This window comes from Sinohyriopsis cumingii, chromosome 1, assembly GCF_028554795.1.
Source record: "Sinohyriopsis cumingii isolate HCF-2022 chromosome 1, ASM2855479v2, whole genome shotgun sequence".
Lineage (NCBI taxonomy): Eukaryota > Metazoa > Mollusca > Bivalvia > Unionida > Unionidae > Sinohyriopsis > Sinohyriopsis cumingii.
In genome coordinates, this window is record NC_142961.1 from 75754703 (window position 1) to 75898881 (window position 144179).

Below are 144179 nucleotides of genomic sequence, written 5' to 3' on the forward strand. Positions count from 1 at the left end.
TTTTAATCAGATATTTTATGTATTTTCTTTGCAAATTTGGTAATGAATAACTTGATGATGATGGTAAAGTCAAACATTTTTGCAGCATGTTTGTCACGCCCTTTGGTACTTGGGTTGTACTAAACAATGAAAAGCTATTTAAGCTAGAAGCAGTTATTCACATATTGTATCTGTCCTATAAGATTTCATCCCAAAATGTCAACAGAAATAATACAAATATATGTTTATAGTTGATAAATGAAAATAAAATCAAACAATTGGTCATCCCAATTGTGCAGTCAGTATTTGCTTATTATTAATTATCATACCACTGAGAATAGGAGCTGTACCACGGTACTATATGAGCTAACATTTGCATATGTGTTCTTACACAGATTATCCTATAAAGGATGTATGCGACAGAAGTGCAAGAGCTATCATATTTCAAAACGCAAAGAGCTTGGAAATTTTCACCATTTCTGTTCCTTAAGCCATTACTAACAGAGCATGACTATTCAAACTTGGAAATGCAGGATGAAAACTTTTTTTAGTGTATGCATTCTATAACATTTATTCACTTTGTTAGTGTATACATTCTATAACATATTCCGAAGGATGTATGTGACAGAAGTGCAAGAGCTAACATATTTCAAAACGCAAAGAGCTTGGAAATTTTCACCATTTCTGTTCCTTAAGCCATTACTAACAGAGCATGACTATTCAAACTTGGAAATGCAGAATGAAAACTTTTTTTAGTGTATGCATTCTATAACATTTATTCACTTTGTTAGTGTATACATTCTATAACATATTCCGAAGAAGCTAACACGGGTTTATTGTTCACAGATAGCCTCATTTATCATGCAAAAATATGAGTGTATCATATCATTGTAGTTTTGGGGCTATACATTTATTGATGTTTTATAAATAGTTTGAAAGTAAACAGATTGTATAGCTGTTAACATATGTATATTTTTTCTTGCATATATAAAAAAAATTGGACAGGGTGTACTCTAAATCTGATGGCCAGTTTTGTCACCAAAATTCAAGCAGTTAATTTTCAGAGCTGCACAGTACATAAGATCTGTAGTGGGGTAATTACTGTCAAAGTAGACTTTAACATTTTCTCTATATGTTTTGACAATATCAACAATTTTAAAGGAATCAAAGTACGGGTCTAATTTTTTTTTCTTCATGCAGACAGCTTTATGACTAAAGAGCTAGGTGGACATTTGCATGACTTTTTTTTTTTACAGTGCTATAAATTGTGTTTTCAGATTTTGTATTACTTTAGTTTAGCTTGATTCTCATGGTAAAATGATGTATATAGTATACTTGATAGACTGTACCTAAGATTCATTTACACTTTTTTTTCTTCAGCTATCGAACACCTCAACATTTCGATTATGAAGAGTTAGAAAGGAAATACTGGAAAAACATCACCTTTGTCAACCCAATTTATGGAGCTGACATCTCTGGGAGCTTATATGACAAAGACCAGGACATTTGGAATATAAATCATCTTGGATCAGTCCTGGATTACGTGGGAGAGGACTATGGGGTCAAGATCGAAGGGGTCAATACAGCTTACTTGTACTTTGGCATGTGGAAGACAACATTTGCTTGGCACACAGAGGATATGGATTTGTATAGTATTAATTACTTGCACTTTGGAGCCCCAAAATCATGGTATGCCATTCCTCCTGAACATGGAAGACGCTTTGAAAGGCTTGCACAAGGTATCTTTCTTAAAACTTACATCAAACTAATAAGATTCAGTTCATGTTTGTTATGGATATGCTTTGATCTGTCTTTTTATCCCCTTGATTCAGTGCTAAAATGTTGCCTCTCTCCTGTCTGTCCATCCATCTGTCTGTAACTATACCTTCTATATCACTGCACAGAATGTCACTAAACTTATTAGAAGTGCTGTCCTCTGCAAGAGGGGTTTAATTATTGTCCCCAGTCTCTAGGGTTTCTTTGAGGAGGGTCAAACAAGAGTGATTTAATGATTGGTTCCATTATGTAGAGTTTCTTTGAGGAGTGTCAAACAAGGGTGCTTTAATGATTGGTTCCATTCTGTAGTGTTCTTGTTAGGAGGGTCAAACAAGGGAGGTATAACAACTGAGGGTCAAAGATCAGCAAAAAAATTGACATTTGTATGCTTCCAAGATTTTAACATGTCTTTATGCCTCTCTGTCTCAGGTAGCTTGTTGGCTAAGTAACTGATGACCACTCAATCTTGTGCAATGAAATTTTGCTTGCATAATTTTATTGACCTTATAGATTTTATTGATTTTATTGACTTTATTGATTTTATTGACTTTATTGATTTTATTGACTTTATAGATTTTATAGGTGACCAATTAGATTGTTTTAGGCAACTGCAGTATATTTTTCCCTCGTGTTTAAACAAAGATTTGAACATTTGGGACTTTGACTTCTGGACAGAAATCTTGATGTAGACAAATGAAATTTGAAGGCATGTTTCTATGCAGACGACATGATACAGGCTGACACAGTATTGTGCATTGCAGTTTGATACCCAATTCATTTATAAATTTTATGTCTAGAAATTTCCTCATAATTTAAATTTAATTATGTGTGACCTGATTATAAATTGCAAAAATTGACCCTTGAAGAATTGGAATAAAATAATTTAAAAATTAATTATTACAAAAGATTTACCTTGTAAATTTGTCAAAATGGGAGAATTGTAAAAATGCATGAAACTTTTTATGTAATTAAAAAAGGATGCAAATCACAGAATTTGATCCCATTCATTTTTTAAGATATTTTCATTAAATTTAATGTGAAAATAAAATTTTGAAAAATATATTCATGTTAATTTGGTCATTAATAAAGTACATGCATATACATGAAATGAAATGAAATTTACTTGTTCCAAATCAGCCAAATGCCAAAACTTTGTGCAGCGGACATGAATATTTTGTAAATTATGCTTTAAGTTTATATCATATAGAATTAAATAACTTAAAGATTGCGGGTCATTTTCGTCTGATATTTTCAAGTTTGTAATAACTTGCTACAATTTGTTTTGGATCTCAGGATTTTTCCCAAGCAGCTTCAAAGCCTGTCCAGCATTCATGAGACACAAGATGTCCCTTATCTCACCGACTGTGCTGAAGAAGTATTCTATTCCTTTCAACAAGGTATCTATAATTGTTTATGTTTCAGAATATATTCATGCTGGACTAGTATAGAAAAACCCTGTTGGTTTGAAATCAGTAAGGAAGCCTGAATAGATGTTGGATAATTAAAAAAATTTGGTTGGAAGGGACATGGTACACGTATCATGTTAGATGTGTCAGTAAACAGTTTTTTGTTATTTGAAATCATGCTGTATTTTAACAAATGAATTGGGTGGAGGTCATGCCTCTTTGTTGCCAAGAATTTGTTTAAATGTTTGCATCCATTTTTTTGTCTTCATTCAGAATGTTTTATTACTCTTGCATTATGCCTTTACCTCAAAACTTGAAATATTAAATGAATTGCAGACGTATAAAACAGTTTCAGAATTTAGATCTATCCACTGCAAAACAACATGAAGGGGCAGAGCAAGGGAGCATGGCAGGGGTCAGCAGATAGATTTCCAGTGTTTCTATTTTAGACAAATCTTGATCTTGCAAGAAAACTGTTTTGATGAAATGAAATGCAAAGTATCAAATACTAAGCAGAATGTATGAATACAGGTTATTGGGTTGTTGCAAAAAATACCAGTTTGGCTAGGTCTTCTTCCCAAGGGTTACTCCACTGAGGTTGAATGAATTAAATGTTTGGGGGAAAAATAATGTGGGGGTAATGTGGTTTTACTGAATATTGTAATTGTTAATTGTTAGTTGTTGTAAGCTGTGATCTAGCAAAAAGTCTTTGTCACTTCATTGTTGTCGAATGTCAAGCTTCGTCTACAATGAAGCTTTGTATACTTTTTTATGTCAGGCAAGAATTTTTATGAGTGACCTTGCGTATCATTTAAGATTATCTTAAAACAAGTTGTTCAGTAATCATGTTCTGGATATATTTTAGGATTATAGTTTCCCCTCACCCATGTGCTGAAAAGTGGATTTTGTAAATGAATATTTTAAAATGATTGCAAGTTATTTTTGCAGAAAATTGTATTGTTTGGTTGTTCAACAAAATTTAAATCGAAAGAAGTTACACTTCCCTTCAGTTTCTTAGATCTACATTTGTGGAAATATATAATATAACCATTTTTATAGTGCTATACAGCCTTACAGTGCTGGGGTGATGTCAAATCAACAATCAACCAACCAATTATTTATAGTGCCATCAAGCTCAGACTGAAATAGAGTACATTTTCTTGTTGTCTTCCAGATCACACAAGAAGCTGGAGAGTTCATGATAACCTTTCCTTATGGTTATCATTCTGGATATAATCATGGTTTCAACTGTGCAGAGTCCACAAACTTTGCCACTGAGAGGTGGATTGAGTATGGGAAAAGGTGTCTGCAGGTATGCATGCTCATTACAGTAAAAGCTGTTAAATTTTAAATCCTTTAAAATGTTGAAAACAGAAAATTGTTGAGGAAAATGAGAATTTTCTAATAAATTAAAACTGGCTCATCTTATTAGAATCTAATTTTTTAAAACAATTCAGTTATTTGTTCTAATGTGACTTCACCAACATGGAGCATGAATTGAGGAGTCAATGAGAATAGAGCGTACTTCAGTCCGCAATGCATTAGTCATATGGTACTGATCAAACTAGATGTTTGCTTTTAAACTGCATTGATGACCTTAATGATATAAAATGATCACTTGGTGAAAGTAATTTATTCAGGGGAAGAAAACATGCAATCTGTTTAGTTCACCTGGCTGTAAGGCTCATTATGGTTTAGCCATGCATGTAATCTGTAATTTGTTGTCAATCATGCAACTGTCCGTTAACAACTACTCATTACTTCACTTGAGTCCATATTTCTGATCTTGAATTCAGTCAGATATTGAACATGGATTTATATAATCAGAATCTCAGAGGAATTTTGATAAAGAGAGAGATCTATGCATATTAATGAGATACTTTTGTATCTGATTGGTTGACCTTCTTATCTGCACTCTGGAGGCCATTTTCTGATCAAGCTTGGAATATATGTCTATATCTTAAGGTTTTAAATGAGTTCAAAACTGAGTGAGATCCACACATACTACATGTAGTTAGGTGCTCCTGCATCTCATTGGCTGAGCTTGTTACCACTCTGGAGACCACATTTATCATACAGTTTTAATGCTCATATCATTAAGATCCAACTTTTGGAAACATTTTGCATTAAAAAATTATTTAAATTTGTGTTTGCTATTTAATAGTGTATTTAATGTGACAAGAACATATATTACTTTGTAAGACTGTGATCCATTGAAAGATTTTAAGAAAAGCATTTGTTTTCTGTTTGAATTTTACATAAAATAACTAAATACTTTTGAATTAATTGAGCGTGTTTTATGTTTACTTGTCCTCACTGATAAATATCATGCCCTGCTGTTGACATCACACTCAGTTTCACTATTATGTTAGTAATGTAGTCAGCAAATTGTGGGCGTAACTATGAACATTTCCACAACAAGCTCTATAATGTCAGCAGGATAGTTGTACCATAACTACTCGCAATGGTTCTTTGTTGCTATGAAGTGGTATTTTGAATTAGGGGGATAAAGAATCTTGACAACTTTTTTGTCATTACACATCCCAAAACTGTATTGCAAGCATATTAATTGTTATGAACATGTTATGCTAAATCTATCTTACATGAATTATATGAATTATTTATCATGCCATTTTTCCAGTGCACGTGTCAGGACGATGGTGTGAAAATTAGCATGGATACATTTGTACGGAGGTTCCAGCCAGAGAGGTATGACCTATGGAAGGCTGGAAAAGACATAGCGCCACATCCTGAAGATGACCAGGGCAAGTTGTATAATGGACACAGGTAATTACTCAATAAAATTTCTTTTACCTATTTTTTTGCTTCTTCCTATTTTTGTATATATATATTAGAAAAAGTATTAAATAATAGAGACTTATAGCAGTGGATCAGAATTTGGAGTTGGCTAATTTAAAGCTTTTTACTGCTTTGATATCACCATAGTTTTTATGGAATACATAACAGATATGGCCCCAGTTAAAGAGATTGAATCCACAGGCAGAATCATTATGCCAAAACTTACTGTATGCCAGAGCTCTATTCACTTATTTAGCTCAAGTAGTCCTGAGAATGCTATGGTGCACTCAGTTATGAGTAACATCATTACATTTGAATCCCAAGAGTCTGATTTATCAATGACATCTGTGATCAGCTGAATCACTCATTACATTTGAATCCCAAGAGTCTGATTTATCAATGAGATTTGTGATCAGCTGAATCACTCATTGCATTTGAATCCCAAGAGTCTGATTTATCAATGAGATTTGTGATCAGCTGAATCATTCATTACATTTGAATACCAAGAGTCTGATTTATCAATGAGATCTGTGATCAGCTGAATCACTCATTGCATTTGAATACCAAGAGTCTGATTTATCAATGAGATCTGTGATCAGCTGAATAACTTAGCTTGCAGTTATGTGCAAACGTTTGTCACCTTGTATCAGCCATTTCATGCAAACTGCAGTTATAACATTTTGGGTAGAGTGTTTCAGTTAATTTGAGAATCATTGCTGCTAGAGATAGCTGCGGGCATATAATTTGGGAATTCTTCAAAATGTTTGATATTAGACTGGCAGTCAATATTGGTATGGCAAATTATAGAAAGGTGGGTAGTTGGGAAACTAATTAAACACCTGTCAGAGTAAACAGGGTGGAGGATATGGAGAAAACCATTGTACATGGGTGGATGACCACTAATTCTTGCAGGACAAGAAGACCTGGTTGTCATTAGTTGATATTTGTCATGATTATTATTTTCATCTGATACGCATCAATTAGAAAAACAAATATATAGTAGATACGAGGGTACTTTTAGGGGAATTAATAAATGTAAGGGGTAAATCTACAAATGCAGACAATACTGAAATGGATAAAAGCTTTTTACCAGAACAAATAATATTTTACACAATGTATTATCTGAAAAATACTTTCAAAACTTTATGGGTTTAATAATTCTTATCACATCAGAAAATAAACTTCTTTGAAATGTAGACTTAAAAATACTGTAGCAGTTGGTTAAGCATATATATATATATAATGTTAATAATAATAATAATCCTTTATTTATTGAGGGTGACTCATTAGTTAAGGACTATTCTCCCTTAAGGCCCTCTTCGTATATTAGTATCCGAACATGGCTGCCATGTATAGCTCATCCTGCACAGAGGAGATCCAAAACAACAAGAACAAATGTATTGTACAAACACCACCAAACAGATACTGTCATTTAATAAAATGGTAGACAAGGCTACACTAAGATTCACATAGCACAGAGCAAGATCTGTTGCTATATGATTAAATATTCAAAGAGGTTATAAAATGAAAGCAGCTAATTAATCTATTTAACAGTCAAACCTTGGCATAAACAGCACGCAGGTAATCATTGGATTTAGTTGTTTTATGAGCAGGTGGTCTTATTTACTGATTATATTGCATCTTTGTCATTTGGAAGTTGTGCACATGATGTCATTACATTTGCCTGAGGCAGTAAAGTATGCCATGTTATGCTGTTTGCTTTAAAAAAAAAAGGAAGAAAAAGTGATGTTGTGTACTTCAGATACTAAACGATGGTACAAAAATAATCTTCTTCATTAATTTGACATGAACCAGAATGAATGCACTTCTGAATGGAGCCTTTGACTTGTGCTAAATTGTACAGATTGTCTCCACATTTGTTTCGAAAAAGCAATGGAGATATTATGATACCCTTCATCTCTCCAAGTCTCCATCCATCAGTCTGTCTGTTACAACATCTAAACTATGGGATGGAATTTCATTAAGTTTTGTACTACTTTACCCCATGTTGTAACTTTTTGAGAGGGGTGTCATCCTTAGCTTCTACCCCCCACCCCCAGGGTCTGTGGTAGGAAGTCAGATGTCAGATATACAAAGATTTGTAATGACAATGACATTTTCAAATATTTATAATCAAATAACAGAAAAATGCAGTAATTACATAGGAGATTTGGTGTTATGATTCATGAATCCATTTTTTGAGTGTTTTGCATTGCTTGGTGATGAGTTTTTGATTATGCAATGGAAAGTAGGGATTTTTGATGGCAAGCTGTTGTGATGATTACTCTTGCTTTCTATTAGAAACATTTCCGTCATGTCATTGCTCCCCAACCAGCAGTGGGACCCTTACAGCTTTCTGTTAGTCCCATTCTTCCAAATACATTTCATTGTTGTTGCTACTACATCTTTGCTGTATCACCGACACATTTTAAAAGCTGTTATACCAAACAAAATTACTTTTAATGTAACTTATAGGGGTGAAATGATTAACTAATACATTGATGTATTAATATTTTTTCCATGTCAGTAACTATCGATACAAGAGGCAAAGGATCAATATAAAATGATACTTACCCTAAACAAGTTACTTTAATCTTCAGACTTTTGACTGTGCATCTGGGTCTTATGTTTTTTTTCTTCTGTTTGCAGTGACCCTGACCTTAAGAAAGTAGTGGAAGCCAGCAGTTCGGAAACAGTATTGACCAAGAGGCATTCCAATACTGTGGATCCATTAAAGAAAGGACATATTTCAAAAAATTACAAATCTGGATCTGATTCAGATGGCACAGGTAAAGAATTATGGATAGATTCACCTGTGAAGAAAGAGGAATCCATAGAAAGACTTGATGAGATCAAGGCAACAAGAATAAATACAAAAAACAAGAGTGAAGAAACAAAGATTGACAATAAAGAGAAAATGATGGAAAAGAAAGTAATAAAAACTGAATTGATTGATGGCTCAAAGCTAAAACAAGGTCAGAAAGAACATATGGAAGCTCCACTAATGAAAGCAACACACAAAAATGTGAAAACTGAAAAACAAAGTGAATCCAGAAAGCTTAAATGCCCTGGAGGACAGACTAAATTTTTGAAGGACAAAGAGACACCAAGGAGCAGTATTAAGTCAGCAAACACATTTCAAGCAGCTTCTGAATCTATGCTGTATGCTGATAGTACTGGGCAGACACAGAACATAAAAGCTGAGCTTGAAGCTAGGGAAAAATCTAGAGAGGCAAAAACAAGAAAGAGGAGAGCTGTAAAAACACAGATGAAAGAAACGAATCAGCATGATGTCAGTCCCTCTGAAGGATATAATCATGGAGAAAAACCACCCAAGAAAAAACTGAAGTCTGATATTCAGGTCACAAACCAAGGGCACAGTTATTATGCCAGTATCCATGGGGTTTCATCACTGCTATCTGCTAATGAGAAACCTAGCACAGGTTTATTTCAAGGAACATTATTGAATAGCAAAAGCAATATGCCACAAAAAATTGTACTGGGAGTGGACCAGTCCATGTCTATGAACAAAGTTGGTCATATCCAAGGATCAAATGGACAAATGGTGTCAAATACATCTAGTGCCGGTTCAGTAGAAAAAACATCCAAAAATCAAGATTTATTACAATTGACACAAGATGTTAAACATAGCAGGACTGTCAAAGAGTCTGCCAGCTTGCTGTCTAAACAAGCACCCCAGTCTACCTCATCAAGTTATCCAGCCTCCAAATCTTCACACAATGGACATGTTCAAAGTGCAAATTCCTTTCACTCGACAGCTAATCGTAGTGGTATACCTACCATATCAGGCAGTGGTCAGCTGTCAAGGAGTGGATTAGTACAGATAAGTGTAGGTTCTGCACAAACTTTTGGTGGTGTTTCATCTACTAATCATCCCAGATTTTCTCACTTGCCTCAGAAAACCCATCAGTATGTTGTTGGTGTAACAAATTCATCGGGAATTAATGCAAATCTGCAAAAGCCTGATTACTCATCTCCACTTCAAAACTTGTATAGTTCACCCATAAATTCATCATATAAGAATTACAAAATCTAGCCAGTCCATGTTCCTGTTAACACCAGTTCCTGTTCCTGTTAATACCAGTCCATGTTCCTGTCAATACCAGTCCATGTTCCTGTTAATACCAGTCCATGTTCCCATCAATACCAGTCCATGTTCCTGTTAATACCAGTCCATATTCCTGTTAATACCAGTCCATGTTCCTGTTAATTCCAGTCCATGTTCCTATTAATACCAGTCCATGTTCAATTTGTACCAGAAGCAGCAACCAACCCATTCTGTCCTAACCCCTGGCTCTAATAGTGTCAAAGTAATAGTACCAAGAAAATGAAAAGAGCAACAAGAAAGAAATCAATGATACAGCAGTCCTCTATCCTAAAGCAGATATGTGATTCCAAAAGACAATTGCCAGTTATATTCTTCCATTGTAAATTGTGTTTGAAATTGAAATTGGGATGTTGGGTGATACCAGCCATTTAAGATATTGTAAGACATTGAATGATAATTATTAATGGCCCAGTAAAAGATGACTTTCTCCACCATGAGTGTAGTTTGTTGAATATTTTCAGAATTGAATATCATTAACATATACATTTATAGATGTATTTTATGGACATTGATTTAAAAAACTCACTCAAGATACTGAACTTTTTCAAATTTTTGTGCAAAACTAGAAATCTTATTTGATTCATTTACTGGAATAATGTACAGAATCAATTATTTTTAAATTAAAGTTTACACATGTAAACAATTATTATTTTGTTTACAGTAATGTATAACTATGCGTCAGCATTTTCAATTTCTTTAGGCTTGTTTAAAAGTGACTTTTAAAAACTGTAAGGTCATAGATGCAATGTCTTTATTATGCAGTGGACTAGGTGGCATGATTTATTAATAATTAGAGAATGATAAGAAATTTTAGAATCTACATTCTACACTGTCATAGGAAAAGAGATTGCATGTTTGCCATATGCATATTTAAAAAATTTATAATTCAACTTAACTGTCTTGTTTTGTTTATGTATTTATAGACTTTGAATTTCAATTTAAAGTAATATGTTTCTTGTTGATGAAGCATTATAAGACGATTTTCCTCCTTTTGTTTGGTAATGGAAATGCTTCCAAATAGAAAAGTATTAGTCATTGTATGTTTCTACAGTGCTCAGTATCACCAATGCTTGAGTATATTACTGGATGTTGAAAGCACACCTCTCACATTACAATTTTCTTTGGTTCTCAACAATTTGGTATCAGTCTGTTAGAGACATTCCTTAATACCAATAACAAAACTATGACTGCAGAATGGTGAGTGTAGTTTGGTCATATCTGGTTTTACTTTATCTGTGCTAATACCTGTATTCTGTTTATTTACCATGAATAAGGTTGTATACATTTTGTAGGTTACAGTATACACAATTTCATACTAAACTTACAAGATTGTTGTGTACAAAATGTTTGTAATTTATAACTCTAGTTGTCATCTAATTTTTAAGTAAACATTTTTATAACCTGCTATTTTTGTTTTCTTTTTTCTTTATAAATGATGATTTATTTCTGCACAAAATTTGTTTTGCCAACTGTTTCATTCTAGTTCTCATTTCTTTTCATAACTGCAGTTTTTTCAGGAAGGTTGTTGTTGTTCTGGGGTTTAACGCCTTTTTTCAGCACAAGATAGGCTATACAGTATAACTGGTGTAGGAAGAACCCTGGAAAACCCAGGGAAGAACCACCAACCCACGAGAAGCTACTGGCAGGCTTTCCCACATACCCATGCTAGCAGAGCCTTGGACTTGAACCCACGCAGACAGAGGTGAGAAGGCAGTGATCTGGAACGGTGAGCGTTTTAGACAACTTGGCCACTTGGGGACCCTTCAGGAGGGTTAGAAGTCTTTGACTTTCCACATCTAAATTTATCAATGCCATACATTTCTGAGATATTTCTTAGACAATCTTTATGTTATGAAATGTAATTTTTTTATATTTTAATATAACATATGCAGTAAGAGAAAGCATATACATTGTTGTGTCTAATCAACCAATCTTGCTTTCTAGGTCTAAAATTTCATTTTGGAGAAGGCATCATGACACCTCTCCCTTTGCCAATAAGGGTCCAGAAAACCAACTTTTAATTATGTTAATGCACAATTATCATAGCCTATGCACTAAGTTCATGACCTTGGATTTTGCATCCATGGTTCATACAACCTTGAAAAATTCTTGAATTTAAGGGTTTCCATGAAAATTTTTGATGAAAAGATCGGTTTTATCCTTAGATTTGATGGAGAACTACTTGAATTTTTCTCAAAACTCATTGAATATCTCCGAGTGAATACAAAACAGAAAACCTGAATAAAATATATCATATTTTAAATTCAGACTTGTGTATTTTCCAAACATTATGAATAAATAAATAATGAGGAATACAATTGGGTCAATCAAATTTAGCATGACAGGATAGTTACCATATGGAGTAACATCTCTTTTCCTTAGTTGTACGTCAATTAGTTATATTTTCTTTTTTTTTCTGTATTTATACAGTGATAAAATGAAATTTCCGGTAGAAAAAATTCTTTGGCAGTCCTTAATATTTTTGAAAATGAAATCTCTGTGGTTGTATCAAATATGGCATCCAGTACTTTTATGATTCTATTGGGATTGATGAGGGCTTGCATGTACTATCCTCTTTTTATACAAGGTCATTATGACCTTTATTTTTTCACTGATTTAAGTTCAATTTCTAAAAGTTTGTTTTTCAGACATGTCATGCTAAATTCATATTGCAAAAGGTCACACTTAACCGCATTAGGATATTTAAGAGATTTTGTTACAATTTTGAAATTAAGGTCATGTCTCTGGCATTGTTTATGGTAGTATCAATTGTGATAAGGATATTCATCTTTTTTTAGTTCTAAACACAATTTGACCTACATTTGATGATTCAAACTTTTTGTTCAGAGTTACTTTTCAGGCACTGTTAACAAGTTAATTATTAACTTCATTTCTACTGCTCCAGTGGCCTAGTGGTTAGAGCATCCACCTTGGATGCGGGAGGTCATGGGTTCAATCCCTGGTCGAGTCATATAGTTTTTTTTAGTGATGTCTAGCACTGAGGCATAATGTTGCAGACATGTAGCATGATGTCCCACCCAGTCACATTATCCCGACACCAGGCTGACCAGTCCTAACACTAACCTCTTAATGCTGAGCGCCATGCAAGGCACCTGTTAGTACCATTTTTGTGAAGTCTTTGGTATGACTTGACCAGGGATCGAACCCACGACCTCCCTCAACCAAGGTAGATGCTCTAACCACTAGGCCACTAGGTATTAAGAGGTTAGTGTTAGGACTGGTCAGCCTGTTGTCAGGATAATGTGTATGGGTGACATGTTGCTACCCATCTGTAGCATGATGCCCCAGCACTAGACATCACTATAAACTGACACACTGCAGACAGCGTAGCAATGACTGAATTTTTTTTATCACAATAATACAATCCAAGAAATAAATCCTTATTTGAAATTTCAGTATAAATTCAAGTCTCTATTTCCAAGAATCATATTTTTGAAGTGGACTTTGTATTTCCAGAGAAGAATCCCTTGAATTAAATAACTTGAAGAAATAAAATTCCAGCCAAAAGAATCAATACAAATTGATCACGCACAAATGAATAATTTTTCCAGTAAAAAAGATTATATAGTCCTCTATTTGACCTCAGGCCACAATTAGCATTTTTCATATAAAAAAAAACATAATGGAAAATAACTTTCTAGAATGATTCTAATGTTTACTAGATAAAATTTCAGTTATAATAGAAGGTCTGTTACTAACACTGTAATACAGAATATGGAATAAGTCATGGAGGCCAGGTATATTTACAGGGGAATTCCAATAACCTAGACCCAGACCCCAATAAATATGTTTACCTCTATTACAAATGATCATAATATTCAACCCATACACATAGAGAATATATTATTCTCTGCTTGCAGAATTAAAAAAATCAATAATTCAGGTTAAATAGAAAATGAATTTGATTTTCGACAAGGTCTTGTCCAGCATTTAATGTTACATTTCAATAGCATATAATGAAATCTTTTTTTTTTAAATTTAAAAAAGCCAGCAATGCAGATTAAATATATATAACATTTACTTTGTAAATTGTTAGCATCTGCAGCAAGGAAGAAACCTATCAATTCTGGACTTAGAAGGTCATGGGTCAAGGTCAAAGGGGCTGAAAGAAGGAAAACTTTCAATACAATAACTCAACTTGTAACATCGATAGCAGAATTTTTTTTGTTGGTATTAAGTATATTAAATTACGGAGTTATTATTATAATAGTGTACAGTTAGTCCAGATTCCTGTAGGAGACAAATGACGAAGTTTAGCCATGCAATAACCAACATAACCATGCACTTGTCACATAGATAAGCTATGCCTTCTTCCTGTGACCTTTATCTTCCTGTCAATTGAAATGCTCAATTTTAATTTTTCCTTAGAGATTAACCTACATTTTCAATGTAAAGCTTCATGTATTTGTAAAAAATGTGTATAGTAAACTGCTAATGGTTTAAGACTGCTTTAACTGTGCAAGGTCATTTGGCAGAGTGTGACAGTTTTGAGTTTCCGTAGGACATTTGGCAGTTGTATAGTTCCAAAAATTAGAACAAGTACACAGCATCATAAAACAATGCAATCCTATTTTGTTATCAGCACACATTCTTCACAGACAAGAAGATTATAGTTGACAGCAGGTTTCCCGATCTGTGAGCTGTGGAAAACAGTGGGCCATGGGGATATTCCAAAATAGATGTATTTTCTCAATTAACATAGCCTAAAAGTACAACTAATAGCTTGTGGCCACGCCTCCCCCCAATTTGTTTTTAGTTAAAAAGGGTTCTCATACTTGAATGTTTGGAACAATTGGTTTAGAGAACATGGGGTATTTGAAGTGTAATAGGCAATCAAATAGTGTGCCTGCCTATTCTATGCATGTAATCAAAACCAAAACCTTTAAATCAAAGTGAAAATTCCATGTAACTAACCCTTGTAGTACATAGTTCCACAGCTAGACCTGGGATCTCAGTTTTCATCATTTCCTTATTCAGGGAATAAGAGCCAGCTGTTTTTCATAAAATCAACAACATACAAACTTTCCTTTGACTGTAATGACTAATGGGTTCAATGTAAATTCTTGTGCAGTAGACTGGTTAGCTTGCACGAAATGTGTCATATACATTGCATGCAAATGCCGTTCTAAATGCCACACCTAAGCAGTCAACCCTGGCTCAGTATCAAACCAAAAACCTTTGGATTACAAGTCCATGGCTCTTGCCTGATTCAAACATAGTAAATACAGTAGGTAGCATTGAAGATGAAGAGAGACACCTAATAAATTTTAGGTCAAAGGTCAAGGTCACAATATATCAAGTTCTTTATTACCTACTTTAACTATGCTTTGGATGGCTTGCATATGAGGCAATGAAGACAATTCTTCATTTTAGGGTCAAAGGTTACAGGGCTGAAAGTAGGAAAACTATGTGTATTCTAGTTATTTATTTAAGCTTAATTCTCTTGACAATAAATTATCACAGGCAAAATGTTGTGATTGGATGTTATCGCTTCACTCTGCACTATTTTACAAAAAAGGTTTCACTTACGACCTGTATTATATGCTTCATTCATTTTTATTACTTCCTTCTGTTCATTCCATGATGGGGTTCTTGTGTTAAATGTCAAGATGACTTAATTAAAATGTTTTCTTTCATTTCCAAGTAAAAGATTAAAGATATATGCCAGATACCATGACCAACTTTGTAAATAGTTTGCATTTTAGATAAGAAAGACATCTGCTGATATTTAGGTCAAAGGTTTTAAGGTCATGGTCATAAGGACAAAGCAAAATAAGGATTTTCACAAACTACTGGAATTCAGTATCACATCCCTTGAATAAATTTTGTATATGGTTACTATTTGACATGAGAAGACACCACTTGGATGAAATGCTAGAAAGTCAATTTCATACGGACACTAAGAGGGAAAATGGTTTCAACAAAATAACTTCAGTCCTATTCCACAAACCATATCCAAAAAATGTGGGATGGTTTATAGCTGAGAACACAACCATCGTTCAAGGGTCAGGGTCATGGACTAAATTAAGAAATGCAGTTTCTGCAAAATAACTTTACATGGTGGGCATATGATATAGTGTTTAAGGAACCATTATTTCTTAAGATTTTTTTCTCTGGTAATGTTCTAAGGTTTTAATTTAAATTACTATATCATGGTGTAGAAGTTTTTGTGAGAACATGGGGAGCTTTTTGTGGGTTACCATTTCACATCTGCATTTTGGTCACAAAAGAGGTCCCTCCTTTGTGTGTGCCCTCCACCAGGCCTTGCTACAGGGGCACATGGGGGCCGAAAGCTTTTGGTGACTAATATTAATTTCAGTGAGAGGTAATGGAGGTCTTTAGAAAACTGTGGTGACTATTATGGTGTCAATGCAATGGTCATATATGAGCTCTGTTAGTAGCTTAAGCTGCCTTGTTGTGTAGGGGTTCTCAGTTGTACTGACATACCCATTATCCCATACTTTGTGGTGTAGGGGTTCTCAGTTGTACTGACATACCCATCATCCCCTCCTTTGTGGTGTAGGGGTTCTCAGTTGTACTGACATACCCATTATCCCCTACTTTGTGTTGTAGGGGTTCTCAGTTGCATTGACATACCCATCATCCTCTACTTTGTGTTGTAGGGGTTCTCAGTTGCATTGATGTACCCATCATCCCCTCCTTTGTGGTGTAGGGGTTATCAATTGCATTGACATACCCATTATCCCCTACTTTGTGTTGTAGGGGTTCTCAGTTGCATTGACATACCCATCATCCCCTCCTTTGTGTTGTTGGGGTTCTCAGTTGCATTGATATACCCATCATCCCCTCCTTTGTGGTGTAGGGGTTATCAGATGCATTGACATACCCATCATCCCCTCCTTTGTGGTATAGGGGTTATCAGTTGCATTGACATACCCATCATCCCCTCCTTTGTGGTGTAGGGGTTATCAGTTGCATTGACACACCCATCATCCCCTCCTTTGTGGTGTAGGGGTTATCAATTGCATTGACATACCCATTATCCCCTACTTTGTGTTGTAGGGGTTCTCAGTTGCATTGACATACCCATCATCCCCTCCTTTGTGTTGTTTGGGTTCTCAGTTGCATTGACATATCCATCATCCCCTCCTTTGTGTTGTATGGGTTCTCAGTTGCATTGACATATCCATCATCCCCTCCATTGTGTTGTATGGGTTCTCAGTTGCATTGACATATCCATCATCCCCTCCTTTGTGTTTTATGGGTTCTCAGTTGCATTGACATATCCATCATCCCCTCCTTTGTGTTGTATGGGTTCTCAGTTGCATTGACATACCCATCATCCCCTCCTTTGTGTTATATGGGTTCTCAGTTGCATTGACATATCCATCATCCCCTCCTTTGTGTTGTATGGGTTCTCAGTTGCATTGACATATCCATCATCCCCTCCTTTGTGTTTTATGGGTTCTCAGTTGCATTGACATATCCATCATCCCCTCCTTTGTGTTGTATGGGTTCTCAGTTGCATTGACATACCCATCATCCCCTCCTTTGTGTTATATGGGTTCTCAGTTGCATTGACATATCCATCATCCCCTCCTTTGTGTTGTATGGGTTCTCAGTTGCATTGATATACCCATCATCCCCGCCTTTGTGTTATATGGGTTCTCAGTTGCACTGACATATCCATCATCCCCTCCTTTGTGTTGCATGGGTTCTCAGTTGTACTGACATATCCATCATCCCCTCCTTTGTGTTGTAGGGGTTCTAAGTTGCATTGACATATCCATCATCCCCTCCTTTGTGTTGTAGGGGTTCTAAGTTGCATTGACATATCCATCATCCCCTCCTTTGTGTTGTAGGGGTTATTAGTTGCATTGATATACCCATCATCCCCTCCTTTGTGTTGTAAGGGTTATCAGTTGCATTGACATACCCATCATCCACTCCTTTGTGTTGTAGGGGTTCTCATTTGTACTGACATACACATCATCCACTCCTTTGTGGTGTAGGGGTTATCAGTTGCATTGACATAACTATCATCCCCTTCTTTGTGTTGTAGGGGTTCTCAGTTGCATTGATATACCCATCATCCCCTCCTTTGTGTTGTAGGGGTTATCAATTGCACAGACATACACATCATCCCCTCCTTTGTGTTGTAGGGGTTCTCAGTTGCATTGACATACCCATCATCCCCTCCTTGGATGTGGAGAAGAAACTGTTTATGAGCTGCTTTATATAGGACTCTGCTACAGCATATCCCCACAAAGTGAAGTACCAGGCTAAAGCATATCCCCACAAAGTGTGGTACCAGGCTACAGCATATCCCCAAGAAAGTGAGGTGCAGAAGGCATCAATCTATCCATTCATGAGGTTAGAGTGGCCCAGGCCAGTTTATGGCCATTGTAAATAGTTACGACTCATAGTTTGGCTCAGGCCAGTTTATGGCCACTGGAAATAGTTATGACTCACAGAAAACAAACCCATCTGAAATAACCTCATCATTTTCTCCACTCTGGTGATTGTTTTGCATAAATGCAAGCATGTCCCTAAACCCAGTTTGCATCTGTTACTGTATGCTCAGAATATGGTGGAGGAGGCATGCAAGGGAGAGGAGTGGCCATGGGGCAGCACACGCAGGTAGCAGCTGTCAGCATACTGCACAGCTCAAGAGGACTTTCCAATTCCACCCAACATTGCTGGGATTTCTGCGTGAGCCTTGTCCTTTATACAGGTGATCAGCTCATTTTGACCACCTCATTCAGGGATCAGCTGCATGTGCTGCATGTCTGCATGCTTCCTCAGTTCTTGTTCTTGAACCAAGACTCTTCATTTGAGATGGAGCAGGCATGCAGCTCCTGGAACACATGGTCCAGGATGGATGAATAGGTATTTATCTGCAAAGTGGAATCTGAAAGTCAGGTAATATGGCCAAAATACATACACTCCTTTGTGGTGTAGGGGTTATCAGTTGCATTGACATAACTATCATCCCCTTCTTTGTGTTGTAGGGGTTCTCAGTTGCATTGATATACCCATCATCCCCTCCTTGGATGTGGAGAAGAAACTGTTTATGAGCTGCTTTATATAGGACTCTGCTACAGCATATCCCCACAAAGTGAAGTACCAGGCTAAAGCATATCCCCACAAAGTGTGGTACCAGGCTACAGCATGTCCCCAAGAAAGTGAGGTGCAGAAGGCATCAATCTATCCATTCATGAGGTTAGAGTGGCCCAGGCCAGTTTATGGCCATTGTAAATAGTTACGACTCATAGTTTGGCATGCAGCTCCTGGAACACATGGTCCAGGATGGATGAATAGGTATTTATCTGCAAAGTGGAATCTGAAAGTCAGGTAATATGGCCAAAATACATACACTCCTTTGTGGTGTAGGGGTTATCTTGAGCCAAGACTCTTCATTTGAGATGGAGCAGGCATGCAGCTCCTGGAACACATGGTCCAGGATGGATGAATAGGTATTTATCTGCAAAGTGGAATCTGAAAGTCAGGTAATATGGCCAAAATACATACACTGAATTATAGTGTTTTACCAACACTTCTGGCAACTGCTATTTAAACATCTACACTTATAATGGCATAAAAGCAACTACTAATGACAGATTTTAAAAAAAATATGAGACAAAAACCAGCAAACAATCTATTTCAGATATTGAAAAAATAACTGCAGCTGTTGTGTTCTGTACCCCAACTTCTTTTGAGGGGCCTCGAGTAGCTGAGTGGTCTAAAGCATTCTCCATCACGGATCACTGCCATCTCACCTCTGTCTGGGTGGATTTGAGTCTCGGACTCGGCCAATGTGGATATGTGAGAAAGCTTGCCGGTAGCTTCTCGTGGGTCGGTGGTTCTTACCAAGGTTTTCCTGGGTTCTTCCTCCACCATTAATACTGGCCACCATGTTGAAAAATGGCATTAAACCATATAACAACAACAACCAACTTCTTTTGGAATGAGAACATCCTGAAACTATAGTGTCTGGATATTACAGAAAATGTTTCATGTGTCATACTTCAATCTTTCTGTCATCTCTTTATTCTTTCATGTTAAATGACAACATTTGTGCGAAGAACATGGCAGACAGTGATTTAAAGAAAAGTAATTTTGAAAACCTACAGCACTTCACCCCACCTCTTTCCCCAACAACAAAACCGTATTCAGTTTAAGATAGCAAATTTTCTGGTCAATTGTGGCAGTATTAAAGTTAGAAGTAAAAAGAGTGTAACGTCTCCAGCACTTTTAGTTCTGAATGATAGCTTTTTTCTTGTTGTAGTTACAATTCCAATTTCGTGATATAACAGTGCTTATTTACATTTTATAAGAATGTGTTTCCTATGCCATTACAACATGGAACTCAATTTAAAGTTTTCTTTTGCAATCTCTCTATCTCTCTCTCTCACTGAAAAAGTGAGAGAGGTATGTCAATATATAATGCAATAATGATGCCATTCAATTAAAAGAGCCCCTCACAAGCCATATTTGCAAAGAATTATACATCATACAGATATTCGCTTGAGTTAGGTTTGTTTATGCATACAAATGAAAAATTGGGCATTAAATTCATACGAAATCAATTGTCTTAATCATGCAAGGAAAAAAATCACTGAACTTATTCCTATTTTCATCAAAGAGAAAGAATAAGTCCGCACAGTATGACAGATGCTATTTACAGTATGACAGATGCTATCTACAGTATGGCAGATGCTATTTTCAGTATGACTGATGCTATTTACAGTATGACAGATCCTATTTACAGTGTGACATATGCTATTCAAAGCATGCAGATGCTATTTACAGTATGACAGACACTATTTACAGTATGATGGATTAAAAGTGTGACATGCTATTTACAGCACGACAGACGATATTTACAATATGACATGCTATTTACAATATGTGCCCAATTTGATGGCATGGACTTGGGTGGAGAGTTTGATAACAAAAGCTAGACCAGATCATACGCATGTTCTACTGTGTCTCTCAAACATTTTGATATAAAACTGCAAGATTATCTAAATTCTGTGTACTTATGAAATAAATACTGGCTATTGATTATATAAGTAGACCATCTTCAGCACTGAAATGCTATCCCTTGATATCGTTCACGCAATGTCCCTAGTGCAATTTAAAACAAGAAACTTGGAGCCAACAAATGAAATCACAAAATTTTATTGAGCTTATAATATAATTAGTCTTTGCAACATGCTTTACTGATTAAGAAATGTGCCTGGTGTTCTTGTAACCAAAGATAGGATTGTTATTTATTACACAAATCAATTTTCCATACCATCTCGAAAATGATCAGAATATGAGCAGAATACAGTTGATCAGTGACATCTCAACAAGTTTACAAATTTGTGTTGATTCACAGCCTTTGTTGGCTGTTCCTTCCTGGCTCAGTAATTCAGAACCCTATTAAGGAAAAATGACAGAATTTTTGTAGTCCTTGCTACAGACATCAAGACAGAAGTTATATTGAACTTTCAAATGTAGAAGTTAAGGACAGATTCACAGTGTTCCTGCTGTCCAGACATGGCATGTGGGTTGCCCTTCTCCAAGATGTATTGCTGCAATAAAGAAATTATAGATGTCAGTCAATTAAAAAAATAAACTTGCAACTGGCAGACAAGTCTAAGTTTGTTTGTCTTGTGTAGAATTTCCAGTTAATGGTTTAGACCCTGACCTGCCAGAGTAACCATTTATCTTACTGTATATAAAATAAACTAACTAACCCTGTAAATTTGCAATGTTGAAAACAGATGATTCATAAGATTCAGAAACTACCCATACCATATTTACCATATATGTTGGGACACTGTATTTGTTGGGACATCATAAATTAATTTTTAAAGTATTTTTTCATGCACTGTATGTTTTGGAACACATCATTATTTCGATTCATTAAGTTGTGAGACACCTTTTAAATCAATAAAATTTACATATCTGAATATGTAATCCAACTTAAATTTTATTTTAAAAATATATAAAACTCTGTAGTTGAGATAAAACTCTTTAATCCAATGCAGCTTCATCTCATCAACCCAACCCTTCTCCTGCATGATCCATTCTTTCAGTGTATGAATATTTTTTAGCTATCTCATTCCATGAAAAACTATTACTGGAGGCAACAAATCTCCTGAAGTGGAAACTACAAAGACTAAAGTTAGATTTTCTCTAAAATCTGCACTAGTCATGCTGATTCTCAATTTTAATCCCCATCTTGTTGACAGTCCATCCAGGAAAGAGAGCAAAGTACACAGAAATTTCACTGGAATTTAATTCATGTTAATGATGATATTGTCATCAAAATCAACTTCCTTTCTTCTGGCTTTCACAAATTTATCTAATGATTTAATTTTCTCCAAATCTTCTGGGTGATGCTGGTCATCAATGTCAGTGCTCAAGGCACTATATTGTGTCACTTAAAAAATTGTTCCATTCTTTCAATTTATTTTCAAAATTCCTGTGCATAACAGTAAAAAGGAACCTAAGTTAGCTTCCCTATGTTGGCTGACTTTGTATATTAAAATTGTTTTTACAAATCTGCACACTTAAAGGAATCCAAAGTTGGCTTCTGAGGTTGGCTTGCTTTGTAATAAGAAAAAACCTTTGTATTTGATATAGTGTCACTAAGTTCAAACAATGAATTCATTGCTTGCTGCCAATTGTGTTTATTCATAACTTGGTTTATTTTCTTGGCATATGTAGTCATAATTAATACAAACATGCATTGATGTCTGGGGTAAATAGTATACACAGCAATAACTTGCATTAATAATACTTTTGTAGTTTCACCATAAGTTCTGGGACAGGAATTTTTAAAATTATTTTATCTTGTCCCAATATATATGGTAAATATGGTAATTTGTTTTTTATAGTGGGGTTTCAATGATCATCTGCAACTGCTGAATAAACATTTTCATTCACTCATCCACCCATATCAATTTACCTAATATGTTTTTAAAAACTATTGAGGATGTAAAAGCAACAATTCTACTAACAACTTATTAACCCATGCCCACAAATTGATTTACCTAACATGTTTTTAAAAATAATTGATAATTTATAACCAAGAAATTCGACAAACAACTTATACCTGAATCTTTTGAAACAATTTGGGTACTCAGAACTTATGCATTCCAACACACAGCATGGCACACAACAAATGCTTTTCCTTCTTTAACTCTATTTTTAAGTGCAGTTAAGTATGGAAGCATTGGAACAGTTGTTCTTGCCTAAGCAAAAACATCTGAAAGTGCAAGCAGTAAATCTACTTAATTTTTCCCCCCTTATTTTTTCTTCTGTGGAAAAAATACAAAAGAGGATATTTTCTTTTCCTATGTTAATATCAGACATATCTGTGGTAAAAAAAAAACACAAGTAAAAACATTTTTGTTATCACATGATGAAATATATATAGTATTTATGCAGACAAAAAAAAATGTCTTTTTATTACATACCAAACCTGCTCCAGAATCAAAACTTGGAAGATTAAACTCACTCTTGAGCACAATACCTCACCCACCTTTTGTTCATACACTGATCCTATTAGTAATAGTGACTTAAGAGAGGCCTTCTGTGGGTCAGTGGTTCATCTCAGGGTTTCCTAGGTTCTTTTTCCATCAAATATGCTGAATGTGCTGAAAAATGCCATTAAACCCATACCAACAACTTAAGAGATTGGTATGATTTGGTTGACTTAGTTTTTGACATTTGTAAACTATTTGATCATATATGATAACAAAGCAAGTCCAGCTGAAGAATGCATTACAGTGAGATTATCACTGTTGTCAAGGAAGTAAGGGGAAATAACTTCAGAGAGATGTGAATAGCATCGAGACCAATTTCTTCAGCAGTAATTCCTTTCTGTGTCTGAAATGTAATGTAATTTTTAGTATTTTGTTCCAGCTTGCAAAGTGCTCTTTTTTTGCTGCTGGTACAAATTAAGCAGGCACAAACAATCAAGTGTCCCATGGAATGATGGGAAATCTTATACTGTCACATGTGAAAATATAAGGATATATTTTTCATACGTGAAAATATAGGAATGAAAAAAATGAAAAATTAGTTCACCAATAAGGTGCTATATTTCACACTCAAGTACATGTCAAATTCCAATAATAACATATATTTGTCTTTTTGTAATTGTTCATCTTTTTACTAATTTACTTTTTTGTTAAATAGTATGAAACATATTTACAAATGAAGTTACAAAGTGTAGTTTAGGACATGAGACACTCATTATTTTGGGGTCCTTTTTCAAATTGTTATTTTCATGGAACCATATGCACTTGCAGGGGATAAGATAATTAATTACTCAGTCACAGAATTGGCAGTGCTGGTTAAAGCATGTTCAGTTCTTCTAATTCAGTCTTGATAATTTGTAATTTAATATTAATTCATGTAGCACTAACAAACAAAAACAAAACTTGCGCTTTCTAAAACAATATTCAGAATAAGACTATTCATTATTCAATCATAGATAGCATCTAGCATTTATTTCCTACTCATGATACCATGATACATGGTTCAAGTTCTACTTAGTCAACAGGACAGAAATTGTGTCTGTAAATGGAAAACATTCCAGCCAAGTTGATCTAAGTTTTGGTGTTTGATAAGGCTCTGTTTTAGGCCCCATTCTCTTCATTCTATACACTCTTACACGTCATTGACTGACAAATGTATGTTGATGACACTCAAATATACAAATGTAGCTTCGCGATGAAGATGAGGCTACCATCAAAGACATAGTGAGTGCATTTATGATGTGAAGTCATGGATGACATGTAGCAAGCTGCAGATGAATGATTTTAAATCTGAAGCCATCTTGATCACCACGCAAAGACTTTCTCATTCATATCCTTTATCTCAAACAATAAGTGTCAGCAAAACCAACATTAAATTCACACAGTCAGTATGAAACCTAGGTGTCGTTCTCTGAGATGCATCAGCTCCATTTACAATTTTCTTTTAACTAATGCCACTAAACACTTGTGTGTTCCTTAGTACTTTCAAGACTGGACTATTGTAATTCATTAATATCTGCTTCATCTCAGTATTTACCATAAAAACTTCATAAAGTTCAAAACACTGCTGCACTTTTCCCCTTCTCCATAACCTTCAGTGGCTACCTGTTCGATCCAGAATCTAACACAATGCTACATTTCACTGACTGCCTCCATTGGCATACCTATCTGATATCACCCTTGTGTGAACTCTATCAAGAAACTTGCACTCCTCTTCTGACATTTGCATTCTCATTGTTCCCGCTGCTAAAACAAAGTCATATGAACAATGTTCTTTTATTACCTACACCCAACTATGCAGAACAAACTGCCCATAGATCTTAGACACAAGAACACTGATCTCATTCAAGAGTGCTCTTAAAACTTAAAACAAAGACTTAATAATGTTTACTTCCTTGATTATTGTCAGCATCTTTTTGTTTTTGTAATCTTGTTGTTGCATATGTTTTTATGTGTTATCTAATATTGTAAATGTTTATAGCTTAGGACTAAGTGCTGTATTAAGTCCACATTATTATTATTAACAGTATATTTATTTTGGTTGCTTTTCTAACAAAGTTTAAAAGAAATGGACAAATCAGTAAAGAGTCAGCAAATCATGTGCTAAAACTTGCCAGACGTATACTACTATATTAGCATCACCTGTCTGCTTATTCAAAGTTTACTACAATGCCAGTGACACTAGCATCACCTGTCAGCTTATTCAAAGTTTACTACAATGCCAGTGGTAGCTGTATCAACTGTCTGGTTATTCACAGTTTACTACAATGCCAGTGGTAGTTGTATCAACTGTCTGGTTATTCACAGTTTACTACAATGCCAGTGGTAGCTGTATCAACTGTCTGGTTATTCAAAGTTTACTACAATGCCAGTGACACTAACATCACCTGTCTGCTTATTCAAAGTTTACTACAATGCCAGTGGTAGTTGTATCAACTGTCTGGTTATTCAAAGTTTACTACAATGCCAGTGGCACTAACATCACCTGTCTGCTTATTCAGAGTTTACTAAAATGCCAGTGGTAGTTGTATCAACTGTCTGGTTATTCAAAGTTTACTACAATGCCAGTGACACTAGCATCACCTGTCTGCTTATTCAGAGTTTACTACAATGCCAGTGGTAGTTGTATCAACTGTCTGGTTATTCAAAGTTTACTACAATGCCAGTGACATTAGCATCACCTGTCTGCTTATTCAAAGTTTACTACAATGCTAGTGGCACTAACATCACCTGTCTGCTTATTCAAAGTTTACTACAATGCCAGTGACACTAACATCACCTGTCTGCTTATTCAAAGTTTACTACAATGCCAGTGGTAGTTGTATCACCTGTCTGCTTATTCAAAGTTTACTACAATGCCAGTGACACTAACATCACCTGTCTGCTTATTCAAAGTTTTATACAAAGCCAGTGGCACTAACATCACCTGTCTGCTTATTCAAAGTTTACTACACTGTCAGTGGTACATTTTGATTAGTCAAGTAAAATAACTACAAATATACTCAAAAACTGCTTGACAGTTTTTTTATATCTCAGATTCTATGTTGGTCAATTAAAACTGATAGGTCTTGGAGTGAGAATGGTGCAAGTTAGACACATGGTAGCCCATGCATATTTTTAGAGGTAATTTTCCTTCTAGAAGTTACAAAACACTGCTTGGTTGAATAACTAATGCTCATTCCAAAGATTAATTAATTTCTGATAAAAATGAAAATAAAAATGAAGAATGTAGAACAGTACCACAGTGTGAAATAATGGCGGTGTGAGTGTGAGAAAACTACCTCAAGCTCTTCAAGAGTTGCAGTACCATCATCAATCTTCTTCCCTATTCCTGTTGTATAGCTGTTGTATCGCTCCTGAAATGAAACACATTTTTTTCAATAGATTTATTTGTTTTAGGGTGATGTTCAATTACATATAATTAAATCATTTACATGTATTCATGAACAGATTCTCATATTTTGTTATGTATATCTATATTGTCCATTTAAATTTTGTCCCTGAATGCAGTTTGTACAGGTCATTTGTAAACAATATATTACATAGCTAACTTTTGTCCATGATTGCAGATTGTACTTGAAGGTCATGATCACTGGCAAATATGTTTACTTGGAATTTTGGCTAGGATCTTGGGTTCCCCCTTGGAAATTCTAATGTCTAGTCTTATTTACAAAATTTAGAATGTTCTAGAAAGCAAACTTGCTTACCAATTTCTTTGGAAAAAGACCCACATCCTTGTCCTCTTACTGTGTCTTAGTTTCTTTTATACAAGGCTGCTTACATCAAAATTATTCATTCCTAATTTAACATCAGCCTAGTGGAATCTCTTTTAGTTGTGTTCAGATGTAATTTGATAGGAATGAATTTAAATTATTAGCTGGAATTACAAAGTGCTCAGTGACTTTTTGGACTAAAACATTGCTTTGGGATTATTGAGGAATCATTCAAAGACATTCAGGACTATATCATTGTGATACATCAAGACTGTTTGGTGTATCAAACTACTCAAAGCTATTAGTACATCAACACATTCAAGACTGGAATTTGTTTGGAACACTGTATAAATCTTCAGGATTATTTGAGATTAAATTCACAATACTGTAAGTTCCTTTTAAATTTTCATTTTAAAATGTTAGAGAACTAAATTATTTGTTGAGTTCTAACACAAGGACTTGAAAAAATATGTCTGAAATTGTCTTCAGTTTTGTAGTTTAGCATAGTGGTATGAAAAAACATATCCTTGACATTTTCTTAGGTTCTATAGTTAAACATCGCTATGTTTAACTAGAAGAAGTGGTACATAATGTATGGTGTCCATCATTTTTACAAAATATAATGTTGATGATCCATTTGATTTGAAATTAACAGTTGCACATGTAAAAACAGGTATAAAGAATACTGATTTTCACAGATGGAGTCATTTCTATAGTGGATGAATGCCTATCAAGAAAAGCAAAGGTTTAATCAAGTTTTTACCAACACCAATCATGTCACCATGTTGATGTAACTTATTCCATTGATTGCCATGATGCAATGTACAATTTCATTGACATTTTATTATTTTTTGTGGGTATAAATTTTGTTTTGTAAAACTGACTGTTTAAATTTATGGAATGGGAGAAGGTGGCATATTGTCTTTGCAGAGGATTGCTTGTAGAAACCACAAAAATAAAGGAAAATGAGTTGACAGTTTCTGAAATCTTTTTTGACTAAATTGTTTTAAACTTATGCTTTTTACACCACTGTCAAACTAGATGACTGTCAATATATATACATGATGTCACAGATGACAGTCAATTTATATACATCATGTCACAGATGATTGCTAAACAGGATTAAGCCTATACATGTCTTTCTGGTGGTAAAACCACAATTTTGTTTACAAAGAAAATGGAAGTATAATAAAACTTATGATAATAGCATGTAAACCTCACTGTTCTTTGAAGATAAGCATTATTGCATAACACTCTGATTGGAGATTCTCAGTATAACATATCAATGGGTAACAATTACATGTGGTACAAGACATTGAAATTATGAAACTTCCTGATGCATATAACTATCTAAAACAATATAATATTACCCAATGCCCACAACTATCTAAAATATCACAACATTATCCAATGCCCATAACTATGTTACCCAATGCCCACAACTATCTAAAATATCACAACATTATCCAATGCCCATAACTATGTTACCCAATGCCCACAACTATCTAAAATATCACATTATCCAATGCCCATAACTATGTTACTGAATGCCCACAACTATCTAAAATATCACAACATTATCCAATGCCCATAACTATGTTACCCAATGCCCACAACTATCTAAAATATCACAACATTATCCAATGCCCATAACTATGTTACTGAATGCCCACAACTATCTAAAATATCACAACATTATCCAATGCCCATAACTATGTTACTGAATGACCACAACTATCTAAAATATCACAACATTATCCAATGCCCATAACTATTGTACCCAATGCCCACAACTATCTAAAATATCACAACATTATCCAATGCCCATAACTATGTTACTGAATGCCCACAACTATCTAAAATATCACAACATTATCCAATGCCCATAACTATGTTACCCAATGCCCACAACTATCTAAAATATCACAACATTATCCAATGCCCATAACTATGTTACTGAATGACCACAACTATCTAAAATATCACAACATTATCCAGTGCCCATAACTATTTTACCCAATGCCCACAACTATCTAAAATATCACAACATTATCCAATGCCCATAACTATGTTACCCAATGACCACAACTATCTAAAATATCATAATGTTACCCAGTGCCCACAACTATGTTACCCAATGAACAAAAAATGACACCCAATGACCACACCTATCTTAAACACAGTATTGCTGCCCAATGACCACAATTTGTGTTACCCAATGAACACAACTTTGTCAACCAATGACCACAATTATCTAAAACACCATACATTACCCAATGACCACAATTATGTTATCATATTTACTGTATATCTTGGAATATGATAAAATAAAGGAATTTGTTCCCTTCTCAGAACTTAAGAAGAATATATTTTCTCCTGGATCACATGTCCCAAGACTTAAGAAACAAAATAAATTTTTATTGAATTTGCACACACACCCCACAAACATTGCATATTACAATAAAATAGATAAACAAAATGATTATTTGATAATAACATGAATAAAGCTAACGTTGTACTGTTATTATCATTAATTCCCCTTCTCTTTCATCATGAGCAGTTTATTAAAGACAAATTATATCCACAAACTGCTTATATGCAGCATATGCATCCTTACTGTAGTGTGTGTTGCATATGTCAGATAAAGCATGACACATTGTTTATCTAAGTGAATATAGAGAAATGAATCATGTTTCGCTGTATTCAAAGGTTTGAATATGTTATCAGACTGAAAACTGGATCCATCAAAATTGCAAATGAGAGACAGAGAGGGAGAGAGCAATATCAACCAAATGCTTGAAGGCAACTGCCATTCACAGATGACATGGCGTAAGGTGCAAAATAACCAAGACTGTAAGATTGTATTATATCCAGGTTAACTATATGATAGTACCTTGCAATAAAAATCATTCTAATCATTTTGCTGGCATTGGTTACAAAAAGTACATTAAAGCAAGTCAATGCTATGTATAATATTTACCCTGCAGTCATCAGTGTTCATTTATATCAACCATGATTACAGATGGCAAACAAATAGAAGCCCAGGTGGTGAATAAACAGAACTGGTAGAGATGCAGTAAACTCATTGTTTGAACTTAACAGCAGGGTATCAAATACAAAGGTTATTTTATTACAAAGCAAGCTGAAACCAAAAGCTGACTTTGGATTCTTTTTAGTGTGCAAATTTATTTCACAAATACAAAGCTGGCCTACAAAGGAAAGCCAACTTTGGTTCCTTTTACTGGTTTTCACAGGAAATTTTAAGATAAATTGAAACAATGGAAAGTTTTTACAGCAACACAATCTAGTGCTTGACCGAGCATCTCCCAGAAGATTTTAAGGAGAAAATAAAATCATTCCATGAATTCATGAAGGCCAGAAGAGAAGATGATTTTGCTGACAATATGATCATTAACACGGATGAAACTCCAGTGCACTTTCATCTCATTCATGGATGGACTGTCAATGAGAATTCACATGACTGGTGCAGATAAATTTTTTTATCTTTAGTCCTTGCAGTTTTCACAGCAGATGTGTTGCCTCCAGTGATAATTGTTCAAGTTATGAGGAAGCTAAAATATATTCATGCACCGAAAGGATGGATGGTATCTATGCTGGAGGATGGTTGGGTTGATGAGGTGATGCTTCAGTGGATTCGAAAGTTTTATTTCAAGAACACAATTTAATATTTTTTAAAATAAAATTTAAGTTCGAGTACATTTTCTGATGTAATTTTCAAATGATTTAAAAGGTGTCCCACAACTTATGACTCATAAAGAACATTGATGTGTCCCAGAACATACAGTGCACAAAAAATACTTTAAAAAAAAATGTACTGTGTTCAAAGAACCATGATGTCCCAAAATATGTGGTACATATTGTACTCAGTGCCCACAACTGTTACCCAATGACCAAAACTGTTTAAAATACCATAATGTTACCAATGACCAAAACTGTCTAAAATACCATAATGTTACCAAGTGAATACATCTGTCATAAATACCATAATGTTATCCAGTTAATACATCTATCATAAATACCATAATTTTACACAATGAACACATCTATCATAAATACCATAATGTTATTCAATGCCCAAACCTATCATCTAAAATCATGTTACCCAATCACCAGTGACCAGAACTACTAACCTGTAATGATTGTAATCAATACACGCATCATATATTTTTGAAGACTTTTTTCTTATTTTTTGTTGTTGCAATTTTTGAATTTTACAGTATTTTAATCTTTCTGAGAAAGAACAAATCAAATTACCTTCACCAGGTTTTTCAGCACTCCATCCTGTATCAGCTTTGATGCATTTTTCAAACCTCGGGCAAATGTGTCCATTGCACCTGCAAGGTAAATTTTTCTTAAAAGGAACCATTCCCAAAAACATGGAATGAACAGCATGGAGCTATTGATGAGGCCAAAAGTCTGACTTGAATTAAGTAACGCTGGTGTATTTTAGGTTTAGACTTAACTTGATGACAAATCACAATGTAGGAAAGCCATTTTAAATAAAATAGACATGGTGAAATGAATAAAGATCAACTACATGTATAATTTTTCAACAAAAACTAAAAACCAACACAAGACTTAAAGGATGTGCAAGTTTTAATCCATTAACTTTTGTAAATGAAGGCTGTTTAAATAGACTTTTAACCCTCCAAATTCTAGAACTCCTGACAAATACTCAAAGCAACTACTTCCAAGTGTGATGAAAATAAACATTCCAGTTATTATGATTAACATCTTTAATAAGCAATAATTTTCTCTCACTAATGACATTATATGATATACAAATCAGCCTGTGATCAGTGTTCATCATATAGTTAAGTACACAAGAGTTCCAATAAACAACATATTTTTTATTATTGAGGCTTTTATTTTATTTCACTGAAAAGTGCAATAGTGTAACTTTTAAATGCTCACAAAGAGGTTGATGGTTGTAGCATTAGAAAGGAAATCTTCATTACTGCATTTGAGCATTATTATCTATTATATGGTATATAATCTTTACATACACCATCTTTTGCATTCCAATATGGAACTGAAAACCCGAGTTTTGATAAGTTCGAAATTGTGACTTATTTAGAGACTTCACTGTGCAAATATATGCTTCATTTTTACATCCATTACTGAATCTCTCAACTAAGAGTATCTCTGCAAATACCAACCTATGTGGGCGATGTACATATCTTTAAGATCTGTGGACTCTCTACGTACTTTGCAATCAAAGTTCAGACCACCTGGTTGAATTCCTCCTTGCTCTATTACAGTCTGGGGAAACAGTTAAGACTGAATACTATAGGGTAAATGATGAATTTCAGATTATAAACAAAATAAACACATTAATGATCTTTGAAGATGCATGACAAGGATATGAGGGATATATGAAAAGATCTAAATATTTTGTTATCTATTTTGAACCTGTCAATCACAGACAAGGTGATCTGCAGCTGCATGTGCAGCATGTAGGACACCTGCAGATGCATGTGCATGATGTAAAACACCTGCAGCTGCATGTGCAGCATGTAGGACACCTGCAGATGCATGTGCACAATGTAGAACAACTGCAGATGCATGCACAGCATGTAGGACACCTGCAGATGCATGTGCATAATGTAGAATACATGCAGGTGCATGTGCATGTAGGACACCTGCAGATGCATGTGCACAATGTAGAAAAACTGCAGCTGCATGTGCAGCATGTAGGACACCTGCAGAGGCATGTGCATAATGTAGAACACCTGCAGCTGCATGTGCAGTATGTAGGACACCTGCAGCAGCATGTACAGCATGTAGGACACCTGCAAATGTATGTGCATGATGCATAATAGGTAAGTGTATGTGATTAGGACTTTTAATGTAGCTTTAAACAAATTTCAGTCATATCGCTATGATGTCTGCAGTGTGGTAGTTTTTTGTGATGTCTAGCACTGGGGCATCATGCTGCAGACATGTAGGATGATGTCCCACCCAGCTGCATTTTCCTGACACCAGGCTGACCAGTCCTAACACTAATCTCTTAATGCTAAGTGCCAAGCAAGCCAGCTGTTAGTATCATTTTTGTAAGTCTTTAGTTATGACTCTGCTGGGGTTCGAACCCACGATCTCCTGCTTCCAAGGCAGATGCTCTAACCACTAGGCCACCACAGCGGTCATAATAGGTAAGTGACAGTAACATAAAATTGTTGGGAGGATAACAATTCTACTAATGAACAAAGTGAATACATAAATGCGGTTAATTCTAGGTACTATTAAGGTAGTCTCCAGCTGATATCAAGGCCAGCTTGGACAAAGTTTACAAATGTAATTCTCTGTCATATCCTGCAATTTAGTTGTTGTTTTATTATTTTCAAGATGGTTGCAAATCCATGAAATAGGACTTGTGCTCTGGAAGACCATTTGTCTGTGATTGGTGAGTGGGAAGTGCTTGAAGTGAAGTGACACAGTAGTAGATACTTCTATCATTAATAACATTAATTACCTGCAGTTTTAAATATAACAAAAAATGACTTGAGAGTCAGAAAGATTTGTGTAAGATGGGTCTCATATTTGATCAAAATAGACTCAGATTAAAATCAAACAATAGCTACTTGCCAAATATAAAAAGAGAGACCAGAGATGAAATTGTCATAAGCAAGGAAAATAGATTTACTTTTTGAAACCCACACAAGTAAAGATAATAAAGTCTGAATGGAAGAAAATGTTCAGAGACAACAAATAGCTCTATACAGTCAGACTGTTGATAGTTTTATGGTCATTATTGTTCTATGCAAAAGTGCTTGTCATTCAGATGCCTGACTCTTAGCATCCATAGACATTTCATATGCTCCAGTGCTGCCAAAAGTTGTGGCACAATACCAAACCACCAATCCATGCAATTAAACAGGGTATGAACAATATACCCAATAGCAAATACAAAGTGTCATTTAATGATTGTATAATTGGACTGAGAGCATGTTTTGAGGTGCATGGGGAGTACTTGGAGGGGATGCACTAGTAAAAAGAAGTCTGCTGTACAGTGCAGTTATATTCAGGACTTTGAAATAGTCCTCAATCTTCAACAGGAATTATGTCATCACACAAAGAAAGAATAAAAAAGAAGTGGCCAAATGTACAAAATTCCCCCACAATGACAATGCTATCAAACTCTGAATGAACAAAATTGCCCTGCAATGGCAATGCTATCAGACACTGACTTTATCAAATTACCCCTCAATGGCAATGCTATCAGACACTGACTTTATCAAATTCCCCCACAATGGCAATGCTATCAGACACCCACAATGGCAATGCTATCAGACACTGACTTTATCAAATTCCCCCACAATGGCAATGCTATCAGACACCCACAATGGCAATGCTATCAGACACTGACTTTATCAAATTCCCCCACAATGGCAATGCTGTCAGACACCCACAATGGCAATGCTATCAGACACTGACTTTATCAAAATCCCCCACAATGGCAATGCTATCAGACACTGACTTTATCAAATTCCCCTACAATGACAATGCTATCAGACAATGACTTTAACAAATTCCCCCATAATGGCTATGCCAGCAGACTGACTGTCTGAACCATACTGAGATAATATTGATCCATTTTGCAAAGGTTTCGATAACTGTGTTGAAACCTGTGGCTACTAAGCAAAACCTCTAAATATTTAAGTGAAGAAAGATATCTGGCTATGTCATAACCTCTTGTCAAATACGCTTAACCAAAATATGTCAAACAGCAAGTCACAGATAGCATTTTCCAAATCTGTGGTCAAGTGACAGATTGTCTATTCTATGTGCAGTTTTAAAATAATCAGATTTAAAAAAAAAAAATCTCTTAAAGTAAATTGTTCATAAATACATTGCTGCCATAATTTTAATGGAACAGAAAGGAAAACAATAAATCTCTTATTGTAAATATATTTTCATATATATTGCTGTGATGATTTTAATGGAATAGAAAGGAAAACAATAATTCTCTTATTACAAATATTTTCATATACACTGTTGTGATGATTTTAATGGAATAGAAAGGAAAACAAATCTCTTATTGCAAATATTTTCATATATATTGCTGTGATGATTTTAATGGAATAGAAAGGAAAACAATAATTCTCTTATTGCAAATATTTTCATATCTATTGTTGTGATGATTTTAATGGAAAAGAAAGGAAAACAATAAATCTCTTATTGCAAATATTTTCATAATTGTGATAAAAAACAACACAAACGCCGAAAATTCTGTGTTGTTTTTTATCACAATTCTGAAATTTTTCAACAACATAATGGCATCAAATTATGATCCGCCAAGAGTAATGACATCTTTGAAATATCAAATATTGAAACTATCTGAAAAACAAATGAAAAGCAGCCTTCACAGCAGTTTCTTGAACAAATGTGTTGAGGAGGGGATCGTTCCATCAGGTTTACGACTGAAACTGAAGATATACATAGGAAGCGGAAATGAAGATTTCCAAGATTCTATCGACAGTCTGTTACATAAAGTCATGATAAACATATGTGAGAGATTAGCAGAAGAACAACAAAAAATATCACAAAACGTCGGAAAACAGATGGAAAATGTTAGGGATAAACTGAGGAAGAAAATAGATGGGCAAAGCCTTTTCAGTTTCGACCAAGAAGTATATCAAAAAACAGAATCAACGAAAAATGATATACTTCTTAAGCAAAATGAAAAACTGAACAATTTATGAAAGAGTAAAGAAGAGAAAAATAAACAAGTCAAAAACAATGGAGAACAGCATGTAATCCATCAACAAATGAAAAAACAGCAGCAGAAAAGCAACAAATCATCACAACAACAGAAAAAACAGCAGCATAAAAGTAGTAAATCATCACAACAACAGTAATAAACAGCAAGAAAGGAAATATTCAAAACCCATAGAAACTACTACAAGGAAGAGTAATACTCCTATAGCACCTCCCAAAACTTCAGTAACCCAAAGAGTCAACGCAAGTAGGAATTTTGTAAATTCAAACAAGAACCAACAGGAGGAACAACAGCGAAAAAACTTGACTCCCCAGGGCACAACAAAGAAGACATACGCAGAAGCCGTAAAACGGGGGGATTCAGAAACAGTGACCATGAGAAAGACACTGACAAACCTTGTAAAGATTTTACAAGGTCTAATAGAGACGACATCACAAGACAAAATAATAGGAGATTCCACAGATTCAAAAGTAGAAGAGAGTGGAAAAAAGAAACAAAGCGAAGAAAACAAATTAAGAGAGGTAAAGAAACAGTCTTAAACCTCTCACGTAGAATATAAACTGATAATGACTATATACTGTTAGGCAAAGGGCTAAAATTTTGTCCCAAACCAAAATGTCACAATAAAATTAAATTAGCTGAAGAAATTTTTAATTTCTCTAGATGCTTAAAATTAAAAGAATTTTTTTATGATAAAGCATACAACAATTCAGAGAGTAAATTGATTTCTTTTCATTCTAAAAAGATGGGTTATTTTAACACAATTAAATCATCTTTTACACCAACTAGTGGACGTGATTCAAATTTAGATTTTTATACTGATGCGATCACAAAAGAGATATTAACTGATAATCATAAAAAGCAATATCATAGTAATATTTCTAAGGACGAAATTAAGTCTTTATATAATCTAATGAATGGCGACAGTATAGTTATTAAAAAGGCTGATAAATCAAACACTATTATTATTATGAATCAAGATGATTATGTTAAAGAAGTTGAACGTCAATTAAATGATGAAAAATACTACAAACATATACTACAAACATATTGACAAAAACCCGTAAATAGAAATTAAATCAAATATTTCAACATGCATTAATGAGATTGCTAAAAATAATAATTCCGTAATTGAGGAATTTGATACTTTCCCTCTTAACATACGTACACCTCAATTCTACATATTACCCAAAATTCATAAAAATCCTGACCATAATTTACCTTTAATTTATCCAGGATGACCAAGTATATCAGGTTATAATTCATATACTGAAAACCTATCCAAATTTATTGATAGTGTTTTACAACCTTTAATGAAATCACTTCCTTCATACATTAAAGATACCACTGATTTCATTAAAAAGTTGAAGTCTCCTTCATTAGATGTAACATCACTATATACCAACATTCCGCATGCAGATAGTATTGAAGCATGTAAATATTTTATTGATAGCAATCTTAATAATAGCACACTATCTAGTGAAGATATTTGTAAAATAATAAAACTTATCTTGGAAAACAATTATTTTCAATTTAATAATATGAATTACATACAAATAATGGGTACAGCAATGGGTAGTCCTATGGCTCCTTCATACGCTTCCCTTTTCATGGGTAAATTAGAAAAAGATTTTCTTCAAAATGAAAAGTTTAATCCATCTGTTTGGTTCAGATTTTTAGATGACATATTTATGATCTGGAACCATTCAAATGAAGAACTGAAAAAATGTACTGATCGCCTGAATTTTATTCATCCGACAATTAAATTTACTTATACTGCATCAAGTACGCATATTTCATTTTTAGATGTAAATGTAATAAAAAATATCGACAACACTATCTCTACAAATATTCATATCAAGGAAACTAATATCCACCAATATGTAGAATATTCTTCATGTCATCCCATGTCATGTAAAAACGGTATACCATATAGCCAGGCCAAAAGATACTGATGCATTATTTCAGATGATTGTCAATTACAAAATTCTTTGAATAAATTACGAACTTATTTCCAAAATAGAAATTATCCTACATACATAACTGATTCTGCACTGAACAAAGCCCGTAATCTTACTCAACATGAGGCTTTAAACACAGCAGAATGTAAAATAGAGAGAGATGTAATTCCTTTCACAATACAATATAATCCTTCATTACCTAATATAGGTCGTATAATTAATAAATATTATAGTCTCCTAAATTTATCCAATAAAACTAGCGTCAAATCACTTTTCAAAATTAAATGAATTCTCGCTTATAGAAGACCCAAGAATTTGCAAGATATTTTAATCAGAACTAAACAGACAGAAAATAAAAAAATACACTTTACGTCATCTAAATGAAACAGACACTGGTGCTCTCAATGTGCAAACATAAGAGAAAGTACTTCTTTCAGTAGTGCTAATACAAAAGAGGTATTTTCTCTACGCGATAACACTAACTGCATATCAACTGATGTGATTTATTTAATAACCTGTAAAAAATGTAGTATCCAATATGTTGGACAAACACTACAACAAGTTTCTAAGAGAATGAATAATCATCGCTTTCATGTAAAAAATTATAGAGATCCTCAGTTTCCCTCTAATGTTTCAACACACTTTAACACCAATAATCACTCTCTACTTGATTTTTCTTTCATGCCAGTAGATATTGTGCATGGTGACATGAATAGACTCATAATAGAAACTTAATGGATTCATAAGTTAGATACTCTGTATCCTAATGGACTTAATGCTAATGCACTATATAAAATTGTATAATTTAAATTGTTATATTGTATATCCTTTATAACAATATAATTATATGTATGACTGTTTGTCTCTATTTTATTATTTTATTATTTTACTAAATATTTTCATATACATTGCTGTGATGATTTTAAAGGAATAGAAAGGAAAACAATAAATCTCTTATTGTAAATATTTTCATATACATTGCTGTGATGATTTTAATGGAATAGAAAGGAAAACAATAAATCTCTTATTGTAAATATTTTCTTATACATTGCTGCCATAATTTTAATGGAATAGAAACGAAAACAATAAATCTCTTATTGTAAATATTTTCAGATATATTGTTGTGATGATTTTAATGGAATAGAAAGGAAAACAATAAATCTCTTATTGTAAATATTTTCACATTATACTGCTGTGAAGATTTTAATGGAATAGTTTTTGGTTTGGATTGGTGCTTTGTGTCACAGAAACACAAGTTATTTGGTGCTGAGGCAACTAGAGCAAAGTGCCTTGCCCAATGACACACCATGGTAGCTGACCCAGGCTGATCCGATGGTAGGATTCAAACCTGTACCCTATTTGTTCATGAGTCTGGCACACTAACCACTCAGCCATCACAGCTCCTTAATTTAACTGGAGGTAAAACAAATAAAATCTCTTGGTGCAAATATTTCTCTTTACATACATTGTTGTCATAATTTTAACGGAATAGGAAGTAAAACAAATGAAATTAAATGAAATTTTGCATCGAATTGAATAAATATGGTACATTTTTAATATATTAATGTTTTTGCTTTAGATAGAACGAAGCTGTTCTCAATTATATGATTCTGTCATCAAGAACCACAGGAAGCCATTTAAAATGCACTTCTATGAGTCTTTACTGTGATCAACTTTATTTTTGAATCATTTTAGACTTGTGTATTCATGGCTCTCAGCCAAGATTCCTTAGACTCATACATAGATTCCTTAGACCCCTATATAATGGCTATTTCTTCATTGCTGGACTATTGTAAAAACTATATGACTCATAAATTAGCATGTGAAATCCTTGTCTAATTGTTAAAAATAAACTTGCCTTCATCACAAAGGTGGCATTTTTTATATCCATTGGGAACTGGTCTGTGTCCCAGCCCAAGTCTGGTGACCCTGTGTTTGAGTCAATTGATCCAAGCATGCCGAAACTGTAAAGTAGTATTAAAGAATTTAATTTCGACAACATATCAAAGAAATAAAGAACAGTATCCTTAAAATAATAAGCTAATTAATAATAATATAAAAAAGAAGCTATTTTTCCATCTACATTCTTCATGAACCTTGAGTAGATATAATCATACAATACAAGAACAAGTTTACACTTGTACATTAAAATAAAAAGTACAAACTATACCTCGGTATTGTTAGATGTACATACAAAGTTAAAATTACATAATAATATCCAAGATTTCTTTCTTAAATTACAAAATCATTATCAGGAAAAAAGAACAATATACTTACACAGATGCCATAACAATGTCGTGCTCGTATCCATGACCTGCCAGTGTGGTGTGATTTGGTTCAATATTTAGCTACAAGAAAAAATATGTTTACATCTAACTGAATCATCATTTTAAATCATCATACTTAAATGTGTTCATCTCACAAGTTTACAGCAAAAAGGCATACCTTCCATCTCCAATGATATATTTAAAGGCCAAAAGGCACACCCTCTAACCATATCGATATTTGTAAAGGCCAAAAGGCACACCCTCTAACCATATTGATATTTGTAAAGGCCAAAAGGCACACCCTCTAACCATATTAATATCTGTAAAGGCCAAAAGGCACACCCTCTAACCATACTGATACATGGAACAGCAGAAAGGCATGCTTTCCACACCATTGATATTTGAAAGGGAAAACAGGCCTACCTTCCAACCCCACCAATATATAGCCATCAATATATAGAAAGGCAAAAAGGCATACCTTCTAACTCCATCGATATATGGAATGAATAAAAGGGTGTATTCTTTTAACTCCATTGATATATGGAAAGGTTTAAAAGTGTACCTTCTAATTCCATCAATATATGGAGTGGCAAAATTGCATAACTCCTAACTCCATCAATATATGGAATGGCAAAAAGGCATACATTACAATTCCCTTGATACATGGAAAGGCAAAAAGGTACACCTTCTAACACCACTCACATATGGAAAGGCAAAAAGATGTATCTTCTAACTCCATCAATATATGGAAAGGCTGAAAAGAATACCTTCTAATTCCATCAATATGTGCAATGGTAAAAGGGTGTACCTTCTAACTCCATTGATATATGGAATGACCAAAACCATGCCTTCCAACTCCAGCAATATAAGGAATGTAACAAGAGTCATCTAAAGATGACACATTCCACTTGTGTAAAGACTCATTCTGAAAGTACCATTATGGTCCAGCACACCCAATTTATACCATACCTGTGAAAATCTTCATGATAGGCAGGCAAAAGAACATTGCGATAGCTTTACCCATCATGCCTGTATAAACCCGAAGAGGATCATCTGAATCAAAAGCCCAGCCAGAATGTCTGCAGGGCAACAATAATTTGTCAAGGACTTCACATACTGGAAGTTCATAATTACAAAGTGCACATGGAAGTGATAGCCATCAGGAGTTTTACTCCAAAGATCAAAGTGTGGCTAGATGGACAAACAAACAACAAAAATGCTAACAATACTAGAATTGAATAGCTAATGATAATCTACACTGCTAGTCAAATAAACATAAAAAAATGGCATAGATATATCTTCAATGGTTTTATAGATTTGCCTGGAAACACAAGTGTGCTTATCTGATCGACAGTTTGCCTTGGTGTTTTAGGGCACAGCAACACAAGTTATTTAGTACGGATACAACTGGACTAAAATGCCTTGCCATGAACATAATCATGGCATGCTAAGCAATGGTATCATGGCTCCTGTATGGGTGGACGGACACATAGACAGACAAAAATATTAACATATTAAAACTGAAGAAATATGAATAGCACAAGACATATTTGATCCACTAGTCTGATATATGTACTAAGATTAAAAGACACATTTGATCCACTAGTCTGATATATGTACTAAGATTAAAAGACACATTTAATTCACTAGTCTGATATATGTATTAAGATTAAAAGACACATTTGATCCACTAGTCTGATATCTTAAATATTTTTGGTAATTATGCTCCAAAAATGACATGTAAATGATGGATGGATGGACAGACATATGGACAAAATGTTAAAAATATATAAACTAAAACCTCATTTCAAAGAAGGTATTTTATATGGATGCTGAGTTTTACCCAAGAAATGAAAGTGTGGATAATGGATGGGTGGATAGACAGAGGAACAGACAAAAAAGATTACAAAAGTGTTTTAAACTAAAGAATTGTGAACAGCAAACGGCACACATATCGACCCCTAGTCAAATACTTTAGACATTTTCATAGCGATATCTTAAAGATATGCTCCAGAAATGAAAGTGAGGGTAATGGATGGGTGGATAGACAGAGAAACAGACAAAAAAGATTACAAAAGTGTTCTAAACTAAAGAATTGTGAACAGCAACGGCACACATATGGACCCCTAGTCAAATACTTTAGACATTTTCATAGCGATATCTTAAAGATATGCTCCAGAAATGAAAGTGAGGGTAATGGATGGGTGGATAGACAGAGAAACAGACAAAAAAGATTACAAAAGTGTTTTAAACTAAAGAATTGTGAACAGCAACGGCACACATATGGACCCCTAGTCAAATACTTTAGACATTTTCATAGCGATATCTTAAAGATATGCTCCAGAAATGAAAGTGAGGGTAATGGATGGGTGGATAGACAGAGAAACAGACAAAAAAGATTACAAAAGTGTTTTAAACTAAAGAATTGTGAACAGCAACGGCACACATATGGACCCCTAGTCAAATACTTTAGACATTTTCATAGCGATATCTTAAAGATATGCTCCAGAAATGAAAGTGAGGGTAATGGATGGGTGGATAGACAGAGAAACAGACAAAAAAGATTACAAAAGTGTTTTAAACTAAAGAATTGTGAACAGCAACGGCACACATATGGACCCCTAGTCAAATACTTTAGACATTTTCATAGCGATATCTTAAAGATATGCTCCAGAAATGAAAGTGAGGGTAATGGATGGGTGGATAGACAGAGAAACAGACAAAAAAGATTACAAAAGTGTTTTAAACTAAAGAATTGTGAACAGCAACGGCACACATATGGACCCCTAGTCAAATACTTTAGACATTTTCATAGCGATATCTTAAAGATATGCTCCAGAAATGAAAGTGAGGGTAATGGATGAATACATGGATGGACATTAACAAACCCATAAAATATTAAAATGGAAGGATTGTGATTAGCAAAAATTTACATTGGGGCCACTAAATCCAATATGTGTACCAAATTTCACATATATTGCATGGTTGGAGGGTTATGCTAAAAAAAAAAAAGAAAAGATTTATGGACAGATGGACATAACAATAGTTGTACCACTCCCTCCTCTCCAGCCACCCCATCTACTCCCCCACAATACATGTTAATAAATAAAGACATTGAAATTTAGGGGGCTCCAACAACTTCCACTAAAAGTTATTTGTCTGGTTTAAGTATGAAGCAAGATTTTTCTGTAAATGTCTCCTGGAACCATTTCTTTTAGGTACCACAGAGAGATTATGGCACAGGTAAATAACACTGATAATCATGAGGAGAGCATGGCTGCTTAGAAAAGATTTCTGAAGGATCTTGCAATATGAAAAGGGGCCATAACCCATTTTTTATGACTTAACATTATCTAGAGATTTCAATTTATCAAGAACTATAATATATCATTGGTTAGGAACTGATATTCAAATGGAGGATCTATATTAATGTAAATAATGATATTAGAAGAACATGTGCAATAATACATTAATTTGTTGAGACAATTATTCCTTTAGATAAATGACCTGGATACAACAAACTAAATATGGGAATAATTCAGTATCCTTTCTAAAACTTTATTTAAAAAAATGGTACCTATCAGTCTGTTATACAACAATTCTTGGATTATACTTAACTCTCTTAAAAGTATGACCAAATAAGACCAAACAAATCTAGTTACTAATTTTGAAGAATCCTACCTTGAATTCTTTCTCTAGACCATAGTGCTTCAGAAATGCAATCACAGTCATTGCATCTGAAAAAAATGATTTTGCATTTGAGATTATCTACATGACTGTTTCAACCAAAAGAGTTGTTGTTGTTGTTGTGGGGTTTAACGCCATTTTTCAGCACGATAGGCTATACATGGCGGCCAGTATTAATGGTGGAGGAAGAACCTGGAAAACCCCGGAAAGAACCACCGACCCACGAGAAGCTACTGGCAAGCTTTCTCACATGCCCACATTGGCTGAATCTTAGACTCGAACCGCCGCAGACAGAGGTGAGATGGCAGTGATCCGTAACGAAGAGCGCTTTAGACCACTTGGCCACTCGGGGCCCCCTTCAACCAAAAGAGATGCTGAATAGTGTCAACAATAAAAACAGACAGTGCAACAGTAACTCTGTAGAGTATCAACAATAAAAACAGACAGTGTAACAGTAACTCTGTCGAGTATCAACAATAAAGATAGACAGCACAACACTAACTCTGATGAGTATCAACAATAAAAACAGACAATACAACAGTAATGCAGATGAGTATCAGCAATAAAAACAGTAAGTGCAACAGTAACTCTGAGGAGTATCAACAATAAAAACAGACAGTGCAACAGTAACTCTGATGAGTATCAACAAAAACAGACAGTGCAACAGTAACTATAATGAGTATCAGCAATAAAAACAAACAGTGCAACAGTAACTCTGATGAGTATCAACAATAAAAACAGACAGTGCAAGAGTAACTCTGATGAGTATCAACAATACAAACAGACAGTGCAACAGTAACTATAATGAGTATCAACACTAAAAACAGACAACACAACAATAACTCTGACGAGGACTGTGTTTAAAAAATGAAGCTAAGTGAAAGACAACTGTCCCAGAAGTATATTAATTAAAAAGAAAATGGTTCTACAACTTCAATTATCACAGGAACTGTCTTGTTTAAAGAAAACTATAAAGCCAATGAAAATTATACTGTACATTAGTGATTTAAAACCCAACAGAAATCCACCACTACATGTCATACTTAAAAAAGAACCTCACCAAGATACACTTTTCTTGGTGTATGTTATAAAAGAAGTTTATAGCAACCAATGGTAGCAAAAAATACAAATGAATTTCCAGTCTTTTGAAACCATAGATATCTGGCCATCGAATTAATTTAAAATGGGGTATCTTGCAAAAATGTTTGTTAAACCTTTTAATTTGTTAACATGTTTTCATTCCCTGTGAATAACCTCATCCCATCAGTAGCCTGGGCAAGAAGATGGCTGTCTCCATCTGACCAAAATCTAGGTCAATTTTAGTACATGTATATGTAGCATGTAAACAAATATAGCCAAGTGTTACTAGAGACAATATTGTAGTGGATTGTTTAGTGTCAATTGGAAACAGATTAAATGAAGATGTATATTTTTATATACATGTGTTATTTGTGATTTCTAATGAGATGTGACTGATTCATTAATTTTATAAAATGAGATCTATACTCGAATTCATAGATTTCTTTCATCTACATGTACAGTTCTGAATGGATCATGGATTGTACAACACAAATGAAAGTTGACAATATACAAGTGTATTTCAGACTAGTTTGTCTTCATTTAATCAAAAGCACATATTTTTGTGCCTGCTTGTATTAACCCACCACTTTCCAGACATTGTTTTTGTGCATACACCATTTTCTTCTGCTGACTTACTTGCAAGGTTCAGTCTATAACAAGGTTGGGTTCTATGCACTGTATTCAGCTAAGAACCTACTGTGACTAATATGCTCTCTCTCTTTCTCTCTCTCATATATATATATATATATATATATATATATATATATATATATATATATATATATATATATATATATATATATATATATATATATATATATATATATATATATATATATATATATATATATATATATATATAATCTTCAAAGTTTAGAAAACTTTCCATATGCAATATCTTCACATCAATTGAAAAACACAGCATTAAAAAAACAATGTTTGCATACAAGTATGATGAAATCAGCTTCATTTTTGTAGATTAGCTGTCAGGATATATACTCCTCTTACCATAGTCATACTGATGTTTTGCTGGTTCTTTTGGCTTGGGTTCTATCAGCAAAGTACCAGTGAATCCAATTTTCTTCTTGTAAGCTATAGTAAAAAATCAAATGCAAAGTTATATATTTTATATATTAGTATCTTAGAAGCAGAAAAAATGAACTATGAATGAATTAGTACAATGAACAACTAACATGTTTGCATACTTTACTTTTCTGCACTTCATGTCAAACAACCATGATCTTCAACAGAGAAGGGTATATATGTATCAAATCTCAGCAATAAGTAAAGTACAATTTATTGAACACTCTATGAAAAGAATTGGAAACCACACCAAGTCTACATGCACATGCTGTATATATTTAAAGTGTGTCTATGTGTGTATACTCACTACACTTATGGAATCAAATACAATTTTTAAAACAATAAAAAATGACAAAGGAATTAACTTAAAGATTGGATTGGTAAGTACATTAAAATGACAAAGGAAATAACAAAGATTGGATTGGTAAGTACTTTAAAATGACAAAGGAAATAACTTAAAGACTGGATTGGTAAGTACTTTAAAATGACAAAGGAAATAACTTAAAGACTGGATTGGTAAGTACATTAAAATGACAAAGGAAATAACTTAAAGATTGGTTTGGCAAGTACTTTAAAATGACAAAGGAAATAACTTAAAGACTGGATTGGTAAGTACATCAAAATGACAAAGGAAATAACTTAAAGATTGGATTGGTATGTACATTAAAATGACAAAGGAAATAACTTAAAGACTGGATTGGTAAGTACATTAAAATGACAAAGGAAATAACTTAAAGATTGGATTGGTAAATACATTAAAATGACAAAGGAAATAACTTAAAGATTGGATTGGTAAGTACATTAAAATGACAAAGGAAATAACTTAAAGATTGGATTGGTAAGTACTTTAAAATGACAAAGGAAATAACTTAAAGACTGGATTGGTAAGTACATTAAAATGACAAAGGAAATAACTTAAAGACTGGATTGGTAAGTACATTAAAATGACAAAGGAAATAACTTAAAGATTGGACTGGTAAGTACATTAAAATGACAAAGGAAATAACTTAAAGATTGGATTGGTAAGTACTTTAAAATGACAAAGGAAATAACTTAAAGATTGGATTGGTAAGTACATCAAATTGACAAAGGAAATAACTTAAAGACTGGATTGGTAAGTACATTAAAATGACAAAGGAAATAACTTAAAGACTGGATTGGTAAGTACATTAAAATGACAAAGGAAATAACTTAAAGATTGGATTGGTAAGTACTTTAAAATGACAAAGGAAATAACTTAAAAACTGGATTGGTAAGTACATCAAAATGACAAAGGAAATAACTTAAAGACTGGATTGGTAAGTACATTAAAATGACAAAGGAAATAACTTAAAGATTGGATTGGTAAGTACATTAAAATGACAAAGGAAATAACTTAAAGACTGGATTGGTAAGTACATTAAAATGACAAAGGAAATAACTTAAAGATTGGATTGGTAAGTACATTAAAATGACAAAGGAAATAACTTAAAGATTGGATTGGTAAGTACATCAAAATGACATAAGAGTCTAATCAGTGAGCGCTATCATTGACTACATAGTTCACATCTATGAAGCTGTTAACAGTCTCCAGTAATCACTGTAAACATTAATCATTATGTAGAAAATGTGTGTTTGTGTGTGTGTGTGACTTGGATTTTTAACGTAACTTTAACAACTTCTCAGTCATATCGCTACGATGTCTGCAGTGTGGCAGTTTATTCTAAGTGATTTTTAGCACTGGGGCATTATGCCACAGACATGTAACATGATGTCCCACCCAGTCACATTATGCTGACACCAGGCCAACCAGTCCTAACACTAACCATTTAATGCTGAGTGCCAAGCGAGGCAGCTGTTAGTACCATTTTTGTAAGTCTTTGGTATGAATCAGCTGGGGATTGAACCCACGACCTACTGCTTCCGAGCCAGATGCTCTAACCACTAGGCCACTAGAGTGGTCATCATGTTGAAAATAAGATTATACTAAAGTGATCTTACTACAAAATGTTGACTCCATTCTAAATGTTTGTTTAAAATATTTGTTTTCTTGACATTTTGTAATATTTTGTAATATTTAAAAAATGTAAAATTTAATCTGCACTGTATAGCTAGTATAGTGAATAACACTCTTAAGCCAACTGACCAATTGACCAACCAACCAACCTAGCTACCAACTAACCCACATATCTACCTACTATATCATAAAATACTGATAAAAAAAGGGCAATCTTTTTGTGTGATGTCAAAAGTATAAGTGCATGTACTATAATTAGACTATTAAACATAATATATCTGCATTAGTTTTGTTAATTCATGGTTCTTAAAATTTGCTCAAGAAGCAGTGATGTCCAACACTAAACGCCTAATTATTCCTGGTGAAGGTCACTTTGAATGACCTTGGAGTGACCGTATTAAAGCAAATTCATTTTTGAAATAATTACTTGATGAAATTTTACCTTAAAAGCATTTAGCATGCAGTTCACTGATTTCTATACCTATATACAATGTATAGTCATATAAAAATATTGCTATTGAATAAATATGTGTGTGTGATAAGGATTTTTAACATAGCTTTAAAAAGTTTTCAGTTATATTGCTACAATGTCTGCAGTGTGGCAGTTTATAGTGATGTCTAGCACTGGGGCATCATGCCGCAGACATGTAGCATCATGTCCCACCCAGTCACATTATCCTGATACCAGGCCGACCAGTCCTAACACTAACCTCTTAATGCTGAGTGCCTAGCGAGGCAGCTGTTAGTACCATTTTTGTAAGTCTTTGGTATGACTTGGCCAGGGTTCGAAACCAACAACCTCCCACTTCTGAGGCAGATGCTCTAGCCACTAGGCCACAGGAGAGGTTTTGAATAAATATATATAGTTGTATTCCTACTTCAAACTGCATTGTTCAGAAAGGGACTTCTAAGTAGGCTAGAAAGTACAGACCACAAAGGCTTTATAAACACAAATACTTGACCCATGTTAGTAAATTATACTGAGTAAGTCATAATAAACCTAGTTGTAAGGCTGAGACATTAATGGAGATGGAGTTATCAAGTTTAGACTGGAAGCAGCCTTGGTCTAAGGCACTCGCCTTTAAAAATCACTGACATCTCACCTCTGCCCATGTGGGTTTGCGAGTCTCATGGGTATGTGAGAAAGTTTGCTCATAGCGTCCCATGGGTTGGTGGTTCTTTTTCCAGGTTCTTCTTCAACCCAATATACTGGCCACCATATTAAACCTATCATGTGCTGAAAAAATGGCATTAATCCATAACAACAGCAACAACAAGACTGGAACATAAACAGCACCCTATATAAAAACTTTAAACACAAAATGTCAACAAAGTCATTGAAGTATGAAGTAAAGGCCACACATAAATTTTTGCAATTAGAAGTTACAAAGATTATCAAGATTCATAATAAATCCAAAACATGTTAATTCAAGGCCAATGAGCCCTTAATAACTCCAAAGAATAATTTAAATAAATGATTCCTCTCAAATCACAACACAACTGTAAAGGATTCCCCCAGAGTGATCTTAAAACAAGAATGAATTACTTGTTTATCAAGTCCCTATTTAAATACGTTTTCACTTGACACAGATGTGAGTCATTTAAATGAAAAATTCCAATTAAATAATAAGCAGACCGGTTTCTAGAATATTCTAAATTCAAAAAACTATGCACTCATATTATTTACAACTCTCAATCATGAACAAAAGTTAGCTACTTAAACATGTTATTAACAAATGACCATTATCTTAAGGTACAACCTAAACTCAAGTACAAAAATTATGCACACAATATAGATATACACAGCATGTGATTCTAGCATGGACAGTGCCTGAGAAATGAACATCAAACACAAAATTTAGTGAAAGTCATTGAAGCATAAAATATGGGCCATAATGACTTACTGCTGAAATGACAGAACAGTGCTCACCAAGATGAATTGTCTCAACAAGTTTCATGATTCTAGATAGGATAGTATGTACCATATTTACTCATGTATAAGCCCATTCGCATATAAGCTGACCCTCCAAACTAAACGGGTATAAACACTACAAAGTGCATGACCCACATATAAGCTGACCCAATTTGGTTGAAACAATGATTAAAGCAATATCTGCATCTAATGTGTTTGCGATGGATTTAAGTGACACTATGCATGCTTTGCACTGTGTAAGTACTGTACATTAGAATTCAGCCTGGTCTCTCGGGTAAACTCAACCGGCCCATGAATTTTGAAGTCTATATTTACCTTTATTTAATTTTGTGCTGGAGAAATCAGAAAATATGCACATGCAAAATAGCAATAAAATCAATCACAGTACTTGATAACAGTTCAATAAGTGCTGGGTCACTGAAAATGTTTTTTTTTACATGCCTATGTCTTAGGACACAGAAAAAAATTTATTTTTTTGTGTCCCAAGATTTACAGCCTTTACAGTAATCAACAAAAAGACTTAAAAACTGTCAGTTTAGACACTGGCCCACAGATAAGCTGCCCCCTTGTCTTCCAGGCCTTTAATTTTTCCTAACTTATTTGGCTTATACGCAAGTATATAAGGTATATAGCATGCAATTTGTTTTAGTGGTAATGAACTAAATGGAAATATTAAAAATATACTACTAAAACTAGGTAATGTAGTTACAAGGACCCTTTTGTATGGATGTTGTATTAAAATAGATATTTACAATCATCTAGTGTATTGATTCTAGCCTGAACATAACAAACACTACTGAACCAAAGCAGGGAGGCAAAAATTATGGGTCAAAGTGACTTATATTTGTGATGAGGGTGATGTGCATCAAGATGCATCTTCGGACCATATTTTCTGATTCTAGGTGTTATGGTATGTACACAGGGTGCAAAACACCTATTGGTCATGAACTTAATGAACAAAATTAACTCAAGCCAGTCCGAAGCCTTTACAGATGACTCAATTTTATCACCTCCATCCAAATGAGATTGAGTGACTGCTCAATCAACATGGATATGTGAGAAAGTTTGCCAGTAGCTTCCCATGTTCCTTCATGGAATATTCCTCCACCATAATATGTTGGCTACCATGTAGAGTTTATCATGTGCTGAAAAAATAACAATAAACCCCACAAAGCCAAAACCATGCCTGAGCCAGTTACAACTGAAATATAGGCCAATGTGACCTTTCATTGCAAGGCTGTGGTACTAATATGGATTCATATAATCACAGAGTTTGATGATTCTTGCATACACATGACAGTTCTGTGTGTTATTACTGACTGTGTTCATTTCATACCCAGTTTTACCCCCATACAGAGATAATATCATTTGCCATGAGAATATGATAACCTTGTTTACACAGCTGTAGAAACAATATGTTCCACTGGATGTTATTTATTGCAAAATTTGCATCATTTACAATATCTGCTGAATAGAGGATTGGAGATAAACAATAAATCAAGACAATTTTTATTAGCAGGTAAATTGTTGTTGTTTATTTGAAATTAATTTTTTCTTTAGTACCACATGAATATCATATGCCAACCTACACATATGTACACAGCCCCTCTGCCCCTTTTTAGGGGTAGTGTCTATGAAATCCACTCTAAACTGGTGCCTACGACCTTGGACAAAATAATGGTTGAGATTCAGTGATTATTGTAACAGATTTCCTCTACTATGCAGAATAGGCATAACTAAAATATTAATCTAACTCAACAGGATTTTGGCACACAAAATTTTGTACATTTTTACATGCAGAATTTTAAAATATTTTGCAGAGATATCTTGAATGATATCAGATTTTAGAAAATTAAATATTTCCATATAAACTTGCTTGTAAGATACTTCCAACTGCAAACTCCACAGACCCATGTTCTTTCCTCTACTGATTACTCTGTTGTTTGCATTTTGACTTGAGTGAATATACAAGGTATTCATAAGTAACCATGTTTGATATAAACCTATAGCAACATGTTCATATTCAGAATTGAAATAAAACATACTGAGTGTAACTAAGACTAAATTGTCACAGGTAAAATATTCTTAATTTCATGAGTCAAATGTGACTCAGTGTCATTTTATTTTGAAAATAAATTTATTTAGTGAACAAATTCACATTTTTTCCTGAGTTTGTGGAGAGCTTATTTTTGACAAAACCTACATACATGTATTAGCATGAATGTCATCATTAGACTGGTCTTATTAGTCTGCATGTCCTCATTAGACTGGTCACATCATGAGTGTGAATGTCATTAGACTGGTCTCATCATTAGTCTGAATGTCATTAGACTGGTCTCATCATGAGTCTGAATGTCATTAGACTGGTCTCATCATGAGTGTGAATGTCATTAGACTGGTCTCATCATTAGTCTGAATGTCATTAGACTGGTCTCGTCATACTTTTGACTAAAATAACAAGAAGCACAACTTTTCCTGAAACAAAGTGGCCTCACGCACTGTATCTAATGTGAATGAAATAGCTGATGTGTGGATGATTTAAGAATTTCTGTATACTGGTATCTAAAAATCATGCTGATCAAATAAATTTATTGTAGAAAATAACAAAGTGAAACTTTAAATCCACTGTTGCATTGGTTTGTATTTTAACTGTTTTATTAAAGGAATGTGTTAAAAAGAGACACACAGCTCAGGAAGAATTTATAAACGAATTGGCAGCTGGGATGAAACAAAAATTTGTTCTCTGGGGTTCTTTTTCTATAATGACAATGGCTTGTTTGTATGACAAAAGAGCTACATTTCAGCTAATTTTATTGCAGCACACACAATGTTTTATTTGCAGTAAGTTTCTTTTGTTTTATGCATCCACCATTACCTCTGTCCAATTCATAAACAGTTGACACAGCCTCTGATTGTTATGAAGGGACATGTGTTGTGTGTAAAATCATAGGAACAAAAATTGATCAAGGGAAAAAAGAATGGATGTTGTACACTTTTTTTCTTATAATATAAAGTAGATTATGTTACAAAGTTGCAAGTTCTTTTACTCTTTGATATGATAGTAAAAGAAAGTCAGTATTGCCAGTGCCAGGTTTAGCTGTCAGGTCACATGGTTTTTAATAATTTTCAATAACTGTCAGGTCACATGGTTTTTTATTATTCCAACAACTGTCAGGTCACCAAACTTTTTAAATGAACCACACCTTAACTTAGGATATTATTAAATGTATTCATCTAGCAGGCCATTCATTGCACACTATTTACACTTTGATAAAATTGAAGAGATTTGTTTTTGAAACCAAAATATACATCTGCCCTACCCATCATGGCATTACATATTTACAAACAGGATAGAGCACATGCTTTCTAGAATGGGAGGATGGTTATTGTAAATGATACGTGTTCAACTAATTTATTTGTCTGAGTTGGTGTATGTACCAACAAAAAAATTCTATTCACTTCATGAGTCCAAGACCAAAAGAATGTAACATTATGTATGAAAATAGAATGCACCATTGTTTTGTTATTGTTGTTGTTTTAGGGTTTAACGCCACCTTTCAGCACAAGACAGGTTATACATGGCGGCCAATATAAATGGTGGAGGAAGAACCCAGGAAAGAACCACTGATCCATGAGAAGCTAGTGACAATCTTTCTCACACACCAGCATTGGCCGAACATGAGACTCAAATCCATGCAGACTTTGGTGAGATGGCAATGATCCGTAACTGTGTGATTTAAACCACTTGCCACTTGGGGTCCCTCCTGTTTCTTGATTATAGTTGTCAATGAGATTGATTTAGAACAAGTAATCTGGAACCATAGAGTATTTTTAGAGCAATGTGGATGGGGATAGAGAGATTCTTTTATTAGGTGCTCCATTTTCCTAATATTTGAGGAAATTCGGAACCATTGTTTATGTGTACATACATGTAGATTTTTTGAAACTCCAGGTACATGATTTTGTCTAATTTTTATTCATGACAGTCTACCTGGTATTTTAAGATATTAGAGAACATAAAATATTGCACAGGATCTATAAATAGATGCTTACATATGTGCTGACAGTTACTGATTATAAAATTATTTTAGTAAATATATTTACAAGATTTGTCCTTTTTCCTATTAGACAGATTGGTCAGGTGGTATCTTAGAAGAATCAAGTTAATTATTATTGGCTGAATGAGGTCACATGAATAGGTATTTTTAAATATTAGAATGAGTAATAAGATCTGTCACATAGGGTATATTGCAACATAAGTTATAACAGACTTCTGAAAGTGCGAATAAGGAGAGAACTAAGCAATCATATTCATTCCTATTTGGACAATTGTTTGGACTGTTCAGTAGAAACAGTGCTCATGTTTTTAACTATATTATTATTTTGGAACTATTGAGAATTATTCAAAGGAGTTTGGGACAACAACATTTTGATGTCATGATTTTTGGCAGACCAATACATTTCTGGTTCAGAAATTTAGACTGAACTTTTCATTCTTTTTGGACTTTAATAGAACTTTATTTTTAGCATTATTTTGGATTCACTTTATAGTACTATAAGTTCCTCTCACATTTAAAATTATGTGTGTGTGTGATTTGGATTTTTAACATAGCTTTAACAATTTTTCAGTCATATATCGCTACGATGTCTGCAGTGTGACAGTTTATAGTGATGTCTAGCACTGGGGCATCATGCCGCAGCATGATGTCCCACCCAGTCACATTATCCTGATACCAGGCTGACCAGTCCTAACACTAGCCTCTTAATGCTGAGCGCCAAGTGAGGCAGCTGTTAGTACCATTTTTGTAAGTCTTTGGTATGACTCGGCTGGGGATTGAACCCACGACCTCCCTCATCTGAGGTGGATGCTCTAACCACTAGGCCACCAGAGCGGTCCATTTAAAATAATAACTTTAATAACTAAATTACTTATGAAGTTTAATAAAACTGGTTGGTTTTGCTTCTTTCTGTTACTTAGTTTATGACCATAGAGTCGTACCACCATGCAGTACATAAATTAATTATAAACATAGATCCTTCAATACCCCTCATTGAGACAGCATTAGACTGAATACTGGTCCATGAAAAAGATGAATTGAAATTAGGGTACAGAAGGTTTAAGATGTTATGAACCCATCTGAAGCACAGCTCACCTGCAAATGCTGAAGGTAATTCATCATGTTGATTATAAAAGAAATAATCAGAATTGTTCTTCACTTAAGAACAAGCAGACATAATGAGCTAAAATTAATTTATCTTCTGATTACGACACATAATGTAAAAGCTGTCTTGAGTGACTGCTGCTATGAGTGACCACCTGTCATTTATGACCACAATCATAATGCACAGATAGATTTTATTATATAAACAGTCATGAGTGACCACCTGCTGTATGCAACCAGTGACAACATCATGGCAAAATATGCATTTCAACACTGCTATGAATTACTGCATCATAAAAACTGATCAACACCATTGATCTTTATTTATATTTAATCCTTTGTAACTATAAAAAGAAAAAAGTCTGTCTGCTGATTTCTGAATTTTTCAGGTCATGCATAAGGTGTCACAGTGTTGATTGTAACCAGACTATAGCATATGCAGATTGTTCCACTGTTATGAATGACCATATCATGAAAACAGAGACAAACGCTACTGACATTTATTTTGTCTTTTGTAACCACAACTGCTTGAAAAAAGTAAAGACCATTATAATCAAAATCAAACCAACCCCCCAAAAAATGAAAGAGAAAGAAAAAGGAGGCTGGCTATCAGTTTGTAAATGTGGCAGGTCAAGCATTTCGTGTTATTTGTTATAGACTATAAATTAGGTTTAGGTACATGTCATGAACTGACATTGTAGTGCGGAAGTCAAGGTAGTGGTCACATACATTATTTGTCTATGGAGTTAATGGCTGGGGGAGAATGAAGTCTCTGTCGATTAAACCAACTAATGAGAATCATTTCCTGGATTAAAATGTTATTGTTGTTTGTTTTGTTTTTCTCCAATGCTACAATGATTACATCCCACACACCAAGTCATCATCTGTTCATGCCAATGTTTATATAGTTAATCCCTTTATATCACCTGTGAATTAAGCCAATGACTTCTGTCTTGAATGAGTTAATTGTCATTTTATTGTATTCATTAGCACATAAAAACAATAAACAAAACAAGTATATATACTCATATTTCCCAAAACATAACCAAAACCATTGTTACAGTTGTTTTTTACAATTGATCACTAATAACATTAACACCTAACTGATCACTAGTAACATTAACACCTAACTGATCACTTATAACATTAACACCTAACTGATCACTAATAACATTAACACCTAACTGATCACTAATAACATTAACACCTAAAAGCTTAATAACAATGGCAGAACCTCCAGCTAAAGAGAGACAAACTCTAACACTGGAGGAAAGAATGCAAGTGACAGAAATGAAAAAGAGACCAGCCACAAAATAGCAGTTTCAACATCAGTAAAATACATTGAAGGTATTACAAAGGACATGGAATAAATTAGAAATGATGTTCACATGCTAGTGTGTACATGTACACATGAATGATCTTCAAATATAAATGTTATTCATATTTAATGGTAGGTGTATATCTTTATTATGATATGTTGTTTTCAGATGAATGTATGCAGCATTTTAACAAGACCTATGAATAATAAATACAAATTACATAGTTACTGTGGTATATTTTTCCTTCTTAAACAGTGCTGAAATTGGTCTTTTTGTATAAACCTTACAGAAGGGGCAATCTCTCAAGACAGCTTTTACTGAATAAGGAATTCATATTCTAAAATGCAAGAATGGAGTGTTACCAACTTATACTTGTCTTATCATAGTTTATCATTGTATGAAAAACAAGATAATAAAAGCAATATACTTTCTTAGCCAAGTATCCCTATAACTAGGTTGAATCTATATATGCAAATGAACAGATATTATAAGAAAAGAATGGACGAGAGGGACTTACAGTACCTAATGAAGATGTTGCTCACTTGCACAAGCTGAGTAAAAGTAACCATGGTATGCATATAGACCAACATATAACAGTACTTTTACTAAGTGCAGTTGGGCATGACTGGATTCAATACATGTATCCCAACACAAAATGACCATTCAATACATGTATCCCAACACAAAATGACCATTCAATACATGTATCCCAACACAAAATGACCATTCAATACATGTATCCCAACACAAAATGACCTCCAAGTAAAGAGTTGTTATATATGTTTCTTTTCAATATAGTGTAATCTCCACCCACAAACATTAAATGAAAGCTAATGTCACAGGTATGAAGATAACAGCTAAAAAGTGCTTTATTTTAAATGCAATTAGGCATGAATGTATTGAGCACAGGTAACTGGAAAAAAAGACTGAATTCACAGGACAGTTTAAGGTGGGTGGGGGTAATTGCTGATAAAAAGCTGCCTATTCTTGGATACAAATAAAGCTTATAAATCTGCACACTAAAGTAAAGAAAAATAACTACACTTCAAGTTTTATTTCTTATTAGGGCATGACTGACTGGCTTCTCTAGAACAAAACAAACATAACAAAACAACATAACAAATTCACAGCACAAAAAAGCACCATTTGGCCACATCTTGACTCGTGTAATTATCTGAAGATATTACATGGTTTGAAGATATAGTTCTTCTCAGCCAAATCACTTAATTGCTAAAGAGATTTAATAAACATAAAAATGTCCAAATGTTACAAAAATTGAACTCCATCCACACAGTAAGCTAACTGTTGATAAATGAAGCAATATTGTCACAAAAGATACTGTCCACTTTATACCATTGATCCAATGTGAGCATTTTATGTATTAAATGAATACTAAGATTTACAATTCATAATCTGAAATATAGGCATTCTAAATATAATTTTTATTGAGACTATATGAAAAAATGAACACTTAAAACATTTTTCAGGGGAAGAAGAGCACCATATTGTAAAGGTGTTCTCAATGCCTTAATATTTAAATTTCAGTTTAGTGAAAACAAGACAAACTAATGTGCCACCATTTTGAAATAGTGTATTTCCCTATACAAGGCTCACATATGTGAAGCAGCATGGACTCAACTGGTTCAGTACCCATGAGTCAAGTCCCAGTATATTTTTAGAGCATTGTTTCCACCATCTTCACTAGCCAAGGTTTTGATATGATAACCCTATCTACACCTTGGCACACTGAGTAGATATTTCTGTGCTTTGGGTCTGAATTTCATTGGATGAATTGGCACTGCACCCAATCAAAATTACATTCAAATTAACACTGTTTTGACATGATTGAGACAAGGGCAGCACACAACTTGAATGGACTGATAAATAAACAATTTTCCACTGCCGGTCTATGTTTGCACAATCACCTTTCACTCAAATACATCTGTAATGGCATCCCCCTGGTACCTAGTGATACTTTCAATGTTAAACTTACAAAGTAACCTTTTTAGATCAATTGCCTCCACCATTTTTGGCAGATGTACAATGCACCATGCTATTGGTTAGTTGGCATTACATACTAAGGGAGGCAACTCATGAAATCCAATAGATGTTAGGACAAAGCACCAATATATCTGTTCGATCTGCCAAGAGCTAGTTGTTGTTATCATATCGGAACAATGGCTAGTGAAGATGCGTTTCCACTCTTTTTAGTAGTAATACAATAGATGAAAAGCATTCTTGATATCAATTAAATGTAATTGTTTATTCCATAGGATATGGTCATTACGATGTGGTTGTTTGTATTTTGGTGACATTGCACAGTGAGTAATGAGGCAATGGTGTTGATACAGATGTACAATCTGTGAGCAATTGTATGTTGCTTTGTTTGCAGTTCAGCCTTTCAAAAAAAATGCCAGAAAATCTATGACAAGTTCTTCACAGCACATTCATCTTAATAGGTATCTTAAATTTACATATAATTTATTAGGATTTGGACACAGTGGAAAGAATTCAGTACAGAGAAACAAATGTAGAGAGTACATAGAAAATATAATTGAGATCCAAGTACATATAGGAAAATAATCAAGCTATGTCGAAATCACCCTAGACCAGTTTATGGTAAGTTATAAAATTACTTGTGTAACTTAAAATCACATTTAATAAGAGGAAATTATTTCCTCTCTATTTAACTATATTCATTCAGAACTATCTCTGCTAGTTCTGGGAGACAAAATATGCCTTGGATGTATGTTGGCACAGTAATATATAGCAAAAGCATACATTTTGTTCACTGAACAAATAATCCCAAGATACCAGTATTCAGACCAATGGACTTACTGTTGATTTGACTGAGAAGTTATGAATGGTAAAGATAGTTTGATCGTTTGTAACTTCTTAATCAATGCTTGTTTCATAAATAGCCAAAGTGATCCAAATGGGGGCCATTAGCATATCTGAGGCATGATCCGTATGATTGACCTCAAGTTGCAAATGAATATATGAGTGTACTTCTTTGCATTAGACATTTGCATTTTATGCAACCAATCATCTCAGATGATCTTAGATAAACAGTTCAAGATTCAAAGTATACAGATCATGGACCCCTAATGTCAAATGAACTGATCATTTCTAAGTTCCTCGACGTACCAAAATTGTAAAAATCTGTTTATACCTGCCGCCATCTTGAAAAAGTTGGCCAGATGATTCTGCTCAGCAAGAATGTCAGTGTTCAAAAGAGTATGGTAGCCTTCTCTTCCACCCCAGAATACTGAAATCAGAAGCAGATTCTATAATACCACATTCAACTGGAACAAAATGAGGCCTTTCCACTAATCACCATAAAAATAATTCAGAAATATTACCAAAGCTGTCATTTCCTACTCATGTAAATTATTTACAAAGTGACATCATGTGATGTTACAAATCATCAAATGCAGTCACAGACTGAGCTGATTTCCTTGACAAAACATCAATGTTTCTCTTTTCAAGTCCAAGTTTATTTGAAAACTTTCTTTCATTTTCTTTTACTTGTGCAAATATTTTCATACAAGCTATCATGATGCTTTCAGAACAGTTCTATTTGCACCACAACGATTGACTAGTAAGCTTGTATTACCTCCCCTTGGTAGGATAATGCCATTGTAAAACTTGGTGATAAAATGTCACCTGAAGAAAACCATGTTCACTGACAACTGTATGACACTTAATTTAGACAGTACTTTTTGTGACCTTTGCTCTGATGTGCCTTTGCTGTAGAATGTGAAAATGTTGTAGAACACACTGAAGAAAAACCTCAAAGGATTCTTTATTTTCAGTGATGGAACACAGGTCTCGTTATATGATAAGTTAGCACGTGGCAGATGTCATAATATATTCATGACATTACAATATAACATATCTGTGCCAACTAGCATGCTTATTTTACCCTTGTTTTTGAGAACTTTAATTCACACATGCAGAACCATAGCAGGGACCAGTCATGTAATGTATTAATCTGCAGAGATGATGGACTAAGGCTTTTTAAATTACCTCCTCATAGATGTACACCTTAGTACATTTTATTTGTGCATCTTACAGACTGAAACTGAACGCAAACACTAGGTGTAATTAATTAAACTATGACACTAGGTGTAATTAATCAAACTATGACACTAGGTGTAATTAATCAAATTATGTAAGACACTTCAGATGAGCTTAATAAATTAAACATTATTATCAGTATATTGTGATGTCTTCTGCCTTGTAATACATCATCAGCCCTGTCCTCTGTTTCTGCAAATAAAAAATTTCTGACATTTTCCTTCTAAGTATTATTATGACTCTGTGGTCTTAAACTAAGTTGTTGTAGGGTTTAACACCATATTTCAGCACACGATAGGCTATACATAGTGGCCAGTATAAATGGTGGAGGAAGAACCAGGGAAAACCCCGGAAAGAACCACTGACCAACGAGAAGCTAATGGCAAGCTTTCTTACATACCCAAATTGGCTGAGCCTGAGACTCAAACCCACACAAACAGCGGTGAAATGGCAGTGATCCGTAACAGTGAGCTCTTTAGGTTAGTCAAGGCCTCCTTAAACTATGTAACAGATATAACAAAACCAAGAAGTTTGATGAAATTGAACAAATAATTTATTTCCCTAGAATACAAAGTGAACATTTAAAAGGAATTTACAGTACTGGTATTGTAAATTAAATCCCAAATAATCCTAAAATCTCCATTAAAGTTCACAAGTATAGTGTTCCAAATTAATTCTGGTATTGAATGTGCTAATGTGCCAATATTCTTGGATGAACTGATGTGCCAACAGTCTTTATGTATCAAAATGATATAATCCAAAATGTCCAAAAACTGAATTCATAATAATCCCAAAATAGTGATCGAGTCCAAAATGTTAATGAGCACTTTGTAATTCCAATGAATAGTTTTTGAAATAAATCATTCTAGAGCATGAACTTAAAGTAGAATTCAAGATTTGTTTATTTGGTCATCTTTGTATATGGACTGTCACCTGACCTATGTTACAACAAAATGCCCTGGACTCCAATGGTAATTTCCAATGGAATTTTTTAACTTCATAAAGAAGGTCAGGTTTATATACTTAAATATAAGAAAACAACCTGACACAAATAAGGCAGAGCATAGAATTTCCAAGGAGACAGTGTCATAAACTCAAATCCAAGTAAACAAATTTAAAAATGATGACATCAGTCAAATAGGCTCAAACTCCTTCCCTCAATAATGGTCATAGGTCAATTACACAGAGAAGGGAGACTATGTAACACCACTATTTGGAATTTTTGGTCAAGTTGCAATTCCAAGTCTATATTTATTCTCAACCATTTAGTTTTCTTTCTAAATTAGAAAAACCTTAAGTTCTGCAATATAGTTAAGTATATTCAACACACACAGCATTCATCGGGTACTATCACAGTATTCATCAAGTACTATTATAGTAATCATCAGGTACTATTACAGTATTCATCAGGTACTATTACTGTAATCAACAGGTGAAATTACATTATTTATCAGGCATTATTATAGTATTCATCGGATACTATTACAGTATTCATCAGGCTCTATTATAGTATTCATCAGGCACTATTATAGTATTCATCAGGCACTATTATAGTATTCATCAGGCATTATTATATTATTCATCAGGCACTATTATAGTATTCATAGGGCAATATTACAGTATTCATCATGCATAGTATTCATCAGGCATTATTATAGTATTCATCAGGCATTCAAGTATTCATCAGGCACTATTACAGTATTCATCAGGCATTATAGTATTCATCAGACCCTTTTACAGTATTAATCAGGCATTATAGTATTCATCAGGCACTATTATAGTATTGATCAGTCATTATTACAGTATTAATCAGGTACTATTACAGTATTCATCAGGTACTATTATAGTATTCATCAGGCACTATTATTTCTTCACATTACTTCATAAGTCATTCTGTTATTATAATGTTTTATTAAAATGAAACAATTATCTCATTAGAATCCAATTGTATCCCCCACTTTATACAATAAAAAAATGCAAAAATATAGCAGCATAAAACAACAATTTAACTGTTATATTCAAACTATACCATGCTGTAAGTATTGCATCAAGAACATCTCAAGCCATGGACTATTGTTTTGCAATTTTGCAAACACAACACATTAATAAGTACATGTGACCTGCCAATCCAAAGATCACAAGTTTAATATGTGAGAAAATAAAAACAAGAACTTTTGACAGTACTGCTTATTAGCACATTTAATTGATGGATGTTGAAAATAACAACAAGTAATTCATTTTCGTATAAGGATAACTTTTGCCAATGATAAGTTTTAATTTGGGAAAGTTCTCTGTCAGCCAGTAATATGAATGACAGCTCTAATGAAGAATAAACTACAGAACAATTGGCCATGTGTTGGATTATTCATGGACAATTGGAGATCTGTGTCATGATCATGTACATCTTCATTTTGTTTGGAAGTGCTCAAGCTCTTTGAGACATAACAGTGTTAAAACAGATATCGATTGTAAAATAACCTAATGTTTTGAACGACCTCAAAAACAGTGCCCATCTGATTAAACAACGTACAAGTTTTCAGCTTCACTGTTTTGTTTGAAATTTATCTTTTTTGTCCTTGAAATATGGCAAGTGTTGCTTTTACTAGTGCAAGGATACGTTACAGGGCAATCTGCATGTGGAATAATGTGTGAATGCATAACTTATCCTCTGATTAGTAATTAGTGCATGAGTCTTCATTTTGATTGCATGTTCATGTCTGACTGCTGTTGTTGTTGTTGTAGGGTTTAACACCATTTTTCACCACACGATAGGCTATACATGGCGGCCAGTATTAATGGTGGAGGAAGAACCCGGGAAAACCCTGGAAAGGACCAACCGACCCACTCATGTCTGACTGCATGTTCATTTTTGATTGCATGTTTAACTGCACGTTCATTTTTGATTGCATGTTCAATTTTGATTGCATATTTATTTTTGATGATATGTTCATGCTTAATTCAAATGGGATTTGTTTCTTCCTTTTGGGGGGAGGGCAAAGTTGGAAGTTTTGACAGAACACATTACAGTTTCTTGCAGTAGTTGTTAAAAGAGTTTGGATTTTTTATGTGTATAACCTGTGTCTGGAACATTTTTTTATGTTAGTTTTTGACAAATATTTTAACACACTTAAGTTTGTACTGCATTTAAAGTCAAATCAGGCAAGTTAACTTTCACAGTAGTTTTATTAATTTCTTATTATTAAAGTGCCAAGCTTTCTTGCCCCAACTGGTGCCCGTAAAACCCTTGCTGACATTAGGCCCAAGTGCAACCATGTGAGTTACAGGGGCAATATAGACTGGATGGTTGGAGTCATAAAAATCATTGGGATGTTTGTTCTTATAACACTGGTCAACAGTGAAATCATTACTGACTTGAAAAGGCCCTAATCTGTAGTATTTTGGTGTGCCGAACACGAATATAACCGTGAAAAATTTGTATTGGCTCTCGTTTTGAAGATATTCATATACCTCATTTTCTATGTTTCACTGTGTAAATTTCTCCAGTAGGACTGCAGCAACATCCGGAATAATGATGTAACATTGCATAATACCATCATGCTCACATCATCCACAGTTGATTGCATCATTTTCTGATGCAATGCAATACTAATGCCATGCGGCTGCTGAAGTAAGTTGACGTCAGCAGTGTACTATACATGTGTAGGCCTATTATACTAATGCCAGGCGGCTGCTGAAGCTGACGTAAGCAGTGTACTATATAAAGCCCAATCAGATAGGTTCAGCATTTAAAATATTTTAGACGTTGTGCGAGACAGTTCAAGCTACTGTTACATAAAACTTATTATTTTATCCATTTACGTACAATAAAGAACAGTAATGCCTCGAAAGTGTGTTAATACCGCGGACAATTTTTGCTATATTTGTGGGGAAGTGACATTTGCCAACCAGAAGAAAAGTATCAATTCTCAAGTGAAGAAGGCATATCATCTTTACTTCGGATGCAAGGTTGGTGACCAAGACAAGCCTTGGGCTCCGCATATATGCTGTGCTACATGTACAACACAGCTTTCACAGTGGTTGAATTGCAAAAGGTCATCAATGCCGTTTGCAGTCCCAATGGTGTGGAGAGAGCCAAGCAACCACCTAAATGACTGTTACTTCTGCTTGGTTCCTCCTCTTTCCGGCGGAATAACGAAGCGAAAGAAGTCGAGAATAGTCTACCCAAACATTCCGTCTGCATTGAGACCAGTTCCACATGGTGAGGGACTTCCTATTCCAGAACCTCCAGCAGAATATTCTCTTGATTCATCTGACGAAGACAAAGGTGAGTCGACCTGTTCTTCTCCTGGTCCATCCGCATGCAGTGATCCAGATTTTCACTGTGGTGCATCATCAACCCCACACAGAATAACACAGGAAGAACTAAATGACCTGATTCGTGATTTGGACTTATCAAAGAACAAGGCAGAATTGCTAGGATCAAGACTCCAACAATGGAATCTTCTAGAAGAAGATGTCACAATTACTGCATATCGAAAGCGCCACCAGCAATTGGAGCCTTTCTTCAGAAAGGAAAGTAATCTGATATTCTGTTCCGATATTGAGGGCCTCATGAATGCTTTAAAAATCACTCATGACCCACAAGAATGGAGACTATTTGTGGACTCTTCGAAACTGAGTCTCAAGGCTGTGCTTTTGCACAATGGAAACATTCTTCCATCTATTCCAGTAGCGTATGCTGTCCACATGAAAGAGACATACGATAACTTAAGGCAGCTACTGAATTCCATTGAGTATAACAAGTACAGCTGGCACCTCTGTGGTGATTTGAAGGTAGTTGCCCTTTTAATGGGACTGCAGCAAGGATATACAAAATACATGTGTTTCTTATGCGAGTGGGATAGCCGAGCAAGGGAAATGCACTACATGAGGAAGGAATGGACTCACAGGCAGAATGTAGCCATTGGAGAGAAGAATATCCAACACCCAGCTCTGGTTGAGGCTCAGAAAATCTTGCTACCACCCCTTCACATCAAACTAGGTTTGATGAAGAACTTCGTGAAAGCCATTGACCGGACTTTGCCAGCATTCCGATACCTGCATGAAAAATTCCCTCGACTCAGCGAAGCAAAGATTAAAGAGGGAGTTTTTGTGGGTCCTCAGATTCGAGAGCTTTTCAAAGATGACCGGTTCAACAACTTGCTGGAAGGTGACGCGAAACAAGCATGGAATGCTTTTCGCCTAGTTTCTACAAACTTCCTCGGAAATGTTAGGGCAGAAAACTATAAGGAACTAGTAGAAGACATGTTGATGAAGTATAAGAAACTTGGCTGCAATATGTCTCTAAAGATTCACTTCCTTCATTCCCATTTGGATTTCTTTCCTAGCAACTGTGGTATTGTTAGTGATGAACACGGCGAACGTTTTCATCAAGATATCGCAACAATGGAACAAAGATACCAGGGAAAATGGTCCACTACAATGCTGGCTGACTACTGCTGGACACTCCTCAGAGATGCTCCCGAACAGCTGTACAAGAGACAGGCGAAGAAATCTAAGATGTAGTCAATGACTTGATTTTTTATAGGTAGGCTATTACAGTTGACCTTTTACTATTGGAATGCATTTCGTTATGTAAACATTAATTTCTTGCAGATTACAAAAAAACTAGAGCCAATTTTGCAATTTGACTGTCATATTCGTGTTCAGCACATAAAAATTGATAAGAATTGACTAATTTTATTTCAGTAACATGACTTTTGTAAAAATTTGTTGTCCAGTGTAACATTTGCAGATAGTTACATGACACCTCTCTGCAAAAATGGGGCTATCCATTGGGGCTCATAGTTGTTTACAATTTACCTATAAATAATATATGTACTATATTATTTCTAGGTAAATTATAAGTAGCAAGACAAGCTCTTCTAGGCTTAGTGTACATCCTTGGTTTTTCATTTCATTTGTTTCTTACATTCTCCCCAGACTTCATCTGTTACTAATTAAACTCTACATAATTTATTCAAATTTTGGTTTAATTTAGCTGTTTTTTGTTTCTCTTAATCCTCCTCATTCCTCACTGCCAAAATATAGTTTTTTATTAAATTTTATTAAAGCATTGGCAGTTGCTTTAAAAAAAAGTAAAAGACAAGGGCTTTTACCTGAAAAAGTAGTTCTTAGCATTTAGACACTCTGAGAGAGACAGCTGGGCTGAGATAACCGGACTGAGATAACTACACTAAGATAAGAAAAGGAAAGTTCGAAAATCAGCTAGATTTTCTGTTGCATGGGTGACAATGTAACTCCTTGACTGGAATTTCCATGTCTCTGCAAATCCCAATCTAAATTTTATTATTCCCACCCATGAGACAGAGAAACATATCTGATTTTGTCAAAAACTACTAGAAAACAATGTTCCAGACACAGGCTACATACATCACTGATAACAAAAATCCTCTCTCAGCAACTACCACAAACTTCATAACAACCAGAAATGTGTTATGTCAAACTTGCTTTTTTCCAACTTTACACTCCCATCCCCTGTCTGCCATAGTCAAATCAAAGAAAGAGGCAATCAAAAATAAAAAATCATGTGCTTATCAATAACAGTGGATTATTTATTGATGCAACACATTATTCCTTGAGCAGATTTCCCTGTAGCACATACTTGCACTAGTAATAGCAACAACTGCCATATATCTATGAAAGAAAATATCCATCTCCCATGAAACTAAACTATGAAGTAGAAAGCACCTCCCATGGTTATCACATGGGTATTACATTTGAAGTCTTTCATACACAAATTGAACTTTACAATCAATATCAATTATAACACCAGCATGTCACAGTTTTCCAAAGAAAATTAGAGTTGTATAGTAGAACCTGTCTTGAAAGACCACCCCTTCTGCCAACAAATACTGGTCTCTCAAGACAGGTGGTCTCTCATAACAGGTCATAAAACTAAATAATCAATGAATCTGTGCATGGAAAATCTGGTCTCTCAAAACAGGTGGTCTCTCATAGCAGTGGTCTCTCAAGACAGGTTTCACTGTATATGATAGTGACTGAGATCTAAATTATCAATGAACATGGTTAATTATTCAACATTTGACTCTCTCTTGGAGTGCTGATGAAAGTTTAAAGCTGTCCTTGTAACAAAATATTTTTGTTATTTTGATATGACATACAGTGACTAAATGTGACAATATCTCAATATATCAAATGTTTTATGTTGTTCTTTTCTCAAGAGAAGATCTAGCATACTGCAAACAGAAAGGTCATGCCATGTCCCTGATTAACATATTTGTATAGTGTGTGGTGTATACAAAACAACAGCTTGTGACTCAAGACCTATTGACCCAGTACATATAATATGTAACAATTCTGTGTGTGTGTGTGTGTGTGTGTGTGTTTGTGTGTGTGTGTGTGTGTGTGTGTGTGTGTGTGTGTGTGTAGCTGCATAAATGGAAGATATCTGGATTTTACCAAAAGAAATTGTTACAATGTCATAAAAGATTATAGAACTGAATGACCTTTAGAAAAATGTGAGGAAATAATATTACCTGATGAACACTATGTTCTGAATGTGCTGAACTATGTCGCAAAAATAAAGACTTTTACCAGAAACTTATATTGAAGTCACAAATTAGGTGTGTAAAGTAATATACATTAGGTTTGCAACTTGATAAGGAAATACCAGTCCAGGGGTTACATTATCAATCTCCTAGCTCAGAGCCTCACTGGGAAACAAAACAAATAACCCCTCAACTGCAATTTATTTGTCTCTGCGCAAACCCCAGAATAAGTCTATTAATCCCATTACTTTACAAATACTGACATCATCAAGTTTTATGACATCACAATGTGCATGCTGCCAAAATTATGTGATGTTAATATGCAGATAATTGATTTACAACATTCTTTCTGACTTACATTTGACATATCTGCATCCAGTTTTAAAAGACAGACTTGGAATACAAATGCAATAACAACTGCCTTTGAAAAAAAACATACTTATAAATAAAATATGTGAATCTGACTAACCAAAGTTTTCTGCTCCAAGTTTCTTGGCCACTTCCAAGCACTTCTTGACCTGAGCTCCTGCATAGGCAAAAATATGTGCATCTGGGTTACTGGCGGCCCCGTTCATGTACCTTTAAAGACGACAATCTCTAAGGCTTTAAAACAGCGATGTGCATATATTTATATATATATATATATACCGGTATATATTATAGACAGACAGACAGAGAGATGTATGGATGGATGGATAGATAGATATATAGATACAACAAACAACAAAAAACCCAGAAACATTATTGAGTACATGGACTTAGAATGCAGAGTCTTTATATTATATAGTCATTTACATTTTATTCAATGGCTGTGCTTCCTGATATGAATAAATTTAATTGCCATTGTTTTATGAAAATGCAAGTAGTGTTTCTGTTAAAATTACCAGAAAGCAAGAATGTAATGCACTTCTTTGGCAAACCTGAGGACCCAGGTTAGTGCATGCATGTGCAAGAGTGATTGGTTTAATTCCTAACTGGATGGTGCCGTCAGGGTTTTCTGGTTCCATCCACCTCAAAAACAACATGACCAAAACATAGCTCATCAAGTGTACATTAAATAAGTTTATGTTACCACAATCTGACAAAATGAAATTACCATTTTGACCTAAGCAAGCAGGGGGAAATGTGTTCGATTATCAGCACAGTTGACAATTAATTTACAGATTAAGAAATAAAGAGCAGAGAAGCTGAGAAATTTATAAAATGTGTAGAATATATTGGAATAATTGTATGTAATTGATTGGTAAAGGCAGGAAATATAAAGCTGGATCGAATACGAAATCCCACAGACCTTGGATTTGCAAACAGGTTTGAGGTTGCCCACAGTAGCTTGACACCAGTTGCCTTTTGCAGTTCCAAAGCCAAATCAGAGATTTCATCCAGATCCTTGTTGGTCTCTTCAAGAGTTTCCCGCTCTGGCGCAATATCTCTGCAAGTGGGAAAGAAGCGAAAATGAGAAAATGAACAGAGATACAAGGTGTCCAAGAGAATGTATTCCTCATTACAAACGGTACACTAGGAAGACAAAATTGAAGAAAATTCTTGTGAATGTGACAAGATGAAAATCTTTTATACTGGATCATATCTGTATAACCTAACAAACAAAACACAACTTTTAGTTCACAGGAAATCAAAACACTATTAACATATCACAGACATTTAGGTCTCATTTTTCTTTGAACCTTAAAATACCTTTTGTACCTGTAGGGTTTATCAATCGGAGATGGGCATAATTGTTATTTCATCAAACTTCTATATCAGTTATTAATTTCAAGGGGCAAATCTGTAGGAAAAATGAGCATGAAACAACTGGAATGTTTCCCTGAAAGTTAGATGGTTAAAAGTATGCCCTTGAAACACTTCAAATGCAGGAATTTCAATGGGCTTCATTCTTTGGACCACCATAGCGGAAACAATCTCGTAGAACCCACACCCCAATGATACTACACATTATTTCTGCTACTGCCATTGATTTGTTCCCGAAACATACCCCCCAAAAACCCCAAAAAACCAACAGACTAGAAAATGATTCAATATGCATTGTAACTTTTGCACATAACCATTCTTCAAATTCTCCATGTTTTTGCAGGGTGGATATAAAATGCAAAAAGGACTCCTTTTCTCAAAAAGGACTTATCTTCTGTGAAAAGGACTGAGTACACTTTTGCTCAATTTCAATCACTATTTCTATTTCACAAATGAAATTATTTTGTGCAGTAACTCATTTTCCATAGTATTTAATATATATCTTTTTTAATATAAATTGTTAAAAATGTGTCTTCTTCGTTAAATGGGACTGGTTTCTCAAAAATGACTAAGCATCAGCAAGCAGGACCCAATACACTTTTATTCTTTTTTTCAATCTATATTTAAATTTCACAAATGAAATTAATTTTTGCATTAACAGTTAATATTTCTCTTTGAAAAGTGGAAAGGTAACAACAAATCAGGGAAGAAGAAAAGGATATGTACATTTCACTGATAATTAAAAAAGAATCATAGTAAAGTTCCGAGTACTCACCTGGAAGAAAGGACAAAAAGAAAGAAAAAGTCACAGAAGAAAACTGTTGAATTTGAATTCAGGTATAATTTATAGACTGGCTATCCACCACCCACCTCAGGTAAGAAGATGGTTCCTGGTTACCCTGGACTGAGCAACTATTTTATACAGGATGTATTGAAAAGAAACACAAAGATGACCTAATGGCTTTACTGTTGATGATTCAGTTATACTGTAATTAGATTTAGAATTGTCTGCTTATTAAAGTTGAAAATGCAGCGAGTGGCTACTGAAAAACCTGAAATGATAGGATCACATTTGTTTCTTCAAGCATACAGCACATCTTGTCAAACTATTTAATCAAACTATGGCACTAAAACACTGCAGTGCTTTAAGAAATTAACGAAATTATTGTAAAACCTTGGGAGCCGTGAGATGACTGTATTACCATCTGGTGTTATAACAAAGCATGTTATGCAGGGTTTCATTGTACCTTTTTTCTCTCAACATTTACTTACTAATGTGTGCATTCCAAATAAATACACTAGATATAATACATCTGTAAAGGGTATGAATACCAGAGAAAAAAATAAAAAATAGTAGAAACCAATATTCAGAATGTCTATAGATGCCTATTCATCCTCCTTTCTACTGTTTTCACTCAATCATGCTTCATTTCTTCTTGTTGATCATTCTTCACTCACTGCTTTGTCCTTATGTAATTTGGCTGTCTGTCTGTCTGTATTGATGACATGCCCATGATATTTTCTCATCGGGAATGTTCCAATATATGGAACAATGGCTTATATTTTTTGGGAGGTACACCATGAATGTCAAACAGTTTTCTGACTAAGATAATGTGCTCTTAAATTGATCTTTACCGGTGTTTGAAGCAATGAGTGGTAGATATGGTGGATTGTAAGAATATAATTTTTACCTGGTTGCAGTTCTATTGCAAAGAATTTACATTTCTTGACCACCTGTTATTTTAAACAATCTTGTCCTTACCTTCCAATCACAGTTTTTACTTTTCCATTCCTTTCAGTATAGTCAGATATTGGGGTTGCTAATAAACAAGGAGTTATTATTAAAAAAAACTATGTAAAATGTAATCAAATAAAATAAATGTACTTCCTTTTAAAAGAAATGCATGGGACTCTATGTAAAATGTAATTTAAAAAAATATATGTACTTCCTTTTCAAAGAAATGCATGGGACTCTATGTAAAATGTAATCAAAAAAAATAAATGTACTTCCTTTTCAAAGAAATGCATGGGACTCTATGTAAAATGTAATCAAACAAAATAAATGTACTTCCTTTTTAAAGAAGTGCATGGGACTATGTAAAAATAAATGTACTTCCTTTTAAAAGAAATGCATGGGACTATGTAAAATGTAATCAAATAAAATAAATGTACTTCCTTTTCAAAGAAATGCATGGGACTCTATGTAAAATGTAATCAAACAAAATAAATGTACTTCCTTTTCAAAGAAATGCATGGCTTTTCTAATGACAATAAGACCATTTAAAATAGATTACAAACAAAATCTGAAAAATGTACAGGACCACTTTAAATTTGGAATAAATGACGATTCTTTTTTTAGTAGGCATTAAAGTTCATTTATTTTGTGGCAAATGAATATCCACCAAAAACACCAAGATTATTTGGTTTGACTGATGAATCTTTGTTTTTAGTATTTTCTAAATAATTTAAAATGTTACCAGGAACATCTGCAAACAACAGACCCCAGAGAGTTCATGTCTCTTTTTCGTGCCGGACGATTTTAGAGTTTACTGTAATACTAAAATTTTTAACAAAACAAATCTTTATATAATACTGATTAAGTTAATATACAAATTAATTTCATTCACGAAATATAAATATTGATTGGAAATGTTAGTAAAAACATAGTGGTTCTTTTTCACAGACGGTAAGTCCCATACACAAAAAGGCCCCATTTTTAACACTTTATATTAAAAAAAGATATAAATATATATTAAATGCTATGTAAAATTAGTTGCTACACAAAATAATTTCATTTGTGGACTCCAAATACTGACTGAAACTGTTAGTAAAAACATACTCAGTCCTTTTCGCAGAAGGCATGACCTTTTCGCACTTTATACCCACCGGTTTTTGCAGTGTATCTACCTGTCGTGGAAGGTCCAGTACTTTATCCCAAGCTTGCTGAAAAACTCGAAAGCAGCTCTCAACCTTCTCTTAGCATTTTCCATGGAGTTTGTCCCATCGTCCCATGGTCGAATCAACGTCGGAAACCCGAAAGGGTCGGCACCTAGGTCATGGACAAAAACAAAAGAATCGTAAATGCTGGAGTGATTAAACAATTATACAGACTACCGCCACCACATCTTCTTATTCTCTTTCTCAGTTCTTCTTGGCTCTGAATTTCTAATCTGTCCTAAATTTCTTCTTTATCAATTCCATTCTTCCTTTCCTCTTTTGTCATCACTTCTTTCACTCCTGATAGTCACAGCATTGGCTTTCAATTACTGAGAGAGAGAGAGACAGAGAGAGAGACAGAGACAGAGAGAGAGAAAGAGACAGAGAGAGAGAGAGAGAGGTGGATGACCTGTTCCACGGAAGGTGTGCCAGAAGCACACTGAGAACCGTAGCCATTCCTCCATAGTTCTACCCATGACTACCTGAAATAAGGAAGGGTAGCGAATGGAGTGATATCTACAATAGCTCATGTGCAAGAATTGTTACATTTCATTTTGTGTTCTACTTTATGGATTTTTAAAAAATACTATTCTCTACATATCTTTTTTACATTTCAAGTTTTTTTTCTCCCACTATTTCAGTCGTTGCTTTTCTTTCAAATTTCTTTTACATTTAATTTCATGTCTTCTTCTTCTTCTTCTTAATAATAATAATAATAATAATAATAATAATAATAATAATAATAATAAATAAGGTTATGATAAGATATGAAATATTTAATAACTTTTCCTTTAAGATATTCATAATGAGATCTTTAACGGGACTTACATGGTTAAATGTTTCGGAGTACTAAACTCGTACAAGCTTTCGCATTTTAAACATACTCAAGCAAACAGAAAAAGTGTGAGTAAGTGTTTATTTTATTTTATAACAAAATGAGAGACATTACGTTTCCATTGGAGGTGAAGATGTCCACAATAATTCTGTCTGATTAAGAATTACTACAATTATTTTATCAAAATAAGACGTAAATTAAGGAAACATGATTATATAGTCAGCCATGTAAAGTGATCTAATCAGCCAGCTTATTTCTTTCCTTTCTTTTTCTTACATCCAGTTGGCTTCCACTACCAGCCAAACGAGAATTGCCGCCTTCGTTTCTGAGGGCACATTTTATCATTCTGTCCTGGTCGAATATAATGATTTATTAATATGAATTAATGGATGCGTTTTATGTTGATTACAATTTACGTCACAATTTTCTTAAAATATTTCTTAAATTGCAAGTCTCCAAGCCAAAAGAATTTTTTTTTTATTGTGTATTCCCTTTTCTTTCTTTCTTTCTCTTTCTTTCTATTGTACCAGTTAGTTACACTGCAAACCTAAAATAGAATCGACACCACTATTTTTGAGGACACATTAAGTTTACTCCATCAGTAAAATAATGAACGTATCAATCATACCACAATTGACTCATCATTTGAGTTATTTAATTAATGTCTGCTTGTTTGCGAACATTTCTCTAAATCGACTTACAGACCCATCAGAACCAGAAAGTGTTTCCCTGTGGCCCGTAGGTCTATGAAAATCAAGTCTTATAGATGTTGTTTTATTAAAATTTTGGGTGGTGGTGGGGATTTTTTAAATATGGCTTTGGCATGAAAGATAATAATCTTTGTTAGGGCTCTAATCGACAAAATACCGAATTCCAAGTTAACTTTTGCAGACCAACGATCTAGACCACTAAGCTACGAACGTTTAAAATGAACAGGGAAGATGTACTCGTGTTCTTGCTGTACAAAGAGTGTGCATTTCATTCTGCACCATCCTCTGATTCCAAAGCTTCTAAAAAAAAGTATTCTTTGTCAAGTAAGGAACAGTTTGTATAATGGGAAAAGAAGATTAAACTACATTTTTCTGCCATCTTTGAAATCGTCTCGAGACTGGTAATGAAAATGCTGATCATGATGATAGTGGCAGCAGTGACGACGACGACGATAACGGTAATGACGATGATTACAGTGCTCTAGTTTATGTATGTTTGATCGTGATCAGTCTTTGACGTAGTCATCTTTATTATGTTACTTTCATCTGTCTGGGTCAAATATTATTTATAAAATCTATTTTGTTACTGTTGCTTTTATTTAGTTTTTGGGAAATCAGCAGCTGAGAGATCTTTTTCCGCTTAAAGTAGTGCACATAGCAGTGACAATCGAGAATAGTTAGTAATTTAAGTAAAACAAACTACCCGGAATAAACATCAAAACTTCCTGGATCCACTCCAGCAATTGTAGCATCAAATATACAAATATAAAACGTTTTAACAGAAGACCCCCCCCCCCCCCAACCATTTTCACCTTTTGTGAGAAACTACTTTTAGTATGCTCACCTCAGTAGGATTATAGTGCTTGAACACCAATGTTTCGGCAGGACCAGCATCGGATCTGAAGGCGATTTTTCCGATATCTAAATAAAGAAAGAGAGAGAGAAAGGTCTTTTGTGAAAATCTGAAAGAAATTCGGTCCGTTGACATATAAAAGTCCTATGCGGAGTTGGCTTGCACAGTTTCATTTCGTATGCTCAGTCTGGGTTTCGTGCCCTATTGGTCACCACTGTTTACTTGTAATAAGTTTGTTTCGGACCAAACTGTCAACAAAAATAGAACACTTGCACATTTACTGAAGCAGATCAATTTGTCAAGAAATATAGAACACTTGCACATTTACTGGAGCAGATCAATTTGTCAATAAATATAGAACACTTGCCATTTACTGGAACAGATACATTTTTCAATACATATAGAACACTTGCACATTTACTGGAGCAGATACATTTTTCAATACATATAGAACACTTGCACATTTACTGGAGCAGATTAATTTGTCAATAAATATAGAACACTTGGATATTTACTGGAGCAGATACATTTTTCAATACATATAGAACACTTGCACATTTACTGGAGCAGATCAATTTGTCAATAAATATAGAACACTTGCACATTTACTGGAGCAGATACATTTTTCAATAAATATAGAACACTTGCACATTTACTGAATCAAACAGATTGAAAAGCCAGTCTACTCAACGATTACGACGTTCAGCTCTACTTTTGACTACTCTCCAGTAGCCACTGTAAACATTATCACCCAGAAATAAATTCGGACTAAAGTGATCTTGGTTCCCTTTCGAACTAAATTTTTGTTTTGCAGCTTTTATCTTTACATGTCAGCTTTAAATGATTTAATATTGAAATGTAGCCTTAAATTGGTTCTATATATCCAGTATTGTGCCGACGTATTGTGACTATCTACCCACCCACGTATCTACTGTGACAGCCATGCAATGCATAAAATAAAATAGAGAATTCTTTTCTATCGTAACAAAGACGAGTTAACAAGTCGATAATAAATCGATTAATTCTATTTTTGTTTGAAGTTTAACAATAACTGTCTTTAAAATCTGCTTCAAAAGCTTTTATTGTCCACACCAGAAATCAGAGTGGCACCAGGTGGCCAGTGGTTTTAGGCGCTCGCTTTTGCAGATCCTCAACATCTCGCCTTTGCGTGGGTTCGAGTCTCATGTCATGCTGAGCCTATCATGTCCTGAAAAAAATGGCGTTAAACCCAAAACAACAGCAACAACAAAATCAAGTCAGATATTACTGTTTGAAAGTCACGTGCTCTGAGTAACCTTGGAGTAACGCCACACAGTACATAATTCAACGTCAATAACTATCTTGATTGACGACAAGCGAGGCCTCACATGAACTGCATGCAGTCCGCAGCAAGTATCTTGATCACTACTGTCCGCTCATCTAATACCAGTTCACATGTACAATACACAATTGACCTGTTGAGGGTAACGTATCACACTATAAAATGTATAATACGGAAAGTCTACCATTGATTAAATAAATTATTTTCATTTCCAACTGCTTGGCCACAAAAGGCCTTCTGAGAAATGATAGGTCTAGCATGGAAGAATCTGAACACAAACACAATTACTTAACTCATATTAGTAAATCATAAAATATAGGTCATAGTGACCTTTTGTTTTTTAAGGGCATGGTAGTAACAGATACGTATAATTATTACGTTGCATGATTGATACATAAAGAGCATCCAACAAATGCATTTTAACATTTGAACCAAGACACTGAGTATGAAAAATTTAGGTCACAGCGACTTCTTTTGACAAAAAGGCTCTATACCTTATGATGATGCATCCACTCACAAAGTTTCTCAATTTGAGATAGGACAATATGTATATAACGTGCCAAAAACTTGCCTGGTCATGATTAAAATGCAGAAGCCTCTGCATTTTCACCCACTCGACGAAACCTTTATTTGCGTTATGGTACGATGCGATACATACAATATACAGTTTGACGACTGTAACATAATAGAGCTTGAGAAACAAATGTAAATAAATGTAAACAACAAAATAAAAGTATGTGATTTATAGGTCCCACTGACCTACATTTGTGAGAAGGGTGTATTATTCATCAAGCTGCATTCCTCACTAAGTTTCATGATGCCACGTATAACAGTATTATAAAGTGTGAAAGAAACATGAGCTAAACGAAAAACCGTAACTAAGAAGGTACAACTAATGTTGTTGTTGTAGGGTTTAACGCCATTTTTTCAGCACAATATTGGCTATACATGGCGGCCAGTATAAATAGTGGAGGAAGAACCCGAGAAAACCCTGGAAAGAACCATCGACCCACTAGAAGCTACTGACAAACTTTCTCATGTACCCACATTGGCCCAGCCCCGAGACTCGAACCCACGCAGACAGAGGTGAGATGGTAGTGATCCGTAACGATGAGCACTTTAGACCACTCGCCCCCCCCCCCCTCCGCCCGGGTCGGTTGTAGTTACAGGTTTCTTTTCCTCCACCAGTTATTCTGGCCTCCACGTGTAGCCTATCGTGTGCTGAAAAAATGGCGTTAAACCCACAACTAATGAACATGTTGGTTTCAATTTATTATCTTCTGCAAGACCTAACAGGACCCGATATATATAAGGGTCCATTTTCTTTCCAGCGAACTGTCTTATGATGTTTAGTATGACTCCCTGTCTGCTCCATAACCTTTAAATAAAAATGCCCTTCTTTCAAGCTGTAACATTGTTAAACACGATATTAAAGTTTTAAAAATATTTATTAATTTTCTTTGGTCATATTCATCGCACTGATGTTAGTACAATATACAACGGGCATTTGTCACAGTTCGGGTGATAGGGTTCATTAATGGTACTTTGCCCAAGCCGTTTTACTTACGTACACCAGCCATGATACGTATATTCTCCATCTCATCGATGAAAAATGGGAATGTTTTTTAAAATTATGACGAAATCTTTCGCACGTGCGATTATCGCACAAAGGGATACCATGCTAATAAATGTACTAAAAATATACAACTATCAAAACATCCAAACTTAAATTGACACAAATGTCTTACAAACTGTATGATGTTCTTGTAAAACGAATGTCGTGCTTTACATTACACATGTAGTTAATTTTATAAATGGGAACAGTCAATCGAGAGAATCTGCCCCCCCCCCCCCCCTTTAATTCAAGTCACGCTTTACTTTACTAGCGAGGTATTCCTTGGTGTACAGAAAGGGTTAAAACTAGCAGAACAGTTGCAAAGCTAACCAAATATCTTTGCAACGCTATCAGATTATCCCTACAACGCTAGATAATGTTGATACAGTGGCAATATTACATTTGTAATGATAAAATATAAATATTAACTATTGCAACTAAAAACTACATAAGTGTCACACGATAAACCACACAGTTGATTGTATATATATATATATATATATATATATATATATATATATATATATATATATATATATATATATATATATATATATCTTTATTCCGTTCCAAATGTTTGCCCTTTTCTTATACCGTACACATTCTGTTTCAACGTGGCAGCCATGCCAGATAATAGTAGTTACCTATATGTTGGTCTTGCAATGACTGAATGAACGAGTTAATGGGATGGAGAGAGGGGTGTCTTCGACGAAGTCCTCCAGCAATGAATTACGATGAAAAGGGACATTAATTGATGTCCTATATTACGCATATAAACAACTTTGCTCTTTAAGAAACAAACAAGGAAGTAATTATAACCATGTATACCTAACGCAAGTTGCACACATGAAATCTGTATGTGGTCTTTGTTCAAACGAGAAAGTACTGTTTGTGATATTTAGGATGTATATGATAAGTGTACAACAATAGTATAGGCACATGCGCGTAAAGAAACACGTAATGCACGCGATACAAAAAATATAGCAGCGTATATGAATTTAATCGTACCTGGAAAGAATTCGGCCTCTGGTTTGTCATATTTAGCATACTTATCGCTGCTTGCAGCCCCTTGACCCCCACTTTCTGGCGCAAAAGAAGACATGACTGGAATATAGACGCAGCCTGGTGGAAAAGTAGTTTGTTATTAATTCGGCATGCACACCCCCCGGACGCGTATGCTATTGCCGGAGCGAAGTTTCCGATAAGATTATCCAAAGTTCATGAGCCGCCTGGTGTATATATATAGGACACTTATACTGCTCACAAAAAAGAAGGTTTATCCCAATCGTACTATAAAACAAACGTTGTTCGGAATACGATTCTTCTGTTAACAGCTCTATGATGACAGATGTTACTAAGAGCGGGTGACTATTGGTAAGCCATCGTGGCCACGACGTGGAAACGGTTCACCATCTCCAAGGCTCGAGAGAGCAATCCGAAGCAACTTTTCAATCGTGTCTCTGTAACTCACGTAACTGAGCCCTCCAGCTACGCTCAATCGAATTCTCAATTAACTGAAACCGAAACATCAATTTCACGTAACAGAAATAGCAGGCGATACACCAGGGACATAATGTGAAAACTGTTTCGCGTTTTCGATGCTCGAATACGTGGTCTCGGGAGAGCCGATAGGAAAATGCGTTTTATTGACATGATCGATTTTGAGCATTGCACATGCCAGTGAAAAGTATATTCTGACTTAATAGCGTAGTCGTACGTCGAGCGTTTCCACACTATGGCCTAAATTGTTGCCCTAGATCCCAGAAACGTGATACCTGTGTCTTGTTGTGTACTGACGATATAACCGTATACAATGGAAGGAACAGCTGCTGGAAAAGTGATAGGTGTGTCCTGTTGTATGCAGGAGATATAACCATATGCAACAGAAGGAACCGATAGCAATATGTTACCCATTACAGAAGCGAAATTTAAAGTACACACCACTTTACTTTCACTAGCCAAGGTTCCGATACGTAAACCCTATCCACACCATGGCATATCGAGTAGATATTTCTGTGCTTCAGGTCTGTGAATTTCATTGGATGCGGCGGCCAGCCACCGCATCCAAACAAACTCAAGTTTATCCAAATTTGAACACTGTCTCTACATGAATGATACAAGGAGGCTAGGGGATGCCAACAAAAACTGGAATGGACTCGTACATTTTAAATTTTCTACTGCCGGTCCGTGTTTGTACAAATACCTTTCACTCAAATACACCTGTAATGGCTTCTCTCTAGTACTTAGTCATACTTCGGATGCTAAACTTTAAAATTATCCTTTTGAAGTCGATTGCCTCCACTATTTTCGGCATATATGCAATGCACCGCTTTTACACACTATTGGTTAATTGGCATTACATACTAAGGGAGGCAAGTCATGAAATCCTATAGATGTCGCTTTAACAAAGCACTAAAATATCTGCTCGATCCGTCAAGTGTAGATTGGGCTTACATATCGGAACCTTGGCTAGCGAAGATGACACCACCTAGTCTGATAAATTAAGACCCTCCTCCCCGTGCTGATATAGATGAATGGTTTTTGTTCTCAGCATATTGGTATACGTCTATTTCTCGCAGCTTTTGAGTTACGGTCAGCTTATGGGTCCTTTTGGCGATATGTACAGAATATTTCCGGATCAAATCCTTTGTTTGACAAATTTTAAATATACGTGGAATAACACAATCCTACCTCCCGCAACTGTTTCTAAGGTCGTTGTTTGGACGTATTATGACTCTATGGTCTTAAAATAAGTAATAGAAAAGAGTGAGAACCAACAAGTTTTGCAAAATTCAACGAATAATCTATTTCCCTGGAATACCAAGTGAACAAATGTCAAAATGAACTTACAGTATTGCGAAATGAATCACAAATAATCATAGAATTTCGAACTCAAGTCCTAACGATTTAAGTTCTGAATAGAGTTTTAGTGGCACTCTATCTGCAGACTGATGTTACAAAAAGAACAAGAAAAAAGATCGACTAAATTGTTCAACTAGATTTATCTATATACAAGCTTAGGGGTCACAGCTCATTTTCCTATAACTCGCTACGTGACATTTTGCAAATATTCCACAACGTACAAAAACCCACCTGACCTAACCCATCCAGTGGGAAATAACTAAATTCTTCTAAGAACCCACCTGACCCATCAATGAGAAATTATAAACATGTATTATTATTATTAATATTATTATGATTGTAAACATCTATATAAAGGACTGTTTATAGACGTCTACACTCTTAATGTCTTCAAATAGAATTTTATACCCGTGTGCAAAATTAGCCAATATATCTTGATTATAGATGATCATTACAATTTTCAGACATGAACAAAAATTATACATAATGCAGATATAGCTATGCACCAAATGTTGCAAAATATATAGATATACATAACATCATAGTGATTTCTTCTGTACTGTTGACACACAAGTACATTACTGACTATCATTCGGAATACATTTGGAACTCCCTCGGATTACTAGAAACGATGGAATTCATAGAATTTTCACAGCACTGTAAGTTATTTTTAATTCTTTCACTTTGTATTTATAGCGGTTGCTACTGGTTGTGTGGTATTACGAGGTTGTACCTTCTTACAATATGTCCGTTTTATTAGGCTGTTGTTATCTAGAGGGTGATCGCCCTCAGTATAGTTGCTGCCCGGATCAAGTAAATATTAAAATAAAGTGTGAAACTTAAAGATGGAATAAATAGTTATCTGAGCAGATATTAAGAACAGAATGACACGATGGAAAACAAAAATTTGATCAATTACATAAACAACTGGGATAATACATTACATTAGGAATATTCACTTCTTTCTGAAATAAATCTTTCACCGAATTACAAACATAAATCTATTTATATAAATAGCCGACCTGTTTAAATAATATAATTAGTTGATCATATAATCGAGTGAACGATCGAAGTCGTTGCCTTGTACAACTTCATAACCTACTTATTCCGGTCCACTCCAACTTGCCCTTTTCTGACCTCCCTACTGTTTCGCCTCTTTTCGGCCATCACCATTGTGTGGGTAGGTGGATACGTAAGTATATACTTCAGTGGATACTTCCGTGGACATGTCTGTGAATGCTTCCGTGGATACGTCCGTGGAGCTATTTCCCCATACAAAATAAACAGAGACAACCTAAATATTCTGTCAGTTGTCCTACTGGGAACAGATCATTACTCCCCTCTCGTTATGTCAGGTATCGTTCTATCGGAATTCAAACAGACCAAGGGCTGTCTGGTCAAGCTAAACATGGCAGACCATAAACAAACTTAGTTTCACAAGATTAATGTACCTCCTAATGGCTATTTCCTTACTAAATCCCATTAAAATTACATAACGATTCCGTTCTCATCTCAGTTACTCAAATGAATAAATGAAATTCATTATATGACTTAACTACTTTATTTTCAGCGAATACACACATTCAAATCTTTATCATACTTGAAATCATCTAAGATTGGAGAATTCACAAGGATTCTCGTAACTGATATCAATTAATATTAATGCATAAAATTCTTAGATTCCTATAACAATCAAGACAAAAAATTCCAATAATTCGTCAAACTTATATAAAGAAGATCATTGTACGGATTCAGATAGATTAACTCGAAAACAATTACACTCATTTCAAGAGAATTTATGTACGGATTTAAACAAATAAATTTATGCAAACATAAACAATTAAATTCAAGCAAATCATTATATTGATATCAACGAATTACAAGAAATTGACGCAAACACATTGTGCTTTCAATTTTTGTTCGCTTCTACCGCCAGAATTGTGCCTGTTGACTTTCCGGACATCTGGTTCCTTTGACCTATGTTTTACGAGAGAATTTCTTCCAAATTCAGTCTCGGAGTCCCTTATATTTTACTCATGCAGGAAAATTGCAGACTAACTCGATTTTTCGATGGAGGCATTTTAAACCCAAGAATTTTTCGTGCGGGAACCACGTCCATTAATTAGCGCCAAAATTGTCTTGGGAACGTTTGGCGACAAAGATTTTTGAAAGTCGTGGGCACGTTTGGCGAATTTAACAAGGGGAATTTAACATGGGGAAATTTAACATGGGTGGGCCTATAGAGCAACAAAAAAATATTGGGACAGTACAGCGACTTAAAATAAAATATGAAGGATAAATATTAAAATATAAAATGGACTAAATTTTTAGACAAGATACAGTGGATTGGTCTTGAAAAGGGCCTTTTTTTTGTTAACATCATTCCGTTAACATTGAGGGCATCGCATAGGGCTTCTCTTTCTCAAACTTCTTCTGACTTCTGGACCTTAGATGAGGACTCTCTTCAGACAGTCTTGTTTCCACATATATCCTTCTTTTCCAAAAGCTGGTATTGGTGATCCGGATGATTGCCCATGATGATTTGACATACATGGGTAAGTCCGTGTGGAACAGCATCAACGATATGAGGGTAGCCGATTCAACGCTAGTCCACATCTTGTGACGAGAACAGGTGAATGGAATGAAGTGAACCGCAGTTATTTATAGTGGTAGAACGGATCGAAATGAATTGAGATTTTTCACCAAGCCTAACACGCGTTACATAATTCAGTCGCAGTGCGGAGTCTGCCTTCCAATCCGAAGAGAGCTACATGTGACGTCACATTTCCGATATAGGTGCCTAGCCTCTGTGCGCACTGAATCAATGCGACATTGTTTTGAAACATGACGGAAACTAAGAAGACAATGAATTGGGGCTCACCGGCCGTGGAGACGAGAAGCGATGGCATAGCAGTGGCTATCAAAGTCAACACAGGCTTACTTCCAGAAGAGACCGATTTCAATTGGAATTTAGTGGATTTTCTCTCATCTTCGCACGAATTTGTTCCGGTACCAGCACCTCCGCCACCTTACCACACGTCGAGGATTTTAAACAGGGACAGAAAGAAGAATTGGAGAAATTTTTTTTTTGTAACAGCAGAAAGAAGCAGAACAAGCTTTTCTCCTTCAACAGGAACAGCAAGAAGAAGAGGCAAGAAGAAGGAAACGACAGGAAGAAGAACCAGTAGCAGAGAAAAAACAAGGTCTAGGAGAGTAGGAGGGCAGGGAGAGTCAAACGGTGGTGGTACTCTTAGATATTTTGGCAGAGTTAAGGAATTTGAAACAAATGTATCATACTTTTTAATACGACCCAAGAGAAAAAGACCTTCCCGAGCCAAACAATCCAACCCCATTACTACACCTGAGATACCAGCCCATGTGATTTCTACCAAAATATCGACAGAAGCAAGACCAGAAGTAGGCCTTTGCCGTGGCAAAGGCTTAAGACAGTTAAAGCTGATTGCTTCCCGTTCCTGAGGCACCAGATTCTCTCGAAAAGAGATGCTAATTCAATTGCCAAAATCAATTAAAACTCAAAATCCTTTTTTTGTCCCATGATGTATGTGTGTGTGTGAGTGCATGAGTATAGGTCCGTATTCTAACACAACACTTTAAAAAGTTCATAGATTTCTTCTGTGTCTTTGTTCACCCTGTTTTTTGAAGTTCTTCACTTTCACAGGTTTTTCCTCTTCTTCCTCACTTTCTACTCGTCTTCTCTTTTTCTTTTTCTGGACGTGTCTGGGTTCTTACTTTCGGAACCCCTTTCTTCCTCTTGCTCCTGTTGTTTCTTAGGGAAATCCGAAGACAAATGTCCTTTCTCTTGACAATGATAATATGACCTTGACTTTAGTCTTTTCTGACACTTGTCTAGCTTTTTTGACGTTTGGACATTCTGTAGCCTAATGCCCTTCCTTCTGACAGATATAGCAATTATCTTGACTTTTACCTCGAATGGAGGGGAAGTAGTCCGTCGGCATCTCTGAAGAAAATTTTTGTATGACTCCTCGCAAAGCTCTGATCAGAAGTTCAATATGTGTTGGTTCTTCCATCGTTCTGGTAGGTTTGAATACTGGAAGGGAAGACACTAACCCTCTATATATGGAATACACTGGCTTGACATGGTCATAGGGATCCGTAGCTTTTAAAATTTAGTCATTTGACCATTTGCAGTCAAGATGAAACGATCGCATCATTTCGTGGAGAAAGGAGAAGAAAGTAAGAGGCAGAAACGTGACCTACTGACTCGCACAGTAGCTGAAGTCTTGGCTCAAATTCATGCCAGCGATTTTGAAGATGACATGAGTGAGCCAGAATCCAGACCCAGAGAGTCTATACGCAACCAGAGTCCACTACCATTAACCCCTGTAAAGTACTACCACATTCGGGAGACGGAAAAGGGCTCCCCTAGAAAATTTAGAACCACAGCCTACACGTACACGGTGGAGTTTAAAGATTTCAAGTGAGACGTACCGTTGGAAAAAGCAGAGGGGTTCATCACCCAAGTGTAGGATTCTTTGTTAATCACATTGCAACGACAATGTCAAGCAAAAGAAGACGATCGCTTGAGATTTTCCGTTGATCACGACAGTCTGATGTCGCCTGTTTGGATCGAGTTTAGCAGTGCATCAGAAAAAGCACCTTCCAAAATCATCGACAAGATTCAACACGTGCAACAATTCAATGACAAGTTTCACATCACCGACGGAAAAGCGACACTGTTCATGACCCACATGTCTCTTCCCCAAGGGACCGGAGGCAAAAAGGTGTTTTTGGTGGACGACCTTCTCAGCACCAAAAAGAGCCTCATCCAAATTAAAAACCCTCAAGACAAGATGTGGTTAGCCCGTACCGTCGTGGTGGGATGAATGTATGCCGACAGGAACGAAACGGTAGAATGGAAAAAATCCTGGAAAACTATTCAATGATCGTACCAAGCCAAACAACGAAGAGAAGCAGAACTCTTGTTACAGCAAGTGGGGCTGTCCAAAGACACCCCCTGTGGCATTCCTGAAAAGCAAAAGTTGCAAGACGTCTTGGCTCCACGCTACACCTTGAAAGTACACCCTGAGGAAGTGCACGGACCTCTGTTGTGTCGAGGCGAAACTTTCAAAGATGGAAAATACATTCACGTCTATTATCACGATAAACATTTGGATACCATTATCAGTATCAATGCATTCCTGGGATACAGTTATTACTGTGAGAAATGTGACTATGGCTATAACAATCGAGAGCAAGACAGGCATTGTGGATCGAAATGTGAGGGATTTTTGGCCTATCAACCCTGCTGGACGAAGGATAAGAACGAGAGCATTGCCTCCATGTCAACGCACTTTTCTCAGACCTACCTGTTACCAATAACATCTGAAGACGCAAGGTTCACAGCGAAACGTGCTTGCCAACTCCTGAGATTGTGTCCTACTTGTGGACAAAGCCTACGTACCAATGTTGCCAAGGCTCACGTGTGCTCAGGAAAGAAACTATGTCACATTTGTCACCAAATCGTGGACTTTGAACACGAATCCTACATTCAAAAATATCATTCCAAACATCAATAGGAAGATGACCAGAAGAAAGGCAGTTTCATCTTCTTCGATTTCGAATGCAGGCAATAGACCGGTATTCACATTCCTAATTTCTGCGTGGATCATCGAGCGTGTGAGAAGTGTACCCATGAGCCTATCTTTAGTCATTGTCCTCACTGCATAAAGATTTCTGGAGGACGTGAACAAATCTTTCGTAGATCAAACACACTGTCCGATTTCGCCAAATGGATATTTGACCCCATCGATGAGACGTGGAACCAAGAGAACATTGAACATTACGGAGATTGTCATCGCCATGCCATGGTTATGACTCACAATTTCTCGGGGTACAATGGAAAATTTCTTCTCAGATACTATACGGAACAAAGTACCGAACGTCTTAAAGTCACTTTGGATGGAGCCGAACTCATCTACATGCAACTGGGACAAGTACGATTTGTAGATTCGATGAGTTACTTGGCCATGCCATTGAGTTGAATGCATAAGACGTTTGGAATGACATAAATGGCAAAAGGCTATTTCCCGCGCTTTTTCAATATCGAAGCCAATTAACAAGCCATTCTGCCCCATTTGCCTGAGTATCACTATTACGACTCCGTTAACACGCGTACCGAACAACGAGAAGCACTGTACTCTTGGAACCACTCTCACGCCTCGGACCCCTTCGACTTTCAGGAAGAAATGTTAAAGTATTGTCGTTCATGGAACACAGAGGGATCGATCCCTTGAAAGAAGCCTGCACCATTGCCAAAGCATGTTCCTTAGTGTACCGCAAACGAGTCATGCCTGAAAACACCCTGGCTGTCATTTGCCCTCAAACGACGAACTTTGTCAAAACGTCAATACTCGGTCAAAGCCTTACGCTGGCTACGTTACTTGTGCGACAAGGAAGAAAAATGGACCCAACATGCCCGAAACGGAGGATGTGAAAAGACTATCGGAACATATTCAGTGGATGATTGGGACATAGAAAACTCCAGGATCGTGTACGAGTTTAACGGTTGCTTATTTTATAGATGTCCCATCTGTTAAACTCAACGTGACACCAAAACTGAGATTTTATAACGTACCATGGAAGACTTTTACCAGGCCTCTTGTCAGCGACGCTTGAAGTTAGAACAGGAAGGATACCAAGTAGTGGAAATGTGGGAACATGAGTACTATCATCGTTTGAAGAAAAACGGTCCCAAGTTTAAAGCATCGTGGAAAGTTACAAGTTGGTGGACCCTCTGAATCCACGGGAGAGTTTGTACGGGGAACGGACGAATTTTGTTTGCTGAACCAAGCTGACGAGGAGAAAGGAGAAGAAATCGAATAATTGGACGTGTGTTCGCTGTATCCCTACGTGTGCAAATATTGTCACTTTCCTGTAGGGCACCCGCAATTGCTAACGGAACACATCGACGTGGAAAACATTCGACAATACGAAGGATTGATAAATTGCAAAGTCTTGCCTCCAACGGACTTGTACCATCCTGTTTTACATCACTGATGTTTCCTTTGTGCTGTACTTGTGCCGAAACGTGTAACCAAGATTTACTTTGTGAGAACACCCAGGAAGAACGCGCCTTGACGGGAATGCGGATCAGCGTGGAATTGTTTAAAACTCTGGATCTGGGATACCAGTTATTAGAAGTGTACGAAATGTACCGCTTTCCCAAGACAGAACAGTGCCACAAGGCATTTTTGCAGACTACGTGGATGCTTTTTTGAAACTGAAATAAGAAGGCAGCGGCTATGCTTCCTGGTGCCACACTCCCGAAGGCCAAAATAAATTCAAAGAGAAATACTTGGAGCAGGAAGGTATCGCATTAGAGCACGAAGAGATAAACGAAGGAAAGCGATTGTTTGCTAAAGTGATGTTAAATTGCTTGTGGAGGAAAATGGCACAACGACCGTGTTTACCCAAGACGAATTATTTGACAGAACCTTTCCGCTACTTTCAGATGATTCACGACAAAACCAAATACATGAAACATGTGAACGTCCTTCGTGAGGACTTGCTCTTGGTAAATTACGACGAAGAACTGGACTTTGTAGAGGCCGATGAATTTGGAAATGTCATCATTGCGGCCTACGTGACAGCCCACGATTGCTTAAAACTGTACGAAGTTTTAGAACTGTTAGGAGATCGTGTGCTGTCTTTTGACACAAAGAGTTGCATCTACATAGATCTCCTGGGTCACTGTTACCCTAACATCAAAGGAGACCGTTTAGGTTCCTGGATGGACAAGTACCCCAATGACAACATTCTAAGTTTTGCTAGTGGCAGTCCCAAAAATTACGGCTAAGAATACCGGGACAAACAATGAAAAGTGCACACCAAGTGTAAAGTGAAAGGATTGAATCTCAATTATTGTATCAGTAGAGTGGTGAACTTTGGGGTCTTGAAAGAAGCCTTGCAGCCTGGAAAGAATAAATATTTTAAAGTGACCACCTACGAACCTGACAAGATTGTACATTAGCCACACACCAATTCGTCATTCGGTCCTTGGAAAAATTGTATCAAATTGTGTACCACAAGCATGTACGGCTTCCCATCCACATCACGTTACCGTACGGTCACGTGGATATTGGCTAGCATATAATGGGTTAAACATCCAAGACCGATACTTCATTGTGAATACAAACGCCAAGCGTGAAAGATGAATCCTTTTAAACAGCAAGTATCAAGCGAGAGATGACTCAAGTGCGATGCTGTGCCTTGCGATTGCAAGGATTCTGTAAGCTGTTACCTCAGCGATTCAGTACCACATCATGGGAACTTTGCTATGAGTACTTCAACAGGACATCATGGGAACTTTGCTATGACTACCAACACCACTACAGATATCTTGGAAAGTGATGCTGTGCGTGTCAAACCTGACGGATGCGAAATCGTGGATCCTTTACTGGTTTTCATAGTGGATGTCATCCTCCACGTGCAACCATACAGCTACCACCATACTGATGTTATCCAACACCAAGTAAACTACATACAACGGTAACCTCATCAAAATGAACCCGTACAAGACGAATATTCGTTCCCTATGCATTTGCCGGAATATTGAAACTTTGAAATCGAGTCTAAATGTTCCAAAGAAAATGGCCAAAATATCTGGGAGGACCTACCCCGGAAGAATTAGCCAGAGCCGGATTTATCTACTTGGGCAAAGGTGACAAAGTGAAGTTCTTCAGTTGCGGTGTGTCACTTCATGAGTGGGAGCAGAATGATTCGGCTTACCTTGAACATGCTAGATGATCTCCGGATTGCCATTACCTACCTTTAGTAGGACGACCTCAGTAATCTCTGGACGGATACTTTACAAGAGTACATTCGTGGTTTGCCTGAGGAGTTGAGAGAACGCATTTAGCGAGAGCTGGTCAAAATACAAGTTCAACGTAAAGAGCAATTGCATCCGTTACTTCACCGATGTTTAAACCACTGGTACCTGATTGATATAAGAGGATAGATTCAGACGAAAATGTTTCAGTGGTCAGACATTGATCACTCACGGACAAGAAGGATTAAATTTTTGTTAGTGATTTTTTTTACTAAGAGGTAGACATACTGCAACGAATTTCACAAGAAGAATTAAAGGATTATCAAAATCTTTTACACAACGTAAACTTAGTTCAAGAGGAAACTTCTGAACGGCGTGTGATATGCACGTTAGTTACTGAAACATTTAGATTCGTCACTGGAGTACGATCATCTCTGTAGAAACTACACGTATTGCTTTCCAAAAAGAGGGTATGAAACGAGCTAGTATGCTACGATCTTTATTAGCTGTGATAGATCAGATTTCATAAAAGTAAATCAATGAGAGTATTCAAAATGTGGAGGATTACCAACACTTATTGCGAGAATTGTTTCCCATGAATTGTGGTCGATGTGTGGTGTGTGTCTTAGTGACCTCCTTTTTGGGATTTCGTTTACCATCTGATTCCTTATTGGCTCTTTACGAACATTACTTACCACCAAATAAAACATGAAAGTGGTCCCTTTAAATGTCCACGAGAGACTCATTCTATTAAAAGCCTTGCGTTTTCATCTGGATACTTCTCGACCTCTACGGGAAAAAGATTCGTCAACTTTTAGGTATTGAAGATGTGTACGACGATGCGTGTGTAGCTTGTGCTTTTCACCTCATTGGACAGATGTACATGAATGGAAAAGTTGGGGCTTCGAGGTTTGGACCAAAGAAGTGGCCCATTATGCCCAATAGTTGCGATCCTAAAAATGTCCAGTGAAAAAGCAACTTTTAAAACTGTGTTAGTGACAGTGCCAGAAGAAAAACCCGTCACCGTGGAAAACCACTCCTTTTAGGGCAGGACTGTCATAGACATTCCCAAAAGACCATTCCAGGACGACATCTGCATGACAGTACCCAATGTAGAGAGTGTAAGAACATTACACACTGTCCCTATGACACCGTTGTTACCAAAAACTTGTTGTACAGTGACTTGTTTATATTCCACTTTGATCGTTGTGATGTGTATTTTAATGATGTACCTAACCATTTGGCTTTTATGTATTTTTGTCTTTTGTGTTGTTCCATTTTAAAGATTGAAACAAACGTGTCCTGAAAAAAGTATAAAACTATTGTCTTGTTTGTCTGTCTTCGTGTCAAAAGTGACATTCCCTCCACTACTATGGCTACATATTACTGTCTCTGCTCCCTCTTTCTCCACTTTCAAAGTCATCGACAAAAACTTAGATTGTACCAGTTGTGAGGCCTTGTATCTTCGCCATCCCTTTAGCATATTAATTGCCGGACCTAGCAATTCAGGCAAAACCGAATTTGTCAAACGTTTGATCGAACATAACCATCATTTGATCGATCGTCCACCTCAACGGATCGTCTGGTGTTACAAAGAGTGGCAATCGGCGTACAGTCTCTTGCAAGAAAATCAAGGTGATTCCATCGTGTTTGTGGAAGGCATTCATGGCAAAGACGACGGAACAGTGTCTGACCAAATTTAAACCCATCTGGTCATTTTCGGTGACATGTTAGGAGAAGACGAAGAAATTAAACTGTAACTTACGCGCAAAGGGCATCATCGTAATTCCAGTGTCATTTACATCACTCAAAATTTGTTTCAACAAAGTAAAGCCCATCGCAACATCATTGTCAATGCTCATTACATGGTCTTGTTTAAAAGCCCTAGAGATAACTCGCAAGTGCAAGTCTTAGCCAAACTGTTAGGAACGCCTTGGTTGATATATGCGTACGACGATGCTTCTCAACTCCCACACGCCTATTTACTCGTTGATTTAAAACCATATAATCCCGATTATTTGCGATTTCGTACCCATTTGTTTCATCACTGATGCCAAGACGGAGGGCCTATGGTGTACAAGTCCCTGTCGACTTAACAAAAAAATCTATAAAAACCTCTGACACTTTTGGTCTGTCTCACACAGCGTCAACGTGACGACCCTTCAGTCTTATCTTCACGTCAAATTGATTCGTGCCTTGTACAGCATAAGTGGCGAAAAAATCCACAAATTCCAAATCAAAACAAACGATTTTTTGGCAAAAACAAAGTAACCTTGACGCAACTGGCTGATCCTTGCATCGACACTCAAACCAAAATGCAAATCACTTTGAAACCTGGAGGTAGCGGTTCTCACGGAAGTGTAATTATTCGCTCCCTCTTAAAATGGGATCCAAACGCCCAAAAATCGTCCCCAATAAATAAAAACACTCCCCAACGTACCCAAGAGAAGAAGAAAAGATCGACAGTGTCAAAACCATGTCACAGCCTCAGATAAAGAAAAATCAATAGAAACAGCTTCTACCCGCAATAGGCACTTCGGCCAGGACGCAACCTTACATTTGCAAACCACGACCTTCAGCAACTGTTACCGCGTATCCAGTAGGCTCAGGTTCTTCCACTTCTCCGTTGCTGTTGCTGCCAGCCAAAACCGTCCTTCCTCATTTGATGAAACAATGGAATCCCGCGTATCCAAGAACTTCTTTATGCAGCGTGGACACCCTCTTCTTCTTTAATGCAGTGGCAGCTGCTCACAAAGTACCTGCACCCAAAATCAAAGTCCAAGAGAGATCGGGCATGTTACAGATTTTACTGGATTTAACCAAGCAAGAACTGTCCTGATTTAGTCCTTTGCGAAGCCCTTCACGATACGTGATGCCTGTCATCAAGTTGATACGACGTAAAGACAATCAGAGGCGACGCATTCCAGTATTAAAAAGACCTGAGACGAATGATGGGGATCAGAGTTTTTGTGCTCCTGAACACCCAAAGATGTCCCCTCAAAGAAGTGCACATCGTCATCATCGACCTTCTTATGTCGAAAAAGGAAAAGTAAAAATACAAGGACAGTCTCGTCATCCCAAACAAAAACGCTTAGCCAAGCATCGACGTCACCCAAGAAAAGACCAATCGTCCTAAGAAAAGGAGAAGTCAGCAAAGGGGAGTATTTTTGGCATAGAAGATATGGTCAATCCGTTTAAACAACACCTTGAACAAAAAAATATAAAAGGACGCGTGTCAAGCCATGAACTTCAGTGCATTTTTGTGTGTGCTGCTGAACGCCCACAGATGTTCCCCCAAAGAAGTGCACACTGTCACCATCGTCGTTCTTCTGTCCAAAAAGGAAATGAAAAAAATAAAGGACAGACTCGTTATCCGAATAAAATTTTGGCCAAGCATCTACGTCACCACCAGAATAGATAAAGTCGTCTAAAGAAAATGAGGAGCGACCAAAGGGTAGGATTCTTTGGCGAATTCGGAAAATACATCGTCACCTTTTTGACGAAGCGACAGTGCAATAAAAGATAAAAGAGTGTGCCAATTCATCGACGTCAGTGTATTTTTTGTATGTTCCCCGGTACCAACAAACAAACAAAGATGTCACTCCTAGAAAACATCCTTCTTCACCCCACCCCCAACGGAAAGAAAAGGAAAGGACTTCCTCGTTTAGTCAAACATGGGGACCTGTTGTCCGTCCTGTCCAAAGCCTCTTCACCCATGTGAAAAAACCCTCATTCAAACAGCCTCCAAAGGCGTCATCGATACCGTGAGCGAATGTTGTCTGAATGTCTTGAAGGACACGATACCTTTGTCTCCATATCAGAAAAAAATGCTTAACCAAACATCGACACGTTCTTCGCCAAATGGTCCAAAAGAAAATCCCCATCCGTCAAAAGAAAAAGATGTTGGTTCAGCGCGGATGATTTTTACCCCTGTTAGCACCTCATGCCAAAGCAATAGTTTGGCTCGCGTTCGGACTCCTGGGAGATATTTTAACCATGCTTCCAGGAAGATAAAAGGGACCTAAGGAGTTAAAAGATCGTTGACGTGGCCATTGAAATCGGATGGAAGGACGAAAACTGACTTTAGTGCCTTACAAACGATGGATGGAATACAATCGATGGCAAGAACAACGGACCTTCCAACCCTCATTTGACCGAGATGTCCCAGTTACAACACGAATTGCAATCGTTGATGGATTGCAGCGATTTTCCAGAAACGGAAAAATTTCAACGGTACGGTCAACTCTTTCACCAGAAAGCTTCAGACGAAAAAGCTCTACCAACTCTGAAAGATTTTAAGGCCGTGATGAAAATTGTATCACCATCACCACCACCACTCTCAGTGGTCAAGACAGACGCAGCCCCACGGATGTCAGAGGAAAAGAGGCACGAGAAGTCTTTCAAGCACCACCAGCAGCTCCAATCCCTAGTAAGATTGCAGCGCCTTGTTGACTCCTTCCCACACCACTCAACGAGAACTCAAAACTTGGGTTAAAACGATATGTACATTTCTCCTTTAACAGAAGTGCAGAAGAAAAAAAGGAAACCAGAAGTGAAAAAAGAAAAGAAGACCAAACCATCCCAGTACCACCACCACCACTACCCTCGACTTCCAGTCCCATGGCACATCGGACATTTGAAGCCGTTTCCAAACCACCATTTCGCTCCATCCAAAGTAGCAGCGAAGAGAGGGTGACTTATTGAAAAAATGGAGAAGGTATTAGTCAGCATTTACTACGATCGATCCCATCCTGCAGGTTACGGAGGATTTCAGAAATTGTATCGTACTGCCAAAAGCCGCCTGAAAAGTCTCCTTTTACCTCAAGTGCAACGATGGCTACAAGAACAAGCCACGTACACCTAACACAAACCCATTCGACGAAAATTTTCCAGAAGTCGCACCCGAGTGGAAGGCATAAATCATCAATGGCAAGCCGATTTAGCTAATGTCTCTCATTTGGCCACCTACAATTGTGGCTACAAATATTCGATTTGTGTCATCGACGTCTTTTCTAAATTTGCCTGGGTCATGCCATGGACTTCCAAATCGAGCAGTGAGTTAGTGCAAGCCCTTAAACTGGTGTTGGAACAAAGTGGTAGTCACCCTCTTCGATGCCAAACTCACAAAGGCATCGAATTTCTGAACCAAGCTTTCAAAAAGAATTAAAGAAACCTGACATTAATTTTTTTCACCACCGAGAATCCCGAAACCAAAACCAGCATCGTGGAACGTTTTCAACGCACCTTGAAAGAACGCATCTAGAAATATTTTACGCATCAACACACTCTCAAGCACATCGAAATCTTACCGTACCGGGCCTAAGCGTAGAAACAATCTTTCCATCGGAGCATCGGATGTGCCCCCAAAGAAGTGACTCCCGATAACGAAGTGACTGTGTTTCAGCGCCTGTTTGGTACGTCCCCGACGGTGGCTGTCCCCAAGAAAGGTGGAGTTTTGGCAGCAGGAGACTGCGTGCACACTGGCAAAACCAAACGCACATATATATAACGACAAAGGTTACTTACCCAACTGGACCACCGAACTGTGAAAACGCCGTGTCAAAGAAGTCAAAGTACGTTGGAAAGGATATCCTCTCACTTTTGATTCTTGGATCGACGCTTTGCAAGTCATCGACTATAAAAAGAAGTGACCATCATGCCATTCCACACAGCCTCAGCTACAGCTACCACCGCAGTGACTACTCCTTTACCGAGTTCGTCTCTGCATGATCTACAAAAGCAACCCTTGTGGGTGTGGTGTGGAGAACGTGTGCCTGAAATACAAATAGTCTTTCTCTGCCAAATCTTTGTGGTGTATTGTGTCATCGGTGTTGCGATTGCCAATGTGAGTTTGGAACAAGGAGACAAACAATTGTGGACCATTTTACTGAGCAGTTGAATCGGTTACCTTCTTCCGAATCCTTCCCTGAAATACTCCTCTAACGGTGACAACGGGAGTATTGCGCCTAAGGTAAGTCACCCTTCCAAAAGTCACCATTCCAACAACAATGCTTCTTTAAACATTCTTCTCACGTCGAGTGAACTCTGGAATTATGAATAACAACAACCAATTTTACTTAACGTTACTCAGTGACAGTTCCATGGAGGTGTTTCACATCAATACCGTGTTCTATTTCACAGCCAAATTACCCCAGGCCATCCAATGAGATCACGAAGCCCTTTGGGAAGTAGCTTTGGTGGAAATGATTCGCCCTACACAAATCAAAAACATCACTGAAAAGAAAAACACTTTTAAGGTCTAGACGCCCAAGTGCAAGAGTACTTGGATAACAACCTATCCCTCAATACTGCACAGTACACCTATACTGTGAAAATTCCGGAAGGCTGTTATTTTAGCGGTCAACAGATTAAATGCATTGTTTGGTAAAGCCTTGGAGAGAAAACAAAAGAGTGTCATCCTGGAGTACCACAAAGTAGCTCGTCGCCTACTGATGAAATTTCCGGATAACAAAACGTTGGCCATTCAGTTTTGTCCGGAATTGTTTGACATTTTGGGTGGGAATGTCTAGATGATTCAGCCAGGTAAGTTAGTACCATTCATCATCAACAACTTGAATTTTGCAAAGTATTTTATATCCCCTGTAGACCTGAACCAAGGACTCAATTTTATTTTTTGTGTACTCTGATGTGGTGGAGTACAACGTGGTGGGACACACATCCGTGCCATTACTGCGTTCCATTCCTTTCAAAGTGGATTCTGGCACGACCACTGATCAGGAAGGTGGAACCAACTATCACGTTCACCGCGAATTCGTACATCCTCATTATTTGTCAGTCATTACGTCATATTTTGACACAGTCAACATTGCTAAAAAGGAGATCTGGGACAAAATATTCAATTCACCAAAGGGAAAGTCAAAGTGAAACATTTTCGAAAACAATTCTCTGACGACTCGTAAGTCATGTGCCCTGTGTACCAAGGAGTCGCTAGACAGCGACGATAATGTTTAAGAGATATGCTAAAACGGCCTTTCGTTCGGTGGGCCCCGTGTTGAAACCGACTGCATGCCTTGAAAGATGCCGCGTTGACGAAAGGCACAGAAATTCTCCAAAAAGTCATCATCGACAAACAAAATCCCAAAACAGCTTTCTTGATAGCAGGCAAAAATATCTTGCTTCAAATGGGCAAAGACATTTTGGGCCAACGAGAAACTCATATAAATGCCCTGAACGCTGCCGAGCCAGGCATTCTTACTTCCCTGACGCCACAGCAAGGACAAGACAGAAAGAGACGACGAAGACACCCCTCCAGATGACTTCATACGCTCAGAGCTAGAAAAACCAATAAACGAAGAACCGCCTGAAACTTAGATTTTTTGATTATTAAATGATAGAGAAAAACTATGCAGCGAGGGTCTTGTGCCTGTTCCAAGTCGGAACTGGATTCGTTTGCTATGCCACCCACCATGATGACGATGCAAGAACCCCAGTGGGTAGAATTTCATCCCGTCTACTCTTTGATGGATTCAGCTCCCATCGAGTTTGAAATTAAAGGACAGTCCGAATATTACATCGATCTGAATAGCAGTTACTTGTACCTGAAAGTCAATGTGATGAAAACGGACGACACTAGAAGCATATGCTAGAGTAGCTCTCGTCAACAATTTCATGCATTTCTTGTTCAGTGAAGTTGATTTGTACTTGAATAACAAACTCGTCAGCAGTAGCAAGGATACTTACCCTTATCGAGCGTACCTGGAAAATCTCTTGACGTACGGAAAAGAGGCCAAGAACACTCATCTGGATGTTTGCGTGGTATGGAAACCTGACACGCAGGCGAGGACAAGTTTAACGACACAGTCCTGGCAGCAGATGACGATCCTCACAATTTAGGCTTTAACGACCGTCGAAAGAAAATCCTGTAATGGCGTAGATGGATCGTTTGCATTTGGACATTGTTTTTACTGAACGCAGTGGATATCAGACTGAGACTGAATCTTAGCAGTACCGTTTTCCATTTGATGGTTCATGCCAACGAGTAAAAAACCATAATCCAAGAAGCCAGACTTTACGTGTGTCATGTGGAAGTGTTACCTAAAGCGGGAAACGACATCAGTCACACTTTGAGCTGAACGACTGCCAAGTATCCTTTAAGACGCGTGGAAGTGAAAACTTTCACCATTGCCTCTGGACTCCGATCCAAGATCGAAGATCTTCTTTTCCAAGGACAGTTACCCAAACGTTTCATCGTTGGCATCGTTAGTAATGCAGCCCTCAACGGAGTCCACGATCAAAATCCTTTCCAATTTAAGGACTACAGAGTGTCCAAGATCGAAGTCAGTCGCGATGGCAAGACCATGTGTACGAGACCTTTCGAACCTAACTTTGCCCAGAAGAATTACTTGAGGTCGTACTTGTCCCTGTTCGAAGGCATGGGACAGTTAGGGACCAATACCAGTCATGGGATTTCGTACGAAGATTAGGCAGGAGGTTATACTTTGTGGGCCTTTTATTTCAATCCAGACCAAGGTATTGACGAGGGACATTTCCACCCTATAAAATCTGGTCAACTGCGCGTGGAACTTCAGCTTGCAGAAGCTCTAGCCTACACGGTGAACGTCATCTTGCCGATTTCGACAATATAATAAACAGTTTAAAAGAAGACATTCTAGACTATTCGAAGCTATGGAGGACACGTACCTTCTCTGAATGATGTAGAACCTATGGAAATGGAATGGGAGGATTTCGTGGAAGCCGTGGAAGACGAAGGGGGCATAATGATGAAGTCCAGATGGCCAGAACAAGAACAACATTTAGTCTCCTGTTTTGGCAACCTCTTGGCAGAAAAATTACGGAATTGACTAAGAAAGATTACAATGGATGTCAAAACGATCATCCCATTTGACTTTAGCATGATAAATGTTTGATGATGAGTCAAGAAGAAAAATTGGACGAGTATCTGGACGAAGCTTGGAGTCTCATCTCGGAAGAAGCCGTGTTGCATCAGTGGTATAAAGACTTGTGTGATCAATCCTCTCCTCCACTGATTGCTCTAGAGATCCATCACATCGAAGCTCTCTTGGCTCAGAGTGCGGACACCAGGCGAAGAAACGGTTACTTGTCAGAGATTTTCAAGCAAAAATTCAGGATTGAATTGATTACTTTTCATTTCTTGTGGGAAAAAAACAAGAAAATAAAAAAATGGATACCAGGGAACTTTATTATCTTTTGAAAAACAATTCGTACACTGCTTCTTGGAATCCTGTCGTGTGTGCTGAATATGAACTTCCTCATCGCAAACCTCAAAGCCATAAATCTTATGTTATCAACACGGAGGAATGTCATCTCCCAGGAACCCTTTGGGTAGCCGTCTACTTCCCTAAAGAGGGTTGTGTGCAGTATTTGTATTCGTATGGATTACCACCTTTGCAAGACGCCATCATCAACTTTATGAGAATAAATGCCCAGATGACACGATTCAATAATGTGAAATTACAAGACACAGATTCCATGGTGTGTGGATAATATTGTGTGTATTTTCTTCATCAACGCAGTCCTGGATATTCGTTAGAACATTTAGCAACTTATTTTGATCGTAACCTATCTAGAAATGATGACAAAGTAGATCGATGGTTTTGTGACCATTATTGCTATATTTTGTTTTTAGCTAGGAAACGTTGTGTACATCAATGGCCCAAAAACTTCCATCAGTGGAAATCTAACTTCACTTCACAACGTTGTCAACCTTGTCAAAAATAGTTTGTTTGTTTTATTGCTAATTGTTGGTTGTTAGTAGTTTAAATAAAAATGTTGTGTTTTGAAAAAATGTGTCTGTCGTTTGTTTTAAATTTTATCATTATACATGCTCTTTCACTTCTCTCTATCCCTCATCCTAAGATAAACTCTATAGTATTCCGACCCAACAAAAATCGTATGGATGTTTTCTAGCGCGTCCGCGCTTGAACCATATAAAGCGATGCAGTCTCCAGTCTGACCATTGGATTGAATCCCCCCCCCCCCCTTAAATACCCAGCCTTGCTAGACACCAAGCTAAACACCAACATAGAAACAAAATATAAAAACAGAATATTATACTTAAAACAAATTGACAAATACAGTAAAAGTTGACACTAACATCTGAACATACATAAGAGGAGGAAAGCCGCGCTCGAACCCTGGAGTTAAAGCAGCAAGATACACTTAGGATGCTGCTAGCTAAAGAGCAAATACAGTGTAGTCACTTCACCACCGGACTCACCTCTTGGCGTAACCGGGCGGGGAATTAGGTGCGGAGGTAGCATACGGTTTACCGCCCAAGTAGGGTTGTGTACCGCCAAGCGCGGGCTGATGCTGCACCTGCACCTATCACCCACTGTAGCACCCTGGGTTATCGGGATGAATGACCGCCTAACCTAGGTCTTAATCAAACAGAACGGACGCCTCTGACAAGTCTATCGGGACCTGAATACTCAGCAAAGGGGCCCATATTCTCAAATAAATAATAAAATCAATAAATAACCTCCCCCCCCAAAAAAATCATAACACAATAGAAACAAGCATACACATAATAGGAACGAGGGGAAGAAAAATAAGTTTTTTTTTTCCACACTCTCTCTTCCTCCAGACTGATGCATGTGGCTAACAAACTAACCGTAACAACATTTGCACTAATCCAGGTCTGAACACAACATCAGAATATTACAACCGACCCATAAATTAAAGCGTATAAGGTGGCTAACCACCAGGCCCCATGGGAAATAAATTACAGCAACTAGTAAAAAGTAATATCCCATCTAAATTTAAGTGTTATAAGGTGACTCAAGCCCAGTCATCAGGCCCCTCCATACAAGGCGAAACCAAAAGAAACATACACAAAGACAATAATCTATTAACACATCACACGTAATGGCCACTCAGCAATTACATCAAACCAATTGCTCACAGAAAGTGGCAGAATGTTCTTTTCGAAAAAAAACACTGGACAACAAATTTTTACAAAAGTCATGTTACTGAAATAAAATTAGTCAATTCTTATCAATTTTTATGTGCTGAACACGAATATGACAGTCAAATTGCAAAATTGGCTCTAGTTTTTTTGTAATCTGCAAGAAATTAATGTTTACATAACGAAATGCATTCCAATAGTAAAAGGTCAACTGTAATAGCCTACCTATAAAAAATCAAGTCATTGACTACATCTTAGATTTCTTCGCCTGTCTCTTGTACAGCTGTTCGGGAGCATCTCTGAGGAGTGTCCAGCAGTAGTCAGCCAGCATTGTAGTGGACCATTTTCCCTGGTATCTTTGTTCCATTGTTGCGATATCTTGATGAAAACGTTCGCCGTGTTCATCACTAACAATACCACAGTTGCTAGGAAAGAAATCCAAATGGGAATGAAGGAAGTGAATCTTTAGAGACATATTGCAGCCAAGTTTCTTATACTTCATCAACATGTCTTCTACTAGTTCCTTATAGTTTTCTGCCCTAACATTTCCGAGGAAGTTTGTAGAAACTAGGCGAAAAGCATTCCATGCTTGTTTCGCGTCACCTTCCAGCAAGTTGTTGAACCGGTCATCTTTGAAAAGCTCTCGAATCTGAGGACCCACAAAAACTCCCTCTTTAATCTTTGCTTCGCTGAGTCGAGGGAATTTTTCATGCAGGTATCGGAATGCTGGCAAAGTCCGGTCAATGGCTTTCACGAAGTTCTTCATCAAACCTAGTTTGATGTGAAGGGGTGGTAGCAAGATTTTCTGAGCCTCAACCAGAGCTGGGTGTTGGATATTCTTCTCTCCAATGGCTACATTCTGCCTGTGAGTCCATTCCTTCCTCATGTAGTGCATTTCCCTTGCTCGGCTATCCCACTCGCATAAGAAACACATGTATTTTGTATATCCTTGCTGCAGTCCCATTAAAAGGGCAACTACCTTCAAATCACCACAGAGGTGCCAGCTGTACTTGTTATACTCAATGGAATTCAGTAGCTGCCTTAAGTTATCGTATGTCTCTTTCATGTGGACAGCATACGCTACTGGAATAGATGGAAGAATGTTTCCATTGTGCAAAAGCACAGCCTTGAGACTCAGTTTCGAAGAGTCCACAAATAGTCTCCATTCTTGTGGGTCATGAGTGATTTTTAAAGCATTCATGAGGCCCTCAATATCGGAACAGAATATCAGATTACTTTCCTTTCTGAAGAAAGGCTCCAATTGCTGGTGGCGCTTTCGATATGCAGTAATTGTGACATCTTCTTCTAGAAGATTCCATTGTTGGAGTCTTGATCCTAGCAATTCTGCCTTGTTCTTTGATAAGTCCAAATCACGAATCAGGTCATTTAGTTCTTCCTGTGTTATTCTGTGTGGGGTTGATGATGCACCACAGTGAAAATCTGGATCACTGCATGCTGATGGACCAGGAGAAGAACAGGTCGACTCACCTTTGTCTTCGTCAGATGAATCAAGAGAATATTCTGCTGGAGGTTCTGGAATAGGAAGTCCCTCACCATGTGGAACTGGTCTCAATGCAGACGGAATGTTTGGGTAGACTATTCTCGACTTCTTTCGCTTCGTTATTCCGCCGGAAAGAGGAGGAACCAAGCAGAAGTAACAGTCATTTAGGTGGTTGCTTGGCTCTCTCCACACCATTGGGACTGCAAACGGCATTGATGACCTTTTGCAATTCAACCACTGTGAAAGCTGTGTTGTACATGTAGCACAGCATATATGCGGAGCCCAAGGCTTGTCTTGGTCACCAACCTTGCATCCGAAGTAAAGATGATATGCCTTCTTCACTTGAGAATTGATACTTTTCTTCTGGTTGGCAAATGTCACTTCCCCACAAATATAGCAAAAATTGTCCGCGGTATTAACATACTTTCGAGGCATTACTGTTCTTTATTGTACGTAAATGGATACAATAATAAGTTTTATGTAACAGTAGCTTGAACTGTCTCGCACAACGTCTAAAATATTTTAAATGCTGAACCTATCTGATTGGGCTTTATATAGTACACTGCTTACGTCAGCTTCAGCAGCCGCCTGGCATTAGTATAATAGGCCTACACATGTATAGTACACTGCTGACGTCAACTTACTTCAGCAGCCGCATGGCATTAGTATTGCATTGCATCAGAAAATGATGCAATCAACTGTGGATGATGTGAGCATGATGGTATTATGCAATGTTACATCATTATTCCGGATGTTGCTGCAGTCCTACTGGAGAAATTTACACAGTGAAACATAGAAAATGAGGTATATGAATATCTTCAAAACGAGAGCCAATACAAATTTTTCACGGTTATATTCGTGTTCGGCACACCAAAATACTACAGATTAGGGCCTTTTCAAGTCAGTAATGATTTCACTGTTGACCAGTGAAATCATTCTCGTGGTAACAATCAGCAAAGAAGAGCACAATATCAAAGGAATAAAGGTCGTCAGTCATCAAGCCAGAAGCGACCCGGAAGTCAAGTAAACAGCAGTCAGCCTAACTCCGGACGAAGTAACAACCCAGAAGATCAACCCAGAATAGAATAAAGAAGAACAAGAACAACTACTTCCACAATTGCCTGAAAACATAGGGTTCTTCCTTTGGCTATTGAAGACCTCTTTCGGATAACTCTATCCTATGTTTCCCTAATCAGACATGATCCTTTCCACATCGCCTTTAAAATTTACAACTCCAGCTCAAAATGCGAGACTCAAAAATGATCGGGCGTCTAACACCCAGCTAGCTTATTGGCACTGTTTTTCGAAACCTGAGTACACACTGTACACAAAATTCCAACTATTATAAATAACTATAAACAAACCTACAAAACTCAATTGATTAGGTTAATTACACAAGTGTCTCACATAAGATTGGAACATATCTTTATTGCCCAATCGTACAACTGGACTAAATTTGGTTAAAATAGGTCTTGGCGTTTCTAGCTTTCCGGTGGCGTCTGGTGCGTCCTGAAGATGTCTCTCCTCCCTTGCCTCCCTGCGTAAGCGACCATAATTTTATTCAGTCAGTCAGTCTGACCATCATTTTCAGTCGTCGACTAACACAGCAGCGAGCAGCACGCACAGCATTAAGACAGAGATGGAAGGATTTTCCCCACAACAAGCGTTGAATGCGATAAGGGGGTTAAACCTCCAAATCGACACAGAATCGAGCCTTCGCGCTCAAGCAAAGTGTACCACGAATTTGCTAATATGGGAAGAAGATAGCAAAAATAACTGGAGAGGTACCAATATAAGTAATTGGAGAATGCGTCCCAAGAAGACCGACACAAAGAAGACAAAATGAAGCACCGCAAAGGGAGGAAAATTTACACCTAAGAACTACAACCACTTTACGAGAAGTGACCCCCAGTGTCGGCACTACAACGGCTCCGACCCACAACATGACTTTAACAACTGTTAAAACACCTCTAATTCTTCAAGATATAGGAGGAACAGCTCAGATCTCAACCAGAAATGGAAAAAAGGCTCAGGAGAAGAGCATAGAGGTGAATAAAAGTCATCGACCAAGTGGAGTGGAGTCAATGGCAATAGTGGACACCCTAAGGGAGGATGAAAAGAAAATTATTCCTTTAATCATCCCAGTACCGCATGAAATTAAGGATACAAACAAAATTAAGAAGATCGGTAGCAACAAAATTACCATTCATAACCCAGCAAGTAGACACGGGTTCATCAACCCCAGTAGTAGCTAGATATCTCCCACTGTAGTACCACCCCCACCCCATCACCTAGCGGGAAAATTGCTGAAAGTATATCTACCAATCTTGGGAAACTCACAGCAACAACAACAACTAAAACCAGTGAGCATACCAAGAAACAACCTACCACATTCTCAACAGACGAAACTACAACAAAATCATCAATTACTGGTGCCAGACCAAAAACCGGAACAACAACAGATACAAGTAAAAAACAAAATCTAGCTACGAAAAAAGACACCAAAGACACCAAGGACACAAAAACATGAAGCGGTCCAACCAAGACTGACCAAGCCACAACTCATCAAACAGACGTGAACAACTATGTTGCCGACCAATTTGATGAATGGGGCCTTTCATGCTTACTACAAAATGCCAACGCAGCTACAAACTTTACTGATGAACTCCGGACAATACTAGAGGCCCACCAAAAAATCTACTACAATGGAACACTAGGAAGAAATACATGAAAATATTTGAAGATGCAAAGGAAGCCATTGTAGACATCAGTACCTGGAGAGAAGAACTGTATGACTGCCCAATACGAATCTTGGCGATGCTGATAAATGAGCTTCTGAAATTCGATGGAGTGCAGACAAAACCAATCAAAAACACCATCAATGGAAACTCCCAGTCCTGGGAGACCTATGCGGTATTGATGGATACGCAGGACGGAGAAGGGAAAGCTTCAGCCCTCCATGAAACATACAGCCGTTCCTGTATCCATTCTCCGAGGGGTAACCTCAGCCCTTCTCAGGGCTATCAGAAATTGCTATTTAAAAAACAGATTTCAACTTGGCTTGAAGTGTCGACTTAATAACACTATGATAACCTAATATGATCCTTTGACTACCGTTCTAAATTATAACCACAATTCCTAACTCGACATTCAAAACTTTTCAATGGTCTCTCAGACCTAAATTTCTTTTGATTTAAATACATTAATGCACACGATGTGCTTTTGGAATTAGTTAAGATAGAAAAATGTAAAACTTAAATCCGAGACTCTAATTGCGACTGTGGCTAACACATAATTTGTAATAGGGAATACCGAATATATAAGCAACTGGGTTGATTTTGGCAATATTAAATTTGGCGTTTCAGGTACCTTCCTGCGACGTTTGATCCTCCCTTCTGAGTTCATTCCCTCCCTTTCTGTACGGACATTAAAAGACGAGCGTGTGGGCCGATTCCCACTCGTCTATCAATCAGGTGCTCCGATGAGCCTATACGCACGGAACCGGGGTGACGTAATAAGATCAGTGCCAAATTCTGTGAGACGTCTTATCCTGCAGTAATACAGACAACATACATTTATTTACCTTGAAAGCGTATTGGGTCCAATCCCACTCGAGACAGCCTTTCATACAGGTCGAAAGGGACATATAGTCCCACGACCTGTCGGCTAATCAAACAGCACGCTATGAGTGCATTAATGCGTTAGGGGAAGTGGCACCATTCTCCCCTCTAAAAAATCAATCAGCCCCATTTGGGGGCATTAACCAGTCGTGCATGCCCGTATGGGCGAATACGATTTTAATTAAAACGACCGACCGACCAGTCTGATCATCCATTGTTGGCTCTTCAACCTATGAAGATACCCTCTATTAGTTAAACTAAACGAAGCCTACGTGCATTTGCATCATGCCAGGCAAAGCCTGATACCCAAGCCTGAAGTGATAGGGAATGTCAGGGTTCTAAAATTGGCCGAAGACCTGATAGAAGAGGTCTTCAGAGAGGAAATCAAGAAGGAGAAAGAAGAATAGACGGAGAAGTACAGACTTCAGAAGCAGAGAGAGAGAGAGAGAGAGAGAGAGAGAGAGAGAGAGAAAGAGCAGAAGCAACAGCAGTAGCAACAACAGCAGGAACCAGACAGGTTTTGTCAACTGTCGTGTAGACACGAAAGAGTTCTTCTCTTCTTGAAAAAGCAGACCTTATCCTGTGGGAAAGGCTGCCACCAGACGGGGACGCAATCTTAGACGATAAAAGATTGTCATAACTCCCCGTCCACAAAACAGCCCTTTTCCGATAAAAGATTGTCATAACTCCCCGTCCACAACCCAAAATACTCTAGAAATTAAATACTAGTCCAATTGCCAAAATTTGTGTATTTGTGTTTGTCTGTACGTTAAAAAATAGAAGTGTGCCTATAAACACTTCGTTTCTTTGTTTTATGTCCCAAAAAATGGAAGTGTGACTATGAGCACTTAGGCTGCCTAGGGTGTCAAATAGTCTGTATGTTTTTGTTTGTAGTTAGTTATTGTATATAAAAAAGTGAGTGAGTGTTTCTTTTAGGTCCGCGCGTTGCATGAGATGGATGGTAATGTGAGTCACCTCACTGCGATATTCTTACACCATGAAAAAGCATTTGATCTGGTTTGGACCAAAGGCATAATCTCTAAACTCAACCAGTATGGCATATGCAAAGATGGATCTCAAACTTCATAATGGGGAGGGGGAGACAAATTTAACCAGAGTTGGGGACGCACACTCCGAAACTTATACACTGGATAATGGAACAGCACAGGTAAGCGTGATTAGCCCTACTCTGTTCAACATCATGATCAACGAGCTCAGCAAATGTAAACTAATTGATCTATCGCATTTTTCAGACGATAGTGGGATTTGGAAGGCGGGAAACACAACCAGCCAAAACACCATGAACCATCTACAACATAGCCTAAATGCGACTGGTACATGGGCAGACAACTGGGGATTTAAAATATCCAACACCAAAATAGTAGGAATGCTCATCACGTATCCAAAACTATATCGGCAAAACACCCAAATAACCTTTGTTAAGGAAACATATTTTTGGGAATGCTGTTAGACGAGAATCTTAGCTGGAAGTCGCATATAACCAACTTAATCAAAAATGCAACCAAGACCTAAATCTTTAAAAAAGCATGGGGTGGGGGGACGTGGGGAGCAGATCAACAAACCATGCTAATACTATACAGGTCATTAATTAGAGGTAAATTGGACTACGGCTGCCAAGTATATGCATCTGCAAACAATACCTTACTCCACAAACTAGACAACATCCAGTAGAAAGCACTAATGTTATGCACTGGGACTCTACCCAATATTTTGATAGACGAAATACAGGGGACCTCCCCCTACACTTAAGACTGGAAGAACAACTACTAAGGTACAACACCAGGAACTCAATTCATAATGAAAACAGTCTAACTAAAGCGGCGATTATTAAGTGTATGAGCAAATTTAGTAAAACGCTAGTCCCGCCCCCCATCCCACCCCCCGGGAAAATGATCCATATGCTATGCGAGGAACTAGCACAAATAGAGATACAAGCAGAACAGCTTCAACTAAATGATCACACTCCATAGAAAAATAACATCCCCGGAATCAACCTAATCGCCCCAACTTCATAACCCATTAGGAACACTAATAGAAATTTAAAAAAAAACCATCGAAGAAATATATTCAGCATACATCAAAATATATACAGATCCATCCAAGTCCCAAGATTTAAACAGAATAGGAGCAGCAGAGGTAATCCCGGAACACCATATCGAATTTGGTGCCAAGCTCTCGGATGGGTGTTCAATCTAAACAGCAGAATTCTGGGCAGTAAATGAGGCACTCAGATGGATATATATATATATATATATATATATATATATATATATATATATATATATATATATATATATATATATATATATATATATATATATATATATATAAACAACGCTAATATGCTATTATAACCGACTCCCTATATGTTCTCAACTCCTTTGAATCTGGCATCTCTAAAAGTAGAGGAAACCTACTTGAGGAAGCACTGCAAGCTAATAGTTGAATAGAGACCAAGCAACAACTATTCGACTTTCTCTAGGTACCTTCACATATCAACTTACCAGGAAACGACAAAGCAGACAAAAAAAGCAAAGTCCAACCTCATGAATAACACAACAGATCCCATAAAGTATAGCCTACACGAGATATATAGCCAAATCAAAATCAGAATCAATAATAAATGGCAACAACTCGGGGATAGCGTCACCAAAGGCAGACACGTATAGTCGGTGGCAAAACGAGGTCACTGCAAACAACAAGATAAACAAAACTTGAAAGTACTGACCTCAAAATTGTTAATAGGATAAGAACCGGGAAAACTCCACTAAAGACAGTTTTGGGAAACACCTCAATAAAGAACTAAATAGAAGTACTGCCCCAAATACCACATCCAAAGAATTGATTTCCAGACATATCAAAAGAGGATCGGATCCCTCCTTACAATCCCTGAATTTCTAGACATCAAGCGTAACATCAACGTGGAACCCACATATAAAGAACATAATATTGTACCTAAAACGAATTGATAAACACAACAAAATCTAATAACAACAACCAGTGAAGAGACATATGGGGATGAATGCCTCACTCGACCCCTGTGACCATAACATCAAAACAAGGCCTGGACGCTGCTAGCCAAAGAGCAAGTCTATGGGGGTTTGGGCGGTCGTCCACCCCGTGCCCCGCTGGGCAAATTAATCCCATAAAAAACAAAATAAAAATGCAACAAAAAGAAGTGCGAGGGACACATAACAGCTGGTCTCCAGGGCCATAGCAGCAACACATCATGAATCGAGCTCCGCAAGCCAAAGAGCAAGCTCATGGGGACAGGCCATATGGAAGGAGGTAGAAAAGGAAAAAGGAAAGAGAGGAAAAACGAAAGAAGACGAGAAAAAGAGAGAAATAAGAAAAACAAAAAGAAGTAATGGGCAAGAAGGAGAAACAGACTATCTTCATTTTTTTTAAGTTTCTCGAAGGTTTTGATCTTACTTATGTGATGACTACAAGGCACTATGATGTGATAATGACTTTCTCTTGTAAAGCATTTGTCATCTTCGTTTTTAGGATGATAGAAGACTGCGATTTCCTCTTGGTTGTTTATGTACTTGCATATAGCTTTTAAAGCTGTATGGTCGATTGGCGAAGCGAATGAGCCATCTGTGTAATGTCGAATTGTTATATCCTCCATCGTTCCAGCAAATGGAAACACAGTTAGTCCATATTATTTGGTAAGATCCATTTTAGGCGAAGTACGTGTGATGCAGCGATTAAAGTAGCTTCTAGCTGAACCGCTTCGCTCTTGTCTAATTATTAATATATATAATAGCGAATATATAGATAAACACAATTATTTTCCCGTCCCGTAAGCAAAAATAGTTTAATATAATTTTATGCCGGATAACGGGACTAGCCTGAAACAATATATTGTGGCTATCTATATATGAGCTAAGCGGAGCAAGGCAACGAATGAGGAAGATAATTTTAGCGAACGATATATACGTTAAGCCCGTCAGTTACGTTAAGGAAGCTGGCAGTTGCGCTCGAGCGCAACTGACAGCTGACTTAACGTAATTAAACGGGCGTTACTAACAATAGAGGAAGCTAAAATTAGCAAACGAATGGCGTTGCGGCGAACGCGGTGCGAATATATAGATAAAAGAAATATTTAAAAAAAACAAAAGAAAAGGAGAAAGAAGAGATTGGGGAGGAAGGCAGGAAGAAGAAGGGAAGAGGGGAGAAAAATAGGAAGGAAGCAGAAGAGAACAAGGAAAATAAGAGGAAGAAAAGAAGAAAAGAGGGAAAAGGAAGGAAGAGAGAAGGATTTCTTTTTGCATGTATCTACCCAACTAACCAACTAAAAACTAACACACCCACGTAAACACTGGTCTGAGCAAAACAATCGGACAACATGAGAGTAACATTGCAACTGGCTCCTAAAACTAGAGCTTATAAGATGGCTAACCCAGCCATCAGGCCCTGTCGCACAAAGCGACATTCCAATCACTATTATCTCCCCCTCCAAACCTAAATACTATAAGGTGACCCAAGCCCAGTCATCAGGCCCCAGCACAAGGCGGAACTCAAATAAATTACAAACAAACAGACTATAACTTATTAACACACCACAAGAAAAATAAAAGTAACAACAACTCAACAATTATCTCAGACCTAGCGCTCCAAATAATAACAAAAAAGACAAAATCGTATTGAGACAAACACCAAACATCAATGCAAGTAAGACTATAGTGGCATCATTCATCCAACAAATGAGAAAAACGACATTCGTGAATAAAAAGTCGCAGAAACATCAGGCCTTAAGAGACTTAGAAGTCGCGATAGGAGCAACCAGCCTATCTTCCGGACGATGCCACATCCCCAGAAGACCAACAGAGGATAAAAGAAAAGAACAACGATTTCCAAATTTGCCTGAATATACGAGGTTCTTCCTTTGGATATTGAAGACCCTTATCCTCATTGCGCAGACATGATCCTTTAAATACTGCAATCAAAATTAACGACTTGAGACTTGAAAAAAAAAAACACTGCGCAACCCCAAAATACACGGGTGACTAGCACCAAGCTGATTGGTACCGATTTGGAAAACCAAGTACTCTAACTACACATAATTCCAACTATTATACCCTATAGTAAAGAAAATTGTAAAACTCGTAGGATTTGGTTAATTACACAGTTGGCCTACAAAGTATTGGACTATCCCTTAATTGTCCATTAGAATACCTGGACTAGATTTGATCAAATATGTCTTGGCGCTACGGGCTTTCAGGTGGCGCTTTCCGACCCCCGACTTAATAGCAACTAAACAATGCGACATTCGCATATAAAAGCGGAGCATTCATGGCATCATTCCTACAGCCCCGACCATTTAAGAACCTTGGCCTTCAAGACTTAACCAGTCGCAAAAACACTAAGTTTGCGAAAGCGACTTTAATCCTTATTGATTGATTGATTGATTGATTGATTGTGATTTTTCGTATCAGGGGATGTTTTCCTTCACGTCCGCGCTTTACACTGGAAATTCATTCGTCAGTCTGGCTACCCAGCGTTCACTCGTTAAAATGAGCAGAATTACAAAATTGATCGAACTTCAGATGCACATGGAGTATGCCAGGCGGCTACTGGATGAGCTGGCCATGGAGACAATACAGGAGGAAGCCAAGCTTGAGGAAGAGGAGGAGAAGAGAAAAAAATAGAGAAGGAAGAAAGGATCCTTCCTCACCTCATGCTGAGACCTCTGTGTGAGGTCAAGCCTGAGGTGAGGACGCCTCCACAACCATTACCTGGAGTTAAATATTCTCACGAAAGGCAAAGAAATAGCAAAGGAGTTGATTAAAAAGGAAAACGAGGAAAAGGAAGATACAGAGGATAATGAACATATGAGAGCATGGAATGCTAAGATTGAAAAGGAAGAGGAGAATGAAAAGATAAAAAAGAGGAGATAGTGGAGAAGGAAGAAGAGGAGGAGGATAAAAAAGGAGAAGAAAAAGAAGAACGTGATAGGGAACGTAAAGTCATGGTGGCAAAGAAAAAGACAATGCAGAAATAATAAAAAGAAGAAACCCAAAGGCCTTTTTCAGGACCACTCCACTGTCTCGAAAAGATTTACCCTCTTGCCTAATTTCTTTTAGTCTATTATATATTTTAATATTTATATTTTATATTTTATTTTAAGTCGCTATACTGTCCCAATATTTTTTGCCGCTATATAGGCCCACCCAAGTTTAATTTCCCTATGTTAAATTCCCCTTGTCGTCAAACTTGCCCACGACTTTCAAAAACTCTTGTCGCCAAACGTGCCATAGATCTTTTTGACTGGGATTTCGATTGTCGCTAAGGTGCCCGAAACACTACTTACGTCACATCAGCACTTAGAAAAAGACACATATCATAAAACCTCATCAAGCAGCAAACTTCTCAAAATCCATATCTTTTATATCTATATAGATTACGTTTCTTTCCTTGGAGTGCTTTATTATTTTACTACATAGATCAAGTGAAAAAGTGCATTAATAGGGATTCGATAAACAAATAACACTGGACAACAAATTTTTACAAAAGTCATGTTACTGAAATAAAATTAGTCAATTCTTATCAATTTTTATGTGCTGAACACGAATATGACAGTCAAATTGCAAAATTGGCTCTAGTTTTTTTGTAATCTGCAAGAAATTAATGTTTACATAACGAAATGCATTCCAATAGTAAAAGGTCAACTGTAATAGCCTACCTATAAAAAATCAAGTCATTGACTACATCTTAGATTTCTTCGCCTGTCTCTTGTACAGCTGTTCGGGAGCATCTCTGAGGAGTGTCCAGCAGTAGTCAGCCAGCATTGTAGTGGACCATTTTCCCTGGTATCTTTGTTCCATTGTTGCGATATCTTGATGAAAACGTTCGCCGTGTTCATCACTAACAATACCACAGTTGCTAGGAAAGAAATCCAAATGGGAATGAAGGAAGTGAATCTTTAGAGACATATTGCAGCCAAGTTTCTTATACTTCATCAACATGTCTTCTACTAGTTCCTTATAGTTTTCTGCCCTAACATTTCCGAGGAAGTTTGTAGAAACTAGGCGAAAAGCATTCCATGCTTGTTTCGCGTCACCTTCCAGCAAGTTGTTGAACCGGTCATCTTTGAAAAGCTCTCGAATCTGAGGACCCACAAAAACTCCCTCTTTAATCTTTGCTTCGCTGAGTCGAGGGAATTTTTCATGCAGGTATCGGAATGCTGGCAAAGTCCGGTCAATGGCTTTCACGAAGTTCTTCATCAAACCTAGTTTGATGTGAAGGGGTGGTAGCAAGATTTTCTGAGCCTCAACCAGAGCTGGGTGTTGGATATTCTTCTCTCCAATGGCTACATTCTGCCTGTGAGTCCATTCCTTCCTCATGTAGTGCATTTCCCTTGCTCGGCTATCCCACTCGCATAAGAAACACATGTATTTTGTATATCCTTGCTGCAGTCCCATTAAAAGGGCAACTACCTTCAAATCACCACAGAGGTGCCAGCTGTACTTGTTATACTCAATGGAATTCAGTAGCTGCCTTAAGTTATCGTATGTCTCTTTCATGTGGACAGCATACGCTACTGGAATAGATGGAAGAATGTTTCCATTGTGCAAAAGCACAGCCTTGAGACTCAGTTTCGAAGAGTCCACAAATAGTCTCCATTCTTGTGGGTCATGAGTGATTTTTAAAGCATTCATGAGGCCCTCAATATCGGAACAGAATATCAGATTACTTTCCTTTCTGAAGAAAGGCTCCAATTGCTGGTGGCGCTTTCGATATGCAGTAATTGTGACATCTTCTTCTAGAAGATTCCATTGTTGGAGTCTTGATCCTAGCAATTCTGCCTTGTTCTTTGATAAGTCCAAATCACGAATCAGGTCATTTAGTTCTTCCTGTGTTATTCTGTGTGGGGTTGATGATGCACCACAGTGAAAATCTGGATCACTGCATGCGGATGGACCAGGAGAAGAACAGGTCGACTCACCTTTGTCTTCGTCAGATGAATCAAGAGAATATTCTGCTGGAGGTTCTGGAATAGGAAGTCCCTCACCATGTGGAACTGGTCTCAATGCAGACGGAATGTTTGGGTAGACTATTCTCGACTTCTTTCGCTTCGTTATTCCGCCGGAAAGAGGAGGAACCAAGCAGAAGTAACAGTCATTTAGGTGGTTGCTTGGCTCTCTCCACACCATTGGGACTGCAAACGGCATTGATGACCTTTTGCAATTCAACCACTGTGAAAGCTGTGTTGTACATGTAGCACAGCATATATGCGGAGCCCAAGGCTTGTCTTGGTCACCAACCTTGCATCCGAAGTAAAGATGATATGCCTTCTTCACTTGAGAATTGATACTTTTCTTCTGGTTGGCAAATGTCACTTCCCCACAAATATAGCAAAAATTGTCCGCGGTATTAACACACTTTCGAGGCATTACTGTTCTTTATTGTACGTAAATGGATAAAATAATAAGTTTTATGTAACAGTAGCTTGAACTGTCTCGCACAACGTCTAAAATATTTTAAATGCTGAACCTATCTGATTGGGCTTTATATAGTACACTGCTTACGTCAGCTTCAGCAGCCGCCTGGCATTAGTATAATAGGCCTACACATGTATAGTACACTGCTGACGTCAACTTACTTCAGCAGCCGCATGGCATTAGTATTGCATTGCATCAGAAAATGATGCAATCAACTGTGGATGATGTGAGCATGATGGTATTATGCAATGTTACATCATTATTCCGGATGTTGCTGCAGTCCTACTGGAGAAATTTACACAGTGAAACATAGAAAATGAGGTATATGAATATCTTCAAAACGAGAGCCAATACAAATTTTTCACGGTTATATTCGTGTTCGGCACACCAAAATACTACAGATTAGGGCCTTTTCAAGTCAGTAATGATTTCACTGTTGACCAGTGTAATTCATTCATTTTCTATATCAGTGTGTTGGAATCCATGATTAGAGTTTGCAGCTGTGTTGTTGTCATCAGCAACAGAGCGCAAAGTAAAACAACTTACACTCCTACAAGCAATACAGACGTTTTAAAAAATTTTCACCAAACTATCACAAAATATTAACTGAGTACCTTTTCCTAACATAGACCCATATTATGACTTGTCTATCTTGAAACAACATTTTCTTACTATCCTAAATAAACACGCCCCATACGCATCAAACAAATTAAACGATCAAAACAACCAGAATGGTATACCAATGAAATCGTAGAAGGCACAACGCAAACGAAACTAGTATCGTAAATATATAGACTTTACAAACTATCGTTTGTGGCGGAACAAAGTCAAATCCCTCACTGCAAAACGCATGCGCTCCTTTTTCAAAGAAGCCATCACCTCAAACTCCGATAACGGTTCCATCTGGAATCACTTGCGAAATCTTACTTCAGCGATATCTGTACCTCTAGCTCCATGTGGAATTACAGTTGATGGCACTAGTTATACTGATGAGCTCAATATTGCAAACCAACTGAACCTCTTTTTTACTAATATATCCCAAACCCATGACAGGTCTAATCTTGCAGAGCCTAATTTAGACAAACTTACTAAATTCGTGAATGAAAGGGTACCCGATCATGTTAGGTTCAACATTCTCTTAACAACAATAAATGACACTTTCGATATTCTCAATAAACGTGATACAAACAAATCAGCTGGTCTAGATGGAATTCACCCCAAAACTCTGAAAATGTCGGCTTCATCAGTCTCAGAGTTGTTAAAAGAAATAAATGTAGTATCACTTCCTGTAAATTCCAGGAGTCATTGAAGTTAGCAAAAGTATTCGCAATTTATAAGGGAAATGAAAAAGAATGACACATCCAACTATCGACCGATATCTGTTCTATCTGTACTTTAAAAAAATGATTGAAAAACATGTCAGCAAGCATATTTTCAGATATAAAGACAAGTACCAGCTCCTCCATAGATCACAATCAGGTTTTCGACAGAATCATTCATGTCAAACTGCATTGACAAAACTTATAGACCATGGCTCCTAGCAGTAGAATCAGGCAAAATTACTGGCGCAATTTTCATTGATTTTAATGAAGCATTCGATTTGGTTGACCATTCGGCGCTCATTAAAAAACTTTCAGCCTACAAGTTTTCTTCAAACTCAGTTGTCTGATTCACGTCGTATCTCTCTAACATACACCATGTTGTTTGTAAATATACTTCCGAACCAAGTCATATCTTAAGTGGTGTTCCTCAAGGATCTACATTAGGCCCTCTTCTTTTTCTACTGTTTGTCAATGACTTAGCCTTGTATCCAGCGCACTCTAATACATACATTTTCGCTGACGACTCTACATTGCATTTATCTTGTAAATCTCTTGACTCCATTAAAAATAAACTTCGAATCGACCTCAAACATTATTATCTCTAAAACGAAATGTATGACAATCGGAACAAGGCAGCGTCTATCTATCACTCTAACATGGAGTTACTTCTAACTCAAAATGGCTTAGACGTATCTATTGTCAAAAGTAAAAAGCTTCGTGGTATCTACATTAATCAACATCACAGTTGGAATGCACATATCGATCACCCATGTGCAATGGTAGTCAAAAGATAACTCTGTTCAAATTGCTTTCAAAATTTCTTCCTCCCCAATCACTTGAACTTTATTTTTCGGATTATATACTACACATCCAATGACAATCTGTCCAGAATTTATAAACTCTAGAAAAAGGCAGCCCGAATAATACTGAAATTTCCTGTTATGGCTCCCTCGAATGTTTTTTTTTCCACGTCTGCAATGGCTACCTATACAAAAAAGTATTCTTTATTTTAAAGGAATCATGGCATATGTCTTCAAACGGTCTTTCTTCAGATTACATCTCTAACCTAATTGAACTAAGATCATCAAATACTGAGCGTAATCTCCGATAGACAACAAACAACAATCTCCAAATTCCGTGGTCGAAAACCAATCATTACAAAAGCTCATGTATAGTATCGGCACCTACTGTACGGAATTCCTTACCACTGAGGATACGTAATTCAAATTCTTATGCTTCTTTTAAAATATCATTAAAGAAATTCTTTCTTGACCAGCTGGAATGACATATTAAAGGCTCAGAATAGAAAACTTTATCATTATATCCATAAATAATATGTCTAGATCTTCTTCCATATTTATAATTCGTACGACTTATGTTGAAATGTATGTACCAATGTATACAATATTGTTCACATGTGTATATGTTTCCCAGTATAGTCACACATAGTCATTCAGTTTTGTTTGTTAACATAGCCAAGTACAAAAACTGAGTACCACATGGCAGATGGGTTAGTCATTACCAAATGTGTTATCCTCGTTAAAGAAAGTTTATTATAATTATTATTATTATTAATATCACCATCATATATAATAGGGAGGAATTATTTATTTAAGATATTCGTTGGAATTACTAAAGTGTTGATTGACTTTTGAACTAATATATTTTTGGGGGTATTTCTGAACTCATTCAATGACATCATGTATTACGTCATTGTGTTATATGACGACATTCAAAACTATTGTAGTTCGTTGGTAACATTCTATATTTTTGGACTTGTGACAGGACATTTAGCATTCTTTGGAAATTAATTCCCGAAAAACTGTTAGTGTCTCTTGAATTTTTACTTTGTATTATTGAGAAATAAATTGCTTGCTGATTTTACGTAGTTTGTTGGTTTTACTTTCTGTCTGTTACATAATTTAAGACATGGAGTAGTAACTATATGTAACTCGCTTATCTCCTACTTTCAGTCCATGGTTATCATGTAAATTACAAGTGACCGTTTTAATGGAGAACCAGTGTAACAGGATGAAACCGGGTTGGACTGGATTTAGCGAAGACGCTTAGCAGAAGTACTTCAGTGAGGTGTTTTTTTACACGCAAGTTAATAATGAAAACGAATCACTGACACCATAACTTAGACGACTACTTCAACCTATCATAAGCAAACTCACAACAACTAAAAACCGTTCAATAACGGATAAAACAAAATGGTATCGTTCCTCGACTGATCCGATGAAAACATGGACTAACGTAAATAATCACAAATGATATTGTTTGTTAATGGACATGATCAATACCTGAATTATATCAACAAATATGATTACAATATGGATTTATCAACATATATGATAACGCATGGAATTACCAAAAAATTTGATCAATGTATCGAATTATCAACAATCTGAAAAATGTATTGCTCATCAAACAAGTATGATGGTCCATTACATTGTCACAATTAATATTAACCATGACGATTTGGTCAAAAATTTGATACATATATTCAATCATCATATATAATGATGTTCATCTATTGGCTTCTGATTTATAGCACCCGACAAATGGTTAAGAAACAACCTCGTGTGGACTATTCTTCCAAGACAGCTGAAGGAGCCATCAAGAACCTTCCGATACCGCATACCCATTGGTCTAAAGCAACTGGCCTCTCACACTGAGATAACCAGTATCGTCCCTCAATCCAACATCACCATTTACCACAGTATCTGGGTTACACAACCACAAAGAGATCGACGACTCTCCGTAACAGCTGAAAATACAATAACTGGGCCGTATATTGCATAAGACACGTTTGTATGCTAGTTAAGCGACATACATTACTCCTTCATGCACGTAAACTGACTTCGTGGCACATTAAATAGTTTCAGAAGAACGACTTTACAAGATTATTATTATTATTGTAACTAAATTCATGCATGAACATGCTTCAAACAAGAATAATAGCATTGTGTTACGAAAACTTGAACGTTCTCATCGTTTAATGCGTAAAACATAATTGAATTCAACTTGTCTGCTCAGCTATAAAATATCAGACTTGGAGCTCACTATAGTCTATCTGATAACTTGTCATTATGTGACAATCGCTTGACATCGTAGACATTTTTATATATGAATTCCGAAACATGAAATATATTAAACAATCATAATATGTAACGGATGGCAAGAGAGATTAAGTGCTTCAGTTACATACCTATACAGCTGAAGATTGCTTTAGTATACTGTATAGCTTCCTGACAAAACTCATCTGTATTGTGACTGTACAGAGAGAATTAGCACTATAAGTACTATAGTCGTGGACAAATCCACGCCAGAAAGCTCGAGATAAAACAACGCTCTACCCCAGCTGGCAGCGCTCTATCCGTGTTGCAGCTGGCGAAAAGAAGACAGTATTTCGAAATCCCCAAGAACTATACATATCCGGGTAATTAAATTTATACCCACTGGAAGTGGACAAGAGTAATCTCCATTTCAACAGAGAAATTGATGCAAAATCCCTTGCATATCGCAATTAATACTTCCACTTGTGCTAGGCACTGTTGAGGAAACACTCTCACTAACAAAACTGATATAAAGTGGTACCGTTCACCTTGGAAGTGAGTTCGAGCATTACAATACAAGGGAAGTATCATTTACAAATATGTCTACCCATTTTATTTTTCACAAGATACTGTGCAGCCAGACTGCAGCAGAATTTAATTGCTTGACTTCTGCAAAAAACATTCTTGTATATAATGAATGGGTAAGTAATGTAAAGATATAGGGCTGTAGAAATTTTATATTGGACACGGTGGAAGTAATGTTATTGCTTCTCAGTCCCTTTTAGTAATATTATATCGTCTGACATAAGCGAATCGTAACGTTGTGTCAGATGATGATTGTATATGTTTGCTTGGCGTTAGAATTTAATAATGTTAATAAGGTCTAAGCGACTTTATGAAGAAAGAGAATACGAATGTACAAAGGTAAATAAGTATAGTTTTGTAATTGAACCGAAAATATGGGAATTTGAAGAAGACAAAAATTCACAGATGCTAAGTTGTACAGGACAGTGTTAAAAGAGGTTGCGAAATTGAATGATACAAAGTTGTACAGGTAAATGTAAAAAGATGTTGAGAAATTTTATTGATACAAAGTTGTACAGGACAATGTTAAAAGAGGTTGCGATATTGAATGATACAAAGTAGTACCAGGCTTGTTCGCCTTGCCCTAGGGCCGGGCCTGCATAGTACAGGTAAATGTTAAAAGATATTGCGAAATTGAATGGTTGTAGAGGAAACATTAAAAGATGTTGCTAACCCCAAACTCTTTAATCAAATATAGCGAGAGTTTAATATCGTGTCAAATAAACTACAAAAGCAATATTTCTTCGTGAGGTAGAAAATGATTTGCAGCACACACAAAAAATCACGTTAGGCCGCAGTGCTGGTCCAGCTATGTTTATTGATAGGCCACAGTGCTGGTTCAGATATGATTATTAATATGCCGCAGTGCTGGTCCAGATATGATTATTAATAGGCCGCAGTGCTGATCCAGATATGATTATTAATGATTTATTGTTGTTGATGATGTAGGGTTTAACGCCATTTTTCAGCACACGATAGGCTATACATGGCGACCAGTATTAATGGTGGAGGAAGAACCCGAGAAAACCCCGGAAAGAACCACCGCCCCACGAGAAGCTACTGGTAAGCTTTCTCACATACTCACATTAGCCGAATCCGATGATTATTAATAAGTTTCTTTACTACGATAATTATACAAATCTATAGTTTATTTAATGTTGTATTAAAAAATGGTCACTTTCCAAAATGTGGTCTGAATGATTATTTATACCGTTGCATAAAGAGGGCAATTGGGATGACGTAGCTTATAATAGTGATATAACACATCTGATTTGCGTACGTCAGTTATTCACAGGTATACTTAATAATAGATTTAATGACTGGACAGAAAATTATCTTCTCTTTATCGAAGCACAAGCAGGATTTTTTTAAAAGAAACAAGATGAGTATAGTTTATAACATTTGAGAATATGTTTATTTTACTTAACCTGATCTCACATTAAGGTAAAAATTTATTTTGTGCGTTTATTCATTTTACCAAAGCGTTTGATTACATATTAAGTGATACCGCATGACATGCAGTGATTAAGCTTGGTTTATTTGCTGCTATATGAGTACTTTGTACAGGGCAGAGACCACGTATTCACTAGGCTCGCTTTTGTGTGGATTATGTTTGATGTAGTTGGTGTGCACACCGGTGCTACCTATACCTCTACAGCCACACCCGGTCTAGAAAATCCTCTACAGAACAAAGGTTACCTCTTGCTTTCCATTTTCTGCTGACATCCACAGTTGTGAAATGCTTCCAAACTGGAAATGCCTTGTCGTGCTTTCTTTCTGCCATTTTGAATATGACCGGAATCCCAAGTTACTCCATGTTGTCACGCACTTTATTTACAGTTTAAACGGAAGACAGGTTTTGTAAATGTTTAGAGGGTTAACACGAAGCAATATCGTTTACATATGCATACTTGTTATCTTTTCGAATCCATCACAGTCCAATATCATCATCGACCAACTTCGAACCGTCCCATGATGGCCCGTCACAACGTTAGTATTACAGTACTGGATACGGCGACGTTTGGATCCTGGATGTCAGCGATCGTCTCGAAGTTGCAATATCCCAGTCTGGAAGGACTTTCAGTATGGTTCGCATTCGGTCTTGGCAAACTTTGCCAGCACAGTCACAGAGATCACAGGGGAAGTCTGCGTTATCCTACTCCACAGAATATGAATCCAGTTCACAAGCTGCATCGTCATTAATAGATCCTACTATGACTAATGAACACTCAGCTTTCGTGCATTGGTCGAGGTATTTTACTCATCTCCTCCAGCTCCGTCAGCGGCGATGTACAAAGTCCAGCATCGGTCGATCTCTTGACTTAGAAAGATCAGTCTACCGTCAGCCAGTCTGGTCAAGAGGCGGATTCATCCTTTTCTTTTCACAGCAGTGCCTGACCGCCATTCAGCTTTCACGAAGAGTGCTGTAAGACACACGCTTGTGTTTCATACAGACGTCCGTCGACAGAGACGTAGCAGGTCTGGGCTTCTCAAAACCCTCACCATTACAGGTGAAGCAGAAGCAGTTCGTTGACACGCATCAATTAGTCCGGAACATCGTTGTAATAGGCTCTGGACTTCATCTTGTATCAATGGCAATCTACCAGCAAGCGAAACACTAACTAACTTCACTCGTACTTATGCCCCCAATCCCCCGGCCACACTTGGGAATCAGTTCACGAATGGCATGTGTGCTGAACAGGACGCCATGACACACATTTGCCAATGCCAGTAGTAGACCTGAGGCATCTTAACCATTTAGTATGGACATCATGGTACAGAATTGAGACGCAGAGACTGTTTCTAAATGCCATTAAATAAGGAGACTTTGTTATCACTTTAGATCTGCAAGATACCTGCCTCCGTATTCCGGTACAAAAATCGCTTTCAAAGATACAATATATCAGTCTAAGGCATCCCTTTTGGTCTCAACGTCAGTCCCTTGGTCTTCTTGAGAATTATGGATAGGGTCTCACTTCAAGATCATCTCCACCACTGTGATTTTTCAGCGACCTGGTCGACAAGCTGCAAAAATGCTAGGTGAGTTATGTTCCAAGTCAAGACATGCATTCTCTTGCTTCACGTCAAACCCGCCTTGGGTTCTTTGCCAACGAGAACAAATCCGATATCATCCCGTCTTAACACTTAGGTATGGAGTTGAAAATGCACGTCAACAGGATCCTTATCTCTCAGAAACGTGCCTGGAAAATCACCTTGACGTTGTCACCAATTGTCTCAAAAAAACTGCATGTCAGCCTTCGTCCATTGGGTCTCTTCAATGTGTCAGCGGATATCATCGTCAAAGTCCGCTTGTTCATGAGACCATTTCACATTAGAGAGGGGTGTGTGTGTGTGGCTAAATCCCCAGATCATTGCCTTTTAGTTTGGAGTTTTCTCGGGTTTTGTCATCACCCACAAATCCACTTTCAAGTCCGTCAGCTTCTGGGCAGTCTCAGTCTATTGGCAGAATCGTGTTCCCGATGGAATCGGCTAATCCAAGATAAATGCACTATTCACCCCTCGATGCTCAACAGAAACTGTACCTGCTAGGACCTACCGATTGTTGATCTATCTGAGACATTGTGGGATGCAAGACTCCCTATCTTTTGCTCCAATCCCAGATCGAAGAACCTGGACTGCATATGCTCTTTCGATGGATAGGAACTTACTTTTCAATTACTCGACTTGGCAAACTTGCTAGCAGAAATTCCAAGAAAAATCATGGTCCTTTCTCACTTGCTCAAACAACTTCATCTGCAGGCGTTTAATCCAAACTCATACAAGTTTAAACTACATGTGTGGATCATTTCAAACAAACCCTGAGGAAAAATATTTCTAAGAACAAACGAAGAACACAATCGCTCGCTCGGGCGATAAGACCCACCATTCTGAAAGCACGTTAGGGGAAGTATAGTGTTTTCTCACACGTGGTGGGAGCCGGCACGCATCACTCTGCCTAATGCGTCGATATGCCAAATGGTGCATGATTTCCACAATTGCCACATAATGGATAAACTTTTCCTGCATTTTTTGAGATGCCGTCAAAAATAAAAGCTTATCGTTCCACAATTACTGATACGTTTCGTCGTAACGGCAAGAAGTATATTGGACAAAAATATAAACTCTCCGACCTTCTTGTGAACCTGGACCTGTCACGACCGATGGTTTTGGCCTTCGGTGTCTCGTCCAGTTCAGGTTTTTCAACACAACATCGATACTTACAGTATAGATCCTTAACACACACACAGATATATATATATATATATATATATATATATATATATATATATATATATATATATATATATATATATATATATATATATATATATATATATAGAGAGAGAGAGAGAGAGAGAGAGAGAGAGAGAGCATTTTAACAAATAAAGAAACTGAGTTACTGAGAGATGTACAAGGCTTTTTAATCGCATAGAAGCCAGTGATTACTCATTTTTAAATATAGCCTTTTTGGAAAATCTTTTCTTATCTTACCTGGCCATATATTTAGTTAAACCGAGAAGTAATATTAAAGTTAGTTCACCTGGGCATAGATTTAATTAAACCGAGAAGTAAAATTAATGTTCATCCCCAAAGAAGAGTAACATTGAAATATATGTGGATGATAGTTGTTCCACAGGTAAGTAATTATTATATATTCTGTATCTATATTCTAGAAAGAAAATACTTTTTCAGCGACAATCGTTTGCCATTATGTACATTGGTGTCATTGGCATGCAGTGTCCAGGAATTCGTACAGCAGATGATTTAAATCAACTGCACTTGTTTACCAATGATAAACATTCTAAGTTGTGAGCATAAAATTGAAGGGGCTTGTATATTTAAGAATTTTATTTATATTTTCGAAATCTTTGTGATAAAGTAACAATCTCCTAAAATGCGAGGTTCATCGGTGGCTTTGTTACTGAAGATTCATGTATTTCTTTTTTCATTTTTTTGTGGTAAAAATCTGGCAGTCTTACATGTCATTCATGTAGGATTTTATCAGCTGTACGAATTGCGACCTGGCCAACCGATGGTGATAGAGCATCGTCGCCAAAGCATACAGTTCTAGATGGTCTAAATTTGTGGGACACAACAAGAGACATTTCGATCTGATGTTTGGAAAGTGACGCGAAGTCTTTTAATAGACTGTGGTTTCCATGGTACACTAAAGGCTAAGATGATATGACTTTGTATGCAGGCATCAATTTACAATTTTATTAGGGGCCCCGAGTGGCCGAGTGGTCTAAAGCGCTCTCCGTTACTGATCACTGCCATCTCACCTCTGTCTGCGTGGGTTCGAGTCTCGGATTCGGTCAATGTGGGTATGTGAGAAAGCTTGCCAGTAGCTTCTCGTGGGTCGGTGGTTCTTTCTGGGTTTTTTCCGGGTTCTTCCTCCACCATTAATACTGGTCGCCATGTATAGCCTATCGTGTGCTGAAAAATGGCGTTAAACCCTACAACAACAACAACAGTTTTATTATTTAATGTATATAGCTTCCTATATATAAGTCCAGCAAGCTTACGCATGATTTACCTGAGTGCTCTATTCTACTTGCATAACGAGTAAGTCCTTTTTTACTTCAAGTCCTGTCCTTCGAACTTTTTACATCCTTTATACCGATGAGCGCATGACTGAGCGTTGATGCGTACGTATGAGCTAGGCGAGTTATTTAAGTGTATGTATGTATTTAAATGTATGTATGTATGTATGTATGTATGTATGTATGTGTCTCTCTCTCACACACTATATATATATATATATATATATATATATATATATATATATATATATATATATATATATATATATATATATATAGTTAGTTAGTTAGTTAGTCAGCCACTGCATAATATATAGTTAGCCACTGCATAAACGCAATTCCATAATCAAATGTTGGCAACAAACTTTGTTTCTTCTTTAATGGAAGAAACAAATAACCTTCGTTATAATAGTGATTTATTTAACTATCGTTTTTTTTTTTTATAAATAAGAAAGTTATTCCTCATTTATAAGAAGAGTTCCCAAGAGAAGGGAATCATGTTAGAATGCATTTCAAAGGAATTCCTTGTGGTCCCACTCTTCAGTTTCCTAATCGATCTAATTTTGAAGAAAAAGAATTTTCCAGCGTTTCCTCATGGTTATTTAAAAAAGCCTGTTTATCTTAGGTATTATTAAAAGAACTTTTAATTCCCTTTATTTTATTGTATGATTTATTTGCACAAATACCTTTCACTCAGATACACCTGTAATGCCTCCCCTCTAGTACATAGTCATATGCTAAACTTCAAAAGTATCATGTTTAGGTCAATTGCCCCTACCATTTTCTCTAAGCCCCCCACCCCACCCCCCATCTGTGCGTTTTAAAGTGCTTAAAGATTATTTTTTTTAGCTTCTCCGCTGCTTCCTGTCTTGTCTGCTGTAGTACTTGTTTGGAGGACAACACTTCATGTCAACATCTGTGTGAATGTGCCTAGAAATGTGATTGCTTTAGTGATAGTTCCTTTTCTGTGCAAAAGGCCAAGAACTCAATGCAAAATGTACAATATAGTAAATGAACAGATTAACTGAAGAAAAAAAAACCATGTATGAAACTTGTTTCCAAATACTACTGAAAGAAAAGAAACGATTTTGTTTTTAATATAAATTGTTGTTTTTTATTTTGGGTTAACATTGCATTATTTATGGAGTGGTAGACGTTATCACGAGTTTTCCCCTTTTTACCGATTGAATCGATTTCATGCGATTATGGTCAGTTCTAAAACATCTGACAAATACAGACATTGCCGATCTAATAGACCCCATCATATGCATTGATGAGACATTAGGAAATAAATTCCACCGAGCGTGAGAATTTTTGGCAGAATGATGCTTTGCTGAGTTCCTGTCAATAATATTTGGGCCCCGAGGATGTAATTACACAATCAAACACCATTCCATGTGATTTATTCTTTTTTGCTCTCATTCCATATCAATTAGTATGATTAAATACATAATGCTGGGTAGACCTCAAAATGCTGAACATGAAACTGGCATCCTCTGAAAGAGGGTCAGTGGATATAAATTTCATGTCATCAGGTGCAATTTTGGACAGCTTGAATCCTTCATATGCAACCGTGAAGGGTATGTAAATTTCGCATGTGAGTGGGGGTTTCTCTATTCTACACGGACTCGTATGATGGATTGCTTTCCTTTCATTTTTAGCGTAAGTGCCGATGCATGAGGAAAGATTATTTTTTCTCACAGTCCTGAACGAAAACTTAGGGTCAAAGTCAAAATGGCGGATTGTAAATTCTGATTTTTTTTAATCAGTTAAAATAACAATAAGAAACCGTTACCTTAAGATAGAGCATAAGAAGTTAAGATCAAACTATACATACTGTTTCAACAGACTAGCGTTCAAGGGACAAATAGTCGAGATTGTCGATGTAAAGGAAATATGCAGCCTCTGAACTGTGTACTAAGGATAGCATGAGCTTTGACATAAATATGATCAGGTCGAACAATAAAGTCCACTCTTTTCTTTACAATTAAACGAGATAATATATAAATAACAACACAGACCTCGATTCAACTTTGATCTAGAATTGATTTTCCTGTTGTAAACAGTAATGAAAAGAAGAATTTATATAAATTTAATGAAACGAAATAGAGTTTACAACAACGGCAAGTTCGACTCGAAAATGGACTATATCATCTGTACGTGCAGCTAGGTCGATCAGTGCAAATTGGTCTGATATAGAGACACAAGCTTCAACATCTTGAATTTTTAGAATTTGCGATGTAGGTAATCTTTATCTTGCGAGAGAATGCTTAAGTTATGATGGAAATTTGTGAGATATGCCAGTTTCTGTTTACTATGGTAGCTGTAGAAAGTGACTGCGTGCACAGGCCCTTGCAATTGTGTCACTTAAGTTAGAAAGGTCAGAATATTGAACATATTTAATTATTACTACAGTGATATAATTTCAAAGGCCTGTTGTTGATAAAAGACAGAAATCACGCGATTAAAGAGAGAGGTATTTCCGATCGTTACTCAACAGCGGAAACACGATCATTCACATATATAAAGTAAGAAAGAGATACTCGACACGGCGTCCTCACTTGAAAAAAGTGTATCACCCACGCACAGGAACGGGAGAAAGATTTATCCCATGTATCTTTCTCACATAAGTGATGTGATGTGATTTTGGATTTTTAACGTAGCTTTAACAATGTTTCAGTCATATCGCTACGATGTCGGCAATGTGTCAGTTTATAGTGATGTCTAGCACTGGGGCATCATGCCGCAGACATGCAGCATGATGTCCTACCCAGTCACATTATACTGATACCAGGCCGACTACTCCTAACACTAATCTCTTAATGCTGAGCGCCAAGCGAGGCAGCTGTTAGTACCATTTTTGTAAGTCTTTGGTATGACTCGGCCGAGGATCGAACCCACGACCTCCCGCATCCGAGGCTGACGCTCTAACCACTAGGCCACCGGTGCGGTTCTCTCACATAAGTAGACCGACAGAAGGAAGGAAAATTTATACCTTTTCACAAAAAATTCGATTGATCAAGCCATTGACTAAACATCTCATAGCTCTTCATATGTAGAACCATCGTGGCTTAATTTTCATCTTGTCGCGATAATTAATAAAAACTTTCATCAATCGCTTTAGAAGTGACTACTTGATCAGCTGGATCAATTAACCAATCAAATCATCTGTACATTGAAACTATACATAGATGAAATTATTATGTTGAGAGCAAAACAGGTAGGCTTAAATTATTCAAATTCAGGTAGTGGACCAACTCGAAGAAATAACACATTAATTTGAATTCAGTCGGTAATGCCATATTGTTACATATTCAATATGCCTTAGCTGATCGTGTGTCACCAGAAATTTTAAATAGAATGATCTCTTTTTGTGCAATATTTTTATAATATTACTCATCATAAGGCAGTGAACTTTTCTGTCGAAGAAATGTATTTCATCGATGGTAATAATTATGTTCCTAACGTTTATAAATAGCTCACAGGATTTTTTTTAATGTCACTTAAAATAGTTCTGACCGCATACATGCACCAGGATATTCTTCAGGAAACATGGTTCTAAATAGTCATTAAATAGTTACTATACTTGCAGCATTCATATCTATTTTTATGTTATTTGAGCCTTGTATTTAAAAGGGTCAGTGAAGCGTAAAATGTGCTATGTTCATTTAAAATAGTATGGGCCCTAAAAATAATATTAAAAGTTCGCTTGATGACTATGGCAGGATTTTTTGATCTCTCAAATGATCATATTGTTTGTATTGTTACTATTTTGTCAACACTGCCAGCGGGTTCTTTTTCTTCTTCCCCCCATTCTCTGTATATAATACATTGCGCTCTTTGCAGTTGAAGAGGTCTTAAGAACAAATTTTGCTACCAAAGAAAGGAAATTTGTAATTGGTTCATTTAGTCACTAATATACAGTTTTTACTATCTAATAATTATAACAGTGTGAATTCTGTAGATGTTCTCGCAGCACAGTTGCCGCAGTCAATGGGATACGTGTTACAAGTCTATGCTCTTAAAATAAGTAACAGAAGAGTGAAAAGCAACAAACTTCGTAAAATGCAATAAATAATTTATTTCCCAAGAAAAGTATAAAAAGGAACTTAAGGTACTGCGAATTAGATCCCACAATAATCCTAGGTTTACAGACATAAGTTCTAAGAATTTAAGTCCTGAATAAAATTTAGTGGAAGTCTAAATTATAACCAGGGTGTTGATGTGTCTGTTGTAACCATATAATGCTAATGTGTCAACAGTCTTTTGTTGAATTACAGTAAGATGATTACAGGTTTAAATTACCTGTAAATTCAAGTCTCTGTCCAAGAATTTTATCAGAACACTTTTGTATTTCCAGAAAAAATAATCACTTGAATTCAATAATTTGAAAAAACAAAATCAAGCTCAAAAATAATTTACTGGACACAACATATAATACAATTTGATAGGTATACTGAGGTCGTTTTAATATTGCTGTATGGGGTGTGAATGAGTTTTAATTAGGGTCCGTTTTATAACGGTAAGAAAGATGGACGAGGTAATGTGAACTTGGGTTTAAGCATGGGAAATGACCGAGCTGAAATTATGGAAAGACATCTTTGTACCAGTTCAAAATCATTGTGGCATGATGAGACTTTCTAGAAATCGGTTTATTAATACAACGCGGAAACACGAAGTGTTACTCAAACCTGGATAGGCTTGTATTAATTTTCAACGGTTAGATAAATTTAATCCTGTTTATTTAGGCTAAATACAGGGGGTTGGGCATTTCCCAGTCGAAATTCAATGTTTTAAGCATTCTCCCTCGTAAAATTAGTCAGTCCAAGGTTTTCTGTGGAATGGAAACGTCTTGAATACAAGAGTAGTAGGAAGTACTTTCTAGTTCAATTGTACACGGGACGGGTGTCTGGAAGTTTGAGGGACACGCAACGTTAAAGATACAGAGCGATTATGCTACGATAGAAGCGATCGAGTCTCCAAAGCACAAGGTATTTATCTCAGTCTCATGCAACGTGTTCATTGATATGAGTTTGCAATTATTTTGTTGTTGAATTTATTTGTTTTAAAATCATACATCAATTTCCTTTTATACGAGTACGGAAGATCATTGCTAGCATACCTCTTGAATGTCCTATGACTCGCTTATTCCACATATTTTTTTCATTATTTCCTTGCTAAGAATTTCTTAAGATAATTCTGTGAATTTATTTTTCTTGAATGTTATGAATCATGCATGCTAAAAATGAGTAATCCTGTGTACGTTCACGCAATAGATTGTTAGTTAGAGAAAAAGGTAATTTATACAAGAAGTAAACTTCATTGATTCATTTGAATAATTAAGATGTGAATTCTGTTAACAGAGAAATCGAGCGCCTGCCACATGACAAATTATTAATTTATAGTCCACTGAAAGCCGTACGGATTTATTGTGTCTAATTATGCTCTAGTTCAGTTAGGGATGCTGAATAGCCCATTAGGTAGATATATTAATTTTCTGGACTAGGATTTGTGTATCAGTTGTCAGACAGCAAATTGACCCATGTTAGCCTTAGTTTCTGCTGATTTACGATATGATGATATCTGTCGTAACGAGATAATGACTATAGTTAGATCCTAGAAGTAAAAACTTCAGAAATATTTATGTTGCTAATTTATCTATTTTAATAGGGAAGTAACTCCATACAAGCACCCATACAGTTCGCAAAGAAGGGAGACAACCAAAAAATACGGATGATGACCAGAGAGAGAGAGAGAGAGAGAGAGAAAGTAATACGTCGACTCTACCATTTTCCCAGTGTTGAATTTGCAGTGAGTGACCGGCCAGCAACCAGGTTATGCAGGCATGCTGTACAATCAAGTTCGATTTCATAATAAAATTGTCTTATCGGTATAAACAGAACGGCTAACTGCATTTTTATAAACTTGATAACTATTTTTTTTTACAGAGTTGTATCCTTCCAAAGTGAAAGTTCAATTTCATTTCGTGATATAATTGATTAAATTATTATATTCTGCATATGGGGGTTCAAGCCCAGGTCTCCATTTATTCCTTCTATATCTTTCACATTTCATTTAGTTATTTACTCGATCCGGGCAATAACAGTGGTAGATGAGCCTCTAGATAACGATAACCACCACCACCGTCACCACCACCACGACGTAACACTCTTTTTTTGGAAATATTTAAAATAAAAAACACAAGTTTTAAATTCTTTAAAAGCAAAAAGTATTCCTTCCTCTTCCGATGACACATTCCACTATCAATCTACATATCTGCAAGTGCGGGTGAGTGTAACGAACTCCTCCTGTTCAGATACATTTCGCATTGATTTTAATTCTATTTGACCGAGTAGGTTTCCCTACATAGGTGTCATGCAATCTTGGACCTCCAAAGTTTTCAAATTCCAAATTCTTATCTAGTCAATCCGATCCCACGGATTACTCCGAGTGTCCTTCATTTGAATCTACTCACCCTGTTTCCTTGTACTTAGAATATGGCGGTTACACACTAGACTCTAACACGTCTTCTCTCTAAGAATTCTCGAGTGCACTGCTGACTTGAAGGAAGTCTCCTAAGGTTCCTCAAGTTTCCAACTTTAATTTCAGACTCAGACCCCAAACGATGTTGGTCCGCTAGTCTACTTTATCTGATCGGTTCATTCGTATCCTTTGAATTTACTATTGAAGAGTGAGGTTCCCAACATCGGGTGTATAACATCAACAAGGTTAAAAACAACGGGTTTCGTCTCTCAAGAATTTTGGATGTCCAAGATTGCATGACGCCTATGTAGGGACACTTATTCGGTCTAATAGAATATAAATCAATGCCCCTCCCCCTCTTCCGCGCAATACAAGCATTCTAGAGGGTGTCGTTCATGTAAAACCTAGTTTGATCCGGATATACCAGGAGCCACCTAGCGGATAGAAAGGGGAGTTAACCTGTAAAGTTGCCTCCCAAAGACGTTTAACGCCTTTCAGGGAACTCGATAAGATGTGATGAGATAAGTATTATAGCAGAAACATAATTTACTGATAAATTTGATTTCACATACCATTACAGCTCAAGACTGTAATGTGGATAGGTTCCTGACAAAACCAGCTGTATTGTCATTCAAGACTGCTCCCGTAATGTGGATAGGTTCCTGACAAAACCAGCTGTATTGTCATTCAAGACTGCTCCCGTAATGTGGATAGGTTCCTGACAAAACCAGCTGTATTGTCATTCAAGACTGCTCCCGTAATGTGGATAGGTTCCTGACAAAACCAGCTGTATTGTCATTCAAGACTGCTCCCGTAATGTGGATAGGTTCCTGACAAAACCAGCTGTATTGTCATTCAAGACTGCTCTCGTAATGTGGATAGGTTCCTGACAAAACCAGCTGTATTGTCATAAAAGGACAAGAACTGATTATGTATATAACCTGGATTTGTTATACATCGACCAAGTCAGAGTACTCGCAGTAATCGGGTTCTTCATTGCAGATCCTTTGCGTATGCAACAATGGGTAAACCGAACTCAGTGTTTTGAAACTTCTACTGCTAAAAGGTAACTACCCTAGTGCAATGCATTTTGTTCATTGATAATGCATACACATTTTACCACACATAATTCCGTGACGCCAAGGTTTAATGTACAAGTAAAGTAAAAGTCACAACCATCGTTATACACAACCTTTCATATCATTTCTTTACATAGGACTAGATTAACTCAGCATTTTTACCATCATACATAACAAAATATTCTTGACAAACAAAGACAATCCACTTTGGATTCACAACTCCAATCTCTGTTCTAAACTAGAGCAGAAAATGTTACAATCTCACAGCATACCTTAGCTCACGAAAAATTCTGACTTAGTTGGACAAATGGCAACATTTAACTCTCGTCTCAACAGTTTATATATAACATGTCAGAGTACGATTAAAAAAAAATATTTGCAACTAAATTAAATGTTATTGGATAAGGTCAGTCAGTGTACTAAATGTCGTGTGGCATAGCGTACATTTTGTAAGGAACTGGGGAACCTAAACCGCTGCACTTAAGACTGGATATTTTACAACAAAACTTTCTTCCAGTGTTTATCAAGCCACAATGGTTAGCCGTGTAGCGAGAGAATCAAATCTAGGGCGGCAAAAACTAAAATCACTATTACAAATTCTACAACCTGCTTGACCCAATATATTAATTTTGGTAGTGTCGCATATAACACACATCACTGGTTGTACAACAAAGCCTTAAGTATGTATTTTCTCTTCATCCAGTTGAATTTCTATAGAAGTGTGTGTGTGTGTGTGTGTGTGTGTGTGCACATAAGCACTCCTACCCTTTCGTCTTCTTTCACTCTATGTCTGAAAGTATATTAGTATCCTGGCGTGTATTCTCCCTCTTTGCACTACACTGGTAGGATTATAAGGATTGTAAGGGCTAGAGATGATTTTAGTTTTGTCTGTAAGAGGATAATAGGAAGGTTATAGTAGTCTAGGAAAGTAGGGGATCACTCTTGCATTTAAAAGGACAAAGATAAATTATTTTCTTCACTAGCTCAGAGACTACATGCACGATGAGGAACTTAAATTTGCTTTGATTTTGCCTTTTAATACTTGTACAAAAAATACCACAGCCTTATAGTAAACATAACTTCACTCCTAATACTGAATTTGACAGTGTGGCAAATATAACTCATAATTCTTGCCTCTCTTCAAAGGTCACATTTTACTCTACGTACGTTTTATATGAAAAAACAAAATCCCTCCCCCCAACAAACAAAACAAAGCAACCTCATCTGCAACGCAGTGAACTGGCATTGGATAGGGTTAGTCAGCATGCGGAGTCTTGTGTAACAGAAGACAACTATGTAACAAACCGACGAACCAAATTTTTTCACTGGACAATGGATACACTTGCAACAGATGTTCTGCCAGTGTTCATCAAGCCAAAATGGGTAGCGGTTTGGTGACAGAATTATATCGAGGACGAAAAAAAAATACACTATTACAAATAGTAAACCCCAATTGGTACCATAAAGGACTGACAACGGATATGTTTAACAAATTTCTTTTAAAAGATAAGTTAATTAATGCATGTCATTAAATGTGTGTTTGCTCTTTTATCCATCATGTTAACTGTCTGTAGAAGGCAATGTTTGTGTATGCGTGTAAGCACTTAAGCACTTCTATTTGCTCTTACTTCACTCCGTGTATGATAGTGTATAGGTATGTTTCTCTATATCTGAGCACTCCCGCTAGATTAGAAGGTGCTGGTCACTCCAAATGGCGTCGTGGGTATAAAATGTTGGGTGTTGGATGGGAAATGTGGTGATATGGGTTTTACATGACTGGTTGTTAGTCACTCCAAACGGCGTCTTGGATAGTAAAACTGAGGGTAATGGGTAGCACATGAGTTAGTTTTGGTCAATCAGATTGTATATTAAACCTAGGGACGTTTATAGCGTTACGTTTTCCCTTGTCGCCGTATAGACTCATGTTAGAGGCCATGTTAGCCCACTATACTACTACTAAATGGTACGACCGCTCCGGTGGCCTTAGTGGTTAGAGCGTCCGCCTCGGATGCGGGAGGTAGTGGGTTCGATCCCCGGCCGAGTCATACCAAAGACTTACAAAAGTGGCACTAACAGGTGCCTCACTTGGCGCTCAGCATTAAGAGGTTAGTGTTAGGACTGGTCGGCCCGATGTCAGGATAATGTGACTGGGTGGGACATCATGCTACATATCTACGGCATGATGCCCCAGTGCTAGACATCACTATAAACTGTCACACTGTAGACATCGTAGCGATATGACTGAAAATTTTTTAAAGCTACGTTAAAAATCCAAATCACACACACACACACACACACACACACACACACACACACACTAAAAGGTACTGACAGTACGTGCGTGGAAAATTTCATTTAATTGATAGATTTTGCGACAAAATAGGCTAAAGAATGTTGCAGATTTGAACGTATAATTTTCCTATTAAGCCCCACCCCAAAAAATCACAAAGCACAAAGACCAGCAAATTTAGCAAGGAAACAAATTTGCTAAATGAATTTCTTGACACAGCAATAATACAACTGACTGTGCAAAGATCTTACAAAATAAATAAATAATTTCTCCAGTAAGAAGATTATATAGTCGTATACATGGTTTCAGGTCACAATTAGTATTTTCAAGGAAAAAACATTACCTTATGGAAAAAAGCCTTCAAAAATATCTCTTAATGTTTACAAAATAAAATCTTAGTTATAATGAAAAATCTATTACTAAACATATAATGTAAAATGTATAGTAAAAAACCGGTAGATCCAGCAATTCATGGGAAATTTTCAAAGCTCTATACTGAGATAAACATGTTTACCACAAAACCAAAAACAATAATTCAGGACCGGAAGGAAATTATATTGATTTTGGACACGGTCAAGTCCAACAAACATAGTAAAGTTATCAATAACATATAATGAAAAAAAACTAACTAATAATCCAACAATGCAGAGTAAATGTACATAACCCTTTCCCTCATAAATAAAAAGAAAGATTTACAAAATAAAGCTTTTTAAAAATCTTAGTCGAATAAATCTGTGAAAAATTACATAAGATGAAATCTTATGTATAACAGAAAGTGTACATGAAAAATTATAATATTTTTATACACGTGAAAGTACTATTAGATATATAGAATCTATGTTGGGGTTTGGACCGAGACAAGGAAATCCCAGTCAAGGGGTTACATTATTTGACTCCCCACGAGGCTTCCTTTAAAGTAAAAAAGAACTTCTTACTTTTGCAATATAGTTCACGTGCCAATGTTTACATGCGGTGCATTAATACATATAAGTTAATGAGGACTGTGACCTGACCGTGTCATCCGAAGTACACAGTTTTCATGCGTGAGCCAAACAAAATAAAAAACATAAAACGTTGCATAGCACTGAGGTATTATCACATTAAATATATGGATGTAATTCGAAATTAACAATAAATAGCTAATATATATTACCAGAAAATGTTTCGTTTTCATAAGTTCCAATTAAGAAAATTATAATGTTAATAATGAAACCATACTTGGCCCACACCTATGTTGTAGTGTATACGCTATTATTATAACGAAAAGTTACATGCAGCATGAGTGTCCGTGCTTGGGATATTAACAGGTAATTAGTGATCTGTGACACTATCGTACATAACTCCTTTTCTTTGGAGGAGGTGAGATTGTGACATACTTGTATTGTCCTTAATATTGATTGTAAAACTACCCCCGTGTATAAAAGACCCTCCAAATACGGCCCCTGGCGGATAACCATGTGCTAAACATTCAAGTTCGCGGATTCTTTGAAAATTTCGTTTTCTGTCTTGGAAATATGATAGGTGCTACCGTGAAATTTGCTTATGGATTAATGTGTTGATGGATAAATGATTCCTTCTGGCTGGTAAGTACATAATTTGTGATTAAATATTATAGGCATATGATGTATAAAGGTCTATAGTCTATGTGCATGGATTAGTGTTTTCTGTCATAGTTCATTTCACACAGCATTGAGAATTTTATCCTATCTGTAGCAGTCATATTTCAGGTCAGCGTCAATCAATGTAGCTAACAGTATATAATTTGTTTCACACGAAGTATTTATAACTAGTTACGTAGCTTTAGCTACATTTAATGACGCTGACATGAAAATGTACTGAGCAATGCCTGCATATAGGATACAATTGACCATGCTGTGTGAAACGAACTAGCATAATACCAAAATGTTAGACATCGTATGCGTGTATGTCTTCCTTTTTTTAAAAGTAGTTCTGAGCACGTGGACACCTTGACTGAGACGACTGGTCAGAGATGACTAGACTGAGATAAGAAAAAGTAAGGTTGGCAAAACAGCTATATTTCTCTGTCGCATGAGTGAGAAAGTTTTTTCTCGTGATGTGCATGATATCAATATTATATTTCTGCAGCATTAAACTCCGGTTAAAAAATGTCTGTGTTTTATTTTTCATCTTGCCAATGACAGTAAGGGGGCTGTGAAAAACCCAACACAATACGCTGAGAAGGAGCTGAACTAATTTAGACTTCAAAGTTTTGCAATGCCAGTGTCAAAGCTAAACATTCCTTCTCGACTGTTGAATAATTTCTCTGACGTTTATTTAATTTCTTAGAAAAATAGCACACTCGATGATCTACACCATTTTTTTGCCTTCTTGAATCAATACTGGTCCAATCCCATTTGCATCAACAGACATTTTAAATGATTGACTGAAATTTGGAGCTGAAAGAGATGGAGCACTCTTAAGTGTGACCTTTAACTTATCAGAGGCCTCCTAAATGTTTCAGACCAATGAAACCTCGTTTTCTTACTCAATAATGTTGTCAGGGGTTCATCATTTATAAAAATAAAACTGGGACGAAGATTCCGATAATATCTAGCCATACCCAAAATTGTATAATATATATCGGTTTAACTTGTCTATGTCGCACAAAATGTCCTAAAAATGTAATACAAGCACGACAAATCTCACTTTGCAATAAAGTAATTGTCATTTTTGCATCAGTGAGTCTGTTATTTCGGAATTTCTCTAAGTGATCTTTTCAGGTGTCGTTGTAGATGATGACATCATCGATGTAAATATCACATTTAACTAGACCAAATGTAATCATGTTCATTAAACGTTGAAAAGTACAACCGAACCATTCATCGCAAACGGCATCACTTTATACTGATATGTCCTTTTCTTGTCACGAATGCCGACATTTCCGTTGCCCTTTCCGTCAGTGGAATTTGCCAGAATCCTTTCACAATTTCAAACTTGGTGACATATTGTGCATTTCTAATTTCTGAAAACAAATGCTCATATTCAAGAAATAGCTGTTTTAGTTCATTTTTTTCTTGTGTCTGCAGATGTGAAGGTTTCTGATCCAGATTATTTACAATTTCTGGATTCTGAAAATTGGTTACACCAAAGTTGTTACCGTCTGATTGCATACTATTACTTAAATCCTCATTATGGGGTACAGGTATAACTAACTTGATTGCATGAATTGCCTGGCTATCTCTATCAACATAGTTCTTTAACACATTTATAAGGCCAAGTTGTTTTTGTTTTCGCCTCCAAGGAGTAGTGATGATTTAAATCACTTATTTTCTTTTCAACAGTGTAATGACAACATTACTTAGCCTGAAGAGGATTTTGTGGCATGGGCATGAGAGCCAGAACTCTAACATCAGGTTGAAAACTCTTTTCCTTTTTATTTTTGTCATACCTTAATTTCACTTTTGACTGAGCAGAGTGCAGATTAGTTCTTGCATCATCACAAGCCTTTGAAACTTGCATTTAAAATTAGCATAATCAAGAAGATTAAGTTATGTGTCTTCATTTGAAAGAAGTTTCTCTCTTAACAAGTTCAATGGTCCGCTAACGTTGTGTCCAAAAACTGATTACAGGGGACTGAATCCTAAAGATTATTGAACTGATTCCCTAAAGACAAACAACAGTAAATGGGCTCATCCCAATGTTTCCCAGTATCAAAACAATATGATCGAATGCTATTTTTCAGACAGAAGACGATAATTGCTGGATGCTTAATTGATGCATAACTTGCTAGGAAATTCCAGACATAAAATTTGACCGTTGATCAGATTGTGCAGATTTGGGGAGGCCAAGTTGAGTAAAAAAAACTTTATCAAAGCTATTGCTTTAGTTTGACTATTCATCAAGGAATACAGACGTTCTCCATGGACGACACGAGGTTACAATGATTCCACTGAACTATTTTGTGGCGTACTTTGACCGAATAGTAGTTATCGACATGAACTTGACAATAACACTGATTTAAGAATGGGGAAAGTAGATACATGTACTCGTCACACGTTACGTGACCTTTTCTTTAAAGTGTGTTCTATAGTATATGGCTACCAACCATAAAAATATTTATACATATTTAGGCAAGTTCGACAACAACGCTTAGTGTGTTGACTCGATGAACATGTATAAACTACTGATTAATAGTTTGATCTCATTTTGATGTTAAATATTCAACATCAGCTGCATTAAAGTTGGATTAAAGAACAACGTAGAAAATGAAAGTTTGCTGCCTTATTGTCATGAAATAATACATATTGATACAGGATAAAAGGGTTTTATCCCGAATATTACCGGGTTTATCTGCTACCATCTTTCTTATATTATACTATATATAAAAATTATGACGCATGATTTACCACTTCTTCATAGTATTCATCGAATATGTATTTTTATCTTCAGTGAATCAAAGCTGTTCCTATCATGTGGAACATGTATATAAGAAACGTTTGACTGTGCGCCATGCAGATATCGCAACGTGTTTTGAAACCCTTTTTTTACTTAAAACCTTTGCTCTGAGCGTGCTGATCTCAGCATGTGTACTTTGTGACAGTGTTCACGCGTAGCTCCAGAAATATGTGTGGGGTGGAGCTGTTTGGCATAAATAAAGTAATGTAACTCCCAGTAGGGGTCTAGACAGCAAAGCCCACGGACGCTCTTGCATTCACGTGTGTTAGAGACATAATGGCAACAATGTAATTGCAAAAATCACTTTATATATGAAACGATCCGGTTGTTTTGCGATCACTTTATGGGAGTTGGGGGAGAAGAAAAATGGTGTGAGGTTGCGGGCGCCGGCTCTGCACCCGACTGGATCCGTCACTGGCTTTAAGTTGTATAATAATGGATTGACATTTAATATTCACATAACGATATAAATATTTTCGTTAATTTCCATATTGGATGTAGCAGCAGAGGGGCTGTACAGACCGAAACTTTTTGCACAATAAACCCCTCCAGGAAACTATTCCTCGATAGAGGGCTTATTTCGACGAAATAAACCCTTCTATTCAGAATACAGGACAAAAAAAAATGTCCCCCGAAAACTCGAAGAGTTTCCAGGGACAAACTCGTTGAGTTTGCACTGACAACTTGGGTTACTTCAATAAATCTGAAACAGTTTCCGTGGCGGGGTCGTTATTGAAAAATCCATGGGTCGGGTCCATCCCCTCTGCTGCTCTGGGAAATGAGTTTCCAAGGAAAAACATTTTTATGTTGCAAATAGTGTATCAAGTCCAATACGGTATCTTGTTCTGGGATCGTGTAAATTTATTGTCACAAATCCGTGAGGTTTTCTTTGAGCATGACTGAAGAAATTTTTAAATTTATTTAAATCCATATCGCCACCACACCAGGTTTGATGAATATTTCTCAGTGTATGTGTATCAACTCCATTGAATATCGCAAGAAGATTACAATTATCCCTGATTACTTTAGGAATTTGTGTATAACGCTGAGTAACATAAATCACATCAGTGTTTTTGTGACGTCCCCGGGAAAATATTCTTGCGGGATTTTTTTGCTTGTCCAACATAACATCATCATACACTACTAGGTTGTTAATTGATTCATCAAGATCCTCGACGCTGGGGGCTTCTTCGATATCAGTGATAAATTCAACAACATCCTCACCGTCTTTACTCAGCGCGCTTGCACTCTCATTAAAATCTTTTATAACGTTATAGCATCGTTGATCATCTACAGATGGAGCTATCAAATACAGTTTATCCCATTTCATCCACTTCATTATCAAGTTCAGCAACAGCTGTGTTTTACCTGAACCGGATGGCCCAATTATAATCGCGCGGATAGAGTTTGGTAGCACTGAATTATGCTTAACTGGCTCTTTCTTTTTTGTCGCAGAAAAATCTGTAATTTCCATTTGTATATAAAGAATAATAATTATGGATCTATATTGTGTGAAGTGTAAGGCACGAACCCCTACGAATGATCTAACAACCATTACAACAAAAAATAACAGACAAGCACTTTCTGGTAAGTGTACGCGATGTGGCACAAAAAAATTTAGATTTCAAAAAAAAAGCGAGAATTTAGCGGAGGTGACATTGCAGCCAAACTTGGAAAGCTCCCCGGAACTCCCTGGGCAAAGTATCCCGGAGAAAAACATCTCCCAGGATACAATTACTGCGGTCCAGGGACCCGACTAGATATCAGACTTGATGAACAATCTAAACCAAAACCGGGAGAGTATCCGATAAACGCTATCGACGCAGCGTGTCACATACATGATGTTGCTTATCGAAGTAAAGATCTACAAGACAGGCATATCGCGGATGTGAAATTAATTCATGCACTAAGCGCCATAAAAAATAAATCATTTAAGGAGTCACTCGCTAATTGGTTAGTAAGATCAGCGATGAAATCTAAATTAGTATTAGGCGCTGGATAATTAAATAAAAATGCAAGCGATTTATTATTCCCCAATCGGATACTGGAGAGGTAACTCAGCAATTAATAAACTCGCCAACGCGGCATCAGTAACACGCGAGGTTGCCAAAAATTGGCTATCAAAACAAGCAATATGGCAAATCTACTTACCACCACCTCGACAAATCAACTTTGCACATTTTGATGTTAGTGTGCCCAATGAAGTTCATCAGGCTGACATACTATTCCTGCCTCATGATACTGTCCGTAGAAAAATATACAAATACGCGCTAACAGTAGTTGATGTTGCCAGTAGATACAAAGAAGCAGAACCGTTAGCGACTAAAACAGCGTCCGAAGTCGCCTCTGCGTTTAAACGAATTTATCAACGAGGACCTCTAAACTGGCCACGATTATTACAAGTTGATCCTGGCAAGGAATTTCAGGGCGCGGTGTCATCACTGACAAAGCAGCATAACGTTACCATACGACGAGGACATACTGAAATTCATCGGGATCAGGCGATTGTTGAGCGATTTAATAGAACACTCGCTGAGAGATTATTCGGATACCAGTACGCGAGGGAATTCATTTACGATACGAGATCTCGTGAATGGGTTGCAAGACTGCCAAACGTGATAGCCGCACTGAATAATGAAATTACCAGAACAACAAACATGAGACCTGTAAATGCAATCACAAAAAAATATATACCCCGCGTCAGTGAACGCGGACAACAGCAACAAAATGTTTCAACGCAGCCAGGGACGCTAGCGTCCCCACTGCTGGGTAATGTCACCGTTAGGTATTTATACGAACCAGGCGAACTAGAAGGAGGAAAAAAAAGAGCAACCGATCCCACATGGAGTGTTACTACACATAAGATATCCAGCATAACCAGATCAACTGGGAGAAACGCAATCTACAGATTAGATTCGACTGCTCCTCAACGCGGATTTAAACGCGAGCAACTTCAGGTGATTCCCGAGGATACACAATTACCACCCCGATCACTAAAGTGATCCGCACTGAAGTGATTCAATCATTTAAATAACTGCAGCAACACCTCTGCGTCGGTTACACTCAAGACAGGTCAGCATCACATTTTCACGTGTATGACCGCGACTGCTATCTATTCTATCTACGGTGAATTGCCTTGGGTCGTTTTTCGAATACTGCCACAGCAATAAACAATTACAACTCGCACAGTGATTATTCTGCTGTTGTTGTAATTGTATTACAAATTCAGCATCCAAACTTTGTTTGGGATCAAACTCTCTACCATTTTTTTTGTCGCTCTGTTTGTAACCGGCTAATTTCTTTCTTATTGTGTCATCAGCGATTGAGCTGTCGTTGACAACATCATCTAATACAATTCTTCGTAACTGACCTATCCTTCTTACTCTTGACACGGCTAAATAAACTAAATTTGACCACTCGATGCGATCATCAACAATCCAAACTGTTGTATCTGAAATAGTTAGTCCCTGCGAACTGTGGATGGTCATAGCGTATCCTAGCGTCCACGGGGATTTGCTCATTTTCAGTGCCTGTTCAACAGCATCAACATCAACTGTGACAATATCATTTAATACTAAATTCTGTTTCTCCGGACCCGACGCAGTCAGGCGCCCTGGAATATCAACATCAATATTCTGCAATCGCGTATCAGCTGGTCTATAACACAACGGCACTGGCAACATGGGAAATTTCTTCTGATGTAACTGAAATAACCGCTGCTGAAGTGTGTCCCTGACTATCTTTCTACTTGCCACAATTAAATCACCTGGTTTCCACGTTTCCCAAAAGTCGCTCAGCGAAGTCTCTGGAATTATTTCACGCATTATCTCACACTGGACTTTATTGGTTTGTAGCCTGATCAGTGCCTTAAACTCTTTCAGCGTTTCATCGAGTGCTCTAACATCGTTAGTTATTTCCTCATAATAATCTACAAAAGTTTTCAGCCACTCGTGTGGAGATTCACCTGTAAATGGGGGTGGTTGACCATGATCGCCGCACATCACCACTGCGGTATTTTTCTTTAGCAGCCAATCCAGAAACTGTTTTAATGTATCCAACGGCACAGTGTCTATCTCATCCCAGATGATTTTCTCGGGAATATATTTCGTTCCCATTCGTTCAGGTGTCCACGTGCCGCCGCTGTATTTGAAAAAACTGTGATACGTGCACGCGTTAACATCCCGTTGTCTCATCTCCCTGGCAAGTCTGTGTGTGGGTGTTAGCACAATCATGTCAGAGTTTCTAAATAATTCAATCGCTCGAGTTGTTTTACCAGAACCACAGGACCGTTCAGATAAACTGTTTTGTGTCTTGTAACAGGATCGTGCACCGGCGGCAACAACGAAGTTGCCCCCGACGAAACCATCGAAGATATTTCTGCGCTGCGATACTCATCCTCGATTTCAACATCAGCCGATTTACAATATCCGTGTAACATTTCATTCTTTATTCTCCACGAGCCCCACGATGGATCATCCGATATAACATTATCCAACAGCGCTGAGTGTTTTTTATCAATATAAAATGAATCCGTTGCAACTCTCACTGCGGCAACAGGGAATCTATTGATCATCGACAACAAATTTATGGATACATAAGCCAGCATCGAAGATCTCAAATGTATGTACTGAGATGATTCTCCGTCAATATAACTAAAAACAGTCCCTAGTTTTTCCCCGTTTGACAGAAACACATCTTTGCGGTTACAGAACATGTTGTTCGTGGCTGCATCAGCGACAATAAGATCCAATTCAGTCTTGTCCATGATTAATCGACTGTGATGTTGTTTATGATCATACGCTCCACCTTGAGTGAATTTCCCTATTATTCTTCGTCCTAGATCTTTTGCTGTGCTTTCATCATTTCTGAGTTTGCTTTTAAGTACTTCAGGAGCTTTCTTGATGATAGCGTCGATAGAAGTTTCTGGATATTCTCGTGACCAATCTTCGATGACTTCTTCTAACGTAACCGGCGTTGGAGTTGGCAACCAAACTTCGGTTTGACGACAATAACATATAATCGCTTCGCTGAACGTCAGCGACAACAGTATTCGA

General features: G+C 36.7%; 2 protein-coding genes across 2 annotated transcripts; both read right to left on the minus strand.

Moving 5' to 3' along the window:
* Window positions 1-21239: 21239 nt before the first annotated feature.
* Window positions 21240-79650, minus strand: LOC149807144 (uncharacterized). Its single transcript, XM_089962715.1, has 15 exons — window positions 79191-79650; window positions 75238-75314; window positions 73258-73330; window positions 72819-72960; window positions 69457-69594; window positions 68635-68744; window positions 59726-59821; window positions 46069-46152; window positions 43975-44030; window positions 40304-40374; window positions 39885-39990; window positions 32506-32608; window positions 31601-31680; window positions 26894-26968; window positions 21240-21653 (listed from the first exon to the last, which is right to left on the minus strand). Exons 1-15 carry the CDS (start codon window positions 79282-79284, stop codon window positions 21570-21572), a joined length of 1389 nt encoding a protein of 462 aa, XP_089818841.1. The 5' UTR covers window positions 79285-79650; the 3' UTR covers window positions 21240-21569.
* On the minus strand, window positions 21660-102658 carry LOC149807145 (uncharacterized). Its single transcript, XM_089962705.1, has 2 exons — window positions 100791-102658; window positions 21660-22267 (listed from the first exon to the last, which is right to left on the minus strand). The coding sequence occupies exon 1, from the start codon at window positions 102471-102473 to the stop codon at window positions 101007-101009; it is 1467 nt and encodes a 488-aa protein (XP_089818831.1). The 5' UTR covers window positions 102474-102658; the 3' UTR covers window positions 21660-22267; window positions 100791-101006.
* Between the last annotated feature and the right edge of the window lie 41521 nt (window positions 102659-144179).

Coding starts and splice junctions, on each gene's coding strand:
- LOC149807145 (XM_089962705.1), bottom strand. CDS start 102,473: ATGCCGTTTGCAGTCCCAATGGTGTGGAGAGAGCCAAGCAACCACCTA.
- LOC149807144 (XM_089962715.1), bottom strand. CDS start 79,284: ATGTCTTCTTTTGCGCCAGAAAGTGGGGGTCAAGGGGCTGCAAGCAGC. Junction 73,331..75,237: donor AGCACTATAATCCTACTGAG/GTGAGCATACTA, acceptor TCCTTATTTCAG/GTAGTCATGGGTAGAACTAT. Junction 68,745..69,456: donor AACCTGTTTGCAAATCCAAG/GTCTGTGGGATT, acceptor TCGTCTTTAAAG/GTACATGAACGGGGCCGCCA.